The sequence below is a fragment of the Pinus tabuliformis genome, chromosome 1_2, assembly GCF_031772625.1.
Source record: "Pinus tabuliformis cultivar Carrire ecotype Pingquan chromosome 1_2, CPIR1, whole genome shotgun sequence".
In the NCBI taxonomy this organism is placed as follows: Eukaryota; Viridiplantae; Streptophyta; class Pinopsida; order Pinales; family Pinaceae; genus Pinus; species Pinus tabuliformis.
In genome coordinates this window covers 833,800,540-833,944,718 of record NC_142298.1, presented here as the reverse complement: position 1 = coordinate 833,944,718, position 144,179 = coordinate 833,800,540, and the positions used below count along the sequence as shown (strand labels likewise).

General features: G+C 38.8%; 1 pseudogene; it reads left to right on the top strand.

Moving 5' to 3' along the window:
• Window positions 1–32,688: 32,688 nt before the first annotated feature.
• Window positions 32,689–138,704, top strand: LOC149208513 (protein DETOXIFICATION 27-like; annotated as a pseudogene).
• Window positions 138,705–144,179: the final 5,475 nt, after the last annotated feature.

Genomic DNA, 144,179 nt, shown 5'->3' with positions numbered 1-144,179 from the left:
TTGGGACAAATTGATGAAAAGTTACCTTATGCCATATACTTTACAAGTAAAAATTTGTCAAAGGTAGAGTTAAACTACATGGTCACCGAGAAGGAACTCCTAGCTGTAGTGCATTCCTTAAATAAATTCAGACATTACATCACAGCCTATCAAACCTTTGTACACACTGATCATGCTGCAGTTAGGTATTTAATGAATAAACCAGATGTAAATGCTCGCATTATTAGATAGTTGCTTTTACTGCAGCAGTTTGATTTAACCATTGTTGATAAGCCTGATAGAGAAAATGTTGTGCTGACTTTTTGTCTAATGTAAATTTTCCTATAGGTGAGGAGGGAATGATGGATGATCAAATGCCAGATGAGCACCTATTTTCTATCTCAGTACTCTCTCCATGGTTTGCTGATATAGCAAATTACTTGGTTTCAGCACAGTTCCCACCACACCTGTCCTCAAAAGAGAAGAGCAAGATCGTGAGGAAAAGCGCCCCTTTCACTTGGATTGGGGGCAATCTCTTCAAACTTGGCCCAGATCAGATCTTGAGAAGATGTGTCAGGGAGGAGGAAGTTTTTGACATTCTCCTAACCTGTCATGATGGGCCTTGTGGAGGCCATTTTGCAGCAAAAAGGACTGCCTTCAAAATCTTGCAAGCAGGTTACTATTGGCCCACTCTTCATCAATATGTGAAGAGATATACCATCCAATGTGATTGATGCCAAAGGATGGGGAAACCTACTCCAAAGGATGAGATTCCCATGCAACCTCAAGTGACTTTTGAGCCATTTGAGAAGTGGGGCATGGAATTTGTGGGTCCTATCAACCCTCCTTCAAAACAGAGGTAATACATCATTGTGTGCACTGATTATCTGACAAAATGGATAGAGACAAAAGTAATCAAGGTAGCAACAGAGGAAAAAGCAGTTGAGTTTTTAAGAGAGAACATATTCTATAAGTTCGGGTATCCAAGAGAACAGGTTACAAATCAAGGTAGTCAGTTCACTTCCAATTTGATTTAAGACCTACTCACACATCATAAAATCAAGCACAGGACTTCCACCCCTTACCATCCACAAACCAATAGGCAGGTGGAAGTCACTAATAGAGATTTGGAAGGAATTCTGACCAAGGTAGTGAGTAGCAGCAGAAAAGTTGGGCGAATAAACTAGTTGAGGCCACCTGGGCCTACAACACAACATGGAAGACCACCACAGGGTTCACAACCTATGAACTGGTCTATGGGAAGAAGGCTTCGCTGTCAATAGAATTTGAATACAATACACTAAGGATGGTAGCTCAACTGGACCTAGACCTCAGCCATGCACAGAGGGAAAGGCTACTCCAGCTCAATGGATTGGATGAACAAAGATTGCAGGCCCTTCTCCACACAAAGGTAGTCCAACTTCAAAGGAAAATATGGCATGATCAAAATATCAGGGAGAAGCAATTCCAAGAGGGAGATTGGGCATTGCTCTATGACTCAAGGTATAAATACTTCAAAGGCAAGCTGAGGACAAGATGGCTGGGACCCTACACTGTGGAAAAATGCAATGACAATGGTTCAGTTCTAATCAAAACCATTGATGAGGAAGCCATCCCCATGCTTGTCAATGGACATAGGTTGAAAATTTACAAGAAGCCCCTCTCCAAGAGAGAGTTCATTGAAGAACTGAATAAGACAGTGTTGGTAGTGGAGCAGGTCTCAGCCTCCACTCCACCCACTCACTAAAGAAGTAGAAAAAATAAAAATAATAAGGACTCAAGTGAAAACCTCCATGAGGCACTTGAGTCCCATCATTGGGTTGAAAACCTCTTTTGAGGCGGCCCAGTGATGACAAAAACAAAAAAGAGAGAGAATAAGATCCCTAGGTGAAAACCTCCCTTGGAGGTGCCCAAGGTAGGCAATTAGGGTGAAAACCTCCTTGAGGTGCCCTAGTTGTCTTTCAAAAAAAAAAAAAAACAGGAAAAAACAGAGAAAAGAAGGAAGAGGAAATTGACTTTTAAAATGCATTGCAAGTTACAGGTGGACCACAGGAAGCAAGAGAAGATGCCACAAAGCCTATTTCACCTCCTCCATACTCTTCTCAATCATTTCTGACCTTTCTTCCACCTCACTGTGTGTTTTTTTCCGAACACTGTGTATCCTATAGGAGGCCCTGTGTGTTCTACATGAGGCTCCTGTTGAAATCACAGAGAGCTCGAAATGGATTTTAAAAATAGTTTGAGGAGATGGGAAGTTTCATGAAGAGCATATAGGCCCTCCTACATCTATCCATCCTCCTGGCCATCCATCCCACATCTGCACCACCTCATTATCATGGATTTCTTTCCTTCTTGCTAAAAAAAACACAGAAACCAGTTTAAAAAAAACAAAGAAATAAAAATAATAGCACCTCCAACGCTCACCTACAGCTTACCAAATACCTCTCCATCACCATCAACATCTCTAGTAGCGTCGTCACAGCTCCCAGTACAAGAATCAGCTACAGGAGCTCCTGTAGGATTTACTATAGCAGTTGATCCCCTTAAAATCAAGCCACAACAACAAAATAGGTGCAACCATAGGATTGAAAAGGATGTCTAAAGCCAGATCCAGCCAGAGGGTACCTGCAAAAAGCAAACAAGCCACACATCAGGGAGAAGAAAGCATACAACAAAGGATATACAGGATGCAGCAACTGAAATACGAGCATGCAACAACAAAGGAACTAAGATGTACCACAACACGGACATTCGACTTGCAGGTAAGTGTCTAATCCTCTCCTCTGTTGCATCTGTGCAATACAAAAATATGCATAAGCGAATGAGATGGTTAGGGTTGAACGAGAAAAGGTGGCCAGTTAACTGGCACCCTCATCCAGTTGGCTGTGCTCATCTGGAGATGCCACCACACGTGTGCCTAGCCAACTCACAGAAAATCCAAAGGACAGGGAGTGGAAGATATACAAACTCCGATGCAATGATGGGTAGTGATTGCAGGAAGGAGTCATGAGGAGTCATGATAACAAGGCAGTGGGGACCAACGGTCCAAATATGGAAACGTACCTTTTTTCCAGCTCACCTGATCACCAAAAATATCTCAAATAAGACATAAGTATTCCTCCTCGAAACTCCTTCACCACCTTTTCTTCCATTTTATCCTTGTCCACTTAGCTACAACAAGCTCTATACCACCACCATAACCTCGAAACCATCATCCTCTATTGTTTTCAACCATATTTCTACTATCGACATTCTACAGGAGCAGTAACAGGTTCTATAGGAGCACCTATAGCCAGTTCTACAGGAGGGGCAGTAAGCAGTTTTTAAGGAGGAAACACGGGGTTTTTGCTCAAATTTTGGCTTGAAGAGGTAGGTTCTGTACAGACCCACCTTGAATATTAATATGTGAAAGAAATGACACAATTTTAAGGAGGAATTAAGCTTGTAGAAGGAGAGGAATTCCATAAAAACATTTTTGCCTGTTTTCTTATAAAAAACACAGTTTTTCTCTGTTTCCTGTGTCTTCAAAATTTTTTGTCTCCATCTCTACCTGGGGTGTTCCAAAAGGGTATAAGCAAAATGATAGGGGGATTCATGAGGAAGGAACCCACAAATTCAGTTAGGCTCCATGAACATCCCGAGGTGGTAGCCATTTTCACCAGAGCAAATTGGATGCCATTTTTTGAAAAATTTCGAGGGTTTGATGAAGAAGTGGCTTAGGAGTTTGCCCTTGCTTTAGTACCTCACTCAAAGACCCATGCCACTGTTACTTTCAGAGGTCTCACCATGGAAATCACCCCAGAATTTATCAGTAGAGTTACCAGCCTTCCCCTTGGATTACCTTGGAGCAAAGATGAAAAGCCAATGGGACAAGTTGCCAAGAAAACCTTCTTCCAACCAGATGAACATCCGGTAGAAGACACAAATGGAATTAGAAGAACAAGCATACCTTACCCTTGGGATGAGGTCAGTTACCAAATCATCAAGTATATTTCCTGTAACGGGAGGTATAACATAGTTTATGGCTACCATTTTAGACTTCTTCATGAGTTGAGATATGGCATGGACACTCCCACACCCTAAAAACTCATCATCCCCTATTTTCTTCTGTAGTCCCTTATAGACTCCAGCATTAAGTTAAAGGCAGGACGTTCATATCAGTTGGCTCACCATGGGTTAATTAGACTATTAGTGGAAGAAGCCCTCCACACCTTCACAGTCCCCATAGCATGGGAAATCTTCAGAAATATGATAAGAGAAGATGATATAAAGGCCCTCATATATGACCACAGTCCTTCTAAAAGTAAGGGAGAAGAGTAGCAAGGAGAAGAAGGGGAGGAAATTGAGGAACAAAGAGAGGAGGAAGACACCAAAATAGAGAACGAGGAAACTAAACCAGAGGAGGAAGAAACCAAAACAGAGCAAGAGGAAACAAAACCAGCAGAGATAGAGAAGACAAAAAGAGAGGAACAAGGGGAAGAAAAGACAAAAGTGTCTCTGTTACACTAAAAAATGTCACCATGACTATTTACAGTTAGTATGGCTCTATCAACAGTCATGCTATCCTCTTAGGCAAGTCTTATGCCTCTGCTCTCCATGTCAAACTTCAAAAAAGAGAGAAAGTCTTTATAAATGTATTTATCTCTGGGTACGCAGGTTCTCTCAACCTTACCTGCGGGGACGCACCCAATGTTCACAAAATCTGCGTCTTTGGACGCTCTGTATGTAAAGGGGCAGGTGCGTCCCCCTGTAAAGGTTAAAATGCGCAAGTTTCATCTTTAAAAAGTTACTTGTGGTCATTTCTAGAGCATTCTAGAAGGTTGTTCGACGTGTATTGAGCGCCTCCAGATGGTTCATGCACTCCTACCAAAGAGGAACTTATCCCATCAATAAGGGAACTATCCCATCCAAAGAGGGGATTATCCCATTGATGGTGGACCTGATTAACTTCCTCTTGAGCACTATAAATACAGGCATTGGGCCAGAAGGAGAGGAGGTTGAAAGCTAAACATTTCTAAGGGTAAATGCTGCAGGAATTAGGACTCCCATTTAGAAGCTTGTGAGGAGAGATTGTCATCTTTACTTGTTCTATTTGGAAGTGGGTGAGCTTTGTCAAAGTAAAGGAGAACTCTTGATGGACCCTGGGAGGAACTTGCACAACACCAAGGCTCAGGTTGTAATTGTTCCTTTTGTTTCCTATTAATGCAAATGAGTCCATTCTTCTCAATAACTTGTTATTTGTGAGTTGTTTCATGTACTCCTTGGTCTATGTGTTAAATATGTTTTATTCTATGAGATTATCAAGTGCTATTTAATCGTTTGATTGTTAGTGGATGCAGGTTTCAAAGTGAAGGAGGAGCTCATCCGGATCCGCGGAGCTGGACTGCTACAACATCGTTGGACTACAGGTAGGACCTATACACTTGATTTCTTATATAGTAAATGCATGTTTAGAGAAGGATTGCTCTTGTTTGTCTTGTTTGTCACTAGAGAGTTTTAGGCTCCTAGGGAGGTTGATTTGTGTCCGCACTATCGACTCTTTCCGCCTGACAAAATGGCGACTCCACTGGGGAATCCATTGATGTGAAAGTCTTTTCCTTTGTATGTAACTTTGCTCTGAGAAAAGTCATTTATTTTCTGGTTTTTGGCTCTGTGACTTTGTTTTTGGGTGGGTTAGCTTAGGGTTAGATTCAATTTAGTTTTTCTTGAATTTTCCAGTAGGACGCACCCTCTGAGTATTGCACAGTGCGTCCCTGGACGCACTGTCGCTGTGTGCACAGAGCGGGCCCGCACCTGTCTTAACGGGTTGCCTGCGTCCCCTGCTAAAATTTAAGAAAATTCCATTTTTTGCTTTTTGCTCTTTTAGATTTTGCTTTTTACTTTGTTTTTACTGCCCAGATCCATCAGTTTACTGTCAAAAATCTTCACTTAAGCTTGTTTCATTGGCATTCCTGCTCTAAGCTTTCATCAATTGGGTGTTTTGAGTCTCTTTCTTGAGAAATTCTTGATTTATTTTCCTTTGGTCATTACTTGGAGGTTTCTCTCAGTCTTTTCACAATTTTGCATCTTTTTGCTTCTGTTTTTGCAAAAAAAAATTCCCCCTCATTCGCCGGGGGGGGCTAAATTGTGTATGAGTGTTAATCGCCTTTGAGTGTTTTTATTTGTTGATCTTTGGAACTCTCACCCAATTTTCTCGACTTGCACTTGTTTGGTTCTTAGATTACCTTAGAATAATCTTGTGTTTGAGAATTTTCTTGCATAAATCACATTTGCATAATTAGAATTCTCCTTTTCAGAATATGAATGAAAAATGTGCATAGATTACATTTGCATACTTTTCAAGTGAATTGTGCATAGATTACAATTGCATGGTTTACATTCTGAAAAATCAATCGTAGATTTAGATCAGATTTCTTTGATTTGAATTTACACAAAAATAAAAATAAAAAAAATGGTTTGGAATTGATTTGCATTAGTTTTTCTTGATAAAATTAGTGCATCAATTTTTTGCATTGTTGGAAGTGAATGGAAACTCTCTCCTTACTTTAGTTAGGATTCATTGAATTGAAAAGATTACATTATCATATTCGATTGCATTCAGTTGAGTCGGGTCATAACACCATTGGTTTCATATCCATTTACCCCTTTGAGTAATAACAGCCTTAATAACACAGCGCTTAATTAAAATTCATCTAGTAATTTTTACATTTCTAGGGCTCTGATACACCAACATAGCTTAGGCTAGTGTCTTGGATTAGGAGAGTAATTAACTCTCCAAGACAGTAAAACCAAACAAGTAGCTCATCTTGTGGTAGGATAAATCCAACTGTTTCATTTGTACTCTGGGAAAGCTCCTCTTAAAGGAGAAGCACGAGACCGTGTCCGAACCAGTGAGGGGATCAATCCTCCTTCATTGGGAAAGACGCCAGATACGCACGTACTACAAACGGTGAACCTCAGATTATTGTCGAGGAGCTTGGGGTCACTTGTCAGTAAACCTTGGATTATTGTCAAGGAGCCGGCAAGGGGATTGAGCTTGTTACTCTGCCCTTGCGTGCTATCGGGTCGTAGACTGTTCCCCCAGGTATATTTGTTGCTGTTGGTAACCTTAGTGACCATTATCTTTAGGATTCTACCGAGGTGACGGTGGAGGGAAGATCCCACTGTACCTGGAGCAGACGTCGGCTAGACTCACTTGGATTTTCTGGGGGGTTCACTTCACTCGAGACGGTTAAAGTGGAGGAACTTGGTCCAGTCTATTCATTAAGCAGGTTGTCGGGGTAACTGTTCCACCCACCACTTCTGTACTGAATTCGGTGATGTTGGGCTTCATCACCAACTAGTGTTTTCGGTCCGGAAGGCTACTGTTTGTGTATGGTTTGACTCCTAGATTTGATAGCGCGTGTTAATTTGTTTGTTTTTACTTTTAGAGACCATAGGTGTGAATTGTGAATTGTTAATTTTAGTTTTAAATTGTTAATAAAATTCACTGAAGTTGAATATAATGGCAAATGTTCCGGAATTTACCAACCTAGGAACCCCTCCTAACGAGAATCCTAGTACTTTTCCTTACTTTGGGAATGTTGGTCCTCCTTATATGGCTACTTTGTCATTACCTGGATTTACAATAGGTTTACCGATATGGTTATTTTCAACTTCGTTGGCCCAAAATACTCCAATTGTTCCATCTCAACCGGATGCTTCACCTCAATAGAGTTCACCATCTCAACATCACCAACCTTCTGTTGACCCTTTACCTTCTTCGCCTAATTTTTCTTCCTCCATTTCTTCCTCTTCGCCTGGTAAAAGCCTTGATGCTAGTAACCAGGAGGCTAAGAAGAAGAAGAAAGGGAAGAAGAAGAAGAAGAAGAAGAAGCAAGATAAGAAAGAAGTCAACCAACCAACCATAGCTGTAAGTGTTAGTTGTGTTGAGGAAAAGTCTGACATGCACCGTAAACCCAAATACCCTTGCAGGCTTTGTAAGGGTGACCACTTCCTTGTCAATTGTCCTGGTATTCCAAAGGTATTGGAAGTATGGTCAGAAAAATCTCATCAACTTTCCATTGATCCATCAACCAGTGATAGTCAGGTTCCTGGGAAAAAGGGTAAAGTTAGGTTTCCTTGTAAGTTATGCAAAGGGAGTCATCAAACTCACATTTTCCCTCACATGGATGAAGCCTCAACATTGTTGGAAAAACTTACTGTTCCACAGCAAGAATTTCCAACTAGTTACCGTAAACTTTCTCCCAACCTACCGTCAACTGACGGAGTGATTGATCTAAATTCAAGTACGGTCGATCACACTCTTCCATTGGAGAGTGAAACTCATGTCACTCAGGTTGATGATCAATTAGTTGATCAAGTGGTCGATTCAATTTCACATTCGGTCGATCACACTCTCCCTTTCGAGAGTAAATTTCATACCGCTGATGTTCTTCTTGTTACATCAGATTCTTCTACGCCGGGGGGCATTTCATCTGTTTCTATAGAACCCCCTCCAAGTACTGAGGTCTTTTCCTTTGATTGGAATAGACTGACAGAACCTCGTCTTCCTTCCTCCATCCCTTTCCAAATCATTGTCAAGGCTGGTGGTAGGGACATACATCGTACTCAGGTAGATGAAGGTGCTTCTGTTAGTATTTTATCCTCAGCTGTTTGGAAAGCTTTGGGTTCCCCTCAGCTTGCGCCTATTACGCAGAATCTGAAAGCTTTTAACAGAACCATTAGTGAACCTTTAGGGATCCTTCCTAATTTTTCTATTACCTTGGAAGGTAAAACTGTCTGTATTGATCTTATGGTAGTTCGAGGTCCCTTGGATTTCAATTTACTCCTTGGACGAGACTATGTTTATGCAATGAAAGCTGTCGTATCGATACTCTTTTGCGTGATGTCTTTCCCTCACAATGGCAGTATTGTGACTGTAGACCAGCTTTCGTTCCCTAGTCTTGTTTCAACTACCAATAATATGACCCCCCTAAATGTTCCTGATTCTAAAGTGGTATCTACCCTGCCACGGGTTAATTATGTGGCAACTGGTCCCATGTTTTCAGTTACCGATGTAAGTGAGCCTCTCACTGTTGATTTAGATCCGGTAATTGACATGGAAAACTCTATGGGATTATTTGAACACGATGTTCTTATCCCTTTTGAGTCCCTTGACATGTGTTCCTTCCAGAGAAGTGTTCTTCCTTCTTATGAAGACCTTTTGGAAGCCATGATCAAGGTGTGTCCATTGACATGTCTTTCTTCCAGTTGGAAGCCATGATCAGTGTGTGTGAGGATAGTTTCTTCTAGTCTCAACCTCATTAAAAAATGAAACTGGAAGTCATGAGCATAGTTCCTTGTCTTGTGTCAAGCTCATTAAAAAATGAAACAAGGAAGTCATGAGCATAGTTCCTTGTCTTGTGTCAAGCTCATTAAAAAATGAAACAAGGAGTTATGAGCATAGTTCCTTGTCTTGTGTCAACCTCATTAAAAAATGAAACAGGGATAGGTTATATAGATAGTTAGAAAGTAGGATTGTGAGGAAAGTTCCTTTTACTGTGTCAACCTCGTTAAAAAATGAATCAGTGTGTCCGAGGAAAGTTCCTTTTACTGAGTCAACCTCGTTAAAAAATGAATCAGGTATGAGGATAGTTCCTGTTACTGAGTCAACCTCATTAAAAAATGAATCAGGTATGAGGATAGTTCTTTTCTTGTGTCAACCTCCAAAATGAAACAACTCCCTTTTCAAGTTAAATATTGAAAGTAAACCTTCATTTCATCCAGCCGGTTGAATGCAATGATGCCTGGGGGGCATGTACCTCGCTTTACATCATTATCCTGGGGGCATGCGAACTTTTTGAGCATAATTCATTGTCTTGTGTCAAGCTCGTTAAAAAATGAAACAAGGAGTCTTGAGCATAGTTCCTTGTCTTGTGTCAAGCTCATTAAAAAATGAAACAAGGGTAGTTTAAGTAGGTAGATTGGAGAGAGTAGTCATGAGCATAGTTCCTTGTCTTGTGTCAAGCTCATTAAAAAATGAAACAAGGATTTTAGAGCATAGTTCCTTGTCTTGTGTCAAGCTCGTTAACAAATGAAACAAGGTTTTTAGAGTAGAGTTTTTGTTAGGTAGATTGTAGAGAGTAGTTACGAGCACAGTTCCTTATCTTGTGTCAAGCTCGTTTAAAAAATGAAACAAGGGTTTTGAGGATAGTTCTTTTCCTGTGTCAACCTCACTAAAAAATGAAACATCTCCCACAAGTCTTTCCAAGATCTTGAAAGTAAAGCTTCATTCCATCCACCTCATTGAATGCAATGAAGCTTGGGGGGCATGTACCTCGTTTTGCGTCATTATGCAGGGGGCATGTGAACTTATAACAAGCATAGTTTTTCGTTTCAAGCTTGCGTAAACATGAAACTGAATCCGAGCATAGTTCTTTTCCTGTGTCAAGCTCGTTAAAAAATGAAACAAATCCTCCTCTAATTGAGTCGAGAGTTTGACTAGACCTCATAGATGTTAGGTTGTATATTTAGGTTAGTTATTTCAGTTTTTTGCATAATTTTCTTATAGTTTTAGGTCGAGTCTTTCAAATGATCTCGCAACTCAACCTTCATTTCATCCAACCGGTTGAATGAAATGAAGCTGGAGGGGCATGCGCTCTAGCAGTTACGCTTAGGGGGCATCAAGCACAGTTTTCTCTCTGTTTCAAGCTTGTGTAAAAATGAAACTACTCTGAAGCATAGTTTTTCTCTGTTTCAAGCTTTTGTAAAAATGAAACCTATTTCGAGTCAATTTCAGTTATTTTCAAGACTCGTTAAAACTCATGAAAATACCAAGATTATTTTGCTATCTTTCATTCTCGTAAAACAAATGAAAATGCCGAGTTCTTTCCGTCTTTTCCTACTCGTAAATTAAATTGAAAGTCGGCCATATGAGTACATTTTTATCATTTTTTCGAACTCATTAAAACTTACGAAAAATTGAAAACCATGAGTACATTTTTATCATTTTTTCGAACTCGTTAAAACTTACGAAAAAGTGAAACCTTGGAGTTCTCTTTTAAGCCCTTTTCTGACTCCTAAAACATGAAAAGATTGCCGAGTGTTTCTTTTACACTCGTTAAAACGGAATTAAAAGACGGTCCCCTTATAGCCCTTTTCTGACCGTAAAAAACAGGAAAAGATCGCCGGGTTTTTGTCGTTTCAAACTCGATATTGGAAATAAAACGACGTGTCCTTGATCGCTTTTTACTTTTCAGGTCAAAGGCACTAATCATGAAAGTACTCCTTGGTCGCAAGATCAAGCGGTTCTCCCAGGTATTATTTTATACTTTTTCGGGCTTGGGGGACACAAATCTACAAAAAAGTTCAACTTGGAGTCTTCTTAAGTTTTTCAGACTCTCTAAAATTGAAAAACACCGAGTTTCTCCTATACTGGGCTCGTTAAAATTTCACAGTAAAGGACCTGTTCAATTACAAACAGGAACGAACCACTCCTTCCTAGGGTTCGAATCAAAACTAGGTTGGACTCATCCGAAGGATGAGCTTATAATCAAGCATATGTTATCCTCCTCAAGCTTGTTAAAAATAAAGAGGTACTTGCCAGAAATGGTGGGGGAAAAGAGAGAAGAATAAACCTGTTTGTTATCTTTTGTCTCAGAAGAAACTTTATTACCACTCTTGAACACGACACTTTTCATTCACCTAGGTTGGGAAATCCTTTACCTCACAGTTGATCAAACCACATTGAAAGTCTTCAGCCGGGTTCCGGGGATTAACTTTGAGTCATTCGTCACCAAGCCATTTGTTGTGTCGTTATGTGTTCAAGAGGTCTGCAAGCAAAACTTTCATCTGCAAAATACTTGTCATCCATTTGACCATCCCTGAGTCAGTCCTTACAACAACATTTCTTCAACTTGAACAATGATTTCGTGTTGTGGGCTTGCCTGCAACGGGTCACTTTTTATCAACATCAGCACATTATCTAGAGAGATGACTTAGAAATCGTCGGTACCTTGAAGTCTGCATGCATCAATGGCAGGTTTCTCGCCTTTGACGTCAGTTTACATCATTGACTTTCGATCGAAGGATTCTGTGAAATGTTCGACATCAACTCATTCATTCACATCTCATGGATTGTACTGGGTACTTTGAGAACCATTGACATTACTGGTGGTCTCTCTCATGCTTGTTAACAGTTTTCATCATCGACTAGTAATCAAGTGGTTTCTACCATGTTCGACATCAACTCATTTATTCGCATGGCTAGAATCGTACCAATTCGGGAAGTAGAAATGAAGACCCTGGATCTAGTTTCCACCATCCAGGCTGCGAGGAGTTTTGTATTCATTATCTAAGTAGACTAATCATAAACAGATGGCTGCGCCCATACTGTGTCTACAAAAGTCTATGATTATGATGTACTGCAAGATCATTCCTGTATCATAGTAGTTAGTCTGTTAGTTAAAGTTTTAATCTGAGTATGGGAATGCCTACCTCAGTGATGATATAATCTTATACATGTATTTTGTGTTGAAAATTGCAGGTTCTGACCAGGCTCTCCACGAGACAATCCTTGAAATGATAAAGCGCTTCACCCTTCCTAGATAATACAAAACCCTAATCTATTACAGGCTTCACACTTTAGGGGGCAATCTGTTACACTAAAAAATGTCACCATGACTATTTACAGTTAGTATGGCTCTATCAACAGTCATGCTATCCTCTTAGGCAAGTATTATGCCTCTGCTCTCCATGTCAAACTTCAAAAAAGAGAGAAAGTCTTTATAAATGTATTTATCTCTGGGTACGCAGGTTCTCTCAACCTTACCTGCGGGGACGCACCCAATGTTCACAAAATCTGCGTCTTTGGACGCTCTGTATGTAAAGGGGTAGGTGCGTCCCCCTGTAAAGGTTAAAATGCGCAAGTTTCATCTTTAACAAGTTACTTGTGGTCATTTCTAGAGCATTCTAGAAGGTTGTTCGACGTGTATTGAGCGCCTCCAGATGGTTCATGCACTCCTACCAAAGAGGAACTTATCCCATCAATAAGGGAGCTATCCCATCCAAAGAGGGGATTATCCCATTGATGGTGGACCTGATTAACTTCCTCTTGAGCACTATAAATACAGGCATTGGGCCAGAAGGAGAGGAGGTTGAAAGCTAAACATTTCTAAGGGTAAATGCTGCAGGAATTAGGACTCCCATTTAGAAGCTTGTGAGGAGAGATTGTCATCTTTACTTGTTCTATTTGGAAGTGGGTGAGCTTTGTCAAAGTAAAGGAGAACTCTTGATGGACCCTGGGAGGAACTTGCACAACACCAAGGCTCAGGTTGTAATTGTTCCTTTTGTTTCCTATTAATGCAAATGAGTCCATTCTTCTCAATAACTTGTTATTTATGAGTTGTTTCATGTACTCCTTGGTCTATGTGTTAAATATGTTTTATTCTATGAGATTATCAAGTGCTATTTAATTGTTTGATTGTTAGTGGATGCAGGTTTCAAAGTGAAGGAGGAGCTCATCCGGATCCGCGGAGCTGGACTGCTACAACAGCGTTGGACTACATGTAGGACCTAAACACTTGATTTCTTATATAGTAAATGCATGTTTAGAGAAGGATTGCTCTTGTTTGTCTTGTTTGTCACTAGAGAGTCTTAGGCTCCTAGGGAGGTTGATTTGTGTCCGCACTATCGACTCTTTCCGCCTGACAGTCTCCTGAGACCCTAGAAAGGGAGGCAACAACTTCTCTTGCTACCCTCAGCACCCCTGTGAAACCCAAACAAAAGAGGAAGAGGCGAACATCAATGTACTTTAGGGCTCGGAAAAGCACAAGGATAAAAATAGGAAAACCATAGCCATCTTCAACAGTGCCTATTGTAATTGAAGATTCACCCACTGTCAAAGAGGAAGAATATCCCTCTAAAACCACCATCACATATGAAAGAGGAAGTCCTAGATCTTCCACCTGGAAGGAAAGAGTGCAACTACAGGAAATAGCTGAGGAACTAGCTGAGGAAAATTAAGACAGTTGTTGCAAGAAATAAAAAGGTCGCAGGCATATGGTGAAATGATGAGCCCCATAAATGGGTAATTATATGGGATAATTTTTCCTCCTAACTTAGCTTTATCCACCATTATCATTACTTTATTACATGTTTTTGATTATATTTATGCTAATAAAGTGAGTTGGGTTGGTCATTATGCCTTGAAGTCTAATGTGTGCTTAATGCAGATTTTTGGTCAATTTTGGAGACAAAGTCAAAGATTTAATGAACATTTGGTAGAAAATATTCAAAGAAGACAAGGGAGAGGATTTATAGGAGGGTGTCCCCCTCATTTATGACTCCCTACTTCAAATTCTCCTTCAGAAAGCTCGGAGCACAAGTAGCCACATCAATGCACCAAAGAGGTAGCCGAGCAAGTGGAGGATAACTATTGTCTATCTCAAGTTTTGGGAGCCAAGCCTCCCTGATTTTAAGGGAGCTATTGGGAGCTCCAGTTGTATAAGTAGAGAGGCCTAGGGCCTCATTAGGTTGTTGGATGTTAGTCAAATTTTCGCACTTTTGTTGCAGCTTTGCTCTGCTCAACTTCGAGCTTACTTTTGTTGACAGTTTCATGTAATCCTATTATTATTTTGATAATGAAGATGAGATCTTGTTCGAGCTAGCACTGAGTTACCTCAGAGGGCTGAAGCTCTTGGGTTAGGGCCCAATCCAAGCAGCCAAGCACCTCTTGTTTGGTATTTATATGTTTGTTCCAGTTTATGAATTCCTTGCTGTTGGATAGATTTCTTTCTTGGTTAAGGATAGATTACTTTTGGTGATTTAAAAGGTTGTTCCCATTTTAGTTTGCTATAGTAGGTTGAACAGTGATAGGAAAAATATACAAGAAGGCCATCAATAGAGCCTTGGCCTCCTTTCCTCCCTTTGGGATCATGAACTGAGGCCAAGACCCTCTTTCTGCCACAAAAAACATAGATTTGCCTTTGCCATAGGATTTCTAGTGTTGCAGCTTGTTAGAAGGTTAATGCTTTGCTGTAGATCTATTTCATCATGCTCATTTCTATCTTTGCAATAAATTTCCTTCCATTCTTTCTTTCCATATAGCATTTTTTAGCATTTACTTTCCTAGATCAGAATGTAGACTAGCTTGATGAACAATTATGTTTTTTAGTGTAGCTAGTTTCTTTGCTTGCTTAGTCTCAGTGTTTGATTTTCAATTGTCTTGCAGTACATCTCTGCTCACAATAAGTCAACCAATCAGCCATCACCATTTCTTTTTTATCCGTGTTCCACAAGTTATCCAAAGTCCCTCATAAATCTGCTTTAATTTTCTGCACTTTTCTCATGAACTTTCCTCTCTTTCCTTGAACAAGTCCAACCATCTTTATGTTGGCATTATGATTCTGGACAGGTGTTGTACTTGATGGCAACTCACTTAAGTGGCAATGCTCTGTTCAGGCTCTCAAAATGTTAGAAATTAAGAGGTACGTAGGTGAATGGTTCAACAGGTGCGGACCCGCAGGTACGCCAGCCAGGAAGTGCATTCATACCCGCAGGTTACCCGTTCATGAGGTGCGAACCCCCAGTTCACTAACTTCAAGGTAGAGAAGGGCGCGCACGTGGGGTTTCTTATGTTTGGCCCGTGGTATTTAGCCCGCCGTTCTTGATCCTATGGTTTTGGCTCATGGTATAGAATCTAATTTGGCCCCGGTTTGGATCCCTTGTATTGGTTATTGATGGTTTTGTCCCATGGTGTGGATAAGGGCTTGACTATAAATAGGGAAGGAGATCACTTGGCCAATGTATCTTTGAAAATTGAATATCTTAAGATCTGAAATATTGGGTTATCGGTTTAAAAGCTTGATCTATATGAAAGTGAAGTTGAAAGTGAATCTATTAAGTGGTGATCTCTCGGGCGCATGATCAGATCTGTGTATCTGACTGTCAGAGGCACCTTGGAGGACCATTTAATTGGGTTCTAATCAGAGGTACGCAGACGATCCTCTGTGAAAGTGCGGGTGCACGCAGCAGAGCGAAAGTTCCAGTGTGGAGGAACGCAGGTGATACACAGTGAAAGTGCGAGGATACGTAGCGAAGGCACAGTCCTAGTGCGGAGGTACGCAGCGTGATAGAGGTTCAGGTGCGGAAGAACAGTAAAGGTACGCGACGTGGCAGAGGTTTAGGTGCGGAGGCACAGTGAAAGTACGCGGCGCTACAGAAGCCGCAGGTGCGTAGATATGCGGCGCAATAGCATCTGAGGGTGTGTGGCCACAGTAGTAGTACGCGGCGTGATTGAAGAAACAATACGTGGGTACGCGGTGCAGTGGAAGGCTCTCTTCGAGGACACGCATAGACGCAGAAGGTGAAGTGCGAAGCCACGCAGTCCAGATAAAGAAAAATTGCGGATCTGACTTAAAACATTTGTTGGTCATCTTTTATTTACTGCTGCAGAGTTCTGGGTTTATATTTCTGGTACTATCTTTCTGTTTACAGCATTCTGAGAAGTTGGGTAATTCTTGGTTGATTGTATAAGGAGTTTGGGTAATTTGCATGTACTTGATGATTATTTGATATTCTTGGATCCAGTTTGAAAATTTATGAAAAGTGGTCCTTGAAAGAAAAGAAGTAGGGGGTTGTAGCTCCCTTCCAGGAGAGACTGGAAAACGAGAGAGAGTTGTAGCTCTCTATAGGTTGCAGCCTGCATACTGGTAAAGGACTGCACCAGTACAAAACCATTGTAAAAGGAGTTTCTAATTGAAAGAAGATAGAGACATATTGCAGCAGGTGGTTTTCACCCACATTGGGTTTCCACCTTATATCTGGTGTTCTTTGGTGTGACTATCTGTTTTTCTTGTTCATGCTCATTATTTTATGGTGCTGACATACAAACTAACGATCAATATTTGAAGAATAATTCAAAGTATAAATAAGGAAGAAATATTGAAAATAATTTGATAATACTGATTCACCCCCCCCCCCCTCTCAGTATTATTTCCAACAATTGGTATCAGAGCAGGTCCTTCAGAGAAGCTTGATCGCTTGAAGGAAGATCATTCATCATGAGCAACTACGAGAGGGAAGCATCAATCAGGCCACCAATTTTTGATGGGACAAACTTCAATTATTGGAAGGTAAGAGTTACTGCCTATCTTCAATCTCTTGGTACAGAAGTTTGGGATATCATAGATACAGGCTCCACTTTTCCTTCAGCTACTCCTACAGATTCGGCCGAGAAGAAGAAATATGAAACAAATGCTAAAGCAGTCAATACTCTACTGGGATGCTTATCTCAAACAGAATTCGTGAAGGTTATGCAATATAAATCCACAAAAGAAATATGGGACAAGATTGTCTTGAGCTACGAAGGAGATGAACAGGTAAAGCGTGCTAAACTTCAAACCCTCAGGATTCAGTATGAGAATCTCAGAATGTATAATGATGAAAGTGTGGCTAACTATTTCCTTCGGGTAGATGAGATTGTTAATTGCATGAAAAACTTGGGTGAAGAAATAAAAGAGGCTATTGTGGTTGAAAAAGTTCTAAGATCATTGTCCCCCAAGTTTGAATCTAAAGTGTCTGCAATAGAAGAAAAGGAAAATCTACGAACTCTTACTATGTCTCAGCTACACGGAATTCTAACTGCTTATGAAATGAGAAAAGGAGGTCCATCAGACAGGAAAGAAGCTGCTTTCAAGGCTTCAGGCAAAGGAGACTACTATGAAGCAAGTCACGTGCCAGAAGAAGAAGAAGAATCAAATTTTGTCAGAAATCTTCAACGGGGTACTGGAAGGTTCAGAGGTAAGTTACCTTTTAAATGTTTTTCTTGTGGAAGAGTAGGTCATTATGCTGCCAAATGTCCTCATAAGGATAAGATTGACAAAGGAAAGGAATCTGCTAGATGGAACAAGAGACAGAATGCAAATAAGAAAAGCTACTACACTCATGAAGACAGTGATGGTCTATCAAATAGTGATGAAGACGAACGAGGTAATGACTATAAACTTTTAATGGCCCTTGAAGATGATGATTACATGGATGCTATAGATGTGGATAGCTTTTATGAAGAAATTTCTAGACTCAAGACATGTATAGAAGAAAAGAATATGATCATTGATACTCTACAATCTCAAATTGATGAAAAAGAAAAATATCTTGAAAAGTTAGAAGGTGAAATTGTTGGCCTTAGGAAAGAGATTGAGAAAACAAAGGCTATTAATCTTAAGTTTGTCAAAGGATCTGAAACTCTGGATGAGATCATCAATGTACAACGTTCTCCTCTAAACAAGACAGGTCTGGGGTATAATGGAGAAACTTCTCAAGCATCCACCTCAAGAAGTTATCTTGATGCAGCAAGAAGGAATGAGCAAAAGCACAATGGAGATCACCAGGTAAAGCAGGGACGAATTACAAACAAAGACTATCAGGGGCAATCCGTCTTAAGGGTGAACAAAAGCTACAACCAGCCACAGGTAAAATCTTCTCAATTTGGTTCAAGAATGGATGACAATAGAAATTACAATCATTTGGCCGATAGATTTGATAACCGCAGAAGTTTCTTCAATGGATAATGTTTCTCTTGCCATAACTTTGGTCACAAAGCAGCTCAATGTGTTGCATATAAAACAATCATGACTAGAGAAGCTCAAAAACAAAGAAGTATGACTGGGATTACAAAAAGGACCTATAACAACTTTTCGGCTCTTGAAAATTAAGTTGAATGTTCTATTTGCAATAACTTTGGTCATGAAGATTCTGAATGTAGGAGCAGGTTTCAGCAGAAAAAGGAACAAGCCTCAAGCACCAGAACATGTAGAGTAAAGGAACCACAAACAGAAAGACGTGGGATAGCCTTTTATGCAGAGGGACAGGAAAATCTATGGTACATCGACAGTGGATGCTCGAAGCATATGACAGGTGATAAGGAAAAACTTGAATCATATTCTGCTTTAGAAAAGGGAAAGAAAGTTTCTTTTGGAAATGATACTCCGGCAACTATAAAAGGAAAAGGCACTGCTCAGTTGAAGGAAAAGGTCAAAGCTGGAAATGTTTTGTATGTTGATGGATTGAAGCATAATCTTCTGAGTGTCAGCCAGATGTGTGATCAAGGAACCGAGGTAATATTTAGATCAAATGAATGTCGTGTTCGTGATCTTGATACAGGTGAAACAATGATCAAAGGTAGAAGAACTCCAAATAATCTATACATATTTGAAGAAGGACAACAACAATGCTACTTGAGCAAGGATGATGAACACTGGTTATGGCACCGGAGGTTGGGGCATCTAAGCTTTTCACAAATAAGGAAAGCATGCAAATATCAGGCAGTTCGTGGTCTTCCAGATATCAAAATTCCATACAACACCATATGCAAATCATGTTAGTTTGGAAAGCAAACCAGAACTAACTTTCCTGAGAAGGAAGGATCAGCTAGCATGCCTCTTGAGCTAGTCCATACAGATGTATGTGGTCCATTTAGGAAAAGGACACCTCGAGGAGAGGAATACTTGATATTATTCATTGACAATTTCTCCAGGTTTGTTTGGTTAGGACTTATGAAGCACAAAGACGAAGCATTCGAAAAATTCAAATCCTTCAAAGCCTTGGTTGAAAATGAATCAGGTTACAAAATTAAGTGCCTCAGGTCCGACAGAGGTGGGGAGTTTACCTCAAATGAATTTTTCGATTTCTGTGAAGAACATGGGATAAGAAGAGAATTCTATACAACTAGAACTCCTCAGCAAAATGGAGTGGTGGAAAGGATGAACATAACAGTCCAACAAATGGCTCGTGCTATGCTTGATGAGTCTAGAACTCCCGCAACTTTCTGGGGTGAAGCTACATATGCTGCGGTTGTTATTCTCAACAAAACAAATGTCTGGGTGAACAACACTCAAACCCCTCATGAGCTCTGGTATGGTGAGACTCCTTCGGTAAAGCACTTCAAAATCTTTGGGAGCAAATGCTATATTAAGAATACTAATGAGCAACTTGGCAAACTTGAACCTAGAGCAGATGAAGGCATTCTTCTTGGTTATTCTCCACACAGCAAAGCATACAAGTGCTACAATAAAAGACTTGGGAGAATTGTTGATAGCATTGATGTAGTGATTGATGAGAAGGGATACATTCCTAGGCAAGTAAATCATGAAAATATCGAAGAAGATGAAGACTACCCTCAAAGACAGAATGATGAAGAAGAAGAACCTCAAGAAGAACCAAATGAGCAGATAAGGATAGAAGAGAAGACTCCATCCGGGTATGTTCAGAAGAATCATCCAGAATCTCAGATTTTGGGGCAGAAAGAAGTAGGTGTACAAACAAGAAGAACAATTGCAGAAGCTTCAAGCTATTTGGCATTACTCTCTTCCACTGAACCACAAAATGTGAAAGAGGCATGCAAAGATGAATGTTGGGTCAAAGCAATGGATGAAGAACTTGAGCAGATCGAAAAGAACAACACTTGCGAGTTGGTTCCTAGACCAAAGGATAAGAATGTTATAGGGACAAAATGGGTCTTCAAAAATAAATTGAATGAAAATGGAGAAGTAATTAGAAACAAGGCCAGACTTGTTTGTAAAGGGTATGCGCAGCAAGAAGGAATAGATTTTGAAGAAACTTTTTCTCCTGTTGCAAGACTTGAGGCCATCCGAATGTTCCTTGCTCTCTCAAGCTTTCAAAACTTCAAAGTATTTCAAATGGATGTGAAATCAGCCTTTCTGAATGGAGACTTGGAAGAAGAAGTATACATTGAGCAGCCAGATGGTTTCATTCTTGGAAATGATCCAAATCTTGTATGCAGACTGAAAAAGGCTCTCTATGGTCTCAAACAAGCTCCAAGGGCTTAGTACTATCGTTTGGACAAATATCTTCATCAACAAGGTTTTTCAAAAGGGTCAGCATATAGCAATCTTTATATAAAAGGTGAAAATGACAAATTGTTAATACTTGTTGTGTATGTAGATGACATTATCTTTGGCAGCAATGAAGAAGCTATGAGTCAAAACTTTGCCTTGGTGATGCAGAAAGAATTCGAAATGTCCTTGCTTGGAGAACTGACATATTTTCTTGGTTTGCAAATCTAACAAAAAGAAGGAGGGATCTTCTTGTCTCAAACTAAGTATCTCAAGCAGATTTTGAAGAAATATGGCATGGAAGATGCAAAACCAGTATGTACACCCATGGTCACAGGATGTAGCCTCAGTGCAAATGATGAATCAACAGCAGTGCATCAACCAACCTACAGATCTATGATTGGAAGTCTACTTTATTTGACAGGTACCCGACCAGACATCATGCATGCAGTGGGAATAGTTGGAAGATTTCAGGCAAATCCAAAGGAAACTCATCTTCAGGCAGTGAAGATAATCTTTAAATATCTTCAAGGGACTCAAAATTATGGCTTATGGTATCCTAGAGATACAGATCTCACACTTCATGCTTATACAGATGCAGATTGGGCAGGAAGCGTGGATGACAGGAAGAGCACAAGTGGTGGTGCGTTCTTTATGGGTTCCAGATTAGTATCTTGGTTCAGCAAGAAACAGAGTTCGATTGCCTTGTCTACAGCTGAAGCGGAATATGTTGCTGCTGCATCTTGCTGCACTCAACTCCTTTGGATGATGCAGACCTTGCAGGATTTTCAAATCACTTGTACACCACCTATCTCCATCTTATGTGATAACACAAGTGCAATCAGCATTTCAAAGAACCCAGTCATGCATTCAAAGACCAAGCACATACCGATCAAGTATCATTTTCGTCGTGAACAAGTACTTGAACAAAAGGTCAAGTTGGAGTATGTTCCTTCTAAGGAACAAGTTGCTGATATACTCACCAAACCATTGCCCAGGGAGACCTTTGAATACCTCAGGCAAAACCTGGGGGTTGTTGATGCATCATCTTGTTGATTGAATCGCTTCTGATTGTTGGTTGTACGCAAGGTTCATCTGGGGTATATGCGTACATATGCTGGGTTGCGGATTGGTCGAAGATCGAATTGCACAGGTTCAGGGGGAGCATATAATGCATTGTTGGCATTATGGAGGAAGTACAAAAGATCATGGATGCTAGTCTGAATATTGCTGCAATATGTCTCTATCTCTTTCATGGTGTTTGGTGGATTATGGTGCTTCTTTGCAGATCTGGTTTATAGTCAGGGGGAGCATGTTCTTAGGGGGAGCATAACCCTTTGCCCTTGATGTCAAAGGGGGAGAATGACGTTGAGGATCTTGAGGTATCTTGAGGTTGCCATCAAGTCCAAAGGGGGAGATTGTTGGCATTATGATTCTGGACAGGTGTTGTACTTGATGGCAACTCACTCAAGTGGCAATGCTCTGTTCAGGTTCTCAAAATGTTAGAAATTAAGAGGTACGCAGGTGAATGGTTCAACAGGTGCGGACCCACAGGTACGCCGGCCAGGAAATGCGTTCATACCCGCAGGTTACCCGTTCATGAGGTGCGGACCCCCAGTTCACTCACTTCAAGGCAGAGAAGGGCGCTCACGTGGGGTTTCTTATGTTTGGCCCGTGGTATTTAGCCCGCCGTTCTTGATCCTATGGTTTTGGCCCATGGTATGGGATCTAATTTAGCCCCGGTTTGGATCCCTTGTATTGGTTATTGATGGTTTTGTCCCATGGTGTGGATAAGGGCTTGACTATAAATAGGGAAGGAGATCACTTGGCCAATGTATCTTTGAAAATTGAATATCTTAAGATCTGAAATATTGGGTTATCGGTTTAAAATCTTGATCTATATGAAAGTGAAGTTGAAAGTGAATCTATTAAGTGGTGATCTCTCGGTCGCATGATCAGATCTGTGTATCTGACTGTCAGAGGCACCTTGGAGGACCATTTAATTGGGTTCTAATCAGAGGTACGCAGACGATTCTCTGTGAAAGTGTGGGCACACGCAGCAGAGCGAAAGTTCCAGTGCGGAGGAACGCAGGTGATACACAGTGAAAGTGCGAGGATACGCAGCGAAGGCACAGTCCCAGTGCGGAGGTACGTGGCGTGATAGAGGTTCAGGTGCGGAAGAATAGTAAAGGTATGCGGCGTGGCAGAGGTTCAGGTGCGGAGGCACAGTGAAAGTACGCGGCGCTACAGAAGCCGCAGGTGCATAGATACGCGGCGCGATAGCATCTGAGGGTGTGTGGCCACAGTAGTAGTACGCGGCGTGATTGAAGAAACAGTGCGTGGGTATGCGGTGCAGTGGAAGGCTCTCTACGAGGATACGCAGAGACGCAGAAGGTGAAGTGCGAAGCCACGCAGTCCAGATAAAGAAAAATTGCGGATCTGTCTTAAAACATTTGTTGGTCATCTTTTATTTATTGCTGCAGAGTTCTGGGTTTATATTTCTGGTACTATCTTTCTGTTTACAACATTCAGAGAAGTTGGATAATTCTTGGTTGATTGTATAAGGAGTTTGGGTAATTTGCATGTACTTGATGATTATTTGATATTCTTGGATCCAGTTTGAAAATTTATGAAAAGTGGTCCTTGAAAGAAAAGAAGTAGGGAGTTGTAGCTCCCTTCCAGGAGAGACTGGAAAACGAGAGAGAGTTGTAGCTCTCTACAGGTTGCAGCCTGTGTACTGGTAAAGGACTGCACCAGTACAAAACCATTGTAAAAGGAGTTTCTAATTGAAAGAAGATAGAGACATATTGCAGCAGGTGGTTTTCACCCACATTGGGTTTCCACCTTATATCTGGTGTTCTTTGGTGTGACTATCTGTTTTTCTTGTTCATGCTCATTATTTTATGGTACTGACATACAAACTAACGATCAATATTTGAAGAATAATTCAAAGTATAAATAAGGAAGAAATATTGAAAATAATTTGATAATACTGATTCACCCCCCCCCCCCCCCCTCTCAGTATTATTTCCAACACTTTATCTTCCCTAATCCTCCTTGACGAACCTAAACACCTTAACACATCCTCTTAGCCATCAGCTACCCTTCCACCCATTTTCCCACCTTCAAAACCTGTAAAACAGCTCTCAACATCCTCCTGTAGACCTCTTGTAGATCCCTTGTAGCCTCCTATAGATTTTCTTGTAGTTGTCTTTTTGAAGTCTGATTGCAGGGAAAGCCTCTAGAAGGCCACCTGGGACCTCCTAGGATCCCTCCACACCTTCCTACACCTCTGAAAACTCCAAATTCGCCCTCCATTGCCACCTAATCGCTGCCACATTCACAAACAAATAAATTGCATGCATGACAATTTCACCTAAAAATACATAAAAATCCAAAAAGAAGTTTTTTTTTCTCATTTCCTTGTAGAAACATCTTGAGTAGATTATTTTTACTTCCTAAGTAGGTAATGGTATTCATTTCATGGTTTTTCATCTCTCTTTCTACAAAATTAGGATTAGCTGGTTAATTAGGGTTTGCTAGGTTTACTTCATATTTCAATCTTCTTTCACTTTCTGCAAGTAGAGTAGCCTCTACAGGGTAAGATTTCCTTTCTTTCATCACAAATAAAGCATCTTCTGTAAGTCATAGAATTTGGCTTGAGCTCCTAGTAATCTTGCGCCAGCTGACCAAGTGACAGCCTGCAGTAAGAACTAGTACTTGTGCATACAGCACCGTCGTTTCCAAGTTTGTTACGAACTACTGGGTTGATAAATTTAGTAAAGTAGGAAGCCCAAGAGTTGTAGCATTATTGTTGCAATACTGGTGCTCACCATGAAATGTGCCATGAAGCCTAAAACGTGGAGTGCGTAAGTGCTTTACATGGAGTTCGTAAATTTTTTTCATCAAGCTTGCACGTATACGTCAAGTTTTTTTTCAAACCAACATATGTATGTATGAAATGTGAAAAGGTTAAAACATTATATATGTTTATATATTTATATAATTATATGTTGGAATTTTGAAAAGTATATTTTAAAAAGGAGCAGGAATTTTGAAAAAGGTATTTTAAAAGGAGGAAGGTAATTATTACTAAATTTTAGAGAGTGATAATTAAAGTTTTATTTTTAAGTGGAATTTTTGTTTTTGGGCATCAATACATTGAAAATGGAGACAATAGTTATAGATATGGAGAAGTTGAGCAGGGCTAATTTTGCCCTATTTAAATCAAAGATGGAGGATATACTGATTTTGAAGGATCAGTATTTGTCGATTGAGGGCACAAAAAAGAAACCCTCATCGATGACAAATGAAGAATGGAATAAGCTAGATAGAAATGCGATTGCAACAATTCACAAATATCTAGCAAAGAATGTGTATTTCAATGTGTCCAGAGGAAAGATGGCTGAAGGATTATGGAAGACACTCCATGATCTATATGAGAAGAACACGACATATAACAAAGTGTTCTTGATGAAGAAGCTTTATAATCTCAAAATGAAGGAGGGTGCTTCAATTGCTAAGCACTTGAATGCATTTAATATTATTACTAATCAGCTTGCCTCTGTTAAAATCATTTTAGATGATGAAATTAGAGCCATTTTTCTAATGTGTTCTATGCCAGACAGTTGGGAAAATTTAATTGTAGCTATGAGCACTTTAGCAACTATAGGGACCCTGAAGGTTGATGATATCAGTAACAATTTAATGAATGAGGAGCTACGACGCAAGTCAATTACGGAAAACCAGGGAGGAGAGGCTCTAGCTCTAGTTGATCATGGTAGGAGAATGGATCGAGGCCGGCAAGGGCAATCAAGATTGAGAGGCCGATCAAAATCAAGGAGAGGTAGGATCATCTTCTTTCATTGTGGCAAACCCGGGCACATGAAGAAAGAATGTCGATTCTGGAAGAAAGGACAAAAGGATCAGAGACCGTCTAGTACAAATCACAAGTCATCCAGCACAAATGAAGGTGAGACTACTGCTGTAGCCACAGATGGTGATGTGTTGTTTACTGTTTCAGTAGAGGATGCATGTGTATATACATCTAGCAGTAGCTTTGATTGGATCCTTGACTCTAGGGCATCTCACCATGTAACCCCATGCAAAGATAGTTTTGTTTCATATAATCCTGGTGATTATGGTAGATTGAATTTGGGTAATAATCATTTTTGCAATATCGTTGGAGTAGGAGATGTCCAGATCAAGATGAAAGTTGGACAAGGTATATTGTTGAAACATGTTAGGCATGTACCAAAAATTCGCATGAGTTTAATCTATATGGGACGACTGGATGATGAAGGCTATTCCACAAGCTTTGGAAAAGGAGGCTAGAAAATTAGCAAAGGAGGATTAATCATGGCCAAAGGACCCAAGATAGGAATATTATACACATTGAAGACACTGATAGGAAAATAAGATTTGGCTGTTGTCACAAAAGAAGGAAATTCAGCAGATCTGTGGCATAAGCGCTTGGGTCACATGAGCGAGAAAGGCTTAAAAATCCTTGTTAGTAAAAATTTATTGCCAGGTTTGAAATCCTACAATCTTGACCTTTGTGAGCATTGTATATATGGTAGACAAAGAAGGGTTTCATTCCTTAGAGGTGGCCATGACAGAAAGAAAAAAGTGTTAGAATTGGTACATTCATATGTGTTTGGGCTTGTTAACATCAAATCATTAGGAGGCGCATCATATTTTGTAACATTTATAGATGATGCATCCAAGAAGGTTTGGGCATATCCTATGAAAAATAAAATTGAAGTGTTTGGAATATTTCAAAAATTCCATGTTGCTGTTGAAAGAGAGACTTACAAATTACTGAAATGTTTAAGAATAGATAATGGTGGAGAATATTGTTCAAATGCATTTAAGGAACATTGTAACAAGTTTGGCATAAAGCATGAGAAGACTATGCATGGTACTCCTCAATAGAATGGTGTCGTATAAAGGATGAATCACACCATTATGGAAAAGGTGTGAAGTATGTTGTCCAATTCTGGTTTGGAAAACAATTTTTGGGCTAAATCAGTCAGGACTGCTTGCTACCTCATAAATAGATCTCCAAATACAGCCTTGGATGGCGATATCCCTGAAGAAGTTTGGACTGGTAAGAAGTTGAATTATTCTCACTTGAAAATCTTTGGATGTGAAGCATTTGTACATATTCCCAAAGAAAATAGAACTAAGCTAGATGATAAATCTATGAAATGCATTTTTTTGGGATATGCGGATGAAGATTTTGGTTACTGTCTATGGGATCCAATCAAATATAAAATTATTAGAAGCAAAGATGTTATATTTAATGAGTCATAAATGTTCAAGTGGACTGTAGGTGAGTTGGAGGTCAAGAAGGTTATTGACTGGTTTGAAGAGCAGTCGAAAAACATCCCACCAATGCAAGAAAATGACCAAAAAATTCAAGAGCATGAAGAACAACAAGTGGAAAATGATGAACAACAAGAATAGGGGATCTTGCAGGAACCCTTACAGGAGATTCAACCTGATAACCCACCACCACAGTTGGTTTGTAGATCTTCTAGGCCTCATAAGCAGGGAAACTTTTAAGAACCCCCCCCTAAATTTACATGTATAATAAATGGGCGAATCTCCATGGTATATAGGAAAAATGGAAGGTGATTTTGTCAATAATATGATATGTATATATAATTTTTGGTGAATCTCTCACCAGGAATGGCGAATATTTTACTCAATTATAAAATCTTATGTTTATTGAATACACAAATGAAGTCATTGCATTGCTATAAAATATCTTTTGAAATCAAAATTACCGAAAATTACATATCGATAACCTAGTGGGTGTAGGATAAAATTCACCCGTGCCATTCACAGAAAGCATGAGAAAAAACCTAATACTATATATAAAACCAAGAAAAATTCAAATTCATCACTTCTAGGGACCTCGTAACCACCCTGCCAATACACAAGTATGTTCCTATTTCCAATTAGAAAAATTACCCAAATTACAATCTGTTTACTCCAGCATATGTTGGAAATTTATAGAAGGATGACTAGTGCAATCAATCCATTCCTTTTAGACCTAGATTTGTTTAAGTTTAAAACAGAAGTATACAAATATACTTGTCCAATGTCTATGCTTTAACCATTCACCTTAAGATGTTTTTACAATATAATTTCCTAAGTCTATTTAATATCTTCATTATCATAAAAACCAACCTATATCCATCTTAACTCCACATCTACCACTCTTAGGGGGATGAAATCTATTTATCCCTCTGAGCACTTGGTAGACCCAGAATTAAGATGGATCTAAGATGATAGAATTTTCCCTTTAAATAGTCTATGCTCTCATGAATACCATGGTATTACCATGGGTCAATACCATGGGTTATCATAAACCTGGTGCTTAAAAATTACTATTAGTAATTTATAAAAATTAATAAAATTAATAGTTGATTTTTATCTTATTTTTTATTTTAACCAAGCTAAAATGTTTAACATACATTAAATTACAACATCCATTTTTACTCTTGATCGGATCAAATATTTTTTCACTCTATACTAGTTTGCATATCATGATATTTGATACCTCTAGGGATCAAATATTTTTTCACTCTATACTAGTTTTCATATCACGATATTTGATACCTCTCGGGGGTTAGTAGATCCAGAGTAAATATGGATATATGTTGGTTTAATTCCCCAATTTAAATAGGCTACATTCCAGGGGAATACCATGGGTCAATACCATGTGCCATTTTGGTGAATACCATGGGTCAATACCATGTGCCATTTTTATTTTTATTAATACTAATATTATGGTTAATAATGTTTTTTTGCATGCTATTAATAACAATCTAGTCCATGGTATTTGTCCCATAGTATTTTGCCCATAGGTTTCACCTAAATATAACGCATTTTTTGAGTGTTCGTAAATATAAGGTGACTTATGGAGTAAATATAAAAAAAAATGTTTTATTTGTTTACCATACCTCTCGTTTATTTATATGTTTATTAATTTACCATACCTCTTTTACAAATATGGTATTTGGCCCATAGGATTCACTTAAATAAAACCTCTTTCTTCAACCTTCATAAATACAACGAGGGTTATGGACTAAATATAAAAAGAGGTTTTATTTATTTACCATGCGTCTAGTTTATTTATATTTATATTTATTTACCATACCTTTTGAGTAAGTATACAAAGACGTTTTATTTATTTACCATACCTCCACTTTACTTATATTTTTATTTGTTTACACCCTTGCATGTATATAAGGTGACTTATGGAGTAAATATAAAAAATGTTTTATTTATTTACCATACCTCTCATTTATTTATATTTTTATTAATTTACCATACCTCTTTTATAAATATGGTATTTGGTCCTTTGGCCCATAGGATTCACTTAAATAAAACCTATTCTTGAAAATGGGTGAATGGAAGGTTGTAACTTCTAATTTCAAGGGCTAAATTTACCTTTTTTACCCTCTCCCTTAAAATAAGGTGGGCTATTTGAGGTGATTTGTAAAAATGTACTATGATACAAAATATTCACCCACTAAAAATTTAAAACCCCTTAATTTCACCAAAGGGCGAACATTCGCCCCTAAAATTTTCTATGCTCATAAGCCTTCACAAAGGCATCCTCCTTCAAACTATATTTTGTTGACTAATGAAGGTGAACTTAATTGTTTTCAAGAAGCTTGTAAAGTCGAGCACAGTAAAGAATGGAAGAAAGCAATGGAAGATGAAATGAACTCTTTGCAGGAAAATAAAACTTAGGAGTTGGTAAACCTCCCAAAAGGTAGAAAGGCTCTACAAAATAAATGGGTGTACAGGATTAAGAATGAAGGTGACGAAAAGAAGGAGAGGTATAAAGAAAGGCTGGTGGTTAAAGGTTTTTCCCAAAAAGAAGGTATTGACTTCACTGAAATTTTCTCACCTGTTGTTAAAATGTCATCCATTAGAGTCATTCTTGGTCTAATTGCTGCTTTAGACCTAGAATGTGAACAATTAGATGTAAAAACTGCATTCGTTCATTGTGAATTGGAGGAAGAAATTTATATGGAGAAGCTAGAAGGCTTCATAGAAAAAGGAAAATAAGACCTTGTTTGCAGGTTGAAGAAGAGTCTTTATGGGTTGAAAGAGGCACCTTGACAAGGGTACAATAAATTTGATTCATTCATGTTAGAACATGGTTTTTAGAGTTTAGAAGTTGACCATTATGTCTATATCAAGAAGAATGATCAAGGAAAGTATATCATATTATTGTTATATGTGGATGACATGTTGATTGTTGGGCATGATAAGAATATGATCAATAGGTTGAAGAAAGATTTGGGTAGCAAATTTGCAATGAATTATTTGGGACCAACACAACAGATATTGGGCATGCGGATTATGCGTGATAGGAAAAACAAAAGGTTGTGGCTGTCACAAGAAAAATATATCAAGAAGGTGCTTGATAGGTTTAATATGAAGGATGCCAAGCCAGTTGGTACACCCCTTGCAACCCACTTCAAGCTGAGTACTGAATTATGTCCTAGTGATGACAAGGAGAAAGAAGAAATGAGCAAGATTCCTTATGCTTCAGTAGTTGGCAGCTTGATGTATGCCATGGTATGCACACAACCAGACATTGCATATTCAGTGGGAGTAGTGAGTAGGTTCCTTTCCAATCTAGGCAAACAACATTGGCAAGCAGTAAAATGGATTTTGAGGTATCTCAAGGGTACTAGTCATTATTGTTTATGTTTTGGTCATAATAAGACTGTGCTTGAAGGATTTACAAATGCAGATATGGCTGAAGATATGGACACCAGAAAGTCCACTACAGGTTATTTGTATACATTTGCAGGTGCAGCAGTATCTTGGGTGTCAAGCCTACAAAGAATAGTAGCCCTCTCTACAACAGAAGCAAAGTACATAGCTGCAACAGAAGCTTGTAAAGAGATGTTGTGGATGTAGCGAATCCTAGGAGAGATAGGAATAAAGCAGGACAAGTATGTGTTATATTGTGATAGTCAGAGTGCCATTCACTTGGCGAAAAACCCAACATTTCATTAAAAAACCAAGCACATTGACTTATGGTACCATTGGATTCGGCATGTGTTGGAGGAATAACAGTTATCCTTGGAAAAGATCCATACAGATAGGAACCTTGCTGATATGCTCACTAAGATTATACCATGAAATAAACATGAGTTATGTAAAGGCATGGTAGGACTCAGTGTGACTTGATGACTCTTATTTGGCTTCAAGTGGGAGAATGTTAAGTGTGAAGCCAAATTCATGAATCACATGCAATATTCTAGATTCTTCTACATTGCCATTAGTTTCTAGATCTCTAGGATTCTAGATCTTTCTACACCACCATTAGTTTCTAGATCATTCCAAGTCTCCATCTAAATCACATACAGGATTCTAGATCCTTCTTTTGCCTCTATAAATTTGTAATATCTCTGGCCAATGAAAGCAAGCCAAGGTCCAGGCCTGTTACGTAATGCAAAGTGATTTATGTTCTCCGGTGATTGTTTTATATATTCCATTGTTTCTGATTGAGTAATCTTGTTATTTCTCCATTTGTATGTCTCTGAAATTATTCTTTGCTATTGCCGTCTAAGTCTCTGAGTACAAATCTGTTGCGTGTTATGTATGCTCTGATCTAACAGAAAATTGAAACTGAACCTACAACAAATTTACGAACCAGACAAGTTAATTTGGAGATCCGAAGTACCACAAGACAATAGAAAACCTGTGAGAAGAACACACTTCCTGTATAAATACATAAACCTATTAAAAAGAGAAATTGAGTTAAAATGGTACATTTTTTTGTATATTTACGTTGCTTACAAGCATCTGGGGAAGGTCAAATTATAGATTGTTTTTTTTCAATACACAGGTGAGAATATTTTGATTATGTTTTGTGGAACATGATAATGTTTTGTTTTTCTTAAAATGGATTCAAAGTTTTTAAACTATTGGTATGGAGTTAATTATTTTAAATAAAATTGATTTTTAATCATATTTCTAACCAAATCAATCTAAAAATTTGATTAAAAATAAATAAATATAAAAAATCATTGTGTTTAGATAAAAATGATTGATAAATTAGTATGAAACTCATTTTGTTGAATGTTTACATTAATAAATAAAAACCTTTTTGAAAAAGTGAGATCAATATTGTGAAAACCAACTATAATGTTGAAAAGTCAAATCAATATTGTGAAGGCCACTTATAATGTTGTAAAGCATAAAATAAAAACAAAATAAAAAAATTATTATTATTATTTATATATTTTAAATTATTGAAATTAAGTTAAATAATATTTTAAATTATTAAGTTTACTGACCTAAATTGAATATAGATTAGTTCAAAGTTTAATTGACTATTTTATACTATGCTGGGCTAAAAAAGGAAAATTTGATTGGAAAGCAACCCACTTTTCCTCGTACCAAAAAAATCAACACCTATGAAATCACTATTTCAAAACCTAAATTGAATATAGGTCACTCCAAAATTTGATGACTGTTTTATACTTTCCTTGACCCACCCAAAAAAACAAAAAATTGATTTGAAAGCTACCCACTTTCCCTCATACCAAAACAATAAAAAATTCAAAACCAAGCAAATCACTCTTTCAAAACAAAACAACCGTACACATACAAAATTGCTCATGGAAAAAGCTCTACACTCAACCAAAATTTAATTTTAAATTGTTCACACCACCCAAGCCCACAGGTAAGCCACGCCCCTCCCATGACTATACCTTTTATTCCAATGTAATCACTCCATCTGAATGATAGTTGGTCATAGTGCATGAGATAAGATAAATCTCCCACTGTCTTCTACTCTTCTTATCGTTGGTGGGATTTTGGAAATCCAAACATGGAATCACAAAACCTTATGCGCGATCCATTACTAGAGGAGAGGAATACACATGGCAGCCAAAAATGGTCACTGACATGCTCAAATGATGCAAGGAGGAGGTTTTTGGTGGAATCAAAGAAGCTATGGAGGATCGCAGGGCCTGCCATAATCACTGGCTTAGCAATGTCTAGGAGAAATGTTATTACTATGGCATTTGTAGGGCACTTGGGAAACTTGGAATTAGCTGCCATCTCCATTGCCACCACTGTCATCATATGTTTCAATTTTGGGTTCCTGGTAAGTATGGATAGCACTTTTTTAAAATTACTTTTATCGTCTTTTCTAGTTAATGTTATTTTCCAATACATTATTTTTAATGTTTCACTATGGATCACTTGTATTTGTTGTATTGAAATAATATCTTTGTCTACCAGTTGAAATGCTCTACATTTTGTTTTCTACTTATAAGTTCACTGAAGTATCTTTATCTGCTCCTTCTCTTCCATTGTTAAAAATACCATGCTTTCTTTAATATTATATAATAATAACATATATATTGTTTTCTGTTTTATTGAATTTTTTCTATAATTTTAGTGTTTGGAATCGATTTGCTATAAAATGTAAATGTGTTAGAAAACCTGCACAGATGAATCTAGCTAGTAAAGGTTGAACACACAACTTTGTAGAGCAAAAACACTAAAAGAAAATTGAAAGAACAAAAAGAATGATGCATTTAGAAAATAGGTTACAATGCTCATGATATAGCGTTACTGGGTGAAGATCCAAAGGTAATGCACCATAGTGGTGATCAATGAGAGGACTCAACACCTACAACAAGTTCCAGAGAGAACTAACCAGTTGTAGAGTGAAAGGAAGAGCAAATCATGGAGTAAATCATGCAAAAGAACTAGCCAGTTGCGGAGTTAAAGAAGGAGCAAATCAGGGAGTAAGTCATGCAGAAAGGATCTTGCATGTAGTCCCATGCTCTAACTAAGTGTCCGCATGTGCCAGTAATGAAGGTCCTAGGTGTGTAGTATGTCCAACACCCCCCCTGAACACCACTATGGGAAAAAATAGAAAATGGGCCTTGGAAACTAAGGCCAAAGGTCACCCAAAATACAGTGCAACTTGTACTAAAATTGAGGAAAGAGGGAAAAATTGAGGAAAGAGGGAAAACCTCGTGGGAACCCCCCCCCCCCCCCTTCAAAATACAATCTAATCAAAAGAAAAGAGGAAGAAAAGACAGTTGCTAAGCAACCATGTCCTTCACTCCAAGACGATCACGCAGAGAGCGAAACTTCTACTCAGTGAATGTCTTGGTGAAGATGTCTGCAGTCTATTCTGCTGAAGGACAGAACTGCAAATCAATGACCCAATCATGTACTAAGTCTCTGATGTAGTGCATATGGATCTCTATGTGCTTCATCTGATTCCGTTGTACTGGATCCCTGCAAAATTTGAGAGTGCTCTGGTTGTCACACCATATGACAATGGGCTGGTGGAATTGGACACCCAACTCAGTGAGGAAGTGTTGTAGCCACAGAGCCTGAATGGTGATGTTGACTACTCCTCTGTACTCGGCCTCAGCTGAAGAGAGAGCAATAACAACCTGCTTCTTACTCGACCAACAAATAGGGCCAGACCTTAGACTGAGTGAATATCCGGAGGTGGACTTGCGATCAATGTTGTCACCCGCCCAATCAGAATCTATGAAGCCAAGGAGATTCAATGCAGTGCATGTTGCATAGTGAATCCCGAAGGTGATGGTGCCTTACACATATCAGAGGATGCACTTGGCAGCATTCCAGTGTAGCTCATGTGGCTCCTGCATGTATCTGGAAACCTCCCCTACTGCATATGAGAGATCTGGTCTGGAGTGGGTGAGGTACAGTAACCTCCCCACTAGCTATCGATAGAGAGTACTGTCAACTAATGGAGTGTCACCTTCATCCTTAAGGCAGACCCCAGACAGAAAAGGAGTCGGTGCTGGCTTGCAGTCAGTCATGTGAAATCTCTCGAGGAGATCCCGTGCATACTTAGCCTGAGAGATTTTGATGCCTGTGGCATCCTGGCTGATCTCAAGACCAAGCAAGAAGTGTAATGGACCCATGTCTGTCATCAAGAACCTATCATACAAGTCCCTCTTGACTACAACAATGGCTGAAGCCGAGTTGCCGGTGATCAGGAGATCACCCACATACAAAACTAATATAAGAAGAGAATCATGTGTCCTAAGCATGTAAACATTCGGATCAGACTCACATCTTTCGAAGTTTTGTGATAAGAGAAAAGAATCCATCTTCGCATACCAAGCTCTCGAGGCCTGCTTAAGGCGGTAGAGAGACTTCTTCAGTTTGCAGACCAAAGATGAATCCTGAATGAAACCATGTGGCTGCTCCATGTAGATCTCCTCAGATAGGTCTCCATGAAGGAAGGCATTCTTCACATCCATCTGATGTACTTCCCACCCCTGGACAACCGCAATGGCAAGTGCAAGGCATATGGAATCCATCTTTGCTACTGGAGCAAAGGTCTCATCATAATCAATGCCATGCACTTGCTAGAAGCCTTTGGCTACTAGCCTAGCTTTTTGTCTAGTGATTTGCCCATCTGCAGCACTCTTGGTCCTGTAGACCCATTTACATCGGACAAGTTTCCTTCCTGAAGGAAGGGGGACCAGATCCCAGGTCTGGTTCTCGAGGAGGGAGTTATACTCCTCCTCCATGGCGGACTCCCAAGAGGGATGCCCAACAGCCTCAGCATAAGACTGCGGATCAGAAGACTGAACCAAATGACAATGCCAGGATGGCATTGGTTCAGTGGCAGTGAGGGCAAGAGGAGGCTCAATAAACTCTAAGCTAGTCCTCCGCAGATCAGAATTATCCCCCACAAGACCATTTCTAGCAGCTGGGTGGTATTGTGCATATATCTCACTTAAGCTCCTTGTTCTTTGATTTATGACAAGGGAAGTTGATTCACTACTGGAAGCCCAATATGGGCTTGGATGTGGATCATCATATGCATGCATTGGATTTGTATCTGAAGACTTTGTATCTGCATCTGCATGCTCTACCTCAGCATCTGCATTCTCTGTATCTGCATCTGAGTGTACCGAGTCATCATCTCGGACATGAGGTAGATAAAAGGTGTCTGCATGCAGAAATTGAGGTGCATACGAGAGACTTTCCTCAAATTTGACACTTCGCTCAATGATGAGCTTGTCCGTAGAGGAAATCAGGAGTCGGTATCCCTTCACACTATCAATGTATCCAACAAATATGCACTCAATGCTTGTTGGATCAAGAGCTTTCCTCTTTTCAAAGGGGATCTTGGCCCATGCTCGGGAGCCGAAAACACGGAAGTGGGTGACATTCGGTTTAGTGCCACTCCAAGCCTCAAAGGGGGTCTGATCCTTGACAGACCTATGAGGAGATCTGTTCTGGAAGTATTTAGCACAATTAAGTGCTTCAGCCCATAGATTATGAGGTAGTGACTTAGCATGCAGCATGCGGGAAGCCATCTCTTTGAGAGATTGGTTCTTTTTCTCAGCAACTCCGTTCTGTTGCAGAGTGTATGGAACTATGTGCTGCAACTGTATGCTGGACTCAAGGAAAAGGTTCTGAAGTGCTGTGTTAACATATTCCCCCCCATTGTCTATACGGAGGGCTTTGATCTTTCTCTCTGACTGTGTCTCAACTAGTGCTTTGAAATCTTTAAAGTGTGCAAAAGCCTCAAATTTGGCCCTGAGAAGATACACCCAAGTATACTGTGAGAAATCATCAATAAATGTAAGCACATCCCTTGCTTTGTTGATGGAAGGATGAGGAAAAGGCCCCATGAGATCACTATGGATCAGATCTAGAGGAGAGGATGCTCTGTGAGTTTTTCTGGTGTCAAACTTTTCTCTAGGATGTTTGCCAAGGACACACCCTTCACAAACTCCTTTGGAGAAACTGATATTTGGCAAGCCTTCCACCATCTCATGCTTGCTTAGCTGCTGCATATACCTGTAATTTAAGTGACCAAACCTCTCATGCCAAAGCCTACTACTATCATCAGCATGTGTAAGCAATAAGGAGGATTTAGATTCAATAAATTCAGAAAATGTATATAGTCTAGCTCCATTGTTTACCTCACCGGTTGCAATTTTGGAGCTGCTATGTAGGTCATATATGTTCACTACATCTGGAGTGAATTCCACTCTCTTTCCAGTGTTGGAATGAGTGATCTGATAAACTGAAAGCAGGTTTACCGAAAGTTTTGGAACATGAAGCACATCTTCAAAGCTTCCATGTAAAAGTTCCACTCTACCTTTTCCGGTGACCTCAATAGGTGAGTCATCTCCCATGAGGATGGGAGGTCCTTTGCATGCATCCAAAGAGGAATAGACTTCCTTTATAGAAGCCATATGATGTGATGCACCAAAATCTATAATCCATGCATCAGGGGAAGAATTAATTGCAACTAAAGCATGAAAATTGTTACGTTTCCCGTGTGGCAGATCCTTAGTTTTCGTTTTGGCGCCCTGAGGGATGTGGTCCCCAAGGTTGTGCTTCTGAAGGATTTCTGCCATTTGGTCAATTTTTTTCTTCATGCAGGAGGATTCTGGATGGAATCCTCGGTGACAATAGATGCATTTGTCTCCTTTCTTCACTTTCTCATTTCTGAAGCTAGAGGAGTCATTGAAGGGCTTGGTGTACCCTTCCTTCTTTGGATGGGAATGCGTTTTTCCCTTGTCTTTTTGTTGCTGATTTTTCTGATTTGGATCATATCTGTGATTTTTATTGTGGCTACCATCATGCACAGCAAGTGCATGCGCTTTTAGAGGTTTGATTTTCCCCATGCTAATGAGTTTATCTTGCTCAAAAGCAAGGGACTCCATGAACTCTTTGAGGGAAGGCATTATGTAGGATTTACCTGTTGCGAGCCTGAATGAAATGTAGACACAAAGAAGGAGTATTCTGGTCCGAGCTTTGACATAATAGAGAGAACTTGGCAACTCTCCTCCTTGGATTTGTCAATTCCACAACCCTTGAGTTGCAGCGATAGATCATTATATTTGGTGATGAAGTATTGAATTCTATCATAGTTCCATGGATCCAATGAGAGCAACTCCACTTTGAGCAGATGTCCTTTCATCTCATCCTGTTTCCCGTAGAGTTTTTCAACCTTTTTCCAAATCTCATTGGGAGTATTGTAGGCAGATAGATGAAACTGCAACTTTGGGGAGATGCACATGCATATGGATCCGTGGGCCTCATCCATGTGGTTCAGGGTACTTGGATTTATCTATGGCTGAAGTGGGTTCCACTTCTGTAGCCATGGTAATCCTGTACAACCCTTTTTGACGAAGGTATCGAGCCTTTGGGTCCTTCCATTTGTGATAGTTATATGGTGTTAGGATTGATGCTTTGGGAAACTCCATTTTTCTATCGATCTTCGATCTCCAAGCTGTAATACCTGCAAAATAAAGTACTCGTGCGCCTTTTATATAGCAACCCGTGGGCTCTGATACCATGTAAATGTGTTAGAAATCCTGCACAGATGAATCTAGCTAGTAAATGTTGAACACATAGCTTTGAAGAGCAAAAACACTAAAAGAAAATCGAAAGAACAAAAAGAATGATTCATTTAGACAATAGGTTACAATGCCCATGATATAGCATTATTGGGTGAACATCCCAAGGTAATGCACCATAGTGGTGATCAATGAGAGGACTCAATACCGACAACAAGTTCTGGAGAGAACTAGCCAGTTGCAGAGTGAAAGGATGAGTAAATCATGCAGAAGAACTAGCCAGTTGCGGAGTTAAAGAAGGAGAAAATCAGGGAGTAAATCATGCAGAAAGGATCTTGCATGTAGTCCCATGCTCTAACTAAGTGTCTACATGTTCTAGTAATGAAGGTCCTAAGTGTGTAGTACCTCCAACATAAAATAGAGATTAAGTTAGCTATAATTGATTGGCCATGGAAATGTGTAGCAAGCTGTCCCACTGGCCAAGAAGGGCTTGACAGAGTTAATCTTGCATTTTTGCATGGCAACTAGGTATGGCTAGTGCCTTGGAAACCCTATGTGGCCAAGCTTTTGGAGGTCAGGAATACCACATGATGGGAGTATATATGCAGCGCTCTTGCATCGTGCTTTTTGTCGTTGCGAGTCTGTTGGTGCCAACTTATATATTTGCCACCCCCATTCTAAAGCTGATGGGTGAATCAGATGATATTGCTGAACTATCAGGAGCGGTTTCAATCTGGTTCATTCCCCAACACTTTGCATATGTATTTGTGTTTCCCTTTCAGAGATTCCTACAGTCGCAGTTGAAAAACATGGTTACTGTGTGGATCGTTGTAGCCACTTTGGTGCTTCATATTGTTTTAAGCTGGCTCTTCATCGTTAAATTTGATATGGGACTTATCAGAGCAGCGGTGACACTGGATTTATCGACCTGGGTGCCTCTCCTTGCCTAGTTTCTTTATATTGTGTGGAGGTTGTCCCCAGACATGGACTGGGTTGTCAATACATGCATTCGACGACTTGTGGGAATTTATTAAATTATCTGTGGCATCTGGTGTAATGCTATGGTAGGTTACGCACAACCTATTTTTAAATTATTTTTAAGCCGTCGTAAATTTAGTTTCATAAAGTTCAATTATAATTCATCACAAAGTAGTCTGACATCTTTGTTTCTACTCAAAATAATTTAGAGGTTTGGTATTATACAGTACTGGTTCTCTTTACAGGGCATTTACGAGATCCAGAAGTTGCAGTTGATTCCCTTTCTATCTGGTAAACGACATGGTATCAATTGTTTTAATGGATGAGAATAATGCAATATCCTTTTATTCATATTTTAACATCTTTTCTTTTCATTCTTATAGCATGAACCTCAACAGTTGGGAGCAAATGATACCACTTGGATTTTTAGTTGCAACTAGGTATATTTATCATAGTGTATGGAAGGCACCCAATGCCCCAATAGCCTGCTCGAGAATTTTCTAGGGTTGTTCTCCGCTCTGTTAATTTGTATCGTGTTTCTGCAGCGTGAGGGTTGCCAATGAGCTAAATTTGCAGTGATTGTTTCCTCGACAACTTCAACTGCTATAGGTGTTGTCTTTCTGGTTCTCATTCTTGTGTTCCGCCACGAATTTGCTCTCCTTTTAACTAGCGGTGTGGTCATTGAAGACGCAGTTTCTAAATTGGCTATTTTGTTGGCATTTACTATCCTCCTAACAATGTTCAACCTATACTTTTTGGTAAAGCATCTAATAGTTTCCGACTGCAAATATAACTTAGAATGGTTGGTACGTAACGAATGGTTGATAAAGGTTTATTATTATGGGTAATTATGTTTTTCATGATTTAATCATAATTGAGTATGATAATCTTAAATCATAATTGAGTATGATAATTTAGGGTTGACTGTGTGTTTTTCTTTAAATAAAGGTCTGATCTGGTTTATTATAGTTAAGTTTATTATAGTTAATTATATTGGTAGATCTAAAACTTTTGTGATTTATAAGGTAGATATAAGTTGTAGAGTTTAGGCTTCTGTGATCCATATCAAGTTTACAAAAAATATTTTTCGGCGAAGATCACATGAGATATCATTTGTCGACGCGTTTCGAACCAACCAGTGTGGTTCATCGTCAGGACAAGTTGAAGAAACAGATCTAGCTTAGCATGTTAAATAGACCGAGCAGAGCCTCCTAATTTGACCAACCGCTAATATTGACTATTGGACCGGGATCAAAACTTTTTTAATAATAAAAAAAAAATGAAAAAAAAAAGGAAGATAAGTTATACAGGGGACCAATCCCTTAATAAATAAATAAAATAATTTAAATTAGTGATAATAGTTAGTTAAAAGTTATTAAAAATAGTTAAAAATGATAGGTTAATTATTATTTAAAAGGAAATTAGTTGTAAAGGACCTCGCCTATGAATAAATTAAATGTGAATACAAGTTAATATATATATATATATATATAAGTAAATATATAAATAAATAATAATAATAATAATAATAATAATAAAATAAATAAATAAATAATAATAATAATAATAGAAATAAAAATAAAATAAATAAATAAATTAAAATAAATAAATAAAATAAATAAATAATAATAATAATAATAATAATAATAATAATAATAATAGAAATAACAATAAAATAAAATAAAATAAAATAAAATAAATAAATAAATAATAATAATAATAATAAGAATTAAAAATAAAATGAATAATAAAAATAAACAATAAATAGATAGATAAATAAATAAATAAAGATATTATTTTTATTTTTATTTAATTTTAATTATTTATTTATTTATATTGTTATTTAATTTATTTTATTATAATTATTATTATTAAAAATGAGTAAAAAATTATAAATGAATAAATAATTTAAAAAAAAAAAAATGAGGATTAGGACGAGAGTGTTGGGACCCAACATTGACTGATTTTCCAGCCATCATCTCTATTGAGATTACACGACCTCTTTTCAATCTCAAGCGCCTCCCTAAATTTCTGATGATGGAAGTGCGAAACTTTAGCAATAACACTAGCTTCCTCAATACAAACATGATGATTGGTTTTCTCGGTGTGTTCAGCCAAAGCGGAAGACTAAGTATGCCTATGCTTAAGATCAGCAGCATGCTCACTAATCATCTGGTTAATGGAGCGACCAGTTTCCCCAATGTAGGGGGTCCCACAAGAACAGGGGATCAAGTACACACCTTTCATATCTTTAGGGTCGATAGGATCCTTTGCTGATCTGAGGGACATGCGAATGGTGTTTAGGGGCCTAAAGGTCACAGGAACATCATGCGACCTGAGAATCCTACCAATCTTATCAGTAGTCCCCTGAACATAAGGAAGAAGGACACCAGGAACTCGCTCCTTCGGTTCTCGATGAGAAAGCGAATTCTTCGAAGCTTTAACGAAAGCCCTCTGACCCAAGAATCTACTATAACTGTTCTCAACAAAGACATCAAGGAGATGGGATTTTTCATTCTCTAAACTCTCCTTATCCGAGATCCTTAGGGCCCGAGTAGCCAGGGTATTGAGAACACCCAAATTTTGAGTCGGGAAATGATGGGAACTGGCATGAAGATACTGCTCAGTATGCGTTTTCTTCCGAAAAACTCGGTGGCCGAGGGAACCATCACTATTCTTAGAAATAAGAATATCGAGGAACAGAAGGTAACCATCGACCTCTTGCTCCATGGTGAACTTAATGGCAGAGGATTGATTATTGGGATGAATGAAGAAGAGATTTAATTCCTCTTGGCCGTGAGGCCAGATAACATTGGTGTCATCCACATATCTTTTCCAAAGCTTCGGCAGGAGCCTGGAAGAGTTTAGAGCCTTGGACTCAAAATCTTCCATGAAAAGATTAGCAACAACAGGGGAAAGGGGTGAGCCCATGGCAACCCCGCAGGTTTGCTCAAAGAACTCTCCCTCAAAACAGAAAAACGTAGAGGTGAGACAGATCTCAACTAACTTGGCAGTGTTAGGATCTGTTAGGCGGTTGATCACCTCCATGGCCTCACTAATAGGGATGCAAGTGAAGAGGGAAACAACATCAAAACTGACAAGAATGTCCCCAGGGTCAAGCTTAATGCCCTTGAGCTCCTTAATGTAGGAAGCCGAGTCCTTTACGAAGGACTCCAAACGACCAACCAAGGGCTTAAGCTTTAACACAAGGAACTTAGCAAGAAGGTAGGTGGGACCACCAATGGTGTTGACAATAGGCCTTAAGGGAGCCCCATCCTTGTGAATCTTGGGGAGACCATATATTCTAGGCGTGATAGGGTTGCTTTCAATGAGTTTATGGTGCAGGGAACTCAATGAGCTAATGGATTTAATGGCAAGCACCACCTTCTTAGCAACCTTCTTTAACGGATTCTTAGGAAGATTTTTGTAGCTACCACTATTATGAAGATGATCCAACATCTTGCTACGGTAATCAGCTTTGTTCAGAATAACGGCAACGCCACCCTTGTCTGCTTTTAAAACAATGATATCCTTGTTCTGGTTCAAGGATCTGAGAGCGACAGATTCTTCCTTGCTAAGGTTGCTCTTAGGGGGCTTAGCCTTTCTCAAGACAACCGCACAATCTTGCCTGATGGTGTCCTTGACTCTATCAGGTAAATTCCGGATCCCAAACTCGATGTCACAAATAATATCATCTACCGGGATTCTCTTTGGAGCCAAGGCAAAATTTAAACCTTTGCCCAAAACTTTAAAAACAGAAGGGGGAAAAGAGAAACTGGAAATATTTAAAACCTTATTAGAACGAGAAGGAAAGCACTGATTAACAACCTCATTCTCCAAGCTAGACAAATTAGCCTTAAAAGATGAAAACTTATTATGTGAATTCTTATTATGACTGAATCTATTACCATTATATTTATTAATAAATTTATTATTATTGTTAATATTCTTATTATGAATATTAATATTATAAGTATTCTTATTATCCATAATAATATTATTAATAATATTATCATAACCATTACTAATATTACAATTATTACTCTTCTCAATACCATTATTAATACTATTATTTATATCACTAATGATATTATTATTATCATTACTAACCTTAATAATATTAGTATTCTTATTGGGACCTGGGCTTCGGATCTAGATTTCCAGAATCGCGCGCACTCGCTGATGCGTTCAGCTAGGTCTGCAAACTGCTGCCACCGCCATGGCTGCTCCAGGGGGGGCGGAGGCCTCTCCCACCCCACCGATATCCCCAGCAGAAGCATTCAAACGCATTCTAACGCAGAAGGGGAAAAAACGGAATCAGCCTGAAGTCCCGAAATTTATAAAAAAGCTGGAAGAAATCCCAGAAATAGCTTTGCCAGAAGACCAAACAATCAAAATCGCCCTTGCCTTGGCTGACAGAGGATTAGTAGGGCAATTTATGGGTCGGTGGCCAACATCAAAATCGACTGATGAATGGGTGCAAAGAAACTGGAGACCCCTGCTCCCCAACAATGTGATCAGCTACGCAGTTGGAAGGGGCTTCTTCATCTTCGAATTCACTACCAAAGAAGACCGAGATCTGGTGTTCAGAAATGGTCCATACTTCATGGGAAACCAAGGTCTCTTCCTGAATAAATGGACACCTGACTTTGATCCCTCAGTTGATGTCCCAAAGGAGGTCCCTGTTTGGGTCCGGCTCCCCAATCTGCCAATACACTGCTGGAGCTATCAAGCTCTGCAAAAGATAGGAAACGGATTGGGCAGATTCATAGACAAAGCTGATAACAAGGGCCAATACACTTGCGCCAGAATTTGCGTGGAAGTTGACCTAGAAGCTGGACTACCGGAAGCCATCAAGCTTTCAGTGGGAGATTGGCATCATTTCCAGAAGTTGGACTACGAACAACTGCCATTCAAATGCAGAATCTGCCATGAGCACGGCCATTTTCAACGAAATTGCCCCAAAGCACCATCAGGGGACAAAGAGGAAGAAGAAGGATGGAAGGAAATAAAAAAAGGAAAGGTAGTCCCAAAGCCAAAAGAGAAGAAGCAGTCAGGATCAAAGGAAAATCTCCAGCCAAATGACAACACCAACCCAGCCTCAAATGAAGGCCCATCCTCATTTGAAAAGGGGGAGACCTCAGAGAAAAACGAAGAAATTGAAGATCAGCCAAAGAAAAGGAAGGATACCGAAGAAGAATCAAATGCCCAACTAGCCAAGACAGTTCAAGGGGAAAAAGCAGGCAATGATGAAGATTCAGAAGAAAGAGACTCCGAATCAGACAACTCACAAATTACTCCTTTCAAATCGACCAGGGGCCGAAAATCCAAGAAGAAACAGAGAGAGGAGAAAACCTACATGGATGTTCTTCAAGGTTCTCAGAAAACTCTAAAGGGAATGATGAACACAAGATCCGGGCGCAAGCATAACAAGGCTCCAAAAGGAGCCACCCCCCCCCCACTCCAATAAATAATGAAATACGTCTCCTGGAATTGCAGAGGATTAGGTAGCAGGCTGAAAGAAGAGGCCCTGAAAGACATTGTGAAGTTGCATATGCCTGAAATCTTTCTCATCCAGGAGACAAAACTGGAGGACACTCTTCTCCTCCAATCCAGCAAAACATTTTGGCGCAAAGGCCCTGGCAGAGCTGTCAGTGCTAGAGGGGCCTCTGGAGGGATAGCCACTTTCTGGGACAGTTCCAAATACGATTTGATTCAGGAAGAAAGCTGCCAGCACTGGATTTTCACTCAGCTCCTTCACAAAGATTCTGGTCAACAAGTAAGTATATTTAACCTTTATGCTCCGGTCTCTCCATCGGAGAAAAAAATATGTTGGGATTCGCTCCAGTCATTTCTTGTTTTGCACAACCCAGAAAACATCATTATTGCAGGGGATCTGAACGTTACTCTAGCTGCTGAAGAGAAAAAAGGAGGTTCCCCTGTAAGGGATCCGGCCAGAGAATGGGTAGAAGATATCATGATTGGCTGGGATTTGGAGGACATCAAACCATCAGCTGGGAAATACACTTGGTCTAATAAAAGACTAGGTCCCAGCCATATAGCTGCTAGGTTGGACAGATTCCTTGTCCAAGCCTCCTTTCTTTCTAATGGGCTTATGGCTGCATCCAAAATTCTGCCCAATTGCACTTCTGATCATAAACCCATAAGTCTCGAGCTCTACATGGATGAATCTCTGGGCCCAATACCATTTAGATTCAGCCCACTGTGGATTCAGCAAGAGGGTTTCAATGAGGTGGTTACTGAAGTATGGAATCGGAAAATACAGGGATCCCCCTTCTACGTGTGGGAAGAAAAGATGCGGGCTCTTAAGAGAAGACTCAAGGAGTGGGCTAAAACTTTGAAAACACCTGCCGCCAAGAGAAAAGAGTCTGTAGAAAACCTTGCTGCTCACCAATCAGTAATGGAGGATTCAGTTATTACCCAAAGTCTACTCCAAAAAGAAGTTGAGCTGCAAAAAGCTCTTCATAAAGCCAGTAGGGACGAAGAAGAGTATTGGAGACAAAAATCTAGAAATTTATGGTTACAGGCCGGCGACAAAAATACTAGCTTCTTCCACAGGCATGCCGAAGCTAGAAAGCAATTCAAAAATGTTTCAGAAATCCGATCCCAAGAGGTAGTGGTTAATGATTTTGAAGGTATCAAAAGAGCAGCATTCTCCTACTTTAAAGATCTTTACTCAGCGACAGAAGACCAGCCTATAGATCCTCAAGACTATCCGTATAATCTAATCCCCTTTTGTGTGAAAGACTCTGTCAATAATATGCTAACAGCCCCGGTCAGCATGGATGAACTCAAGAAAGCCGTGGATGGCATGGAACCGGACAAAGCGCCTGGGCCTGATGGGTTCACTGCTAGGTTCTTTCAAAATTGCTGGTCAACTATCAAAAAAGACCTTCTGAGAATGGCCAGAAAGTCCCAAACCTGTGCAAAGATAGGAGGCAGTACCAATTCAGCCTTCCTTGCTTTGATTCCGAAAGAGAAAGGAGCCTCAGATTTCAGTAGATTTCGACCCATTTCTCTGTGTAATACTAGCTATAAACTGATTACCAAAATAATTTCCAATCGTCTCAAGAATATTTTGCCGGATATCATACCGGAGAACCAAGGAGGCTTCATCAAAGGGAGAAAGATCCTGGATAATATAGTGCTGGTTCAAGAGGCAGTTCATTCAAGTGGCCAGAGAAAGGAGAAAGGAATGGTAATAAAACTAGATTTGGCTAATGCCTTCGACAGGGTGAGGCACGACTTTCTGTTTGCTGTTATGATGAAAATGGGCTTCTCAATAAACTTCATAAATTGGGTGAAAGCCTGTATTGCCTCTCCTTGGATTGCACCGTTGGTAAATGGTCGATCGACTAATTTCTTTTCAGCTTCCAGGGGATTAAGACAAGGATGTCCGCTGTCCCCGCTGCTCTATGCTATCCAAGCCTCAGTTCTTAGTTTCCAGCTCGACTTCTGCCAGCAAGCCCAAATTCTGCCAGGCCTTAGAATGGTGCATAATGTCAAAGATATAAACCATGCCCAATTTGCTGACGATACCCTGCTGCTAGGTGGAGCAAGCATTAATTCGGCCAGATCTTTCAAAAAGGAACTGGACATTTATAAGGAAGCATCCGGCAGTAAGATAAACTACTCAAAAAGCACAATCTATGGCTGGAACTGCTCAACCAAAAATCTTGCTGACATAGCTAGGCTTCTGGAAATGAAAATCTGTCAGGACTGGGATTCATTCAAATATCTTGGGATCCCAATTTTCAGAACCAATCCTAAAGTCGCCCACTGGATGCCCCTGTTGGACAAGCTTAAGCTCAGAATACAAGCCTGGGGAGCCTCCTGGCTGAACATTGCTGGGAAAACAATTCTTATAAAATCTGTCCTGACAAGCATGCCTCTTTATCAACACTCCATTCTTCTTGCCCCCAAAACCTTTCTCAGTAAAATGGAAGGCTTGCTGAGGAGGTTCCTGTGGGAAGGGGGGAAAAACAATGAAAGAAGACTTCACTTAGTAAATTGGGATACCATAAAGAAACCATTTACAGAAGGAGGACTGCAAATGAGAGACTTGGCTGCTCAAAATCTCGCTCTAGGCTCAAAAATTCTGTGGAATATTGTTGCAGGGAAAATAAGCTGGAGCAAAAAAGTACTGTGGAAGAAATACCTTCAAGGTCAACGACTGAGATGTCTGGAACTTCCTCCAAAAAACTCCAAAGGTTCCCCTATATTCAAGCTTTGTATCGCAGCTCTGGAGAACTTCACTACCAATCTATACTGGATCCCAGGCAATGGGAAGAAAATTAGAATCTGGAAAGATCAGATTCTTGGAGACCAACCTCTAAATCAGATAGAAGGCCTGGCAAATATCAAACTATGGCTGCACTCCAACAATAAAGAAACACTTTGGGATATATCTAACTGGACGGAGGATGCTGACAGACGATGGAACAACTGGAATCTAGGAGAGGTCCCACACCAGCTGCATTCAGAAGCCTCTTTACTGTTAGACAAACTGCAAGGGAAATCTCCTCTGTCAGCAACAGCCAAGGACAGAAGAGGGTGGGGCGCCCATACTGGTACCTTCTCGGTAGCTGAAGGATACAAAAGATTGATTGCTATTCCGAATGTTCCTCCAGACCCAACGCAATGGAAATTCATATGGAGCTTCCCTTCTCTCCCAAAAATCGACTTCTTCAGCTGGACGCTTGCCCATAACAGTGTTCTGACAGGAGACAACCTGAGAAAAAGGGGAATGGAAGGGCCAACCAGATGCCCATTATGTATATCAGAGGAAGAATCAGCAGACCACCTGTTGATGTTGTGCCCATTTGCCAAGACAGTTTGGAAGGGGGTGCTGAGTTCAAGGGCGAACAAGTTTGAGCTGCCAAGTAAAGTGACAAATCTATTCCATGAGTGGGCCAAGTTATCTCCTTTTTGCCTCAATAAAAAAAATCTGCTAAAGACTGCATGGATGTGGACCCCTAAATTCATATGCTGGAAGTTATGGCTGGAAAGGAATAACAAAATTTTTAGAGGAGAAATATGCACAACAAACAGCGTAATTTCCAAAATTAAAGCTATATTGGGAGAAACGTTGGAAGCTAAGCCAGCTCTAAGGAATGAAGCGGAGCTTGACAGTGAGGAGGAGCTCTGGCTGAAAGAAATTGTCCCAAAAAATCAATCCAACTCTATTACTCCAGCCTCTTGTCATGCAAGGTGGGAAATTCGCTTAGAAGAACAGGAATTTTTAAAATGGAGATCGGCCCTAGATGACCATTGTCTATTCTTCGACGGGGCCTCTAAAGGCAATCCTGGCGCTGCGGGTGGAGGTGGAGTTCTGCTGAAACCTGATGGCACTTCTTTACTCAGGTATCATTGGGGTCTAGGAATCGAATCAAATAATAGAGCTGAGGCTCTAGCTTTGTGGCAGGGGCTGACTCTTGCTCTTAAATGGAATATTCAATCCCTGACGGTCTTTGGAGACTCTCGGCTTATCATTCAAGCAATGAATTCGCATTCAAATCCCTTGCAGATCCATTTAAACCATATTCTCAAGAAAATTAGACCCATGTTGGCCAAGTTTCGGAAAATATCCTTCTACCACATAATGAGGCAGCTAAATTCTGAAGCAGACTCGGAAGCCAATCTTGGCTCAGCCAAAAGCCAAAGAATCCTTTCTGTCAACTCAGTTGATTCTCTCTGTATCATACCTTAAAAGGTTTTCCCAGAAAATTGATATTTGATGTATATGGGAACAGCTCTGGAGACTTCAATCTTGGACTCTCATCAGGATCCATCAGGTTTTACTGTTCTAGTTTCCAGGTTTCTTCTTCTCCAAGCCCCAAGGGCAGGCATTTATGAAAAGTTGCTACTTTGGAACCTCTGTAACTGGCAGTCTATTATGCTCTGTAACCAGAAGAACCCTGATCTGTCCTGGACGTTGTGTGACTGGTTGGATGAATATACGATACAGGTAAGCTTATGGAAGAAGTAAAAGAGTCCTCTTCTGGTTCCACAATCTCCTGACGGAAGAAAGACAAGATTAGCAGCAAAATTTGGATCACTCCTCTGCTTGTCTCTATCAAGCTTGGTGAGTCTGTTAGCAAATCAATCCTCTCCAAAATTTAAATAAATCTCAGAAAGACGATCCTGTGACAGTATGTTCCAACTCAAATGGCTCCATCGTCCGGTCTTAAGCAAAGGGAAACTTTAACCAGGTTTTCGAGCAAGCTGTTCTATACTTCGAGCCTATTCAAGATTCGGATTAAACAGTCACAGACAGCAAGTCGTTTGCCCAAGGAAAGTGCGTACATCTCTTCAAATTGTCCTGAGGCATACAGGTGTTCAATGACTAAAGAGGGAAGTCGACAATTTAATTGCCAGATTGAAGGAACTCAGATCTGAACGGTCTTACTGAAAGCCGAGTTAGTGGTCAGCATCTCACATTCCAGGACCAAGCAAGTCAAGTTCTGCATTCTTCCCCGCTTCAGGCAACAGCTATTGATTGTGTGGACAATCGCTTCTTTAATGATGTCCAGAACTCTTAGGCAAAGACTCTTCGTTTTTTCCCCAAGGAACGTGAAAGAATCAAAGAACGCCCATGGATTCACCATGTCCTAAGAACTCTGAGAATTAAGAAACCTGAGGAGCTATTTCAATGTATCCAACACGCGGTAGCTGTTTTGCCGCCATTCAATAAAAAACATAACCGTTAAAGTCAAAAAAAAATATTAGTATTCTTATTATCCATAATAATAATATTATCATAACCATTACTAATATTATAATTATTACTCTTCTCACTACTATTATTAATACTATAATTCATATCATTAATGATATTAATATTATCATAACTAACCTTAACTATATCGTTGTTATTATAATGAGCATTATATTCATCGCTTCTAATAAAATCATTGTAATCCCTACCACTATGATCATAAACAGAACGTTTATGATCATAGTGGTAGGGATTACAATGATTTTATTAGAAGCGATGAATATAATGCGCATTATAATAACAACGATATAGTTAAGGTTAGTTATGATAATATTAATATCATTAATGATATGAATTATAGTATTAATAATAGTAGTGAGAAGAGTAATAATTATAATATTAGTAATGGTTATGATAATATTATTATTATGGATAATAAGAATACTAATATTATTAAGGTTAGTAATGATAATAATAATATCATTAGTGATATAAATAATAGTATTAATAATGGTATTGAGAAGAGTAATAATTGTAATATTAGTAATGGTTATGATAATATTATTAATAATATTATTATGGATAATAAGAATACTTATAATATTAATATTCATAATAAGAATATTAACAATAATAATAAATTTATTAATAAATATAATGGTAATAGATTCAGTCATAATAAGAATTCGCATAATAAGTTTTCATCTTTTAAGGCTAATTCGTCTAGCTTGGAGAATGAGGCTGTTAATCAGTGCTTTCCTTCTCGTTCTAATAAGGTTTTAAATCTTTCCAGTTTCTCTTTTCCCCCTTCTGTTTTTAAAGTTTTGGGCAAAGGTTTAAATTTTGCCTTGGCTCCAAAGAGAATCCCGGTAGATGATATTATTTGTGACATCGAGTTTGGGATCCGGAATTTACCTGATAGAGTCAAGGACACCATCAGGCAAGATTGTGATGTTGTCTTGAGAAAGGCTAAGCCCCCTAAGAGCAACCTTAGCAAGTAAGAATCTGTCGCTCTCAGATCCTTGAACCAGAACAAGGATATCATTGTTTTAAAAGCAGACAAGGGTGGCGCTGCCGTTATTCTGAACAAAGCTGATTACCGTAGCAAGATGTTGGATCATCTTCATAATAGTGGTAGCTACAAAAAGCTTCCTAAGAATCTGTTAAAGAAGGTTGCTAAGAAGGTGGTGCTTGCCATTAAATCCATTAGCTCATTGAGTTCCCTGCACCATAAACTCATTGAAAGCAACCCTATCACGCCTAGAATATATGGTCTCCCTAAGATTCACAAGGATGGGGCTCCCTTGAGGCCTATTGTCAACACCATTGGTGGTCCCACCTACCTTCTTGCTAAGTTCCTTGCGTTAAAGCTTAAGCCCTTGGTTGGTCGTTCGGAGTCCTTCGTAAAGGACTCGGCTTCCTACATTAAGGAGCTCAAGGGCATTAAGCTTGACCCTGGGGACATTCTTGTCAGTTTTGATGTTGTTTCCCTCTTCACTTGCATCCCTATTAGTGAGGCCATGGAGGTGATCAACCGCCTAACAGATCCTGACACTGCCAAGTTAGTTGAGATCTGTCTCACCTCTACGTTTTTCTGTTTTGAGGGAGAGTTCTTTGAGCAAACCTGCGGGGTTGCCATGGGCTCACCCCTTTCCCCTGTTGTTGCTAATATTTTCATGGAAGATTTTGAGTCCAAGGCTCTAAACTCTTCCAGGCTCCTGCCGAAGCTTTGGAAAAGATATGTGGATGACACCAATGTTATCTGGCCTCACGGCCAAGAGGAATTAAATCTCTTCTTCATTCATCTCAATAATCAATCCTCTGCCATTAAGTTCACCATGGAGCAAGAGGTCGATGGTTGCCTTCCGTTCCTCGATATTCTTATTTCTAAGAATAGTGATGGTTCCCTCGGCCACCGAGTTTTTCGGAAGAAAACGCATACTGAGCAGTATCTTCATGCCAGTTCCCATCATTTCCCGGCTCAAAAGTTGGGTGTTCTCAATACCCTGGCTACTCGGGCCCTAAGGATCTCGGATAAGGAGAGTTTAGAGAATGAAAAATCCCATCTCCTTGATGTCTTTGTTGAGAACGGTTATAGTAGATTCTTGGGTCAGAGGGCTTTCGTTAAAGCTTCGAAGAATTCGCTTTCTCATCGAGAACCGAAGGAGCGAGTTCCTGGTGTCCTTCTTCCTTATGTTCAGGGGACTACTGATAAGATTGGTAGGATTCTCAGGTCGCATGATGTTCCTGTGACCTTTAGGCCCCTAAACACCATTCGCATGTCCCTCAGATCAGCAAAGGATCCTATCGACCCTAAAGATATGAAAGGTGTGTACTTGATACCCTGTTCTTGTGGGACCCCCTACATTGGGGAAACTGGTCGCTCCATTAACCAGAGGATTAGTGAGCATGCTGCTGATCTTAAGCATAGGCGTACTAAGTCTTCCGCTTTGGCTGAGCACGCCGAGAAAACCAATCATCATGTTTGTATTGAGGAAGCTAGTGTTATTGTTAAAGTTTCGCACTTCCATCATCGAAAATTTAGGGAGGCGCTTGAGATTGAAAAGAGGCCGTGTAATCTCAATAGAGATGATGGCTGAAAAATCAGTCGATGTTGGGTCCCAGCACTCTCGTCCTAATCCTCGTTTGTTTGTTTGTTTTTGTTTTTTTTTATTCATTTATAATTTTTTACTCATTTTTAATAATAATAATAATAATAAAATAAATTAAATAACAATATAAATAAATAAATAATTAAAATTAAATAAAAATAATAATAATATCTTTATTTATTTATTTATTGTTTATTCTTATTATTCATTTTTTTATTATTATTATTATTATTTATTTTATTTTATTTTATTATATTATTTATTTATTATATTATTATTATTATTATTTATTTTTTATTTATTTATTATTTATTATTTATTTATTTATTTATTTTTATTTATTTTTAATTAATTAATTTATTTTATTTTTATTTCTATTATTATTATTATTATTATGATTATTATTTATTTTATTTTTATTTTTATTTATTTACTTTTATATATATATATATATATATATATATATAAACTTGTATTCACAATTAATTTATTCATAGGCGAGGTCCTTTACAACTAATTTCCTTTTAAATAATAATTAACCTATCATTTTTAACTATTTTTAATAACTTTTAACTTACTATTATCACTAATTTAAATTATTTTATTTATTTATTAAGGGATTGGTCCCCTGTATAACTTATCACTTATCTTTCTTTCTTTTTCTTTTTTTTTATTATTAAAAACGTTTTGATCCCGGTCCAATAGTCAATATTAGCGGTTGGTCAAATTAGCCGTTGGAGGCTCTGCTCGGTCTATTTAACATGCTAAGCTAGATCTGTTTCTTCAACTTGTCCTGACGATGAACCACACTGGTTGGTTCGAAATGCGTCGACAAATGATATCTCATGTGATCTTCGCCGAAAAATATTTTTTGTAAACTAGATATAAGTTTTTAAGATTAATTATATAGTTAAGATTTCGTTGATTTTTGTTTTGAAAATAAACCATATGCAAGTTTGTCTTGAAGATGAACCACATTAATTAGTTTGAAACGTCACCAAATACTAACAATATGATTAATCGGAAAAACTTATATCTATATTGACATAATTAAATATACAAAAATATTAATTTATTATATATATATATATATATAATTTATTATTTATTTAATCATATTTAATTTGATTTGAATTTAATAAAATATAAAAAATATATATGTATTTATTATAATATTTTTTAAAGAAATATAATTTACATTTTTTTATTTCATTTCGTTGAATATGTTTGAATTTAGATTATAGGAAATTTTTTGTGTTTTAAAAATATCTTTAATATAAAAAACAAATAACTTGTGTGGCATAATTAAGTTATATGTTTTATATTTTCATTAATCTTTAATTTTATGTTTTAGTTTTAAATTTTGAATGGGTTATACTTTTAGTTTTTATAAAATAAACGTATAATAGTTTTTTATATTTTATATTTATATTTTTTTATTATTGTTACTTTAAAACATAATGGTTTTATATTTATATTTATATTTATATTTATATTTAGATTAAAGTAAAATTTTATTTTATTTGAAAAATATTTTTATTATATTTATTAAATTAATAACTCTAATTTAGAAATTTAACTATTTTAAAATTAATTATAATTTTAAGGTAATGGATGCTAGAATTTTCTATCTCAATTATTTATAACCAATAATTTGTGACATGGTTTGCGGTAAGTTAATTTGTAATTTACTTTCTTTCTGTGTAGGGGGTTTTGGATTTAGTATCTAATAAATGAGTTTAAATTGTTCAATAAATAGGTTTTGATAGAGCAAACAGATTGTTTGATAAACATAAATGATCTGAATTGGATCCTTAAACATTATCAGAGTTTCCATGACTGTTTCAAATTATGTCAGGCTTCTAAATCTATGGCTAACAAGCTTATCAGAAATGACCTCTCGATAATGACAATTTGCAGTGAACATGGAACAACGAGGACCCTTGGTCAAAGCACGTTGACCGTTGGCCCATGGAGACCGCGCATTGGCGCAAATTGGCAAATCAGGATGCCAGATCAAAAAATGGAGGCCATTTCTAATACGCGATTAGCGCTAATCCCATATCGTAGGGCAAACCTCTCAGTGAAGGAAAACCCCAAGCGCTCGGTCACAAGGGAAAGGCGCAAAACTGTGAGTAAACCACCTCAACCACCAAAAGGTGGGTCCCGCACCAAAACTGGTAGGATTTTGCGTGCACTTCCAGCGGTAAGCGGGTTTGGCCGAGTTCCGCGCGATGCCACACTTCGGGTGACACGCGTCTAGCGGAGGAGAGAGAAAACTACTTACATTGCATGAGTAACGGTCGAGCAAATTACCCGCGCGATATAAATGGAGACCGTAGGATCTGGAGGCTCCAGATCAATGGTGGAGGATCAATGCGATGGATGAATGGATTTGACGGGGAAATAGACTGAGGCACATGAGATTTTAGGTCCGACATGACTACTGAGCTAGCAGATGAATCGTTTCGCGTGAAACTAGTAGAGCAATGGAAATAACGACTGTTCAGAGAAAGCTGGCACTCAGTTCGTGAGGAGACAAGTGTCCACCTCTCAGAGAAGCATTACACAGTGGTGATGATGCAAAAGCAGGGGAATTCCAGCGGATAGAGGCAGGCAATCCAAAGAGTCGGGAAGAGGAAATTAATAGTCGGGGAACATGTTGGCTTTAAGCCACGAATAGATAGAGAGTAAAAGAGGGCAGCATAGCAGAAAAAAAAGAGGCAAAGAAAAAGAAGCAGAAAGCGAGAGGCCAAAAAGAAGAAAATTGCAGAGGATAGAGAAGCCGAGCTGACCTGCAGAGCAAAGGCAACATCAGGTAAACAGAGACAGAGAGAGTCTGAGAGTCTGTGAACTCTAGAGAAGGCTTGAGGGATTCAAGCAAATCCTTTGTGTAGACTTGTTAGGTATTGAGTACCAAATTGGACTCATACCACGAAGACTAGTTGAGGTCGAGATTCAGTGAGGGGAGTTTGTGTACTCTAGAGACTTGGGGGATCCAAGTACCATCCCACTGATCATTCTATGTTAAGTGAGACTCAAATTGAGCTCCTTATTGTAAAAACTCTGCTTTAAGACACAATAGAAAATGCCATCACTAAAGGCTGGACCAGGAGATGTAACCCAGGAGGATTGCGTGAACTCCTTATTAAATTTGTTGTGTTCATGTATTTGCTTATTGTGCTCTCTTACTGATTTAATGTCTGTTGATCTAGGTTATTTTTGTTTATAGATGCATGAAAAGAATTACATAAAAAGTTTGTAGCTTAACGAAAGAGAAACTTAAATGTGCACAAGAAGAAACACATGAGAAGATAAGAAGACAAGAACTTGATGACGGAGTTTGTCCCTCTTGGACTACGTCTCCGGGCCCTACTCGATCAATGGGGAGGCCTTCATTCATTAAAAATGGCATCAAAAGAAGTTACATTCATCAGTTACAAAAATGGAGCATTATACCTCCATGCTGAAAAATACCCGAAAAATTCAGATCTATGTTGCAGACACTGACACTACCAATGGATTCCCGTCACCGAGAGGTGCAAAATCCATATAAAACTTGCCCAAATCTAAATTTGGACCAAAATCATTTTCTTGCAAAAACGCTGCTCAAACAAAGTTCCACTAGTGTCTCTCCACTGTTCAGGGTTCCGCCATCTGGTCTAGAAATCCGTGCCCGTTGATCTCTCTTGCAAATGGTAAAAAATGAGTTTATATAAATCAAGGCGGATTAAACCATAATATTGTTATAGTTTATCTTTATCATAACCCATAAAAATCAACCGTATACCATTTTTATTTAACCTATAAGATTTTTTTTTAAATTGTACTGGGAGTGGGCCCGTACTCCACGGGACTGCACTCATCGCATCCCAACTTACGAAAACCATTGTTTAATTTGGGTGTTGTACGTTGATGTATGTGGGCGGCGGGACCACCACGTGGCTGACCCCAACCATACCCTCGTATCTCCCGCGTTGACCGTTTTCAATCATAACCATTATACGATGGTTTCAAGCCATGCATTGGTTGGCATACGGTGGTTACAAACCTTACTTTAACCTTGGATACGTTGCTCTTAAGCCATGATAAGGTTTATGGCATATGTTTCGACCTTGTAATATCTCTTTACCATGTATGGCATATGGTTATAACTTTTTACCATGTATGGTATAACCATATTATTATATGGTTTTGGTTATTATATATATATATATAATTTGATTTGGTTTTTGATATAGTTAAGTGGATAACTATATGAAAACTGCAGTGATAACTAAAATGTTTCTTGTGCAAGTTTAGGAGGCTAATGACTGGTTGCGATGTCTCAGCATTTGATGGGTTGCCATGTGGGCCCCACATGTTGACTGGGATTCCCTGTGGTACATTGTGGGCCCCATTTTTCCTCTGCCATACCAATCTTTGAAGAGCTCTATCTTTTGCATACGAGCTCGGATTGACAAACCGTTCGCGCCACCACGATCAAGAAGACGAGCCCTCTCAACTGATGCCATCAAATTCTCCTTTCAGCCATTTTGAATTTCAAGCCTTTATCCATCCCCTTGGTGTCTCGAGATCCTCTTGGATCATCTGTGTAATTCACAATCTTATCGATCCGTTACATAAATTAACACAGTCACATCCCAACACTTAAGTCTGTAATACCTTTATTTTTCTTTGAGGTCATCTAAGGGTGATTTCAGATCAAGTGGTATCAAAGCTCCTAGGTTGTTAAGGTTAGACAAGTTTGTGCTGGATTTTTTTGTTGAATGCTAACCAGATCAAAGCTTAAATTAGGAGGAGTTGGTTGAGACTAACCCAGAAATTGGAAGAGTCCATATTTGGAAGAAAATGTTAGAGGAAAGTCCTTTGGGGCCAGACCCTCAATTTATAGATAGTTTTTTGGTCATGAGGTCCATGGTAGAGGAAATGTATAGGGATTTTAGGAAACGCAAAGATGAGGATTCCTCAGGCTCCAAATAAGACAAAGGGGAAGAAGAGTCTCTTCCCCATGACCACTCAAAGGGAAAAGGGAAAGAGGAAAACTTTCTCACACCTCCTAATAGCCCTAAACTTAAAAAGAAGACATCTTTGATTAAATTAGATGTTAAATTTGATTTATCAATATATGATGGAGAGTTGAATGCAGAGAAGCTGGATAATTGGATTAGACAAATTGATGTTTATTGCAGAGTGTAGAGTATTGACTCAGACAAGAGTAAGATTCAACTAGCTAGCCTACGCCTTAGAGGCACTGCCTTGGTATGGTGGGAAGGCAGGACATAAGCTGACATGAAAAAACATGGTAAGATTCTTTCTGTCTGGAGTGAATTTGTTTCTGCAATCAAAAAGCAGTTCTATCCAGTAGCTTATTTGTAGCAAGCCATGATGAGCTAGCAAACTATTCACCAATTGAAAGGGCAAAGTGTACAAGGTTACACCCAAGAACTCAGAAAGAGAGCTTTGATTCTAGGAATTTCTCTAGACTCACCTGAGACTCTGTTGAAGTACATAGGTCGTCTACACAGCTACATGAGGCACACTATCCTCATGTTTAATCCCACTAGCATAGATGGGGTATCTGTTCAAGCTACGCATCTAGAAGCTAGAGGAAAGAATGGAAACCCAGAAGTTAGGGGATCATCCAAACCCATTGTAAGCAAGAATAAGGAGAAAAGAAAACAGAAATGGAAAGAAAGAAATGCCAACACTGCATAGAAGGGCAAGTCTTCATTCACTCACTGCAAGGAGGGGCATGATGATGAGCACTGTTGCATCCTACATTCGGAGCTAAGACCTAGGAAGTTCGAGGGCAAGAAGAAGAAGACTGCTACAACTATTCAGAAAGATCTGGAGCCAGACTCAGGAGATGAAACAACCATTGCAGCCACAAGTATAAAAGGTAAAAATTCTGAAGCATCTACTAGTATTTCTACACAATCTACTATTAATGAAGGAAACGAGAGAAAAAGACATGAGCTTTTCCATATTCGAGTTATTTCCAAGCATCAAAATATTGATACTTTGTTTGATAGTGGCTCACAAGTAAATTTAATTTCTGAAGAAATTGTAAAGAAGTTGGGATTACTGACTACACCTCACAAGAAACCATACCCATTAGTTGGTTAAGTGATAAAGCACATCTACAAGTGACTAGACAATGTAAACTAAAGTTTTCTTTTGGGTTAGCATTTGTAAATGAGGTTGAGTTAGATGTAGTTCCTTTGGATATATGTGGAATTTTTTTAGGAAGCCTTTAATTGTATGATGGAAAAGCTATTTTCTATAGAGCTGAGAACAAGTATCTCCTCGTTAAAGAAGGAATCAAATATATTGTAAGAGCTCATAAGCTCAAGAATAATTATACTCTCATAAACTCAGGCTAGATGAAATGAATTGTAAATTCATGCAAACAATTTTTATTGATGGTTGTAAAGGAAAGGAAGCATGATAAAACCAATGTATTTGAGGGTTGTGATGCTAAACAACAAGCTGATTTAGAAAAAGTTGTTTCAGAATATGATATCTTGTTTCAAGAACCTAAAGGTCTGCCACCCAAAAAGGAAATAGTGCATGATATTAATTTGCAGCAAGATGCTCCATTGACTAACATCGAAATGTACAGGTTGTCCACTTTAGAGAATGCAGAAATCAAGAAGCAGGTGTAGGAGTTGCTCAAGAAGGGGTTAATTAGAACTAGCACATCACCATGTGGGTCTCCAATCGTTTTGGTGAAGAAGAAAGATGGCTCGTGGAGAATGTGCATTGATTACCGAGCACTGAATCAGATAACAATCAAGAATTGTTATCCCATTCCTCGTATAGATAATCTATTAGATCAGTTAAAGGAATCTGTTTATTTTTCCAAGCTAGACTTGCATAGTGGATATCATCAGGTTAGAGTTTCAGAACAAGATGTATGGAAGACTGCTTTCAAAACAAAGCAGGGATTGTATGAGTGGTTGGTTATGCCTTTTAGCTTAACTAATGCTCTTGCTACTTTCATGAGACTAATGAATGATGTACTCATACCTTTTCTTGATGATTTTATTATTGTATATCTAGATGACATTCGTATATTTAGCAAAACGTGGGAAGAACATTTAAAGCATGTTAAGCAGGCACTTGATGTTTTGAAAAGAGAAAAACTTTATGTTAAACTCTCAAAATGTGAATTTGGAAAAACATCTTTGAATTATTTGTGACATATAGTAGGGGGTGGTGAATTGAAGATAGATCCCTCTAAGGTTGCAGTCATTGTAAACTAGCCTAAACCCAAATCTTCTACAGAAGTTAGAAGCTTCTTAGGAGCAACACAATATTGGAGAAAGTTCATTTCTAACTTCTCCTTAATTACAGCTCCCTTACATGCTTTAATAGGATTGAACAAGGTGTTTTAGTGGGGAGGCAAACAGCAGAAAGCCTGGGACTCCTTGAAAGAAAAGATTAGTACAACACCGGTACTAGCATTGCCAGATCTTCAAAGACCATTTGAGATCCAAACGGATTCCAGTGACTATGCCATGGGAGCAGTGTTGATACAGCACGGTAAACCCATATGTTATCATTCTAAGACCTTTAATTCTGCAGTAATCAACTATCCTACATATGATAAAGAATTGTATGCATTAGTACAGAGTGTGAAAAAGTGGAAACATTACTTAATGGGCAAAGAGACAGTTATACATACAGATCATCAACCACTTCAATATCTACACTCCCAAACTAAGTTGCAGCAATCAAGACACTATAGATGGATGGGTTTTCTACAACAGTTTCATTTAGTCATCAGATATAAAAAAGGCATACATAATAAAGTTGCAAATATGCTATCTAGACCAATTATAAATGCATCTACTATACTTAAGCATAATTCAGTAGTGCACGAGAGCTACATTGAACAATATGCTCAAGATATATATTTTAAGGATGTATATGCAACTTTAAGTCAAGGCAAACGAGTAGAAGAATTGGATTGCCACCTTAAGGACCAACTCTTGTATCATTGTGGGAAACTATGCATTCCTCAAACTGAAAGAGTAAAGATGATTCGAAAAGCACACACTCACTTTGGGGTAAGTAAAACGGTTGCACAACTGCAAAGATTTTGTTATTGGCCAAAAATGAAGGAGACAATTTCTAGATATGTAAGGGGATGTACCATGTGTGCTAAAAGAAAGCCTAGCAATTAGAAACTAGGCTTGTATACTCCACTACCAGTTCCTTTTCATCCTTGGGAAAGTGTTTCCATGGACTTTGTTGGAGGACTGCCCAAATCTAGGAAAGGTCATGACTATTTATATGTTGTTGTGGATAGGTTCAGCAAAATGTGTATTTTGGTACCTTGTAGTAAACAGATTACAGCTGAACAAACTGCAAAATTGTTCTTTCAGCATGTATGGGTTCATTTCGGATTACCCACTTCCATTATATCTGATCGAGACACCAAATTTGTGGGGAAGTTTTGGTCAAGTCTGTGGGAACTGATGGACACCAAACTGAAGAAAAGCACAGCCTTTCATCCACAAACAGATGGCCAGACAAAAGTGGTCAACAAGACAATGATCCATTTGTTTAGAGGCTATTGCAGCAAGCATCCCAAACTCTGGGATGAACATTTGTGTTATGTGCAACATGCTTACAACCAAGAAAAACATTCTTCCACACAGAGATCTCCCTTTGAGACCTGTTTTGGTTTCACACCAAGGTCTCCCTTGGATTTTTTCTTTGGTAAGGACATAACCGTTGATGGACACAGTGATGTGGACAAGGCAACCAAGTTCATTGAACAAATCCAAGAGATTCACCAGGTAGTACAAGAATAGCTGGAAAAGATCCAGGCCAAATACACGGCAAGGCATGACAAGCATCGGATGGAGCATAGTTTCCAAGTTGCTGGTCAAGTCTAGCTGTACATCAGCAAAGACAGAATGAAAGGTGAAGGTAAAAAGCTAAAGCCAATCAGGTATGGACCTTTCAAAATACTTGAGAAAATTGGTGAAAATGCTTTTCGCCTTGATTTACTAGCTTACATGCACATCTACTCAGTCATTAATGTAGACAGCTTGAGACTATTTGAACCTTCGTTAGTTGAAGATTCTGAAGAGCAGAGTCAATTGCCTTCTATTGATGATATGTTACCTGAATATCTCAGCGAATTACAGGAAGACACAGTTCTGGATAGGAAGGTGAGGACGACGCGCAGGGGAAATGTTGAGTACCTCAGGGTTGGACTCAAGGGTTCAAAGCCAAGTAGTGCAAAATGGATAGATATTGGACAAGTGGGACGGTTATACCCTCACTTAGTCAATGCTTGAAAACCAACTTTTGGTGGTCCAAAAGCTTTTTCAGTGAGAAGGTCGTGATCTGAATTGGATCCTTAAACATTATCAAAGTTTCCATGATTGTTTCAAATTATGTCAGGCTTCTAAATCTATGGCTAACAAGCTTATTAGAAATTACCTCTGGATAATAGCAATTTGTAGCTAGCACGGAACAACAAGGACCCTCAGTTAAAGCGCGTTGACCGTTGGCCCATGGAGACCGTGCATTGGCACAAATTTCCAAATCGAGAGCCCAGATCAAAAAATGGAGGCAGCACTAATCGCGTATCGCAGGACAAACCTCTCAGTGAAGGAAAACCCTAAGTGATCGGTCACAAGGGAAAGGCGTAAAACCATGCGGAAACCACCTCAACCGCCAGAAGGTGGGTCCCGCGCCAAAACTGGTAGGATATCGCGTGCACTTCAAGTGTTAAGCGGGTTTGGTTGAGTTCCGTGCGATGCCACACACTAGGTGACATGCTTCCAGCGGAGGAGAGAGAAAACTGCTTACATCGCATTAGTAATGATCAAGAAACTTACCTGTGTGATATAAATGGAGACCGTAGGATCTGGAGGCTCTAGATCAACAACGGAGGATCAACCCGATGGATGAACAGATTTGATGAGGAAATAGACTGAGGCACATGAGATTTGAGGTTCGGCATGACTGTTGAGTTGGCAAATGAATCGTTTCGCAGGAAAATCTTGGAGCAATGGAAATAACAACCGTTTAAAGAAAGCTGACACTCAGTTCATGAGGAGACAAGTGTCCACCTCTCGGAGAAGCGTTACACAATGGCAATGATGCAGAAATAGGGGAATTCTAGCGGATAGAGGCAAGCGATCCAAAGAGCCGGGAAGAGGAAATGAACAGTGGAGGAACAGGTTGGCTTTAAGCCACGAACAAATAGAGAGTAAAAGGGGGCAGCATAGCAGAAAAAAGAGGCATAGAAAGAGAAGCAGAAAGCCGAGAGGCCAGAAAGAAGCAAATTGCAGAGGATAGAGAAGCCAAGCTGACCTGCAGAGTGAAGGCAACATCGAGTAGACAGAGACAGAGACAGAGAGAGTTCGAGAGTCTGTGAACTCCATAGAAGGCTTGAGGGATTCAAGCAACTCCTCTGTGTAGACTTGTCAGATATTGAGTACCGAATTGGACTCATACCACAAAGGCCAGTTGAGGTTGACATCCAGTGAGGGGAGTCTGTGTACTCTAGAGAATTAGGGGATCCAAGTACCATCCCACTGATCATTCTCTGTTAAGTGAGACTCAAATTGAGCTCCTTGTTGTAAAAACTCAACTTTAAGACACAATAGAAAATGCCACCACTAAAGGCTGAACCAGGAGATGTAGCCCAGGAGGATTGGGTGAACTCCTTATTAAATTTGTTGTGTTCATGTATTTTCTTACTGTGTTCTCTTACTGCTTTAATGTCTATGTAATTTGCAATCTTATTGATCCGTTGCATAAATTAACATAGTCACACCCCAACATTTAAGTCTGTAATACCTTTATTATTTCTTTGAGGTCATCTAAAAGTGATTTCAGATCAAGAAAGTAGTGGATTAGCCATTTCAATCTAGTAACCATAACAATTTGATTTGGTGTGTTAGCTTATATTGAAATAAATTGTAAATTATATATATACATATTTGGTTTTTAATTTAAATATTTTTCTTACTACTTTTATTTAATAGGTAAAACCACTAATAAATCATCCTATGGATTTTATACCCAACTTTCCACCCTCTTGTAATCCAATCCATGGAGAGCCAATTCTCTACTTTAGATTGCATCTCGTTTTATTAAACGGTGGCATTATGTTATATAGGAATATGGTCTTTCCCATCAACCTATCCCAAATGAGTTATATAGGATTACACTATCCTCATAGTCCCATATCATTGGATAGAATGAAAAAAAACTCAAGATTGTTTGCAGTGTTTTTTTCTTTTCTATTTTTGTGTTTATTTATTTATAAATGTTTTGTGATTTTTTTTTTCAATCGTTGCTATGTTGCTATAAGTACTCCCCTTTTATAAAAATTAATCCACAATCTTAATTATAAATGTTTTGTGATATTTTTTTCAATTGCTATCAATACTCCACCTTTATAAAAATTAAACCTACAATCTCAGTTTAGCTTAATTGTTGTTGCATCTTATGAGTCTTTCAAAATTTTAATTTATTAATGAAAAAGATGGAATGTGAGGTAGAGTTGGACACATATTTTAGATTGAAAATTATATAAATATATAACTTATATAATTATATATTCCAGAATAATATTTTAAAATATATATACTATTATAAAGTATAAGATGTAATTATATGAATAATTGAAATTTAATTTTTGTTTAAATATATAATTAGTTATTATTAAAAAATTGACACTATAATCTAATATAATTTTTTTATATAAATTAATTAAATTTATCTAAAATATTAAGATAAATAATTATTATCTTTTCTATTCAAATTTATTTATTTATAAAAACTTAAATTTTGGTTCTTAAATAACCTTTACTTTTTTATAAACACTTAAAATTTAGCTCTTAAATAACCTTGAAGTATTTTAATCTTATTTGCTCTTCTTTATTAAACCACCTTGAAGTATTTTAATCTTATTCACAATGATGATTTCAGATGTAGCTATTGGTGTCGAATGGAAAGCTTACGTTGCTTGGATCAACGTAGGGTTTTACTACGTCATTGGAATCCCATTAGGCGTGTTGCTTGGTTGGGTATTTGACTTGGGTGTCTTGGTAAGTCGCCATAATTCTATTTGAGTTTAGGTTTGATATTTTGATATTTCAATTTTTTTTTATATTGAGTTTATTGTGAGCCTTGGCATACCTAGTAACCATATACCATTAATATACCATTTCTTATCATTATTGATGTTTATGACAACGTTTTATTTGATTCAACAATAAAAAAAACATTCGGAATTTGTTTGCAGGGAATATGGGCCGAAATGATGTATTCCTAGCAGTTTAGGATGGATTCCTATTTTAGTCAGTCCCTGGACTAAAAATAGGAAGTAAAATTCGAATTTGAACTTAACAACTGTTTGAAAATAAATTAATTAATTCTCCATGAGTTAATTAGTTGAGAAAATTCAAACACGAAGTCTATGTGAGGACATGCAACAATTTCTCTATTAATTGAGGAATTTACCCATCAGTTAAAGAGATAAGGATGAATTCTAATTTGAGTAGTAATTAGTTGTCTTATTAACTAAGTCAAGTCCAGTTATAATTGATTTAAACAATTTGTTTAAATTAATGTGAGTTCAATTAGTTAATGCATGCTTGCATATAACTGCTGCACTTCAGATAACTGAAGATTCTCTCATGAATAACTCATGCATGTCAGTTTAGACAAGGACCTAGTTGAGATCAGAGAAGGGACAATGTACTATCAGTTGGATGAATATTTTTCCTATAAAGGAAGCTCATCCATGGTGAGGATTTATCTCCTTCAGGACTGCGTAGTTGAATCAGAGGTTAGTGAGTGTGTGAAGAGGCCAATTCACAAAAGTGGCTGCACTGGACCCCAATCAGAATTGCGCAAAGAAATAGGAGGCTTGGAGGGTAGACCAAAGGTTAGAGAAAGGCCTTTGACTGTCTATGAGCAGCAGAGGTATTGCAGAGAGAGCATGATAGCTTTTGAGCTGATTCTTTTTGTAATATTGGCTATATTTCCACTTGTATGATAATACAGAGTTGGGGTTTTAGGCTGAGGCTTTCCCCTGGTTATTTCTTCTGTGTTATGTGTGATTGCTTCCCATTCTTAGTTATATCTTTTGTTGGTTAATACTGCTCAAATTGATTAATTTTCTGCAAAGTTTGTTGTAGAAGTAGATCTTGTATTTTGCTCTAGTATATTGGTTAATACTGCTCAAATTGATTAATCTTCTGCAAAGTTTGTTGTAGAAGTAGATCTTATATTTTGCTTTAGTATATTGCATAATCTGATGATCTACAGTGGAAATTTCTACACAAGTCATATATAGCAATAACTTATGACTTAGCAAGACGCCCTATCCTTATCACAATGGGCCAATCATTTCCTTTTGAATTGAACTTAGGTGGATGGGAGAAAAAACCATGCATCCAACACTTGGAGGTATTAATTTGTTAATTCTTGATGTTGTAAGTATTGGAATTGAGCTCTTTTAGGGGCAGGACAAAAATTGAACTTGGTAGGGATGATTACTGGTGGGAGGTGGGGTAAATGTGGATGAAAAAGCTAGGAGGGAGGTTACCTCAAGGAAGATGGTTAAGGTCATGTTAGATTGAAGCATGAGACCATAGTTGGCTCCCATTACAAAAATATGTGCAAAGTAAATGTGATAATAAATGCACTTTGATTTGGTTTGGAATCAAATTATTGTTGTTCCTAAAGATGATTTAGAAAACAATATGGGGGAGATGTTGTAGTGAAGAGTTAGATAAAAAACTAATAACAATTCATTAGATCAAAAATTAATAATAATGAAACATAATATTAATGAAAAAGGAAAAAGTAAAAATGAATAAAAGTAATATTAAAAATAATAAGCTGGCCCAGTTCAATTTGTTATATTGCAATTTTTCTTTTACTAATAAACTTGTAGATAAATTCTTCAAAGACGCCCTCCTTTAAAATTTGACTAGGCTTTTCAATTGCTTAAAGATTGGATGAATGGCAATGTAGGAAATTCTCTGTATAAAATTTGAAAATGGGGCCCCAATGAGGTTTGGACACGTTGGAATCTCAATAGGGTTCCTCCCCATTTATAGTCTCGATCCCATAATTTGACTTCCAAATTAGTTGGTTGCACTCCAAAGCACATCAAAGAGGAAGACTTAAGGGCATGGGGGGAATTAGGTTTTTCTATGAACAATCATTGTGAATATTTCTGATTCATTAAAGAACTTACCCCCAAAGCTAGATTATGGAAGAAAAAGTGGAAGACTAATGGAATCCCAAAAATTAATATATTTATTGGACCTTTTACCATTAAAAATTGTTAATAACTGAAAACATTTTAAAAAGAGGCTTTCAAGGCCCTTCAATTTGCGTCCTTTGTCGAGAAAGTAGTGGAACTATTTCCCACCTCTTTATCTCCTATAGCCTCTCCAAATAAGTTTGGGAACCTACCTTAAAGGTATTCCCTCTAGACTAAATCAAGCCATCAAACATTCAAAATTTCCTTGAGGCTTGGCCCAACTACTATACTACATACTTCTTTGGAAAACCCCGCTTCAAAAGAATTTGGCAAGCTCTCAATAAATTTATTTGCTGGAAAATTTGGTTACCCATAAATAGAGCTATATTTCTAGAGATCAAATCCTAGTTCTTGATAGTAGTGGAAAGAGCCACTTCTCTTTTGGTTAAATGCGTCAATACTAAGAAACTAAAGCTTACACCCAAAAAATAATTGATAAATAAGAGGAAAAGTGGATGTTAAATTTTAAAATGATCTTGTCTTCCCCCCCACTCCCTCCGCCTTCCTCACAATTTGACAACTCAGAATTCCCCCAAAAGAGTTTGGTGAGTTAGTAAGATTATTGATGGGTCCCATTAATAGTATCATTTGAGGTTCATCATGTTATCCTCCAACCCTTAGTTTTGTCCTTTTATCACATTAATTAGCATTTTTAGTCATAATATGCTTAGTAAGAAGAATAAAAGGTGTTTGTCATAATACGTGGCCTAATGTGATTAAATTGCAAGAAAAAAAATTCATTTTTGAGGCATTTACTATGCAAGGGTTTGATGGAGACAACCTGGAGAGATTCTAGGAGGCTTTTCCACCTCTTTAACTCTCTAACTCAGCTTGATATCACCAAATACTCACTCACAAGCTCGAATTCACTGATAACCGAGTAACTGTAAGTGCAAGTGAAGCTCAAGAAGGACGAGATCCACAATTTTCGAGATCTTGGAGGGAATCATTCCTATTTTCGAGAGATCTGCCATCATCTACCTTTTTATATAAATAAACTAGCTAAAAGGCTCATTAGGATTCAAATTTTTTATTCAGCTAAGAGTAGCTATTAAACCGATGGCTTGACCTTGTTATTGTTAACTTTCGTGTGATGTATGAGACTACTATTTTATGCTAATGAGAAGTTTGTTATTGAGCTACATCTGAGCTAGTCCATGTAACAACCTTGGTGAAACATTCATGTAATAAAAGATAATAAAGGAAAACTAAGATGACGGTTAAGGGACACTTATTCCAAGCTGAATGTTGGGCAAAGATATTCTAGTGGGAATCACTGGACGTGTGTTTTGGCTAAGGAAAAAATCCAAAGGCATTAAAAGGAAAAAAGACATTTTTGGCACATTTATTTATGAAAATAAAGAAAATTAGGAGAAAATTAAGGTGAAAGGTCGCAGGTTGCATGTGAGGAGGAAATTGAAGGAAAATAATTGAAAATGAAGAAAATATAAGAATCATTAATAAAAAGGATTATGAGGATCCGTTGGTAACCTTTTTTCAATTCAAGTTTGGAGCTGTCTTATTATTCCTCTCTCTCACTCTTGGTCACTTAGATTTTTCTTAGAGCACTCTAGCTTTGGATCAAGAAAGGAAAAGAAAGCAAAGGAAACGAAGGAAAGCAAGTATCAATGAAGGATAATTAGGATCAAGTCGCTTAAGCAAGAATACTTGCAGGTAACCTTTTTCATGTGTGATTTCCTAGTTGGTTTGGACATGCATGGCTTTGCATGTTGGTGTATGGTTCTTTTATTGTTAGAGGCACGATGTTGTTGTGTTATGATATTGGTTTTCAGCCTAGCCTTGCCTTTTTCCATATGCCGTGGTATGTGGGGATGTTTATCTTGGTTTTGAGCTTTGGTTTTCCAGATGGATTTCAAAATCCAAGGTGAACGTGGTCTCAATTTTCATTCCCGAAGGCCTAGGAATCCATTAATCAGTTTTGGCAAGATACACGGTAAATCCCGAGGGAGAAGTCTTGGTTTAGGACCTAGTGATCCGGGTTTGTATCATAGTAAAGCCTGAGATACTCGTCTCGGTTTAGGGCCTAGTGATCTGGGATTGGATTGCGGAAAAGACTGAGAGACTGGTCTCAGTTTGGGGCCTAGTGATATGGGATTGTATTGTGGTAAAGCCTGAGAGATAAGGAGATGGAAAATTCCCCAAGGATAGTGATGGATTCTGGATGGTATTCCAAGTTTGGTTTGGTTGTGACTAGAGCACCGGTTTTGGTGTGATCACGGTTTTATGAGTGTGGAGGTGGTTTAACCTATGGATTCCATTGGTTGTTCTTGGATTGTCTTTTCTATGAGATCCCACATTCATGCTTGGAATATGGCATAAGGGTGACTGGTTGAAAGATAGATTTGGTTTAGCCATGTTTATGGTCAGGTGGTACGTTGGAGTCTTGAACCTGGTCGGATTTTCCTGTCATTAATAAAAGCTAATTTCACTTAATTTTTTACTTTCTTATATGTGGATTTAATGGATATCATATCTACGATATTTATATGGTTTTATGCTGGTTATAAGCATGGTTATATGACTAGTTCATGTCATGGTTATTTCATGTATTTACTTGTAATTGTTAATTGGATAGATGCAAGAACTAATTAATGTTCAATAGAGAAGGTGGCGATCCTTCTGGTTATGTTTCATAAGTTAAGTCATTCATGCTCTGTCTTGTATCCTAGACCTGTAGGTTGCATTGATGCCAAGTGTTTGACAAAATACCAGTCCTGGTTGGGGATGCTCAAGCCTAATCGTGACGTTGATTTTGATTTATTAGTATTGTCATCATGTCTTTGATGGATTCTGAAGGATATAAGAAGTTCTGGTTAGAGGTCAGTATTCTAGGCTAGAAATTGGCTCAAATCCTAGGGATGTTGGCACATGTCTACTGATAAAGGTCCAAGTATGCTGGCACATAGGCATGTGAGAGAAACTTTGGCTTTTGGATGTTATCTTTCCTATAGCATGAGAGCAACTAGGGGTTAAAAGTTTTAAATCATTAGTGGGACTCAGGGACATGATGTCTGAGTGAATGACATGTCTCTTGAGGGCACTGTTGTTGATGTGGATGGGTTTGTTTGATATGTTATATCAGTTCCATTTCCTTAAGGTCACCAAGGAAGCTGAATCCATTATAGTGACCTCTCTCGTTGCATGTTTACCCCGGATTGTCGGTTGCTTTGGTGAAATGGGGAGGAGGGGGTGTTACAGATTGGTATCAAAGCTAGGTTGCGCTCTCCTTTGGTGAAAGTATTGGTCATGCATGCACGTCAGTTGCATGTGTGTTTCTTACACTTGCATTCCATGTTATTGTTGCATTGCATCAGGTTGATCATGATTGTAGTAAGCTTGTCATGAGGAACTTGATGTTGATTTTATGTAATGCATCGTCATAAATATATGACTAGTTATCGAATTATAAGTAACTTGATTACATCCTTGAATGTTAGGTGAATTCTTGAATGTTTTGATTACATGTATCAGTATTGTAGGTTGGTTATAATAATTTATCGCTTATGCTTGACTACATGCGTTCTTATGTATGTATAGCTGATTAGGAAATTCTTATGCATGTTGATAAGTTGCATGCTATAATGTGTGCAATGGAGTAATGGTTGTTGTCATCCATGAGGTCATAACATGCATTGTTGATATGGCCTTGCATTGATGACTGGACCCTAACTAGAATGATGTTTATGCATTGATGCATTTATTTGATATATGTCTATATTTTGTTATGATTATGTTTTAAATGTATCATTCTGATTTGATGATCTTGTAGACAAGGTATCCTCCTTGAATTATGCTATGTTACGTTGGTTTATTTTGATTTGGTTTTGCTGACATAGTATGCCTTGCATGAAAGAGATCATATGGTAGAGTACATAGAATCTCCTTATGCATCAGATGGGTAGCATTGTGCGGGGCACTCTTCTCACTTAGAAGACACATTGAGAAGCCTAAAGGAAGAAATAAGGAGTTGCAAAGTAGACAATGACAAAGTGATGCAGGCACAAGAGAAACAAGAAAAGGTGAATGTCATACTACTTCAGAGTTCATTAGAATTGTAGCGACAAGGGCCACTTCGGATTAGCCATGGGCATGAGGACAAAAATAATGAGGCCTATGGCAGTAGGTCTCCTAGTAGACACAGGTTGGATAGATCTCACACGATCAGAGATGGCAAGTTGTTGGACATTCTAGATAGGAGAGGTGACTGATACAGGTATTATTCTAGCTATGGTTTTGATAGGCATCATGATCGTCATCGTTATCATCCTTACAGGAGGAGTGATAGGGGATACTTTCCGGATGAGTTTAAGAAGGCAAAGCTAGCTACCTTTGATGGAGAAATGAAGAAATCACATGATGTAGAAGCATGGTTTCTTGGTATGAAGAAATTCTTCCGATTGCATGATTATTTAGAAAACACGAAAGAAAAGATAGCCACTTTCATTCTCAAAGGTAAAGCATATATTTGGTGGGAAGATGTGAAGAATGTTAAAGGAATACATGAGGAAGATTTGAATTGGCACGCATTTGAAAGGCTCTTCAAGGAGAAGTATTTGTCGGAAAGATACTTTGATGATAGGGCTAAGGAGTTTTATGAGTTGCGCATGGGTTCTATGATAGATGATGAGTATCTAGTAGGTTTTTGGAGTTGTTGAGATATGTTCCTTACCTCAAGGAGGAGAAGGCCAAAGTTAAGAGATTCATCAGTGGATTGCTAGTAGCATACAAAGACAAGATTGAGGTAGATGAGCCTATATCGTTGGAGGAGGCCATCCGAAATTTGAAACATTGTTATGAGCAGTCAAAGTGAAAAGTTGAGACTAAGCATGATTTGAAAAGAAATAAGAAAGATAAAGGAAAATGGCCACCAAAGAGAGGAAGACCTCAAGATGCAAGTGAGAAAGAAAATGAAGTTGCTTACAAGAGATTCAATACAACTGAGAAGGGACGAGGAGATCAGCAGGTTAGAGACGGTGGTAGAGAACCATTGCAGTGTTGGATATGTGGTAAGGATCATCATAAGAGGGATTGTCTGCAATATCAAAGTGGTGGTAGACCCCAGATCTATAGCACTTAGGAGGCACATACATTTGGTAACGTTTTTCATAGCATTCCTCATATCTATGTAGCTGTGGACAATAGGAAGGCAGATCATCAGGCATCAATCATTGAGATGGAAGGTAAACTTTGAGATCAATTTGTTTCTATTTTGATTGATCCTAGATCTAACTATAGTTATATTAATCTTGACCTAGTGGATAAGTGTGGTTTGAGAAAAGAAGTGCATGCAGAATCTCGGTTGGTACAGTTGGCTATAGGTACGAAGAAGTGAGTTCACCATTGGGTAATAGCTTGTTCATTTGAACAAAATGGTATTCTTACAACAACACATTTGGATGTATTTCCATTGGGATTGTATAGAATACTTTTGGGTATGGATTAGTTATACCTTCACAGAACCAAGGTGGATTGCTTCGGCAAGGCCATTGAGTGTGTGGATGATAGTGGGGAAAAGGGATTTTGTAGGGAAAGAAGAAGCCTACATCAGTCAGGAAGGTTATCTCTATGCATGCTAAGTGTAGTTGCACAAAATTTCGTGTGATGTTTCTAGTACACATTTCTAGTGACAAGGGTAAGGAGGTTGAGGATGCTGATGTGTGAAGTAGGTACCCAATTTTGCAGCAATTTCAAGATGTATTTCCCGAGGACATTACAAATTTTCCATGTCATAGGGAGGTATAATTTTCTATTGAGTTGGTGCAAGGGTTAGCTCCAACATCAAAATTACCTTACCGGATGAGCACACCAGAGTTGGTTGAGGTAAAGTTGCAGCTGAAGGAAATGTTGGAGAAGGGGTACATTAGGTCGAGTGTATCACCTTGGGGTGCACCAGTGTTGTTCGTAAAGAAGAAAGATGGTACTCTTAGATTGTTCATCTATTACATGTAGTTGAACAAAGTAATGATCAAGAATAGGTACCCTTTACCGAGGATTGATGATTTGTTTGATCAGTCTAAGGGAGAAATAGTGTCATCTAAGATTGACTTGAGATCGGGATACCATCAAGTATGCATTAAGGAAGAGGATATCTTCAAGATTGTGTTTAGGACCAGGTATGGGCATTATGAGTTTGTTGTTGTTCCATTTGATTTGACTAATGCTCCAGCTACATTTACGTGTTTGATGAATAGTGTGTTTCATCCTTATCTAGACAAGTTTGTTATTGTATTCATTAATGACATACTTGTATATTCTAAGAATGAGGAAGAACATGTCAAACATTTAGCAACAGTATTGAAATTTCTAAGAGAGAATGAGTTATATGCTAAACTTACCAAATGCAACTTATTTCAGACTGAGGTACATTACTTGGGGTGTATTGTCTCCAAGCATGACATAGCAGTAGATACAGAAAAGATAAGGGCTATCATGGAGTGGGCAACTCCTAAGAGTGTGGATGAGGTGATATATTTCATGGGTTTGGTAGGTTACTACAGGAGGTTCACCAAGAACTTCTCACACATTGTATATTCTATCACATCATTGCAGCAGAAAGGTAAGAACTTTGAATGGACAAAAGAATGTGAGGCTAATTTTAAGCATCTTAAGCAGTTGTTGACACATGCACCAGTGCTAAAGATTGCAAATCTGGACAAGGAGTTTGTAGTGTGTACACATGCTTGCAAGAGAGGACTTGGTGGAGTTCTCATTCAAGAAGGATAGGTAGTTTCCTATGAGTCACAGAAACTAAATGAGCATGAGAAGAACTATCCAACGCATGATATTGAGCTAGCAATGATTATAAATGCATTGAAGATGTGGAGGCACTACCTCCTTGGCAGAAGTTTTGCATTGATGAGTGATCACATTGGGTTGAGATATTTTTTTTACCGGCCGAATCTAAATTCCAGGCAAGCTAGATGGTTGGCTACCCTTAATGAGTTCGACTTTGAGATCAGATACATCAAAGGGAAGGAGAACCAGGTTGCAGATGCTCTTAGCAGGAAGGTACATGTAAATGATATAGTAACTATGAGCTCTTATGTGATAGAGTTACAGGATAGGATCTTGCAAGCAGGACAATGAGATGACAAATACATGGAGATTATGCACAGGTTACAACATAGTATAGGTATAGATGTAGGTGATCAGGATGCAGACTATTGTCTCACGATGGATGGTTTGGCAAGGTTTAGAGACAGGATCTATGTGTCGAATTGTAGTGGGCTCAATACACTTATCTCAAGGTAGTTTCACGTCAAGACAAACTCGGGTCATCTAGAATATCAGAAGACATTGAAGGTAGTAAAGAAGTTCTACTATTGGCTGAATCTGAAGAAGGAAGTGGCAAATTTCGTGGCTAGATATTTATATTGTCAATAGGTAAAGGCGAGATATAAGCATCCCGGTGGTTTATACAACCTATATTGATTCTGGAATGGAAATGGGAGGTCATTTCCATGAATTTAATTACAGGTATTTTGAGGACAGTGAAGCATCATGATTCTATTATGGTCATGGTTGAAAAGTAGAGCAAGGTAGCTCACTTCATTCTAGTAAAGACTACATATTCAGTAAGTGAGGTAGCACAAGTGTTCATTAGAGAGATAATGGGATTGCATGGTGTTCCAAAGAATATTATGTTAGATAGGGATGCGAAGCTCACTTCCAAGTTTTGGAAGGAGATATTTGCAGGTTTGGGCACATAGTTGACCTTCAGTACATCTTATCATCCGCAGACAGATGAACAAGCAAAAAGGGTCAATAAGATCTTGGAGGATATGTTGAGGATGTATGTGATGCACCAACATAGTAAATGGGAAGATTATCTTCCATTAGTTGAGTTTGCATACAACAATGGTTATCATGAGACATTGAGGATGATTCCTTTCGAGGCACCATGTGGATGGAGTTGTAATACTCCCATCAGCTAGAGTGATCCAATGAACATGGTACTTATTGGACCATATATGTTGGAAGATATGGAGCAGGAAATGCAAGTTATAAAGAAGAATCTAAAGGCAACATAGGATAGAAAAAAGAGTTATGCGGATCAACATAAGGTATTCAAGGAGTTTCAGGTTGGGGAGCATGTGTATTTTCACATCAAGCCCAAGAAAATCTCTTTGAGGATTGGTCATGTGCCAAGTTGGCACCACAATATTGCATGCCTTTAGAGATCCTTGAGAGGATTGGACCAGTGGAATATCGACTTGCACTGACTTCGACAGTGAAAGTCCATGATTTTTTCCATATTTCATTGCTTAAGAAGTATATAAAGGATGTTGATCATGTTATTAATTGGTCTGTAGTGTAGGTGGAGCAAGAAGGAGAGTTCCAACTGGAGCCTTAGTACATATTGCGGCAGAAAAATCTCATGCTCAAGATCAGAGCCACAGATGAAGTTAAAGTATAGTGGAAGCACTTTGGGACTGAAGAATCTGCATGGGAGATGGCATATCAGATGCAGGCCCTATATCCTTCATTGTTTTCTAGTTGAAGCAAAGTAGTTTTGGTTTGATGTTGGTATATGTTTGGAATATGTTTTGTTGATGTTTTGGTATATCTATACGGATGTAAATACCACCATAAGCTAAGTTATAAAGTTCCAATAAGTGAGATGGGTGTCATGTTATTATGGTTGTTATCTTTTCATGTTGTCATGATGTTTTGCATTTGAGAAGGCCTTTCATTGTAAATACTGCAACGAGCTAAGTTATAAAGTTCCTTGGGCAATATGTTTTCTTTTCAGAAGTTTCGCTGAGGTCATGGTGTGGTTTAACATCGAGGATGGTGTTCCCTAAGGGGGAGGGTTCTGTAATAGCCCTGGTGAAAAGTTCATGTAATAAAATTTAAGAAAGGAAAAATAATACCACGATTAAGGTATAATTATTCCAAGTTGAATGTTGGGCAAAGATATCCTAGTTGGCATCATTGGATGTGTGTTTTGGCTAAGGAAAAAAGGCAAAGGCATTAAAAAGAAAAAAAGAATTTTTGACACATTTATTTATGAAAATAAAGGAAATTAGGAGAAAAGTAAGGTGAAAGGTCACAAGTTGCATGTGAGGAGGAAATTGAAGGAAATAAATGGAAAATGAAGAAAATAGAGGCCTTGTTAATAAAAAGGCTTCTGAGGATCAGTTGGTAGCCTTTTGTCAGTTCAAGCTTGGAGCTCTCTCATTATACTCTCTCTCTGTCTCTCTCTCACTCTTGGTCACTTAGAGTTTTCTTGGAGCACTCTAGCTTTGGATCAAGAAAGGGAAAGAAAGCAAAGGAAAGGAAGGATAACAAGGATCAAGGAAGGAAAAAAATGATCAAACAACTTCAACAGGAATACTTGCAGGTAACCTTTTGCATGTGTGATTTCCTAGCTGGTTTGGACATTCATGGCTATACATGTTGGTGTATGGATCTTTCGTTATTAGTTGCATGGTTTTGCCAGGTTATGAAAGTGCTTTTCAGCCTATCCTTGCCTTTTTATGAATGCTATGGTATGTTGGGATGTTTTTATCGATTTGGAGATTTGGTTCTCCGAATGGATTTCAGAATCCGGGGCAGAGTTGGTATCAATTTTCATTCCCAAAGGCCTAGGAATCCCTTGACCGGTTTTAGCGGGATACACAATAAAGCCTGAGGGAGAAGTCTCAGTTTAGGGCCTAGTGATCTGGGTTTGGATTATGGTAAATCTTGAGAGGCTGGTCTCGATTTAGGGCCTAGTCATCCATGATTGGAGTGTGATAAAGCCTGAGAGACAAGGAGACAGAAAATTACTCAAGGATAATGATGGATTCTGGATGGCATTCCAATTTCTGTTTGGCTGTGATCAGAGCACTGGTTTTGGTGTGATCACGGTTTGATGAGGGTGGAGGTGGTTTAACCTCCGGGTTCCCTTGGTTATTCTTGGATTGGTTTCTCTATGAGATCCCACATTCATGTATGGAATATGGCACGGGGGTGACTGACTGAAAGAGAGATTTGGTTCAACCATGTCTATGGTCAGGTGGTACGTGGAAGTCCTGAACCTGGTCGGATTTTCCTATGATTAATAAAAGTTAATTTCTCCTACTTTTTCACTTGTTTATATGTGGATTTAATGGCTATCATATCTTTGATATTTATATGGTTTTATGCTGGTTATAAGCATGGTTATATGATTGGTTCATGTCATGGTTATTTCATATAATTACTTGTAATTGGTAAATGGATGGATGCAAGACCTAATTGATGTTATAACCGTTCAATGGAGAAGGTGGTGATCCTTCTTGTTATGTTTCATAAGTTCTTTAAGTCATTAATGCTTTTTCTTGTATCCTAGACCTGTAGGTTGCATTGATGCCAAGTGTTTGATAGAATTTCAATCCCGGTTGGGGATGCTCAGGCCTAATCGTGAAGTTGAATTTGATTTATTAGTATTTTCATCATTTCTTTGATGGATTCTGAAGGATATAACAAGTTCTAAGCAGAGGTTGAGATTCTGGGCTAGAAAAGTGGCTCAAATTCTAGGACACTGGCACAGACTTTCTGAAAAAAGTCCAGGGACAATAACACATAGGCATGTGAGAGCGACTTTGGATTCTAGACACTCTCTTGCCTATAGCATGAGAGTGACCAGGTGTTGAAAGTTTTAAATGATCAATGGGACTCAGGGACAAGATGTCTTAGTGGCTGACATTTCTCCCGATGATACTGTCGCTGATATGGATTGGTTTGTTTGATATGTTCCATTGATTCCATTTCATTAAGGTCACCAAGGAAGTTGAATCCCTCATAGTGACCTCTCTCATCGCATGTTTACCCTGACTAGTTGTTGCTTGGATGGACCTGGGAGGAGAGGATGTTATAGTTCTAAAGGGTTGAAACCCTTGGGTTTGGGCCCAACCTAGAGGCTTCAGTCCCTCTTCTATATTTAATTCTTATTCTTGTTTCCAATCATTTCATGTCTTTCTTTTGTTGTAGTAGATGTTAAGCTATAAAAGCTTGTGATTTCAGGTTTCCCTACCACCTCTCTTTTGGAAGAGTGATTGGAAGGATTTACAATGTCAGTCCAAAAACATTTTTTTTATGATTTCTTGGAAATAGATAGATGCTAGTTATCCTTTTGAATGATTTCTTTATACAGCATACAAGGAGTTAGTTTAGTGATCAGAGTAGTATTGTGAAATATAATAGATGGTAGTCAAATTCAACTCATCATTTCCATGACAGTCTATTTCACTGTGTTATTGATCATTTGATGCACACATTTGGCCAGTTGCAGGTTTGTGTTGATCTACAAGGTTGGGCACATATTTTTATCTCCACTTGAACTTCTCCATATTCTCCCTTTACCCTTCATACTGATCTCAAACTTTGTTTCCACAGTCATTCTATTTAGGCAGTTAAGGACACCATGGGCATCCACCTTAGTGCAAGACAGACCTCTGAGAGGTCCTGGGATTGGCTAGGAGGCTTCCCCAACCTTCATTCACTCCCTCCTACCTTCATCCATATTATCCTTCCCTCAAGAAACCATCTCCACCCTCAAAAGACTCTCGGTACCCCTCTTATAGCAACAGAGGGCCTCCTATAGCAATACAAGACTTCCTGTAGAAGCACATGTAGCACCATCTTATTCCACCTATTTTTCACCTCACTTCGAACTTAGTTTAGTTAAGATGAATAATGACCCCCAAGTTGTGATTTGATGATATATATAATCTCTTAGACCACTCCTACCTCCTATTTTTCTCAATGCAAAACATAGTCAAATTAGTGTTTTTATTCACAAGCGTGTTACAAGTTAGATTTATGATTTTCAAGAAAATGTAAAGTATATAAATGATATATGCAAGTAGGTTACTGATTTGATGAAATGTACAAAATATAGTAGCTTCACTTTTGTAAGTAGACTAGTCATTTCCCTCTCATATAATGTTAATTAACATCTATAAGTTGAATGAATGGAATTTTCACTTTTGTATTTAAAATATGTTTCATGAGGAGTTTTCACTATAGTTAAGTTAGAGGAATCGTCTCTAAACACTTTGATCTGATGTCATGATTGAGGGTGGCATGAATAGAACCTAACCTACTGTGCATACAACACTGTCACCTCTAAGTTTATATGAACCCCTGGTTGATGATTTAAGCTTAGGAGCCCCTCTCTCTTGACCAACCATGATGAAAGATTGTGCAATGTACTGAGGCAACACCTGAATGCTTTTTCTTGGGATTATAAGGAAATAATAGGTATGCATCCTTCTATTTGTACTCATCATATTTATATCAAAGAGGGATGTAATCCTGTGCTCCAACCCCAGAGAAGGATGAACCCAACTCTTAAGGACATTGTGAAAGAATAATTACAAAAGATACTAGGTGCAGGGTTCATATACCCCATTTCAGATAGTGAGTGGGTGTTGCCTCTTGTTTTAGTTGCCAAGAAGAATGGGAAGTGGAGTATCTATGTTGATTACCGGGAACTTAACAAGGCTACTGTTATCAATCAGGTTGTTCCCAAAAGTTGTAAGAAAGGGAATATGGCCGAGGTAACCACAGATCAATCTTTTAGATACAGACTCTATCCAATCTGCATCTAGAGAGGGCTCTCTCTTTTTTATTTAGCTTTGCTTTTGAAGGTGTTAGGCTAGTTATGAAGTACAAGGGTTTTGTTTTGATTTTGGATGGTGAGATTCAATAGAACAGTGAGGTAAATCTGAGTAGTTCAGTCCATTGGGCATGATGGAGTCAAAGAAGATGGATTTCTGGATTTGGTTTCTCAACAGAGGATGGCATCACATAGCAAGGTACTCAAACATGGAACAACTAAAAGGCTGGAATCAGATGGAATGGACTCAAATGGATGAAGGGCAGTTAAGAATCCTTCAACATATTGAAAGAGGGAAAATTGATGCTTACCGACAAAGAGCAGTTAAGAATTATTTATCAAATAATCAACATGATAGAATCAAGAAACAGGAGAAATTAAGAATTCACTGTTTATACTAATTCTGAAGAAAACACAGAGAATAATAAAGACTTAAAACAGAGTGCAGTCAAGCAAATTCTAAATTAATCTTTCTCTTTATCATTCAAATTATGAAACACAGATGATATAAAAACTCAGAAAAATGTAAAACATAAGATATAGTGGACTTATTGATCCGGAGTTTGATTCAAGAATTCTGTGACAAATCCTTTGCATCAATTCTTCATCTAGTAGACCAGACAACAATTTGTTTCCAACAACTTTTTATTCCAAAGTTTCAGTATTTACAACAAAGTCTAGAGAAATCTACACACGCCCAACCTCTTCAAAACTCTAATGAAGGGGGTATTTATACAACCAAATATGTACAGCAGGTATTTCATAAAAGCTCTGAGATAATATCTAAGTTTAACCTAAAGTAATTTACAAGAAAAGTAGAAATAACTAACTTATGCTGTGCTGGAGGCAGGCTTTTAGGGTTCAGCTTGCAGCTGTCCTGTAGTAGCTCTGCGCATCTGCCTGTCTTAATTGCACTCTTAAATTATGATCTGCTTTTTTTTGTCGGCTCTAATACTCTTTGATTCTGACTTGATTTGCCTTTAATTCTGCACTGATACTCTTTGACTTGTTTTGATCCTCTTTAAGGCTGAATCGACTCTTACTCACCGTTGTCTGGCAAAATGGAACTGCTAACGTGTCTTCACCGCCTTTACTTTGGCCATTCATGTTTCTAAAGATCAACTGGTGGGGGTAACAAAATATCTCTGTTTATCTCTGTTTCTGTGAGCCTGGAAGTCCATCTGTGCTGGTTCAACTGTGTTAAAAGAGGAAGAAAACTGTAACTGACGGGTTGATTGAGGCCGCGAGCTCGTTGATGGAGCTTTCTGGTCGGAGGCGGTTGAAATACTGGAAATGTGGCCTTGGTCCCTTTTACTCCTGGAGTGCGTGGGGGCGCTGAATGAAAAAAAAAATATAACAAAATGACCTTTTCACCCCTTTAATTGACAAAAATGATTTTTGGCGGGAAATTTTAATTCAAAGGATAGATGACATCAACATGATGTCAGCGGGGGGGACGAGACAGATGACGTGGCAAGTGACATGGAAGTACGAATGGTGACATGGAGGATGACGTCAGCGAAGGATGATGTGGTAGGATGACGTCAGCGAGGGTCAGCGGGAGGGTGGTAAGCTGTTTTGCCCGCACCGCTTTTGGGGCTGGGCCGTATCGGGCGAGGAGGGAGCGAGCACCCTGGGAGCGTGCCGTGTGTCCTTGGTATGAGGGAAATACTAGCAGTTCCCTGCACGTTAACACTCGACGATGGAGGGGAGTGCGAAATGAATATCAGCTGTCGGATGGATGGGCCAAGATCGGACGGTTGACGGTGCATGGAGATGGCAGAACGCTAATGCATGGGCCCGATGCGATAAACCAGGGTTTTAATGGTTTCGGGCGTAATGTTATTGTTTCGGGGTTTGGTTATAATTAACCCGGGTGTTTAATTATCCCAAGGTTTTGTGTGGGGAACGATTATTAATAAGGTCCAAATGAACTTATTAATCCCAACTTAATTAGTGCTATGGTTATAGTTAACCAGGGCAGGGATATTAACATTTGGGGATTTTTTGTTATATTTTTACATAGTACGGGATGGGAATGAATTATATGGGATTTAAATAATAAAAGCTAATTTGATAATATGAAAGAAATGTAAATGAATGTGCTAAGTGATAAACTTAGGCTTAGGGTGAAAAGGGGTTTTGAGGTGAGAGAATGTATTTTTCCTAAGTAAAATGGGAATTCACTTAGGCAAATGATGAAATGGAATGAGTGGCTTTAGTGATATTGAGAAGATCTCAATATCATTGGGGAAGTTAGTGAATGACTAGGGAAACGGATGAAGGGGATTTTAGTCATGAAACTCACTTGGGCTGCTCCAAAAAATATTTGCCATGGTACTTGTGATAGAAGTGTCAGTTAACACATTTTTTAAGAGACAAAACCTATCACAAGTCTCATTCTGCAACAACAATCTACCTACCCAGCCTACTTTGCCTAACATTTTTTCTTCTTTCTTTGGGTGCACTTAGACTAGCAAACCCTCATAAATCTTCTTTTTCTTTTCATGGGAATCCTACCTAAGTCTGCACTTATTACATCCAAGGGCTGAGATTAAATTGTTAAGCTCCTTTGCTTCTCTACCTATCTACTTATCTGCCAAGATTAAACAGTTTGGACAGATTTTTATTCTCTATCTCTAAAACATGAAATTCAAACATGAATTGGCCAAGATTAAGCTATTTGGCTATTCATCAATTGTGGAAAAAGTTAACAAACTGCACACAATGCTTTATTTGCAGAAAATGAAATAGTAGTGGCATTTGGACTTGCACACTTTCCTAGTCTTTCTTTATTTGGGGTTCATTTTTTCATTTTTTCTTTTGACCATTTATTCTTTTGACCCTTTGATTTTTCTTTTAGGGTATACCCTCTTTACATTTTTTAATTTTTTGATAATATGAAAAACTTTACAGCAAGGAAAGGATGAACATATTACAGAGCTCAACCAGTGAATCATGAAATATGACACCTATTACTATAGGAGTACAACATTGTGCATCCTTCTATTTGTACTCATCATATTTATATCAAAGAGGGATGTAATCCTGTGCTCCAACCCCAGAGAAGGATGAAACCAACTCTTAAGGACATTGTGAAAGAATAATTACAAAAGATACTAGGTGCAGGGTTCATATACCCCATTTCAGATAGTGAGTGGGTGTTGCCTCTTGTTTTAGTTGCCAAGAAGAATGGGAAGTGGAGTATCTGTGTTGATTAAAGATCTTATGAAGTAGTACCACATCATTCACAGGACATCTTCTGCCTATACCCCTTAAGAAAATGGTAAGGTGGAAGTCACAAATAGAGCATTGGAGAACATTCTTACCAAGTTTGTTAGCAGCAACAGAAAGGATTGGGCAGACAAACTTGTGGAATCCACTTGGGCCTACAAAACCACTTGGAAGACTACCACTGGATTCAATCCATTTGAGATGGTCTATGAGAAGAAGGCCTTGTTGTGTATTGAATTTGAGTACAACATCATGAGGATGGAAGCTCATTTAGAATTGGATCTCACTACAATACAACAGAAAATGCTACTCCAACTCAATGGTCTAAAAGAATTCACAATGCAAGCTCTCTTATAAACTAAGATTATCCAGTTACAAAGGAAAATTTGGCATGATAAGCACATAAGGTAAAATTGTTTTCAAGAAGGAGATTGGGCCCTGATGTATGATTCCAGATTCAAGGATTTCAAGGGGAAGTTAACAACAAGATGGCTAGGTCCCTATCTGGTAGAAAAGTGTCATGAGAATGGATTTGTCCAAATCAGAACAATTGATGAGGAAGGGATTCCCTTACTTGTCAATGGTCATAGTTTTAAGTTGTATAAGAAACCTTTGTCTAAGGAAGAATTTGTCAGTTAATTCAGTAGAGAGTTAAATGTCATTGGGAGGCTCATATCCCTCAATCCACCAAATTTCTAAAAAAAAATAAAAAAATAATAATAAGAGGGCCTAGATGAAAACCTACATAAGGCATCTAAGGGAAAATCCTGAGTTGAAAACATCTCTGAGGTTGCTGAGGAGAAAAAAAATAAAATAAAAGATCCCCAGGTGAAAACCTCCTCTGAGGCACATAGGGCAAGCGTGTAGGTTGAAAACCTTTGTAGAGGCAACCTGCTTGTCTAAAAAAAAAAAAGAGAGAAAAAGAGGAATACAAGGAAGGAGTTCTTACACCACTTCTGTGGACACTTTATTTTTGCAGGACTCCAAACAATGACAAAATCACAGTTATAGAGAAAAATATACAAGTGCATTCCTCCATTCTTCCACCTATAAATTTCATTTCTACACTCTCCACCCACATACCCACCTCTCTCCATCATCCAATCAACAAAAGACTCCAATTTTGCCTCCTTGATGTGATGCTACAGGAGGAACTTGTAATGCTATAGGAGGATCTTGTAAGGCTACATGAGGAGGAACCAATGGGAAAAAGATAGCATAAGGCCATGTTGTCTCTAGGAAATGCTAAGAGGGGTCCTCCAATTTCAACCCCATCACCCATCGACTCCATCTAGCCAAAATTTTCTCAAAAATTCCACTCTCTCATGCATCTAAAAAATACAGAAAATCCTTTTTCTCTATTCTTCTATCACCTGCACCACTTCCTATTGATCCTAATCCTATCTTCATGCCTTTCATCAATTTCCCTTAGTCTAGCATGCAAAAGTAAGACTTGAATGGAGGATTAAATGACTGCTAGAGGAAGGAGGCTCCTCCTATAGTAGCTTGTACAGTCACAACAGAACTCCCTGATTTTTTTTTCACCTATAGAGAGTGTCATGGAACCATTTCTACAATAGAGAGGAGGAACATCATCCTTAGGAAGCAACCCATCTACTCCACTAGAGGAAAATTGGACACAAGGAAGGCACTTGCACACAAAACAAGGTTATCAATAAGAAGATCATCAAGTTATGAAGAGTTGAACAAAAACAAGCCACGTAAATCAACTCCCTCAAGATCATGATGTTATGAGGCCCAAATCCAACATGCAACCATCTCCAACGATTTGATCCATAGGTAGGATCAGGTATGACAACTCTTGCCTCTTCCCTAAGCATAAAATGTTAGAGAAAGGAGTTTTAATAGGATGGACGTGGCCAGTGCACTTGGCCACCCTCGAATAGTTAACTAAAGCTCATATTAAATCACCCATGCAATTTGGAGATGTCAAATCAAGTGGGGTGGTGCTTACAAGGGTTGAGGTGATAATCACAAGGAGAAAGGTAATGATTGCAAGGAGTGGGGACAATGGTTCAAAAAATGGAAAATCGTGAATGTGCCATGTCAGTAATGCGCTCTAAGCCTTTACCAAAAAGGAAATATTATGTACTGGGCTCGAATCCATTTGCACCATCGCTCATTTTGAAAAAAAGCAGTTAGAGGAAGGTCAAGATATTGCTATCAGACTGCCTATGGTGCTACTGATTTGTTTCAAACTCTATTTGCATGTGCTACAAGAGGAAGCTATAGGAGGGTACGAACTACTACAGCCTGGACAAGAAGGAGCTACAGGAGGGAATTGAAGGGTGAAAGAGATCCATAGTGACCCAAAATTGTCTTCAACCCTCATGCACATACATAGATACTTTTAAAAGGAGTAAGTGGCTTCCTCCCTCCTTGATTTCCATACAATTACATGAGGAATTTTTCCTGACGTTGGTAACCTTTAATAAACAATTGAGTAGTATGTCTTTTGGAAATTGTTGTGTGTAAAGGTAAGATGGGGGTAGAGTTTTTTTTTTTTTATTATATAAATTCTGGCATCCTTCTTCCTCACTGATAAAAAGGGGGTTTAACATTGTTTCTACCATTAAGATTTCTCTAAATAAAATTGAATTTCACACCTAAGTAACAGTAAGAAGGGGAAATAGAAGAAATGGGGGATGATTTAATAGAAGCGAACCCACAAACACCAAGAGAATTCACCAACACCCTCTTGCAGTGAACATTTTTACAAGGCATCAATGGTTTGGTTTCTTTCAACTGTTATAAGGGTATGATGATAATATCACTAACGAATTTTCCATGGCATTGCATTATCAAGGAGAAGACAGGACCACCACTATTGTTAGAGGATTGAAAATATTTTTAAGCCCTGAAAATATAAGCAGAGTGACCACCTTACCCTTGGGAACTCGATGGAGAAAAGATGATAAAGCAGTGAGTGTCACAGCTAGGAAAAACTTATTCATTCTGAAGGGAAAACCTATAGAAGATAAGAATGGAGTGAGAAGGGATAACCTACCTTACCCTTGGGATGAGGTGGTTTATCAAATCCTCAAATATATATCTTGTGAAGGGAGATTGAGTGTGGTATATTCATACCATTTCAGGTTGCTCCATGAGTTAAGATTCAAGGAAAATTTGTCTCTCCCTCATAGACTTAGTGTTACCCATATCCTCATACAATCAATCATTGAAATGAGCCAGAAGATGATGAAAGGAAAGCATCAACATGTAGCCCACCATGGCCTCATCAATTTCATTATGATGGATTCTTTCATCCACTTAAGGAACCATATCCTATGGATTGATTTTGTGGACATCGACATGGAGGTCTTCATTGAAACCCAAGCCATCACACCTGGAGAAACACCAACCTCTAGAACTAGAGGTAGGAGAGGAAAAACAAAGGAAGAAGAGGCAGGAAAAATAGAGGAAGAAGAGGTAGAAGAAATAGAGGAAGAATAAGCACAAACTAAGGAAGAAGAAGGAAAGAAACAAGTAGTAGAAAAAATAATCTTTGAGCAGACTTCTAAGCCCTATGAAACATAGAAGAAAGGAAATCAAACAAGTCTCTCTCCAGGTAATACTAAGAAAGAGGTGGCTGCAACATTGGTTACATAGAGCACACTTATCAAGCCCAAAAGGAGGAAACCAAGGCAAGGTCTACTATATTTCAAAACAAGGAAGAGCATCGGGATCATGCAGGGGAAACCATAACCTCCTTCAGAGGTCCCTATCACTATTGAGGAGTCACCCAGTAAAAAGGAAGAAGTGGGGCCTAGTGAAGGAAAATTTGAGGATATTACCTCTCTTAAGGGAAAAACCAAACCACTTGTGACATATGTGGGAAGGCCCACCACCAGGGTAGTGACCTTCAAGAAACCCAAGACACAAACTACCCTTGAGCAAGCAGAAAAATAAGAGCTACATGAGAAACATGGGATACTATAGGAGAAATAAGGGATGCTACAGGAGTAGAAAAAGGAGCTACAGGAAGGAGAATCCACCTCAAAATCAGATGAAAAATGCCTCCAAGAGCTTGATCCACAACCTAGTCTAGAATCATACTACAAGTTTGTTGAGGGAGGTATGATTGTACCGCAGATGTTTGCCATCCCACTCTTCTTTAAATTAGAAAAGGAAAGAGGAAGGACACATAGATGGATGTAGATTTCCAAATCCAAAAAATGTAGAAGATGTGGGCCTAAAGGAGGAAAAGATAAATGAAATAGCCAAGGAATTAAGTGACCTAAACCTAAGGGAGTCAACCATGAGGGAGAAACTATAGGAAGAAAATACAAGACTAAAAGAACAACTGCAAGAGAAGGAAACATAACTTGCCACTATGGAAAGTCTCTCTATGGAAGCCATACAATGCAGGAAACCATCCAAATCCTATGCTCTTTTCCTCAAGGATCAGGGGTTGTAATTTCAAATTAAGGCACTAGCACAATATGGGTCTTTGCCTTTCGAAGACTACTTTATTTAATTTTGCAAAAAGGTAAGGATGGAGGAGAGGGAAAAACTATTTGAGTTTTATATGAATAATATGATCCAAAGAGATCTGGATTTTTGGGAGCCAAATTCAATATTGGGATACATGAAACTCATGGAATTAGCATCATGGTTAACACATGAGGAGATAATGGTTGAAGAGGTAAAGAAGGTGATGGAAAAGGAAGAGAAAGAGCACTTATACATCAAAGAAGAATTGGTAAGACCTGCAACTGTCATCATCAATCACAACCTCATCTCCCCTTATTCTGATTTGGAACCTAAGTACATATCAAATCAAGAGAAATAAATTCTAGCTTATGAGGAAACTTTTAGGATGTTAGGAATAGAGAGTATACAAGCTTGTCAGAGAAGGTGGCATGCCTTACCCCACAATCTGCAAATCAGAAAGTATCACGCTCCTGAAAAGCTAAGGAATGCCTTGGAAAGAACCCCATCATACAAAAGAATCATGCAAAGACTAAAGATCAAATGGATAGGACTCAAACTCAGTCCACCTTTGATGTTGGGTTTACAAAAAGAAAGAAACTAGGCAGAGGAACAAAAGGTATGGACAGAGATAGAGGAAAATGCAGGTTATTATCCACATGAGGGCACACCATTTGAGGTGCCTTGGGATGTCATAGAGGCCACCAGGGCCATGAATGAGCTTCATATGAATGAATAAGTTTCTCACAGGACGAGCAACACCTTCGGTAGGGGGGTGATGAAGGGTCCCATTAATAGGTATATTTTGAGGTTCATTATGCTATCCTCTAGCCCTTGAAATTATCCTTTTCTCACATTAATTCACATTTTTAGTCATAATATGCTTATCAAGAGGATTAAAAGGTGTTTTTAATAGTATGTGGCCTAATTTGATTGAATTGTAGGAAAAAGAAACAGTTTTGAGGCATTTACTATGCAGAGGCTTGATGGAGACAAACAAGAGAGAATCTAGGGAGGCTTGTCTACCTCCTTAACTCTATAACTCGACTTGAGATCACCAAATCCTCAATCACAAGCTTGAATTCACTGACATTCAAGTAATTCCAATTGCAAGTGTAGCTCAAGAATTACCAAATCCACAATTTTCGAGATCTTGAAGGGAATCATTCCTATTTTTAAGGTTGATGCCATTATCTATGTTTTTGTATAAATAGACTAGCTGAAAGGATCATTACGATTCAAATTTTTGATTCGAGTAAGAGTAGCTATTGATCATAGGGCTTGACATTGTTATTGTTAACTTTTATGTGATGTATGATACTACTATTTTCTGCTAATGAGAAAAATGTTATTGAGCTACATATGAGCTAGTTCTAGAGGGCTGAAACCCTTGGGTTTGAGCCCAACCCAGAAGCTTTAGTCCCTCTTCTGTATTTCTATCTTATTCTTGTTTCCAATAATTTCATGTCTTTTTTTTGTTGTAGTAGATGTTAAGCGATAAAAGCTTGTGATTGTAGGCTTCCCTATCACCTCTCTTGTGGGAAGAGTGATTAGAAGGATTTACAATCTCAGTCCAAAAACATTTGTTTGCGATTTCTTGGAAATAGATAGATGTTAGTTATCCTTTTGCATGATTACTTTCTGTAGCTTACTAGTTAGTTTAGTGATCAGAGTAGTGTCGTGAAATAGAATATATGTTAGTCCAATTCAACTCATGTTTTCCATGTTGTTGATCATATAGTGAAATAGAATATATTTCACTATGTTGTTGATCATTTGATGCATGCATTTGGCCAATTGCATGGTTGTGTTCATTTATAGGGATGGGCACATATTTTCATCTCCACTTGGACTTCTCCATATTCTCCCTTTACCCTTCACACTGCTGTCAAAATCAGTTTCCACAGTCATTCTGTTTAGGAAATTAAGGACAACATGGGCATCCACCCTGGTGCAAGACAGAGCTCCGAGAGGTCCCGGGCTTGGCTAGGAGGCTTCCCCAATCTTAATTCACTCCCTATTACCTTCATAAATATTCTCCTACCCTCAAGACACCATATCGACCCTCAAACAACTCTCGGAACTCATCTTGTAGCAATATAGGGCCTCCTGTAGTAATACGAGACCTCCTGTAGTAACATTTGTAGTAGGCTTGTATGGCCATTTTTATCCACCTATTTTTATCCCCACTTCGACATTAGCTTGGTTAAGGCGAATAATGACCCCCAAATTGTGATTTTATGATTAAGAGAAGCTCTTATACAACTCCAACCTCCTCTTTTCCTCACTACAAAACAAAGTAGAATTAGTGGTTTTATTCAAAAGCATGTTACAAGTTAGATTTCTGGTTTTCAAGAAAATGTAAAGTAGATCAGTGATATATGCATGTAGGTTAATGATTTTATGAAGTTTGAAAATTAAAGTATCTTCACTTCTGCAAGTAGACTAATCCTTTCCCTCTCATATAATGCTAATTAACATCTACAAGTTGATTGAATGTCATTTTCACTTTCATCTAGAGTTTTCACTACAGTTAAGTTGGAGGAGTGGCCTTTGAACACCTTAATATGATGTCATGATTGAGGGTGGTATGAGTAGAACCTAACCTATTGTGCATACAACACTGTCACCTCTAAGTTTGTACAAACCTCGGGTTGATAATTTAAGTTGAGGAGCCCTTGGGAGTTGCAACACTCTTGGTGCAATACCAAGGCTCACCAATTACAACAAAAAATAGTCATATGTTTTGATGGAGCCTACAAACAAAATCTAGAGGTGCCAAGTGTTGGGTGATGGAGTCAAATTCGGTTGTGGAGAAAGTGCTTTTGTGCCCTATAGTGCTTGGGTAAATGAGGTATTCCATATGAGATAAACACCTTTAATAAGAACTCACACAACCAAATCAAAGATCACAACACCACTATTTTTATGTGGTTAAAACCCTCTAAGAAGAAATGTTCCACAACCCCAGCCAACAAAGCCACTTAAAGTAATTTTATTAATGCAAAAGAAGATATATTACATAATAGAGTTCTCACAATAAATCATCATCCATGACCCTCCATGCCCTTAAAGAGAGATCATGAACTAATCAAGTGTTGGCCATGGATCAATATCCATTAGTATCATGGAGAGTATGAATCATTAAATCAGTTTGTTTATAACACTTTCAAACCACAATGTAATTAATGCATATTCAAGAAACACATTTTACCTAATATACACATTAGACTAAGTTGAACTTAACTAACTCCTAAGTGTATAAATATCCTAACAACCCCCTTAAGAACAACTTGGCATAGGATCAAGAAGGATCTAAAAAGGGAACAAAATAGGAGAAGGAAGCAGACATTAGAGCCTATCCCATCTTAATGAAAAATTCCTAAAATCCTAACATATATTGAAGTTTAAAAAAATTCACATCTATAAGATATTTTGTGAAAATGTTTACAACCTAATCATTTCAAGGACAAATGTGCACTTCAATAATTCGACCATGAATGCATTTTTTTATGATGTTAATTTGTAGCTCAATGTGCATTCTATGCTAATCTTGAAATAAATCTTTGGTTAGCTTGATGACACTCTAATTGTTGCACCAGAGGGTGGTTGGAGGTTTCTACTGGAATCCAAACTATAGAAGGATCTATCAAAACCATAATACTTCTTAATTTCATTAGGCGATCTTAGCTCTGATTCATTTGTAGAAATAGTAATAGCTTGTTACTTTTTACAAACCCAAGTGACAGGTTTGGAACTAAGAATAAAAACATAAATTGCATTATATTTATTATCATCAGGGTCACCAATCCAATCTGAATCAATGAAACGAAATAAAAAAGGAGTCCCCCTTGAAATATAATGTATCCCAATCTACACTATACCTGGTTGAAAAAATTGATATCCTTTTTGCTTCTTTCCAATTACGTTGATGTGGTGTTTGCATATATTGGGAAACAAGGCCAACAAGAAATGAAATGTTAGGATGAGTAAGAGGCTACCAACCAATTGACGGTAAAATGTGGGATCAAATTTGGGTGTATTGAAAGTGGTAGTAAGTTTGAATCCAAACTGAAAGGGAAAGGGGTTTGGTTTACAGTCTTCCATGCGAAAATCATGAAGGTCACATGCATACTTAGATTGGGAAAGAGAAATTCCTTCCTTAGGGCTAAGGAATTAATGCAAATATCTTAAGTCTATCATTTCAAACTTCTTCTTAAGACTTGAACTCACAAGGATTAAAATTTTAGGATCACTACCAATGAAGACAAGGTAATCAAAATAAAGAAGAAGGATTATGGTATGGCTTCCTACTTTCTTGGTGTAGAAATTGGGGTCAAAATGACATCTAGAGAAGTTAGTGTCATGAAGAAAGTTATCCATTTTTGCAGAGCAAGCTCTAGGAGCTTGTTTAATATCATAACAAGATTTCTTAATGTGGGAAAAATGGATGGAGTCAGTATGAGCATTGCCAAGAGGTTGTTTCATGTAGATTTCTTCTTGTAAATCCCCATGCAATATTGTGTATTTAACATCCATATGATGTACCTCCCATCCATGTAAGGAAACAAGGGATAGAACAAAGCAGATGGAATTCATTTTGGTGATAGGGGAAAAGGATTCATTGAATCTCCAAAACTTGAGCAAAAAGAGAGGAGGGTCACTGGAACTATGAATGGGTATGATTTTGATCTATAGGACCATCGACAAGGTCACTTGCTACATCACATGTTGGAAAAAGCCAATTTCAAAACTGTGGTGATGGTGCAGGATTGTGTTCAATGGAATTTTTTGGAGGAATGTGAGTAGGAGAAGGCGTTTTTTCATTGTCAGTGTCATCATTTGAAGAGAAAACTAGAATAGGAAAAGGTGGTGGCAAAAATGCCAAAGATGGCTCATAAGCCAAAGAGGGAACAATCAAATAATTTTGCTCATGAGCCAAGATATTTTCATCAAGTCTTAAATATCTTCTAATGACTATCTCATTGGATTGAAGTTGAATAAGTATATAACCTTTTACATCTTAATAATATAGAAAAAAATACACTTCTTACTTTTTGGCCATAAAGCTTTCCTTTTTCCATTAGGAATGTGAGTCCATGCTACACTACCAAAGATACAAAAGTAGCTTACATCTGAATTATTCCATGCTTCTTCCAATGTTATATTGTTTAAAGCCTATTTGGAATGTGATTTACTAATGTAATGTGCAAATTTTTTTGATTCTACCCAATAATGAAGACACAATCCTTTAGATTCAATCATACAATAATCCATTTCCTTTAATGCATGACTATTTATTTCAACAAAGCCATTGTGTTGTGGTGTATATGGAAAAATATGTTACATTTGAATGCCATGTGCAATGTAGTAAGTTATGGATTTATTATTGACATATTCACCTCAATTATCTATTCTTAACCTTTGTAGTAGATGTCAAGATTGTTTTTCTACAAGGCCTTGTAGGAAAAGAACAATTCAAAAAATTCACTCTTAATTTTTAAGGATTAAGCTCAAGTGCATATGGAGAAGTTATTGATTAAATTTAAGAATTACTTGAACCTAGAGAAGAAAGGATATCAAAGTGGACCACCTAAATCATAGTGAAGGAGCTTCAAAGGTGTCAGGGCATGCTAAGAGGCACATTTGTCAAAATTATTCTGGTGATGTTTACCGATAAAGTAACCAGAACAAATGCCATCTTTGTAAGAAATGAGAGGAAGAACATCACCATAATTTGATTACATAATTGTTGTAGTGATTGATAGTTTATATGACTAAATCACTCATGCAAACTTTTTCTCAAGTTATCACTATGAGAAATAAAAACTTATGGAAAATATGATGACCCAATATTTTCAAACTTGTCCAACTGGGTAATATCATTAACTATTTTGGTGGCATGGAAATTCTTAGGATATTTTAAATATTTAATGAAAACTTGATGCGGTGAAAACTCTATTTTTTTACCTTCACCGGAATGAGTGATCTGATATACTAATATAAGGTTGTGGGACTTACTTGGAAGACATAATACACCATTGAAATGACCATTATTTACTTGTACTTTTCTAGACCCTAAAACACTAAGAGATCTATCATCAACAAAAAATATATGTTTGGTGTTACAATCATTAAAAGAAGAAAAAATGGATTTATCCTTAGTCACATGATAAGATGCTGCAAAATCAATGAGTCATTCATCAAATGAAGAAGTAAATGTTACATTGAAGGAGAAAATAGAAACAAAAAGTGCATGTCCATGAGAAGAAATGTTAGAAGAAGAATCAAGGATGATGTTGTGCTTCTTCATTGCTACTTCCAAGGCTTCCATATTTAAAAAAAATTGGACTCTAGATGATTGTCTTTCCCACATTAGTTGCAAAGTATATTAGAATTCTTACTCTCTGTTTATCTCAATTTCAATAAATAGATAAACCCATTCCCCTGCTGGAAAACTCACGAGAATTTTGTAATCCGGAGCCTTCTGTTGTTGTTTGTATTTTCACCATACTTCACAACCTGTATCCATATCACTCTCTAGATCACAGTTTGCATATGGATAAGTAAGTGAAATTTGTATCTGTATGTAGATCGCAATTTGGACAACCAATATTTACCATGATATAGGGTATTTACTACACTAATAACTATTTCTGGAATCTGACGTTTCCTAGGTAAGTGCACCCATCTCCGTGTCCTCCTCGGTATCAAGAAAAGTATATCATGTAGCCATATACCAGATGACCATCACATAGCCATGCATGGACCACATTCTCGCAAATTTGAAATTTAAAATTTGAATTTTATTTCATGCATTCTGTAAATAATCAGCAAGAGTCATCGTCTACGTTATTCAAGATGCACTCTGCCATCTTAGTGCAGAACTCATCCCCACCTTTCATAATGCAGGCAACACCAAAGTGGACCAAGGTTTCCTTCTGGTGTATTAAGGTGTTGAAGCCCCGAAAATCGGGTCGACAACAAGGGGGATACCCACCCGGTCCGGACCTTGGTTGGAAGCTCCTTATCCGTTTGGTATAGCGGGTCCGACTGGGGATAATGGGACCAGTTTCCCAATCTAAGGGGTGTGTGTGTGTGTAGAGTTGGATGATGCTGATCTAGGAGTATTTTAAGCTAATTTAATTCAAACTTCTAAACTAACTCTATGCTATTGTAATCTAATGAGAAAAAACACATCTAATCTACGCTAACCCGGGGTGTATTTCTTCTATTAGGAGATCTAAAGAGATTTCGAACAATAACTGGTAATAAAGATCATTCAGCTATCATAAGAATAGAAATCAATTAAGATAAATCATTCTGCATAAAAAGTTAAGCAAAACAATTGTGAACAGCATATCGCATAATAAGTTATTCATATATCAAGCACAAATAAATGACTCCACCGTACAAAAGTGCCAAATGGTAACCCACACATTCGAGCATTAACATATAAACAACTGAAAACTGCATATCACTTTAAGAATATAAGCAGAAACTGGTCAAGAGATAAAAGTACCATTTATGACTGGTTTCACTCATAAGCTTCAAGCAATAACGATTTATCTCTACTTGTTCTAACATCTACTAAGAGTACAAAAGTGCAACATCAGTAGCAGACATTAATAAATCTCGATCCATCCATTCATCAAAACCTCCTCTGAGGGTGCAGAAGTGCATGTTCCGAGGACAAGTTTTTGAAAAATTTCTAGACCCCTCTCTAAATGCATGAGAAGGGTTAAAATACTACTTCCTAATTATAATAATAGTATTATTACAAAATTTAGGATGCGGTTTTCAAATGACCGTCCTTTTTCTAATCTAGTTAAAAGAAAAAACAACATTCTAAACAAGGCTACTTCTGAACTTGGTCCTTGAAGTTGCAAGTGTTCAGCATGGGCTTGAGGAGAGTCGGCTGACTGATTTCGGCGCTGAGCTGGGCTGTGAAAACAGAATCTATGAGAGCTGGCGCCACTTTTTCGGCTGCGTTTGTGATGCATTTCACCGTCATCCATTGGCTGTGCGGCTTGACCAAGTACGTCCAGTAACATTCCCAATTCAACCTAGCTAATGCTTGGATTGCTCTCCCCTTTGCCTGCGCTTTCTGCTTCCATTCTGCTTCCAGTTGTAACTTATTTGGTAGGTACCCCGGGGTGGTCTCTGCGATTAAATTGGTCCTATGTAAATTCTCATTTACACAGTCGATAAGAATGCTTGCCTATGTAGCCGCTGTCTCCGCTGCTCGCTCCGCCTGCCTGATTTGATCGTCCCATTTATTAAAGAGCAATTCTTTATGATTTTCGTTTATCCTGGGTGCACCTGCTCTTTTCCCTTCATCATCATCCTGCCAAGTTAAGTATTCCGTCACCCTTCTGTCACTCTGATCATAGTCACTCCGCAAGTCTACCACTTGATTGGTGATTTTATCGCTCAGCTCACAATAGTGACTCCACTGTGATATTTTATGTCCCAACTCTTCCTGTTGCTGCAGTAGTTGTTCATTTAAGCCAATAGATTCTGAAATAAATTCTGCCATCGTAGGCTCATCTTTATGCATTTCTTGTAAGGTCTACAATTGTTTTCCTTTCTCGTCTAGACTTCTTTGATAGCCTATCTGCAGCTGTTGAAAGTCTTCCTGCAGCTTCTTGAGCTGTTTGGAAGCTTCAATATTAGCATTGGCTTGTTGCAACTGTTGTTGTAATAGCTGTATCTGATCTTCTTGTTCTTTCAATAGTTGCTGAACTTCCGATGCCTTATCAATAGTTGCAGAAGCATATGCTCCTGCGATCTGAGACAGCTTAGTAAGGTTTTCAGTCGGGTTATTGTTGGGGTCTTTCCATAAGACGTCCAAATGTTCAGCATCTTGCGACAGTGTATTTTCTAGTTTTCTTTTCTTCCTCTGTCTCCTTACAACTGCTTTGTGTTGGGGACTATAGAATACATCCAGTGGGGGAATTTCTTCTACATTAAGTAGAAGCTCAGAAGGTGGAGCGATAGGAATGTGCTCCGTTTCTGTGACACTGCTGACTATGTTGGAACCACTTCTTGCACTACCTGTGTATTGTTCACAGGTGTTTTCGGGGCTTGCCCTTCAAGATTGATCAATTCATTGAAGGTTTCCCATTCTTTGTCCAGTTCTGTTGTGACCAGTGGTGCTTCGATGATAGGAGGGGGGACATCTCTTGGCGGGGAGGCGATAACTTGTTGTGGAGACATTGCACTTGACTGAGTTGTATCTTTAATTGTTTCTTCATTTTTTCCTTGGTCATATCCAGACTCTTTAGGATGCTCAGGCACTCTTTGCGCAGCGTTTGATTTAGATCTGGAAGTGCTAGAGTTTTCGCTCAGGCTAATGCTTGGAGTTGGTTCTCTAGCAGGCAGTCGCAGCAGTTAGTGTCAGTCTTTCCAGCCTTCCTCCAGTGATCAAATGTGCTCTTACAAAGTGATTTTGAAGTGTCAAGGTCAAATTTTGTCATTTCAGTGAGTCTTCAAGCAAAATTTGGTCACTAGGCATTAGGTCTAGGGTTTGCCCAAATGTCAGTCCATGTCATCATTCAGCTGAGCCTATCATCATTCAGAGGGTTGTCATTATCATGTCAGTGTCGAATGAGTCATTTTACACCTTATTCATGCTTCAGTTGTGCCTAGGCAAGGTCATTTCCCTCTCCTAGGTTTTTGAAGGCAATTTCTCTTGGATGGTCAAATCAACGGCAAAACTTGTTTGCTGATGTTCATACACCTTTCCCTATCCTTAAAGTACCTTATCAAACACTTCCCATCCCTTAGATCCGCCAAATTCCTCATTTTTGCACAAACCCTAGTTTCTAGCTATAACCTGGCAATTTTCTAGGTTTGGCCTATGTTTTGCCCTTTTCCACCCCTTCCCCTCACTCAATCTCTAAGATTCCACTTTCCCCTACTTCCTAACATCCCTCCCCACTCCCAAAAATTTTCCCAAGAATTTAGAAGCCCCCTATCCCCTTCATTTCGCTCCATTTCGACAAAATCTCTTGTTTCACACATCGGGACAAGTTGCACTCAAATGATGTTTCAGAGCAATAAAAGATTAATTTTGGAAAACTGAGAGAGGTTTTTGTCCATAACATGCCAAAGAAGAAAAACCTCCTTCACTTTTTGCACAGGTGTCATGGTTTTAGAGAAATGCCAAAATTACAATCGCTGAATCCAAGGAGTTTGTCCGAGGCCCTAAAAGGGAAGAAGAAGACCAATCCACTCCGTATCTTGGCTGAGGCTTCACTCAAAGATCATGGCACTCAATAGCCTAGCCACAGCTCAAATCCCAAAATTTTTGAGAATTTTGGGTAATTTTGGCATTTTTTGGTAATTTACAGGTTTTGGCTCTTTAACGGGTCTCACCCCCGGTGAGACCCTTTGTCATGGCAACTCCTTTTCAAAAAAACTCAGCATTTCCTAATTTTTTATGCAAAGTTACATATTCCCATGGATGGACTTGAGTTTTTATGGAGTTTTGGGCCTCCAGAAGGTCAAAATACATGAAATTTTTGACTTTCTGCCACTTTTTTGAACTGCAGAAAGCTGTCTTGGGAGATTTGCTTTTTGACAAAGAAAATCAACTCCAAATTGAAAATTTCTAGTTGGGTTGGAAATTAGACTCAAAGACCTTTCCAACGAGCTATCCTGCACCCAATTCTGACACCTGGAAGTGCCCCAAACAGAGCTCCAAAGGGGCGCGACCCGTCAGGCAGGGGGGCGCGACCCGTCAGGCAGACTTTGCCAGATTTCAGTGTATAACCCAGAAAACGCAGTTTTGACCCAGTTTTACTTTTTGGGGTTGAAGATGATTATATTTGATGTAATTTTTGTAACTCTAAGACACTTTTACTCTTGTTTAACACTTCTAGAAGATTCATTCATGTAATGGGTAAATATGTAATGTATGAATTGGTTTCCAAGTTTATAGAGGCAAGTTGTTTTGATTGCCTAGTTTGTAGTGCTTAGTTTAGAAGTGGTTGAAACAGCTCCTAGGATAGTGAGCTCGACCCATGGAGGCAGGGAAAGAGGTTAGATCATCTATATTATGTACTTTCTTGCTCATTTTCATGGTTGGACTCTTGAGGGAGAAGCTATCATTGTATTATTTCACTGTATCTCTGCAATTTTTGGCTAAGGAAGACCAGGGTTTTGCAGTCATCTTTGGGATTCTTGTGGACTCATGTGTTGATGGTGTGTTTCTCAATGTTCTTGTAAGCTTTGTTATGTGATTCATTTCCTTTCCTTTACTGCTGCACATTAAACAAATGAAGTGTTAAAGTATGAATTCATGCTAGCCATGCTCTGCTTTTAAATTTGTTTAATTTCTATGTTTTCTACTGTTTAAGGAGAATTCAAAGTATTATTTGCTCTCCTTAGCTCCTCACCGGTCTTTTCCATCCACTCACCTCAATCAAAGGCATCAATACGGTCTCCTACCTCGCCCCAAAGAACCCCCTGCAGAAACTGTGTAAAATACCCGCACCCAAAATTGCAATTCCTCAATCTGCCACCAAAAACCTTAAAAACTCCAAATCAACCTTTTAAATCAGTTTACTAGCCTAATATCAGTGTTACCTTGTTGGTAATATCATCCCATTGAAGATCTACCGAGATTGACCGGGGAGAGCCTTCTCCTGCCCCGTAGGGCTAGCTACGAGGCTGAATGGTTTGATGTAGCCTTGAGGTTTACCTTTCTCAGCCTGAGGTGAAATTTCAAGCGCTAACATACTGGCGACCATACTGGGGAGAACAAACTTGTCTGTTGATTGATGTGTTTGTTTCATAAGTCTTAGACGGAGCCTGAAGTTATGCCAGGTAGCCTTTGAAACGCTTTTGCTTTGCATTAGCAGGAGTAGATAAACGCTGCTTCAGTCAATCTCCGTGAGCTTGTGAATACAGCACTTCATTTGCATTTTACCCCAGTACATGTATCAAGTTCAGATCTAATTGTTGATAGTGGACAACGATCAGACACTTGAAAGGCTGAAATCATTCACTTGGCGACTCTAAATCAGTTTCGAGATCAGATCCAAAGACTCCACTGGAGGATGATCCCGACCAGCAAAAACATGAAAGGACAACATGCACAGATCAGGTATTCAAGTTGGAATTTCATCCGAGACATTTTGTTCTTTGTCATAAATTATTTCTTCTCTTTTCCCAAGAATGTAAAGAAGGCTTTGCAAAGTATACTATGTTTGAGAAGAGATCCTCGGCCTGCAGTTGATTCTTTCCCTCTGAAGATTGTAAATGCCAAAGATTTTCATGCCTTTGAGCTTGATCAGGATCCTTTTTCCGAATTTTGTGATGACCATCTTCAAATTGATGAGCCCCAAGCAACCAAGACCGATTCTATACCTGCTGTACATACCCATACACCTTGTAAAATTCCAGATCGGTATAAACCTCTTGTTTTACCTTCTGTTCTTCATGCTTTCCCCAAAAATTATGATTTATACTTGCCAAGGTTTGACGGTGAATGTAAGAATGTCAACGCTGAGCAACATGTCCAGAATTTTGAGAATTTTCTAGATCTTTTTGAAGTTGATGAAGAAGATGTTAGTACAAGGCTTTTTGCTCTTTCTTTGCAAGCTGAAGTGAAGAGTTGGTTCAAAGCCCTGCCTGATGCAAGCATCTCAGATTTCTAGCAGTTTGTCAAAGTTTTTCTCGACAGGTGGATGATCGGGCAGAACCTTTTCTTGATTGTAGAAGAGTATAACCAGCTGAAAAGATTGTCTGGGGAGACAGTACAACAGTTTTCAGCCAGATTTAACCAAGTTTATTATTCGATGCCAGTGGACATAAGGCTTCCTCCTAGATCTGCTCTCTTGCACTATCCGGGTGCCTTTGATCTGGAGATGGAGTTTCAGCTGAGAGAAAAGGATATTGCAACGCTTCATGAGATGCAAAACAATGCAGTAAATGTAGAGGCACATTTGTTGATCCGAAGGGCAAGGATGAAGGAAGAAGAGATGAAAAACATAGATCCGGCCGAATCAACATCTTTAGAGGTGAAGCTTGACATTTTGGTAAGTGCAGTGGAAAAGATGATGGACAAGATCAGCGCAAGGAATGATTATGATGTTCAAGCTCATGGCGCGTTGATTGAAGAAGAACAAGTTGCTGATCCAAAACATTTTGTTTCTTATCCTAGTTGTCATAGTGATTGTTTTATAGATCATTGTGAAGAAGAGAGAGCTGTTGATATGATGTGTATGTTTGATGATGATTTGCCTCGGTTTGATGAGTATGATGATGATTATGTTCTCCAAACAAAAGCTAATCTTACAGACAAATCAGCAGCTAGTTTGTGGGAGGAAGAAGTTCATTTTCAGCAGCTTGAATACAATGTTCAGCCATCACATATCAGCTATGACAGTGACGAGGAAAGTGCAGCAAATTTTGAAGTAAGTTAAGGATCTTTACCTTTTTGTTTTGATTCATGTCAGTTCATTAAAGACAACTTCCATGAAATTAGAAATCAGCTGTCAACAAGTCTTGATCTAGACCATCTTGGAAGCAATAAAAACCTTGTTCCAGACTTCTCATATTCAGATTTGCAGCCCCCAAATGCCATTGGTTTTCAAGTTGCAGATGAAAGCATGGAAGCTGACATATTTGATCAAATGATACAAGAAGGTGACTCCGTACCATTCTGTTTTGAATCATTTCAGTTTTTGAAGGGTAGATTGCATAGTAAATATTCAAATGAACAGCCTATAACAAATCAACAATCTCTCAGTATAAATGTTGAGGATGAGACAGATGACAAAATTCTTGAGCAGCCTGTAACATCAGATTTGCAGCTACCAAATGAAATTGAAAGGCAGATTACAGATGAAGCTGTGGCAGCTGAAATACATGATTTGATGATACAGGAAGATTCTATACCCTTTTGTTTTGAAGAATTTCAGTTTATAAGGCAGAATTCTCATAAAATCTCTCAAGAACAAGATGAATAGCTAGAAGGATGTCATACATTTTCAATGGATACATTGCAGCAGTCTTTTCAAGTTTTTCATGATCCAATAGCTGATGTTTTGGATGAGGTTTGCAGTCAAAGTCTTTCTCCATTGACCACATGTGAGCTTGAAACATGTGCTGATATGAATTTGATCCGGCAACCGGTTTCTTTGTCATTTTCAGCAGAGGTCTCATCACAAGGCTCAGATCAAAGTTTGCATTCATGGTATGAGGAAAAGAGAAGTAATCCATTCGATGAGCTAAGTTCCAGTGTGCTTGAATTTCAAGATCCTTATGCAGTGTTTTTGGAGGCGGATAGAGAATTCATATCATTCAATGGGTCTGTTTCTAAGTTGTCATGGGAGTTGCCTTTCAGTAGTTCTCTCTTGTTGTTCATAAGCAAGCACTTGTGGAGAATTCGAATAGCAGATGGGATACTTGCTTGGTTACATTGGTTGTTTCATTTCACTTGATCAGGTGATGTATGAAACTGTTAGAGTAGGTTGTGATGAATAAGCTCCCCTTTGAGCATCATTTTCAGTTTGTCGGTTGTGCTTAAGTATAGAGTCAGTTTTTAGTTGAGTGAGAGTCAATTTGTGTTGTCAACTCATCAGTTTTTAGTCATGCATTTCAGCTTGAGTTTGTGACTCCATTGCCCAATAATTGTAAGGCATTGGTCTGCCCTCCCAAAGGTCTAAGGTTCTTGGTACCTCCAAGGAGCTACCATCCCCATTGGAGCCAATGTTAGTGTCAGTCTTTCCAGCCTTCCTCCAGTGATCAAATGTGCTCTTACAAAGTGATTTTGAGTGTCAAGGTCAAATTTTGTCATTTCAGTGAGTCTTCAAGCAAAATTTGGTCACTAGGCATTAGGTCTAGGGTTTGCCCAAATGTCAGTCCATGTCATCATTCAGCTGAGCCTATCATCATTCAGAGGGTTGTCATTATCATGTCAGTGTCGAATGAGTCATTTTACACCTTATTCATGCTTAAGTTGTGCCTAGGCAAGGTCATTTCCCTCTCCTAGGGTTTTGAAGGCAATATCTCTTGGATGGTCAAATCACCGGAAAAACTTGTTTCCTGATGTTCATACACCTTTCCCTATCCTTAAAGTACCTTATCAAACACTTCCCATCCCTTAGATCCGCCAAATTCCTCATTTTTGCACAAACCCTAGTTTCTAGCTACAACTTGGCAATTTTCTAGGTTTGGCCTGTGTTTTGCCCTTTTCGACCCCTTCCCCTCACTCAATCTCTGATATTCCACTTTCCCCTACTTTCTAACATCCCTCCCCACTCCCAAAAAGTTTCCCAAGAATTTAGAAGCCCCCTATCCCCTTCATTTCGCTCCATTTCGACAAAATCCCTTGTTTCACACATCGGGACAAGTTGCACTCAAATGATATTTCAGAGCATTAAAAGATGAATTTTGGAAAACTGAGAGATGGTTTTGTCCATAACATGCCAAAGAAGAAAAACCTCCTTCACTTTTTGCACAGGTGTCATGGTTTTAGAGAAATGCCAAAATTACAATCGCCGAATCCAAGGAGTTTGTCCGAGGCCCTAAAAGGGAAGAAGAAGACCAATCCACTCCGTATCTTGGCTGAGGCTTCACTCAAATATCATGGCACTCAATAGCCTAGCCACAGCTCAAATCCCAAAAAAATTTGAGAATTTTGGGTAATTTTGGCATTTTTTGGTAATTTACAGGTTTTGGCTCTTTAACGGGTCTCACCCCCAGTGAGACCCTTTGTCATGGCAACTCCTTTTCACAAAAACTCAGCATTTCCTGATTTTTTATGCAAAGTTACATATGCCCATGGATGGACTTGAGTTTTTATGGAGTTTTGGGCCTCCAGAAGGTCAAAATACATGAAAAATTTGACTTTCTGCCACTTTTTTGAACTACAGAAAGCTTTCTTGGGAGATTTGATTTTTGACAGGGCAAATCAACTTCACATTGAAAAATTCTAGTTGGGTTAGAAAGTAGACTCAAATACCTTTCCAACGAGCTATCCTACACCCAATTCTGACACCTGGAAGTGCCCCAAACAGAGCTCCAAAGGGGCGCGACCCGTCAGGCAGACTTTGCCAGATTTCAGTGTATAACCCAGAAAACGCAGTTTTGACCCAGTTTTACTTTTTGGGGTTGAAGATGATTATCTTTGATGTAATTTTTGTAACTCTAAGACACTTTTACTCTTGTTTAACACTTCTAGAAGATTCATTCATGTAATGGGTAAATATGTAATGTATGAATTGGTTTCCAAGTTTATAGAGGCAAGTTGTTTTGACTGCCTAGTTTGTAGTGCTTAGTTTAGAAGTGGTTGAAACAGCTCCTAGGATAGTGAGCTCGACCCATGGAGGCAGGGAAAGAGGTTAGATCATCTATATTATGTACTTTCTTGCTCATTTTCATGGTTGGACTCTTGAGGGAGAAGCTATCATTGTATTATTTCACTGTATCTCTGCAATTTTTGGCTAAGGAAGACCAGGGTTTTGCAGTCATCTTTGGGATTCTTGTGGACTCATGTGTTGATGGTGTGTTTCTCAATGTTCTTGTAAGCTTTGTTATGTGATTCATTTCCTTTCCTTTACTGCTGCACATTAAACAAATGAAGTGTTAAAGTATGAATTCATGCTAGCCATGCTCTGCTTTTAAATTTGTTTAATTTCTATGTTTTCTACTGTTTAAGGAGAATTCAAAGTATTATTTGCTCTCCTTAGCTCATCACCGGTCTTTTCCATCCACTCACCTCAATCAAAGGCATCAATACGGTCTCCTACCTCGCCCCAAAGAACCCCCTGCAGAAACTGTGTCAAATCCCCGCACCCAAAATTGCAATTCCTCAATCTGCCACCAAAAACCTTAAAAACTCCAAATCAACCTTTTAAATCAGTTTACTAGCCTAATATCAGTGTTACCTTGTTGGTCATCTCATCCCATTGAAGATCTACCGAGATTGACCGGAGAGAGCCTTCTCCTGCCCCGTAGGGCTAGCTACGAGGCTGAATGGTTTGATGTAGCCTTGAGGTTTACCTATCTCAGCCTGAGGTGAAATTTCAAGCGCTAACAGCAGCTTCTCTAGGGGAATACTGGCCAGCCTTCTTTCCCTGTATAGCATGAATCTTTGGAGGTCATCTGGAGACAACCTCGACCGAGCTTCCCGCAAAATTTCTTGGAGCGAACTTCTATTCTGAAACAGATCATCAAACAAATCTTTCTTTCCAGAGAACACTTTTATTTTGACGTTCGTTGTGAACTCTTGGGCAACATCATTTGGGTCAAATGGCCTTGCTGGGAATTTAAATAATTGAAGACATGTCACATTCTCCACTTCGTCGAAAGCATGTCCTACATCGAACAATGAGAAGGCCCCACAAGCTACAGGAAATTGAGGCCATATGGCCTTCTTCTTGTCTTTTAGGTCTTTAGTCAGGCCGCCTTCTGAATAGGTTTGATAAGCAATTTCCCGAGCCAAAAGTTTATCAGGGATATATAGAGGTAGGACATGTGGAGGTACAGTGCTTCCAAAAACTCTAATATAAGTAAACCATTCTTCCCCGAACCATCTCGCGATGGGGATGATGTCGATTTGTGCCTCGGGAGAGCACCTCGGGGGGTCTTTATCATACATTATTCTATACAAGGGCAAAATAAGCCCGTGGCAAATCTGGTAGAAGTGAGGGACGAACTGAGAATCCCATAACACCTTATGATAAACATGGATAGGCAATGGGTCCTGGGTAGTCCATTTCCAACCCATAATAGGGAATTTAGACACAAGACAAATAGAATCCATAACATATGCAGACAGATAAAAAGGAGGATAGATCCTTTGAGACGTGGATCTTTTAGACCGGTAATTGATAACAGCCGTGTATAGATTATCAGAAAGGATTTTGGCCCAATCTATAATATCGGCGTTTGTGGCAGCATCAATTAATGGTAGCCATTCAGACGAAAACTTGTTGATATCCGACATCCCAAATAACCTACAAAGCATGGCCGTAGCAAAACAATATGGAGAGGTGAGGGAACCAGTGCTGTAGATACCGTTTTTGTCCTTTTTGAGCGACTCCTCTTTTCTAGACCAATCTTTGGTGGTCTCTGATAGGTCTGGGTTCTCCACCGCGAATTTCTTAATGAATTGTGCGTTATAGGTCGCCTGCGGTTCAGGAAGATGATACATAAGCTTCAAATCTTGCGCAGCAAACGATCCGATGAGCCCGTGTCCTTGAACTTTGAATTGTCTGTTGTTCATGTCTACATCATCCAGTATCCACTTGATCATATCCGTATATGGTAGAATTTTGGGTCTTTCCGCTATCCTGTGAAGAAATGAACATGCTAGCTCCTCTAAGGACGCCTCAGAAGAGCGTTGTGAGCCCGCGGCAGCAGCAACCTTCATTATTCTAGGATTTTCCTCTTCTAGCATCCTGTACATGCTTTCCCATGTTGATATCCCTGCGTCTCTATTACAGGCTGTGTCTGTATACAAAGGCGCCATCTCCTTCATCTTTTCCTTTGCTTCGGAGCTTTGAGCTTTATTTTTCTTTCCCATTTCTTCCCGCGTTTGTGTTTGAATCGTCTTAGCTCTTCGTTCCTGCAGATTACGAGTGAAATGGAAATGACTGATCCAAAAAGGTGATGGGAGAGTTTTAAATGCAACAGATGTATCAAATATGCCACCTTACGTGAAGTAAATCTCTACAAAGGCACGCGTCTTTAATTCATTTAATAACTGACAACTAATTCATTTACTATCATTAAAAGCGCATGATTTCGAGTCAGATTATTGTAAGTGGCTTTTCTTTGAATGGCGTGCCCGAAGGATTCATAATGAAGTGATTTATGATTTGCTTACGTAACCTCGCATATCGGGCAATCGCAAATCGCACCATCGCAAACCACACTATCGCAAATCGCAAGGGTGCAATATCGCAGCGATCGCAACATCGCAGATCGCAGAAGTTTGATGTTTGCCAAATCTTACCGGCTCATTTCTGCGATATGCGATCTTGCGATCGGCGTTATCGCAGATCGGTGAATCTTTAAGTTTTTCTTTATGAGTATTACTTTGCTGCGACGCGATGTTATTCTTAACACGAGGATCTTGCGCATACCGATATTTAAAGAAAAATGGAGGTATTTCCTATCTTTTTGCAACGCGACTTTAAAGATTTTCTCCTTATCATAGACTTAGGTTTAAAATATTCAAAAGACTTACCTAAGCCCATGATGGTAACCTTATTTTGAGGAAAGGAAACTCTTGTTTTTTCTAAAAATTAACTAAGGGTCCCCATTCATTTAGTATTTTGGTCAACACTTAAATGAACTAAGGGGGGTTGTTGCTGGCCACAACATAAGGACAATCCCAACAAGAGGCCATGGATGAGTGTCGACCTAAAGATGTTGGAGGGTGAGTGGGAAGTTCCTTATGTGCCGATGTGGTTGTTGTAGAGAGGGTCCAAGTCTTGGAAGGGTATGTGTATGAGGCCATTAAAGGTCATGATGGAGATGACAAAGAACCAGACAAGATGTCCTCAATAACTGAGAACAACCATACATCACCTGAACACTTGCTCTTCGTCACCATATACTGGGTTTTGAAGACCTGTTGCAATGGTTTCTTTCAAGCAATATTTCTTGTTCTGTCCACCACCCTTAGTGTTTTTACTCATGCTTGTTCTATCTTTTTCTAAACATAGCCAAGAACCCATTTCTTTTAAGCTCCCATTGTTCCATAGAGATTTTCCTTTTTCTCATATCTATGATGCCTCTCTAAGTGATCTACAACAGTTTGAGAATGCAATGCAAAGGAGCCTACATCATGCAGTATCCATGTTCTCAAAGAACTTTCGAAATGTTGTCGAATCAAAGATAAAATATGGTAGAAGCAGTTTAGGTTCCTCTGGTCTCATCACAGTGGACAACCTAAGCCTGAAAAAAATTCAACATGGGCATCAAAAAATTCAGGATTTTAACATTTGGGTGTGCATTGCAAACATGTGGGGTGTTAGGAGCTCGAAGAATAGGTCTTGATAGGGATTCATTTTCATTAGTTTCCGAGTTAGTCCCCATGATAGGTCACATATTTTCTTATTGCCTAATTTATGTAGATAACAATGCTTCCAGTTCAATGTTATTTGTCATATCTACAACTCTTGAAGGTAAACATGTGGTAGGTACACCTCTCATAAACTCTGATAGTGGCTCATATTATTTATATGAAGAGAATCAGTCTCGGAGGCCAAATTCTGCTCATTTCTGCCAAGGTTTTTCAAGTTATAACAGATGGATCAGGAATAACTGTAATTGATTCAGGCGCAACATATATTTTTCTTGTCTCCCCTGCCTACTTCACTCTCGTGGTAAATTTAATTTGAACTGTGTATTATCCTCCACTGTTCAATGGGCCACTTGATAGGGTCCCTTGTTTTAATGTTTCTGGTGGAGGGGAGATCAAATTGACTTTCCTAATCTGATTTTTCATTTCAGAGGGGGTTCGAAACTCGACATCCCATGGAAGAGTCTCTTCCATGTAGTGGATGATGACGTCCTTTGCATGTATGTGCAACAAACATTTGGTGCCTCCATCATTGACAACAAGGCTCGACGAGATTTCCCTTTTTCATTTGATTTGAAGAACAAAAATCATGAGCTTTGTGAAAACCAACTGTACAAGCTTCCATTGCATAAGGAGGTACATCAGTTAGAGTTTATACCCATATATGTATGCAAAGCCAGTAAGCTAGTAGTATGAAGGTCATGAAATTTTATTGTTGTATATGATGAACTGATCGTCTATTTTCTTATATTAATACAATGTTTTGGTCAAGGTTGTGTGAGATAAAATGAAACATCACGTGAATGGTTGTTGATTTATATGAGAAGACATGGTAAGGATTATTCGTGAGATGGTAAGAAAATTTTGTAGTGTTTCCTGTAATTATATTTTCATAAGATGAGATTCTTGCAGCGGAGCGTAAATGTGCACTTATGGCAAGCTTTTAATAATGAAATTTACATGGAGTTTGCATGAAATAATTCGTTAATTCAAATAAAATCAGAAAAATAATGGGTTAATACAGTGGAGTGAAGCGAGGTGTTTTAAGATCTCTATTTGGGGTGAGATTTTATAGTTTTTTATTAATAAAATGAATTTTATTTAGAAATGATTTCTTTTATTATTCTAATTTACATTAATTTTTTTGAAATTATAGTAATTGATCAATTTAATATTAGCTTTTTTGAGATTATTGATTTCGTTGGCCTCACCCTCATCTCCAAGACTGCTTTTGGATTTTGCACAGTAATGCTGATTTTTTATATTTGTTGGGTTGAAGCTTATTAACTAGTGCATGGTACACAAAGAATTTTGAGGGTTTTCCATCTCACAGAGGCCTTGATTCCGTTCGTCATATGAGAGCGGTCTGATTTATGTGTGTTGATGGGCACCCATATGTATATCAAAAGACCATGTGCTCATTCCTTGCTATTTGCCCATCTGTATTTTTGTGAGGGGCAAATGAAAAATGAACATTATCTTTAAAAACATTGTAGAAGTGTTTTATGAATTTTAATATTGCAACTGTTTTTGTGTTGTCTCATATTTGCGGTCACATCATTTAGAATATTGTATATTCCAAAGCTGCATTTATGGTCTTGGGTAGAATTATCATCTCAAGCGCACCTTTGAATTCATTGACAAGCATTACTTTCACTTTGCAGGATGCCATTTTGACCTTCCGAGAAGGTGTAGAAAGTTGTGAATTGAAACTTGGTTAATGTTAATAGAGGGTTTTTTTTGGTGCTTTCCATCACTGAATTCAATTTATTTGGGTTATAAGGACGTGGGATCTGTTTTAGAAATTATTTTAAGGAAGATGTTTAATTCTTTTTGTTTGTAGGTTTTTTTGGGCACTTTCCATCATTGAATTCAATCTATTTAAGTTACAGGGACATGGGATCTATTTTATAAATTAGTTTAAGAAAGATTTTTAATTCTTTTTGTTTGTGGTTGACACTAGTTTCTTTTAAATTAAAAAAAATATTACTTAAAAACACTTATATTTTTTGTTAGTTTAATTAAGTTATAAACCATCTATAATTTCATTTTCATTGTGCTCACTTGGTTTGTTGTTGATATTATAATAAAAAAAATATTTCACTCATAACTCATTGCCTGACACGCTCTACACCCAGAATAAGGGGAGATGTGTAGGAGCTAGATGTAATGTAAGAAAGATTGTATGTCAACATCTTTTAAATATTTTATTTTAATTTAATTTTATAACAAATTTTAAATTTAATCTAAAAGAAAAAAGGTACGAGGGAAATGTAGTGCTGTAAAATAATGATTATGTAATAATATTTAAATTTTTTTTTTTTCTAAGTAAATTTAATCTATTAATATGTAACAAAATATGATTACAATGAGGCACAGGCCTCAGCAGTACTGAACATCGTCTATCAGAAAATAACTTGACTACCCCATCGATGGGGAAACCAGTCTGCAAAGGCAAAAAATACCCATATGTGGGCTATCAATCTTTAAAACAAGAAATATCAAAACATGGTAATAAACCCAAAGAAGTTTCAGCAGAACAACCATAACAAAAAAGAGCCAGTCAGCAAAGGAGACCTCAGTTGGCATAAGGGTGACACATAGCTGCCACATGTCGTCACTTGAGCTCGTCTAGGGTGGGCTCCTCTTCGATGAGGCACACATACTGATACTAGTCATCCTCCTCCTCCGATACACCACTTTGTGGCCCATGAGCAATTTGGACGCCGTAGAGCTGCCAGCAGCTGCATGCGGTCATAACGCGTAAACCATGCTGCCACTCGGTGGTTGCGTGTCCCCAAATGTTCCTTTCGCAGCATGTTGACCGCCACCCAGAGCCTTTCCATGTAGGGTACCCATCTCCTCGTCCATCGGTTGCTTGCCTGAGTCACGACCATTCCTGAGCCTATGAGCCTCCTTTGGCTACGCTCCAGTACTTCTCGACAGGGCATCCTGCGGCTCGTTTTCTTCAAAGAAAACGATGGTAATGGTGGCTATAATGATAGGTCTGTTCAGGGTGTTGCGGAAGAAAAATTGGGTTGAGTGGGGAGCCAAGTGAGGGGGTAGAGGAAATTTGGCAGTGTGAACCGCAACGTCTCTTCAGCAAACACCTTGAAGGTGTGCTTGTCCCTGGCCACTACGGGTATCAGGATACCTGCTGGAGACTGAGCCATGTGGGTTGGGAATTTCAGGGGAAGGGGAGGGGGATGTGGGGTCAGGGCTTGGCATTGCCGGAGGATGGACACTACCTCCACGACTTCCTCCTCTTTGGCTCCTCATTCGGTGATGAGTGTGAGCCATGGCGGAATGCCAAGCCGAGCTATCGGTGGGAGAGTTGGCTGATGAATTGAGTAGAGGATGAGTAAGGGAAGGCTGGGCGGAAGTCAAAATGCAGAGCCTAGATTGGGAGTAGTGATGCCCATTGCCAAGGTCTACACAACTCACTAAAAAGTAATGGCTCTCGGTGACAGTGCGAGAACAGGGTTCAGCAGCTTGGGGCGGACCATTTCAATGGAGCAGGGGGGAGGAACAACATTATAGCATGAGGAGTCCATATCTGCGCGCATAATGGGTAATTATCGACTAGAGTACCCATTAAATATAGCTTGCAGGCCTCCATGAATTCGGCTCAGGCTGGCTTGGGAGGGAACGCAGATGGCCATGTGGCTCATCCTCTCACCACCTACCAGTCTAATCATTATTAATGTCTGGATTGTCACCTGCATCCAGGTAATATTTAAATCTAATTAATAAGCACATAAAAAATTAATACTTACAATAAACTTACAATATAACAAATCTATAATCATGGATATTCATTCTATTTTACAATGGATATTATCAACTTATAAATAGACTTTGTTAGGATACAATGGGCCAATACCAAGGTTTATCATCAATATCAGATCCCCAAAAACCCAAACTTATTTCAAAATCAAAATATTTTATTTTATAACATTTTTTAAATTAAATCTAAAAGAAAAAAATATGAGGGAGATATTGTAATGTATAGTAAACATTTTGACTTGGTGAAATTACATAAAACTAAAAATAAAAATAAAATAAAAAAACATAAAATTAATAATTATATTTATAATTATTGTTGGAGAGGTGCTCTCTGTAGTATACCTAGGGGGAATAGTATGGGGTACAGAGGGAGGTACCCAAGGGAATAATGTAATAATGGGATGGGCCATAGTAATAAATAAAGTGGTTAACCCATATCATGTAAGGGACCACAAGTAGTTAGCAATAATGTAATAAGCCCATTGTATTAGATAGATGATATTGAGGGAACCATGGTAATGACCCATGATATTGTATGTATGAGGCCTATATAGAGGCTAGAGAATCCCCATTGAGAGGTGTCAAGGAATATTGTATGAACATGTATATGACTTGTGGAGTGTTCTCCTTCCTTAAGAAGTGAATGTATGGAGTTGCCCTACCTTAAGGGTTTGATTAATAAAGAAGCATTTTCTATATTTCAGATCTTGTTATTTCTGGGCATATTTATATATTTTCATATATTTTTTGGTCAGATCTATTACAAGTGGTATCAGAGCACTTTCTTGGATAAAGCGGATTTATTTATTTTTTAATTATTTTTTGCAGGAATATTTTGGGCGGCGAGTTTGCAGATCAAATCTATATGTTCTGGTGCAAAATTGGCAGAATCTGATTGCATATCTAGTTTCTTTGCAAAATATACCCAATTTGAAAAAAAAATCGGCCAAATCGGAGTCTGGATGACGGAGATATCACTGATTTAAAAATCAGCTGTGTTGTAGACATTTTTTGGGGTGACGAGTTTGCAGATCAGATATGTACGTTCAGGTGAAAATTTGCAAAATCTAATTGCACATGAGTTTTTTGCAAAAAAATACCCAATTTAAAAAAAAAATATCGGTCAAATGGGAGTCCGGACGAGAGAGATATTGCTGATTTAAAATTAGCTATTTTTTTCAGAAATTTTGTGACAACATGACAGTCACAACGCGAATATGAAATTACAGTGCCCAGATCGGGATTTCTATTACATGGGAAGATGAAATATGGTTGTTCCATTTCCGAAAACAGGTCATAATAGGGATTCTGAGCAATATTGACTGAATTGTGGCCATTTCAAATTTTCGCCAAGTAAGCGATTTGTTTTCAAAACCCTCTTCATGGCTTATAACAGTAAGTTTTTTACAGGAAAAAATGATGGGTTGACTATTGAAAATTTTATACAAAATCAGAAGTGTGACAGGCCATTCTTTTGGAAGGACACCATAGGGTATTATTTGAAAGATGAGGCTGCTATATGGTGGAAATCACTTGACAGTGAGATTCTAAAGTTATGTCATGCTCATGAAATTGAAAAACTATTTTTTGACAAATGGTCTCACACTGCAAAGAAGGAAACCAAAAAATCTAGGAAAGATTTTATTTTTACAAGAAAGAAGGAAACCAAGAAACCTAAAGGGTTATTTTCTGCTGGTATCTCCTTATTACAGGTTCATGGATTGATTCAGAAGGAGAAGATCATTGTGTCTATAAATCCTAGTTGCAAGCATAATTTTATCAATGTTAATTTGGCAAAAAAATTGCAAGTTCTAGCAAAACACATTGAAAACACACAAGTTGATAATGAGGATGTTCAAGTTTATAAAGATTTGAAGCTTTCTATGGATAAGTATGTGTTGCATTGTGATTTTTATACTTCAGATATGGATAACATGGATGTTGTTTTAGGATATCCTTGGATAGAATCTGTGGGTCTTGCCAATATTAATGTGAAGAAGAAATTCATGGAACTCTGGTATAAAAAGAAGAAAATTACATTGCATGATATTTCTATTAATACGCAAGCAGAGACTATGGAGGCAGAAGCACAAAGCTCTAATAACACTGACACATCAAATGATGAGCCTTTAATGGTCGACAACCAAACAAAAACATCAAACCAGATACTAGAAAAACAGGTCGAGTCCAAGGAGGCTGAAGCAAAAAATGTTACAGGTAGTGATACATCAGATGAGGAATCAACGGTTGAAGTAATATTGGAAGATAAGCAACAAAAATAGACACCACAACATGTACTAGATACCAATTAGGCTCCATTAGGTGGTGAATTAAAGAAAGATACACAGTTGGTTAAAACTTCAGCATATCACCACTCACATCACCCCGTAAGAAAACAACCAAAAATATGGGAACAAATCAACGACAAGGACAACAACCCCTGCATGACAGATAGAGAGGGGCGATGATCTACCCACAACAAAGTAACATAGAAGAGCTGCCAGGGTGAACTTCCATCTCAAGCGATCGAGGCTCTAGATCGAGGGTTCACCTTTGCCTTGGATGGCTAGATGCACGTGCATGATACCAGTGGACTACTCTTTTGAGTAGATGTTATTATTAGTGTTCTTCTTATGTTTCGAGGACAAAACATGTTTAAGGGGGGTGGAATGTAGTATACCTAAGGGGGATAGTATGGGGTACAGAGGGAGGTACCTAAGGGAATAATGTAATAATGGGATGGGCCATAGTAATAAATAAAGTTGTTAGCCCGTATCATGTAAGGGACCACAAGTAGTTAGCAATAATGTAATAAGCCCATTGTATTAGATAGATGGTATTGAGGAAACCATGGTAATGACCCATGGTATTGTATGTATGAGGCCTATATAGAGGCTAGAGACTCCCCATTGAGAGGTGTCAAGGAATATTGTATGAACATACATATGGCTTGCGGAGTGTTCTCCTTCCTTAAGGAGTGAATGTATGGTGTTGCCCTACCTTAAGGGTTTCAATAAAGAAGCATTTCCTATATTTCAGATCTTGTTATTTTTGGGCATATTTCTATATTTTCATATATTTCTGGGTTAGATTTATAACACTCTCCATCCCAATGTGGGAGAGACATTGTAATGTAATGTTTAACATTTTGACTAAGTCAAATTACATTAAAATAAAAATAAAAATATTAATATAATGTAAAATAAACATTTTATGCTAGTCAAAATAAAATTAAAACAATAAAAAAATAAAAATAAAAATAACCCTATAAAAATAAAATAGTAATAAAAATAAAAATGACCCATGGTATTGACCCATGATATTCATGGGTAATATAGTCTATTTAAAGGGGGAAATCAAACTAGCCTAGATCCATCTTAACTCCATAACTATTAAGATCTGAGAGGTTTCAAATCTCTTGATATGCAAACCTCTTTTGGAGTGAAAAGAGATTTGATCCCTCTTGGCGCTTGGTATATCCAGAGTTAAGATGGATCTAGGTTGGTATAAAATATTTAGATGTCCATTTTAAGTAATACTAACTTAGATCCATCATAAATCTAGATAATATGGATCTAAGCTAGTACACTTGTATTCCATAATGTATGTCCTCAAGCGTTTAAATAGGCTTCATCATAAAAAATACCTCAAACGAGTACCATGGGCTTGTAACTCAAAATTGTCTTAACTAGTCTATAAGCTAAATATTTAATTTAATTTTAATAATTTAATTGAGTCAACATAACATTACTTTACAACATTACATAATATTTTACAACATTGCTACCATATTGGGCTATAGAGGCCTCTCGATGTAATAATTTTATATGAATTTTATGTAGAAAGAGATAAAGTAATTTAGAGAATATATATATATATATATATATATATATATATATATATATATATATAGATATATATATATATATATATCAATGCACCCAGGATTTAACGTGCCCTCTTGTTTCCACCCTCTATGTGTGCCACCACCTTAAGGTGCATTTATGAGACCTCACCTTCCATGGAGGGAGGTTGAGCCCCCTTGGAATGATTATTGTATATGTGTCTGTGTGAATCGAGGTTGCTTAAGTGTGTTCCTTGTCCTTGGATTCTAGCTCAAGCTCTGTCTCATCCTCCATCATTTCCTATTGTTGCTTCCCTTGGTTTCCATGCACTTGGACTCTCATCTGGTTGCTTGGGTGGGTTTCCTCTCATCTGCTTCACTGAGTTCCCCTCTCTCCTATCAACATTTTTCGATGGAGAAGGCTTGGTCTCAAGCACATTATCAATGCAATGTTCTTGACAAGTTATCATGGTCTCTCTCTTTCATGGACATTTTATGAAACTCCTATCCCACCCCTATCTTGGTCCCTGAGATGTCTTGCTACCTTCAATAGCCATGACTTGTCAGTGAGCTTGTTTTTAGCATGGCAGTAGCGTTGTGGCACTTATGGGGGATCTCAGTCATGCTTACAAGTAGAGTCTTCAACCCATAACTTCTAAGCTAGCATGCCTCTAGACATTTAGGAGGAAATCTATCTCATGGAGGAAGAAATTCATCATGAAAGATAGGTCACATTGGATTTAAATGGCATGGCTTCCATTATATCTTGGGTTCCAGACACAAGTAATTCACAAGGCCACCGAAATCACTATTTTCATACAATTGATTTGTACTGGAATGTAAAGCTACTATTAGGAAAAAATTTAGTTGATAGGATATGGTCCTAAGTCAATCTCATGCACAAGTTTAATGAGCTTAGAGATCTTATGCTAGTTGTGGAAGGACAATTAGCTAGGCTTGAGATGGGTTTGCCACCTAGTTCTCCAATTCCTTCGCCATGCATGGTTGATGAAAAACCCATTAACCTCGATTTTCACCTTCATCCTCATGCTGAGGTTCAGTATTTCTCTTCTAGCTTTGACTGTAGGACTATTGACTGTTGATATATGATTCTCTTTTGGTCTTTGTTTCATTTACTTTTCTTGTTGCCTCAGACTATGCAATCACCAAAGGTTGTCCATTTTGTTTCTATCTGCTGGTTTTCCTCATGGTGGGGCAAAAAAATATTTTGGCATTTTCTAGTCTTGAACAGTCTGTTAAAGTTAATTTTGTTATTTTTTGACTCCATGCTTTACTATGTCTAGTTTGTCATATATGTTATAAATATTTGATATCTCAATGCAAAAACAACTTTATATATATATATATATATATATATATATGAATGCCCATTTTGAATAAAACGCTTCAATGTCAATTATCTATATATTATATAAAACAAATGAAAACAAAATATTTCAATGCTATTATTTCAATGTCAATTAGGGGTATAATAGGGAAGCCATATAAATTAAATGGTTGGTAAATACTTATAGACATCAAAACATTTATCTCAGGATACATCTCATATTCCTAAAACATAAAAATAAAAATAAAAAATTACAACTTTATTTTAAATTGTTATTAATAAGAATTTTAACCATGGAGATTCACTCACCTTTACCATGAAGATTTTTAATATGTAATTAGGCTTTGTTACAACACCATGGCTTACTAATACTACATGCCCAAAAAAACATAACTCATTTTCATATGACATTTTTCCTTTTAATTAGTCAATTTAATTAAAATGATAGAAAAAATATCACTACTTTGGAGATAAATCACAATCATTGATATGTGATTATTATTAAGAATGTTTCAGAATATTTTGTGGATTTAAATCCATACCACTCACCTAATTACACTAATAGACATGTTTATGTTGGAATAGGGATTCCAAAATTTTAATTTAATTTTCAATAACTATTAGGTGGATGGTAGGGATTTAACCTTCAACCATCTAGGGCATTGCCACATCATCATCTTGACTACCATGTCATCTTTCCCTTGTGCCTGATCTCTATTACCCTTCATGATCTCAAAATTCTAATATATAGATATTCTTTGTCTCATTGTGCTAACCACTTTGGATGTAATGCATGCAATATTCTTCCCAACCCTATTCTTGAAAATCCACTTGGATTATTCCCCCTATCCTGCTAACCAAGTTTGACCAAGCCATAAATTTTCATTAAATGTGATGATTAGAAAATTTCCGCACGACATGGAATCCTCTAATCATGATGTGCAATTTGAAATTAGGTTGATTTATTGACCAACTAGACCATTTTACATTGGGAACCGTGTTTTCTTAGGGGGTCTTGACCCAGGTTCAGAGTTAGTTGTGACAAACAAATCCCTACACTACTGGCCCTTTCGACATCAATCCGCATAGCGTGGACTGAAGTCTCACCTGAAGCAGTATGGGGGGATGGTGGAACCAAGTTTCCGCATCTAGAGATCAGTGTGATGTCTTTTTATGACCTAGATCTCCTTTCGTGCCAATTTCTAAGCCTTTAAGCCTTAGCTTTGTAACTCCCCTCAATTGGTCTCTAGACCTTTGTGAAGGTCTACCATTAGCTTTTGCGGACCCTGAATAGAAAACTAGCTACTTACGCACACCATAGAGTACCCTTAGATTAGTATTTACTCAGATCTAACTAATTGTTTGATAACTTTAACATAAAGTGTTATAATCTTCCCGTAATCACTTAACATTAATTGTTTTCATATAATAAGGCAGATCAAGTAAATTCACGCATCAATACATCATTACTTCATAAATACATCATTTTATCACAGCATATATCGCAATCATACATAACAGAAGTAAAGAGATGAAACACAAGAATTTCTGCAACAACCTTCTTTATTGATCTTCAGTATAGGTTTACAAACTCAATACTTCCTTGTGCACTCAGCTAAAGGGGTTTGTGCACTCAGCTGCGAACACTACTCTAGGCCTCTGTGCACTCAGCTGTAGAGCCTTCCCTCTTACTTTCTTGCGCTAACCCTCTAGACTCCTTTCGTCATACCCATAAGAAAAAACATAGATCTCTTTCTATCTACCTTAGACTCTCTAAGACACACCTATTTATACAATCCCATAGTCTGCGGATCATGGGTAGATCTCAAAAACTGACTCAACTGTACATGAACGAGGGTAAAAACACTTTTTGACTCCTAACTAATTGTGCGCTTAGCATCCACAATTTGAGGAGACTTTACATCTTTTTGCATTAAAAAATGGACTTTTGCCCCAAAACTGACACAGGGGACCAAATCCCAAAACACCCCCAAAAAAAATGTCGTGGCCCACCCTAAAGTCACTCGGCTAGCGCGGTGATCATGTCGCAAAGATCCCCCAGCTCCACTTGTATAACTGCTACTTCAGCCGTGCTCTGCATGGATGCCTTATTTACTTGTTCAACCAGCTACTGTGTAACTCGTCCTTCGCCGAATCGCTTGATATTATGCTATGTGAGCTGCAAGTTCATCAACTTTTCCTAGATGTTAGCTAAGACTTGGTAGGCTTCATCCAACCAAGGACCCAACTATGCCTTAAGCACTGCCTCTTTTTTCTGTGTTTCCTCCACATTGTCACCGATATCATCAAGATCACCCTCCATCAGGGTAATGGGATCCAGCGGTGGCTTAGTCGCCTTTGTCTTCTTCCAGGACCCCTCCTTCTGGTCTTTTCTGTACCTCTTTCCCTGGAATGGAGTGCTCTGTCCCTCATCACCTCCACCACCCTGCGCCGACTGCTCTTCCTCTTCGATTTTGGGTGAAAGGGATTTATTGCTTCACTGTTATGAAACCAACTCACAAAAAGATAGAAAAGAAAGATAAACGCCTTAGAATTCATCCTCTTCGAGGGGGAAACCTCATTTACATTACACAAATGAACAATTCTTGGATGATACAAATGACAAGACGTCCTTTCTATATATAGGAGTCTAAGGGGTCATAATATAATCAAAGCCGACATAACAACAATAATGTAAGGCCACACCCTATCATTGGTGGTTACTCCCGATCTGAAGCACCCTTCTTCCGTTCATGGGGAAATCCAATCCAATCATCGAAATCAATGAAAAGACCATCATGGACCGAGATCCAAACGGATCAATCTTGTTGAGAGGACAATAGTGGGCTTCTATGGGGCACAATAGTAACAATATGGGGACTACATGGGTACAACAATATAATAAGGGGGTTGTACTAATAAGGGGGTTACACTAGTAGTATAGGGGCCTAACATGCCCCTCTCCTTCAAAAAGTGTTGTCCTCAATGCTTGAGGTTCTTGATGTTTCTGTATAAAATTCTTGTCCTCCCATGTGGAATCTTTAGTGGGTGAGTTCTTCCACTTAATGAGATACTCTGAAATTGATCGATTTCGTAGCTGTCAACTTCTCAATTCTGTAAATGCTTCAGGTTACGATATGATTTTTCCTTCCTTGTAAAGTTCTGGAAATATTGTTGGAACTAGGATATTCGGCAACTTTTGAATGAGTTCCCACCCTGCTTCGCCATTCTTCCATTCATACCTTCATTTTTTTATCAAATTTGGTTGGATAATTGTACCAACCTCTACCATTTCTGCAACCATATGTTCAATTTCACCCCTTTGGGCATATGGATATCTATAAGGCTTGACGTTTGGAGGAACACATCCTAGAATAAAATGAATAGCATGATCATGATCACGAATACGTGGGAGACGTTTGGGAGTCTCAAATACCTTGGAATGATTGTCCAAGACTTTTTGGAGATCTGGAGAAATACATGATTTCGATGTGTGAACAGTTAGTGAACATAATTGTGCAATTATGCCTCATTGTTCTTTCTTTAGAAGCTTTGTCATTCCGTCAAAGTTGATTATCTTTCCTGGTTTCCCTGGGATACCCCTTAATTCAACTTCCTTTCCTTCTGAAGAAAAATTCATAAAAAGTTCTTGAAAATTAAAAGCTACTGTACCCAAGGATTGTAGCCATTGGACTCCTAGTACAACATCAGCACCATCCATTGGAACGGAAAACATTAGGCTATTCAATACATATTCTCCCATGGATAACTTGATATTATGGCACTTTCCAGAGCAATTTATGGTTCCTCCACTTACAACCATCACTTGACACTCTGGTGCTGGATCTAGGAAGCAATTCAAGTCCTTGGCTATCTTACAATTAATAAAATTATGGGTACTACCCGAATCAAGCAACACTATTACCTTTTTCTTCTTGATATGTCCTTCTATCTTTATAGTTTGAAGAGTGGTAATTCCGACGAATGCATTACAAGATATGGTCGGATTCATTTCTTCTTTCTCTGGGGTTGGTTCCCGGTGAGTATCCTTTTCTTTTGATTTTTCTTGATACTTTTCTTCCTGATATTTCACTATTTGAACCTTCTTCTTCTTGATATGTTCTTCTATCTCGAGAGTTTGGGGAGTGGTAATTTCTTCCAATGCTTTACAAGATATGGTCAGATTCATTTCTTGATGCTCGATGTGATCTTTCACTTCTTGAACATTTTTCTTCTTGATATGTCCTTATATATTGATAGTTTGAGGAGTGGTAATTCTGGCCAATGTATTACAAGATATGGTTGGATTCATTTCTTCTTTCTCAATGTCATATTTCACTTCTTGAACCTTTTTCTTCTTGATATGTCCTTCTATCTTGAGAGTTTGAGAAGTGGTAATTCTTGCCAATGCTTTACAAGATATGGTCGGATTCATTTCTTCTTTCTCTGGGGTTGGGTCCTGGTGCATATCCTCTTCTTTTGATGTTTCTTGATCCTTTTCCTCCTCCTCTTGATACTCTATGTAAAATAATTTCTTCTCAACACACTTATTACCTTTAGTGCATTTGCTATCAAAATTGTAACAAAGCCATTTTTTTCTTTTTTCTTCCAATTGTTGTGGTGTAACCCTTGTAGGTTGTGGAAGGTTAGGAGAAACAACACTTTCATTATTATAGTTGTGAGGGCTAGACTTCCTTGTTGCCATAATTGTACTTTCCACTTTGTAACAAAGCCCTTTTTATCTTTCCAATTGTTGTGGTGTTGCTCTAAAGAAGGTGTTGCTCTTTGTATCCTCATAATGTGCTATCATTTCCTCCATGAAAATTGACCACGTAACAAGTTGTTTACAAGAACAAAGCACTTTATACCATAAAAATTGATCCGATTATAAATATGAAGATGCAATACATACCTTTTGTAACAGTGGTACACCATGTAGATCAAAATATTGCTCCATCTGAAGTATCCAATTTACCAGATCCTTGCCATCAAACTTCCTCTATCGCCTTTTCTTGATTTTAGGAGCTCGATCTTGAAATGATTATAACTCTGTAATTTCGATTCTTCCAGTTTTGAAATTTCGACCTACAGTAGCCCTCCGCGTCCTCTTTCCAATGCCACCAGTTTGATCAAATTTAGATTCTTCAAGAAAGAGTTATGCACAATCTCCCAAGATAATCTGATTATATAACTTTTCAAAAGAGCGAACTTGTATGGAGTGCCACGTGTCACTGTGTTAACCTTATGATATGAAAAATATACAAAGGAAACTACAGTCCATCCTATTTCTCTAACCTATTATGAAATTTCAATCTGATTCTCAAAACAAAAGTTATGACGATTTTACCTAGGTCACTTGTTTGGAATGTAATTCCGGAGTTTGCAAAAAGACCAACTTCCTCAGATCATATCTCTGCAAATATAGCATGAAAAGCTCTAAAATTTGGACCTGAGCTTTAGAATGATTTAAACCCAAATGGGTTTGTTTTTTAGCATCTAAAACATCACAGAAAAAAATTATAGCGCAAATACCACAATGACCTATTTGGAGCAACGAAACCCTAGAATCCAAATCTCTAATACCAAATGTTATGAAACCAGCTCACAAAAAGATAGAAAAGAAAGATAAACACCTTAGAATTTAGCCTCTTCGAGGGGGAAACCTCTTTTACATTACACAGATGAAAAATTCTTGGATGATATTGTTAACACCCAGGTTGTTCCCTATGACTCCCAAGGGAATACGGCCGGGGTAACCACTAACCAATCTTTGGACTACAATCTCTAGCCAAACTGTAACCAGAGAGGGCTCTCTCTTTATGATTTGTCTCTGTTTTGGTAGTATTTTAGGCTAGCTATTATGCTCAGGTTTTTGGGTTATGTTTTGGTTGAAGGACTTCTTTCAGTGCTTAATATGTAGTGTTCAGATAGTAGTATAACATTGGGCAATGGAGTCTAGAGCTGTGAAATGTTTTGAAATGCTGGAGTGATGATGTTCAGACTGCAGGGCCTATTGGGTATCTCAAGCAAACAAAATTTAAACTTAAGTGGTGATGAATGGTCAGCCAACAGAAAGCAATTAAGAATTCTCCATTAAGCTGGTGATGTGAAAGTGGAACATGTTGCACAGGAGCAAACTTGAATTCCTGAAACAAAGGTCACTGTGAAAGATATATTATGATAGTGCAGCAATTAAGAATTACACTTATCAAGATTACAGCTGAAGAAAACATTCATTAACAACATAGATTGAGCTCAGGGTATTGCATGAATAAATCTTGAAGGCTATTCTTTTTCTTTGTTGCTAAATACTCAGAAATTAGAAACATATATGGATTGTAAAAGATTGAAACACATAACAAAGAGAGTTATAGAAAACTTATTGCATTGTGAAGTACACAGGAATCCTGCAGTTTTCAACAAGCACCAGAACGCATTCAACGCTTCAGAACTTTGAGAAATTCCATCACTTTGTTTATTAAACTCTGAAACGATTACAGCATAAGAACTTCTTCAAGAGAAATCAACAACAACCCCTGCAAACTCATGCGAGGGGGAATTTATACAAGTGTTACATACAAAATATCTCAGGCATTGAGTCATCTGAGAAATGAATGCGTTCACCAACTTTTCCAGATAATAGATAAGAAAGTTATTACATCATTGAATATAACATAAATGCTCTTTATGTATGTCAGAAGATATTTTGACCTTTGGAGGCCATTGAGTCGGTCTGAATGTTCTGCTTTAATTCTGGAAAATGTGCGCTTTGTGGCTGTCGTGCTGTAGTTTTCGGCCCTGCCACCTGTGACTGTGCGTGCTGCTGTGGTGGCCGAATAGTTTGCTGAGTTGGCTCAGCCTCTTTTCTCCATGCATGCTGATATGTCAAAAATTTTCCTGTGCATGACAACTTGCATATTTCAATGAAAAACTTGATTTACTGGCTCTGGTTTGACAGTATTATTTGTATCAACCTGGTCCAGACTTCCAGTGTGGGCAATTGATGCCTCAAAATTGCCTCTATGGTCTCATCTGCCTCTGTGTATTTATAAAAGTTTGGAGGCACATCGAACAGATGATTGATTTCATTCATGATGAAAAACAGGTTTTCCACCCTGTTGTAGAGGATCTGCCCTGTTGCTGGCCCTGATTCTGCTGAAGTGCTGGGCTTTTCTGCAATTTGACTTGCAGCAAAGGCATTGACTCTCTTTGCATAATTTTCGTGGGTAAGCAGCTTTCCTGCACTGCTTAGTATGCTGGGGAGACCTCTGTTCTGTAATGCCAGGAACCTGTCCATGAATCTATTGATTTCTGTCTGCATATCTTGGCTTCTCCTTTCCAATGTTTGAATCAGGGTTCTTAAGGTCAGGACCCTTTTGACTACTGAGATAGTCTCAGTTCTGTTGGTAATTCCAATGGTAGCCAGCTGAGAGCTTGTCCTGTGATTTAGCACATTGATCATTCTGTTGGCAGCATCCGGCATATTGCCAAGATTTTCCCTTGCTCTTTGGATCTCCCTATGTGCCTTTGCAATGAGCTCTGACTGCTCATGTATGGTCTCAATGTAATGCCACTGGTCAGTAATGGACTGGCCAATATTTTCCCATAGGACTGCCTTGAACTCAGCTGTTACTTTATCGGGGCCGCTCCGATATGAATCAGGGCCGTCGGATCAAATGGGTCCGATCCGACGGTTGACGGAAGAGTGAGGTGTTCGGTCAATACGGACGGGGGCGGGATTTATTTAATATTTCTTTTGGGGATCTGCGCTCGGCGGAAAACATTGGGATATGGTGGATTTGTAATGTTTTTCAATAAAAGTAATACGACACCGATATTTTGGATAATTCAAAAAAAATGGGTTTTTGGGTTTTATTTGCAAATGAAGCGGGTTATAGGTAAAAAGGGTTTTTTCAAGGTTTCCTTTGCCAACAAAGGTTTTAATGGGTCAAATGGATTCAGAAGGGGAAAAAGGGGTATGGCTTAGGGTTCTCAAACTGACCAGATGTCAATTTAGTCCCTGATAGTGAACATATGGCTATAATGCCAAGGGAAGGGTATTTATACAATGCTTGGGGTTTATACACCGTAGTGTTATAATAGTAGGGAAAGGGTAATCATAGGGGATTTAGATAGTAGAAGTTAGGGGTTAATATGGATGAAAAGGGGAATGAGGAGTGATATCACTAAGTTTATTTGAAAACCACTTAGCTTAGAGAGTAGATCAAAATGAAAAGAACTTTAGACAAGAAATGTGGCTTATAAAGGAATAAGAACCACCATAGAACCACAAATTATTCCATGGATTTCAACTGATGAGGGGATGTTAGTAATGAATGTGAAAGGGGGAAACTGGGAAGTTAGACATGCTCCTCTGCTTTGCTGCAACCTGATGGAGAAGAGGACCTTCTCAATCCATTGATATTCCTTCGCAGCTATGCTACCAAACACTCATTTGACTGGAATAATATTTCTGCAACCCCATCTGCCTACCCATCTACTTGCCTAGCATTTTTTGTTTCTTCTTGGAGGGTGCACTTAGACTTGCAGACCCTTATTTGCCTTTTCTTTTCTCTGGATTTTTCCTTTTGATTTTCTATCTACTGCTACCCTTATTGCTTCCAAGGTCCCAGATTAAGCAGTTGGGAGCCTTACTTCTCTACCTAAGCTACTTGTCTGCCAAGATTAAACAGTTTGGACAGACTTCTTTCTCTATTCTGCAACTGAAAATTTAAAACATGGCATGATCCAGCTTAAGCTGTTGGACCATCCATCAAAATTGAGTACCCATCAAGCTATATACACACAGTGTGTTCTCTTTGGAAATATGGGATCTTTGCATGGCCAAAGCAGAGCATATTTGGAACTTTTCATTGCCAATCATGAAATATGAAACCTATTGGTATAGGTAGCTAACAGTGGCTCCACATGGGGATGGTTTTTCATTTGAAAGACCAAGAACAGCAGGTCAGAATGCCTTGGCCCTTGATTGCTTTTACCAACACTTGAAGTATGCTGCTTTGAAATGCCAAAATTGTGTAGTTTCCTTCTTGGTAGATCTTTGAACCTATTTACCTTTTGCTGATAGTTTAAGAAAACTTTGAGAAATTGCATTTTTACATCTTAACAGAAAGTAATATCTACATCTGAATATGTACAAGGAACCTCAGGCTGCACTCATGGGTAGTAGTCAAAATAGTGCTTTAGCATCTTGCCATTCACAGGACCTTCATCCAAGTCAGTTTCATTAAGACTTTTAAGGAAATAAGTATTGTTTCCTTGTACTGCTTGGACAACAAATGGTCCTCTCCAAAGGGAATCAAATTTTCCATGTTTTCCTTTATCCTCTCTTCTTGCATCCCACTTGAGGACTTTGTCTCCAATGCTGAAGTCCTCTGCCTTAGTTCTTCTGTCAAAGGCCTTCTTTAATTTCTCTTGTAAAACTTGGACTCTGCTGAAAACTTGGTCCCTAGTTTGCTGTAAACAAATTATTTGATTGATCCTTCTTTGCATATCATTTGGTTCAGCTTGGCTCTCTTGAAGAAGTTTCATAACAGGAACCCCTAGTGATGAAGGAAATTTGGCTTCTAATCCATAAACCAACTCATATGGGCTGGTCCCAATTGATCTCTTGGTTGTTAGTCTATCTACCCATAAGGCATTTACTAGCTTCTTATGCCAATTCTTCTTATTTTCTTCCAGCACCTTCTTTATGATGTTTACTAGGCTTTTGTTTGATGACTCAGCAAGGCCATTTCCTTGGGGATAGTATGCAGTAGAATGGCCCAAGGTAATGTGGAACTTGTGGCAGAAATTCACCATCTTCTTAGATCTGAAAGCAGCAGCATTTTCTGTTATTATTTTATCAGGACAGCCAAATCTAGCCAATATGTTATTCTCCAAAAACTGAATGATTATTGAATCATTAGCTTGTCTGCATGGAGCAGCTTCAATCCACTTAGTGAAATAGTCTGTAGCTGTTAGAATCCATCTGTGCTGGCCTGAGGATGAAGGATGAATTTCCCCAATGAAGTCCAAGCCCCATTGTTGAAAAGGTCTCTCTGTTGCAATAGGCCTTAAGGGAAGAGGCAGTAGCTTTCTTTTCCCCTCAAACACTTGACATTTATGACATGATGTGGTAAACTTTTTAACATCAGAGAAAACAGTGGGCCAATAGTAACCAGCCCTTAGTATTTTATCCACAGTGGACTTCCAATACAAGTGTCCACCACAGTCACCTGCATGAAATTCTTCCATGATTTTGTTAGTCTCATTTTCAGTCAAACAGTTTAATTAGATACCCTCATGGTTTTTCCAAAGCAAATTTCCATCCATAACACAAAATTTAGAAGCTTTCATTTTTAAGAACCTACATTTAGTTCTGGGCAGCCCTGGGGGAGCACACAGGTTTTGTAACACATAACAGATATCAGAATACCAGGGGGATTGTTCAAAGGCTACGTTGATCTTTGGAGTCGCCAGCTCCGGTTCACTGTCCAGTTGGTTGATGTCCAGGGCTTGGAAATTTGTTTCAGACATTAACTTAGCCAAACCTTGGCCTTTTATCAGTTTTGTAGGTTTTATTTCAATGTCAAATTCTAAGATGTTGGCAATCCATTTTCCCCTTCTGCCCTCTAAGTTTTCTTGAGTAAGAATGTCTTTCACAATTGGGCTTGGTACATAGGCTATAACATGGGAGTATAGGATGTAAATCCTAAAGTCTTTAATAGCTTTGACCAAAGCATATGCTTGCTTTTCCATGATCTGATATTTCAGAGGTGCATCTCTGAGAGCTCTACTGAAGAAAGCAATGGGTTTCTCATTTCCTTGGTCGTCTTTCTGTAATAAAACAGCAGCAATTGTGTGTTGGGAGGCAAAGGAGAATATGATAAATTCCCTATCAAATTGTGGATTTGTTAAGACAGGGGTTTGAGTGAGGGCCACCTTTATTCCTTCAAAGGCTTGGCTTGCTTCTACTGTCCATTTTACTTTTGAATCCTTCTTAAGCATGTTATTGAGTAACCTGCTCAATTCGGCCAGATTTGGGATAAATCTCCTTAGGAAGTTGATTTTCCCCAAAAATGCTTGTAATTCCTTCACATTTCTTGGATGAGGCATTTGTAAGATGGCCTGGATTCTGCCTGGGTCAATCCTAATGCCATCTTTAGAGATAATGTGACCCAACAGCTTACCTTCCTCCAAACCAAACAGGGATTTCTTCGGATTTAAGGAAATTCCATATTTCCTGCAAGTTATGAATATCTACCTTAGATGTTTCAAATGTTCTTGGTCAGATTTGGAAAAAGGTGTGAGGTCATCTAAATAAATGACAAGGAAGTCATGAATTTCTTTGGCAAAAGCAATATCCATTGCTCTTTGGAATGTAGCCCCTGCATTCTTCAACCCAAAAGGCATTTTAACATATTTGAAGGTTCCCCATGGGGTTGTAAATGATGTTTTGTCCTGATCATCAAGGTGAACTAAGATCTGGTTAAAGCCTGAGAATCCATCAAGTAATGAGATCCTTGAGGCCCCTACCACTCTTTGGAGAATGTGATCCATCTTGGGTAAGGGATAATTGTCTTTGAGAGATACTTGATTCAGATTTCTTAGGTCCACGCAAAGTCTTATTTCACCAGTTTTCTTTCTTGTAGGGACTAAGTTTGAGATCCAATCAGAGAACCTGATTGGTGCTATGATGCCAGCTTTAAACATTTTCTGCAATTCTTTTTCAATTGAAGGAAGGAGCATGGGATTGATCCTTCTCAATTTTTGTTTGAATGGCTTTTGATTAGGTTTGAGAGGGATTGTATGCTGTATAACAGAGGTATCATAGGATTTTAGGTCCTCATAACCCCATGCAAAGACATCTTGAAATTCTTTGAAAAGGTCAATGTATTTGGGTTTTTGATCAGGAGGTAATGATGCAGACAATTTTATTATTTTGGGCTTGTCAATGGTACCAATGTTGCATTCTTCAATGGCTGCATTTAAGGGCTGCATTTTTGGTTTTCTGGGAATATCATTTGAATCAAAGATGTCCTCTAGTGGAGTTAGGCCTGTTGGCAGAAAATTGTCTTTCAGCTCTATGATTTCAGCTTCAGCATTGGCCACTTCTTCACAACTGATTTGTTGAATTTGCTGAATGTTCTCCTTGTTGAAAATGGTTGGATTTAGCATTTGTTTTGCTGTTTTGGGTGATATTGGGTGATTAGTTTGTTCAAACTGTATTTGTGATTGACTTGCTCCATCAATGTCAATATTTAGTCCTGCAAATTCTTGTTGCAAAGTTAAAAAATTGTTTATTTGTATATCATCCTCAAATACTTGCCAATCTTTGACATTGTTTGGGATGGAGGGTCTGTGTTTTATCTCAGCTGTGAAACAATTGTTAGGATCCAATGGTAATTTGCAAGTACTTGCAAATGTGGCCAAACTATGAGCATGCAGATTATGGGTCCTAGAAATTTTGGTGATTTGGAATTCAGGGAAGGAGTTTAGTATTTCAGCAACAACAGACCTATAAGACCTCAATCTTTTATCATTGGTGACAAAATTTCCTTTCACTTGTTGGATAACTAAATCTGAATCACCCATGATTGAAACCCTGGCAACTTGCAAGAACTTTACTAACTTGAGGCCTAGTAAAAGAGCTTCATATTCTGCCATGTTATTTGTACATCTGAAGTTTAATCTATAGGCTCTGCCTTCTGCATGACTGTTTTCTTTATTGTGTACCCAAACTCTAGCTCCTGCTCCTAATTTGTTAACTGAGCCATCAAATTCAAGAAACCATAGAATATTTTGTTGTAGGGGAGACTTAGTGATCTGTTCATGAGCTCGACTTGTAATTTGAAGTTCTGATTTTTGATCTAGTTTGTCTTCTAGGACAGTCTCATCATTTGATTGAATATGCTTGACAACTAGAGCAGCAGCAGTGTCTAGTGTTTGACTGACTGTTGCTTCATGGGTGGTAGCTTGCTCATTAGTGTCTTCCTCTTGTATGAGTGTCTTGGTTTCAACATCATTATTTGAGAGAGTTGCAGGGTCATTGAAGAGAATGTATGAGTCTATGTCTGAATGGACAGCATATATGGGAAAGTTTTGAGGCTTTTCTTCACTGCTGACCATGTATTTCATGAGTGTTTCTCTGTATAGTCTTTTTGGTTGCCCAAAAACAGAGATGGTGGCATATGACATGTCTAATTGTAGGGAACCTTGGAGTTTAGCCCCCCATGACCTTGATAACAGCATACCATACTTGGGTGGGATATCAGCAACTACAACATCCATTAGAATTGTTTTATTTGGGTACTGGACAAGTGAGACACAGAGGTCTTTGATCAGGCCTAAGCACTTGACTTGGCTGGAATCAAAGGAGAATAAGTCCTTATATGGTCTTGTAATATCCAGGTTTAGTCTCTCCATGACTGATTTGGGCATCAGGTTGTGAGAGGCACCTGAGTCAAACATTGCATTGTGTAATATCTTGTCATGAACATGCAGGCTGACATAGAAAGGTAAAATGCCTATACCTGCTGTCTTTCCATCCACCTCTGGGCCGAAAAGTAATTCTGGGGTATCATCCAACACATTAACATCATCTTTGTTGCTAGTAAGTTGGAGGGATTTCCTGATTTGTTGTTTGTAGATGTTGTGTTTGGCCAATTCCGAGAGAGGAATTGCTATCTTCAATTTACTAATTTCAGTTTCTAGGTCAAAGGGTTTTTCGGATTGGGTCTTTTGGCTTTGGATAACATTTCTTTCCTTGTTCACTAACTCTTCTTCTTGATTCTTGTCCTGATTTTGAGGCTTGTCCTTCTTGCTCATCTCTTGAGGGGTGACACTTGGGTTAGGGTGCAAGGGTGATGCATCCATGGGCTGCTGTTTTGAAGAAGCTGGTTCAGTGACTTCTTCAATGGTTACTTCTTTTGTAAGCGAATCTGTTGGGTCATTTGGCTCTGTAACTATGGCTCTTTTGGGCTGCTGATTATCTTTTGTCCTTTCAGGCTGTGTTACATTTACAGTTCTGCTCCTTAACTTGTATTGTTTATGGACTTCATAAACAGCTGTGTCATAGCCTTGTTTAAAGTCAAAGGACTCACCTGATTTGGTTTGGAACAGCTTGATTTCATCATTCTCATGATCTTCTTGTGTTAAGAAGACTTGACTTTCACCATCTAGACCCATTAAATTAATCTGAGAATCTTCATTGGGTTCACCTGATGTGGAAGTTTCAGCATAGTTTTCTTGGAAAGGGGGTCTTATGTCTGGGTCAGAACTGGCCTTGCCAACGTTTGGATTTTGAGTTCTTCTAAAATTTGGATTCCTAGGAGGGTTGTTTTGTGGTGCTTCCCATGATGACTTTCTCTCAACTGATTCAACTCTTTCACCCAATCTCTTCATACCATTGAGTATTGCATCTAGCTTTTGATCAAAAGCTGAGGGTTCTTCTTTGAAGATATTTCTCTTTTCCAACCTTGCTCTGTTTCTTTTGGCAATCAGGTTAGCTTCCACTGTGACAACAACCTTTTGGGCCTCTGCAAGGGTTTGAGGGTCTCTTTCCTTTAACTGATAGGCCATGTCAGGGTCAAAACCATCAGGGAATTTGTACAAAGCTAAATCAGGAGGGGGTCTTAAATTTTGTGGGATTGCGTTATATACATTGTTGAATCTTGCACAATACTCCAAAACAGTCTCTTTGGGACCTCTTTTGATAGTGTCATATTCCCCAAGTATGTGCAGAGGATCTTTCTTTTTCTCCCACCTGTTAGTAAAGGCTTGATACAGCTCATCAGGAGTTGTGATGGAATTTGCATTCAGGGATCTAAACCAAGTTCTTACATCCCCAGTTAGGCTTTTAACAAACATCCTCATTCTCACACTGTCATCATCTATTTCATAGGTCTCAAAATGGTCTTGCATCCTTTTGGCATGCTGAACAGCTGTCAAAGGGCCAGTGGAGTCAAAATATGAGATTTTGGTTTGGTAGTCTTGGGGTAGAGCTGCAGCGTTAGCTGGTATTTGCAAGGGTGCATATCTGTTAGCCATATTCACAGGGTTTAAGGGGTTGACAGGGATGAATGAGACCGGGATGACTAGTATAACAGGGTTAATGGGAGGGGTAGAAACTAGGATGTTGGTTAAAGGAGTATGTGCAATGGATGAAGGTGTGAAAGGAGGACTCTGAGATGTAGAAGGGGAACTGGGGGAATCAAGGGTAGATCGAAACAGAACCTTGATTGGAGTTGGAACAAGGTTCGGGTGACCTGTTTCAGGAGTTGAATCAGCAAGGGTTTGTTGTCTTTGCTGTTTCCTGATGTTCTTAGGGATTATGTTGGGGTTATCAAAAATAGTGGGTGGATTAGGGTCAGGATTTGCCCTAGTATGCCACGGATTTTTCTTGGGAGCCAGCGTCTAATTGTTTTTGGTTTTTGCAGGAACTTTTTATATCTGCAAGGACTGGATAAAATTTTGGAAAGGCTATATATGTTTCAAAGCTAAGAATATTGACTGAAGCAGCTCTTCCCTAAAGCTGTTAATGTAACACAGAAACAGTTTTGAAGGCTTCCTGACTGATATACAGGCTTGATCTATAGCTTTGGGAGATAGATAGTAATTGGAAAATCCTAAATAGTTCCCCAGTGGAGTCGCCAATTATGTTAACACCCAGGTTGTTCCCTATGACTCCCAAGGGAATACGGCCGGGGTAACCACTAACCAATCTTTGGACTACAGTCTCTAGCCAAACTGTAACCAGAGAGGGCTCTCTCTTTATGATTTGTCTCTGTTTTGGTAGTATTTTAGGCTAGCTATTATGCTCAGGTTTTTGGTTTATGTTTTGGTTGAAGGACTTCTTTCAGTGCTTAAGATGTAGTGTTCAGATAGTAGTATAACATTGGGCAATGGAGTCTAGAGCTGTGAAATGTTTTGAAATGCTGGAGTGATGATGTTCAGACTGCAGGGCCTATTGGGTATCTCAAGCAAACAAAATTTAAACTTAAGTGGTGATGAATGGTCAGCCAACAGAAAGCAATTAAGAATTCTCCATTAAGCTGGTGATGTGAAAGTGAAACATGTTGCACAGGAGCAAACTTGAATTCCTGAAACAAAGGTCACTGTGAAAGATATATTCTGATAGTGCAGCAATTAAGAATTACACTTATCAAGATTACAGCTGAAGAAAACATTCATTAACAACATAGATTGAGCTCAGGGTATTGCATGAATAAATCCTGAAGGCTATTCTTTTTCTTTGTTGCTAAATACTCAGAAATTAGAAACATATATGGATTGTAAAAGATTGAAACACATAACAAAGAGAGTTACAGAAAACTTATTGTATTGTGAAGTACACAGGAATCCTGCAGTTTTCAACAGACACCAGAACGCATTCAACACTTCAGAACTTTGAGAAATTCCATCACTTTGTTTATTAAACTCTGAAAAGATTACAGCATAAGAACTTCTTCAAGAGAAATCAACAACAACCCCTGCAAACTCATGCGAGGGGGAATTTATACAAGTGTTACATACAAAATATCTCAGGCATTGAGTCATCTGAGAAATGAATGCGTTCACCAACTTTTCCAGATAATAGATAAGAAAGTTATTACATCATTGAATATAACATAAATGCTCTTTATGTATGTCAGAAGAAATTTTGACCTTTGGAGGCCATTGAGTCGGTCTGAAAGTTCTGCTTTCATTCTGGAACATGTGCGCTTTGTGGCTGTCGTGCTGTAGTTTTCGGCCCTGCCACCGGTGACTGTGCTTGCTGCTGTAGTGGCCGAATAGCTCGCTGAGTTGGCCCAGCCCCTTTTCTCCATGCATGCTGATATGTCAAAATTTCCCTGTGTATGACAGCTTTGCATATTTCAATGAAAAACTTGATTTATTGGTTCTGGTTTGACAGTATTATTTGTATCAACCTGGTCCAGACTTCCAGTGTGGGCAATTGATGCCTCAAAATTGCATCCATGGTCTCATCTGCCTCTGTGTATTTATAAAAGTTTGGAGGCACATCGAACAGATGATTGATTTCATTCATGATGAAAAACAGGTTTTCCACCCTGTTGTAGAGGATCTGCCCTGTTGTTGGCCCTGATTCTGCTGAAGTGCTGGGCTTTTCTGCAATTTGACTTGCAGCAAAGGCATTGACTCTCTTTGCATAATTTTTGTGGGTAAGCAGCTTTCCTGCACTGCTTAGTATGCTGGGGAGACCTCTGTTCTGCAATGCCAGGAACCTGTCCATGAATCTATTGGTTTCTGTCTGCATATCTTGGCTTCTCCTTTCCAATGTTTGAATCAGGGTTCTTAAGGTCAGGACCCTTTTGACTACTGAGATAGTCTCAGTTCTGTTGGTAATTCCAATGGTAGCCAGCTGAGAGCTTGTCCTGTGATTTAGCACATTGATCATTCTGTTGGCAGCATCCGGCATATTGCCAAGATTTGCCCTTGCTCTTTGGATCTCCCTATGTGCCTTTGCAATGAGCTCTGACTGCTCATGTATGGTCTCAATGTAATGCCACTGGTCAGTAATGGACTGGCCAATATTTGCCCATAGGACTGCCTTGAGCTCAGCTGTTACTTTATCAAGTGTGAGCTCTTTCTCCAGCTCATTTATCCTCTTTTTGAGAGCCTTTATCTCTCTTTCCTTCTCAGCTACGTTCTGTTTGGATTTATCATATTTTTCATTTATCTTAGCCAAAGTCTCTTTGGCTTGATTCAGCTCTGACATTTGAGCTTCCAGGACCTGAATCTAATTTTGAAGTTTCTACATATCCAGACTATGAGCCTACTCTGTTGTTGGTGCAGCTATTGATGTAGATGGTGCTGTTGGCTATGTCTGCTATAAAGGAGGGGCAGTGGTCTTAGGAGCTTCTTCCAGATTGATTATTTCTGGAGGAGGCTGAGATGTCTGACCTTCTTCCCTTTGTTGCAATGATGCTTGTAATGCTGCCTGTGCAGCCTCTGACTCTCCCAATTTTTCTTGAGTCTGGGTCAATTGTTTATATAGAGACACCAGTAATTGTGTGGCCTCTTGATCATGTCTCTGCTGAGCAACTTCATCTGTTTGAGGATGAATAGTGGCTGGGATCTTGAACTTTTTCCTTAAGGCTGCCATGTCTGCATCCCTTAACTTCAATATTTCTTGTATGCCCTTGATGTCCTTGGGGTCATGCCCAATCTCTATGATTATATCTTCTAGGGCCCTGATCCTGTTATCTTTTGCTTGAGAGGAGGCCCTCTCCAACTCCAGCTAAGCAGCTGTATTGTTTAGGCTATTCTCTAGCCTGTAATTGTCCAATGTCTTGTCTGCCAAGGAAGAATATACCATCTCACCCGTTTGCTTATGCAATTCAATTTTGTCCATTGGGTGGATGTCTTTGGCCAGGACCTCAAGATTGGTCCTTAAGTAGTCTGAAGCAGATTGTGGCTGCAATGTAGTTGGCATAAAGTGACTCATGATCATCTTGCCTTCCTGAACATCATATGCAGACATGAGTCTTTGTTGATTAGTGGGAGCCATTTTCAATAAATGGTTGTACAGCTGTATTTTAATGGGCTCATTCCTCTTCTTTATGTCAATGAACTGCTGTTTAATGCTCAGTTCACCCTCTCTCTGCTGGCTAGAGGAGCTGACTTCTCCTCCCACTGTCCTCTCTTGTTCCTGTTGGAAGGAACTTGCAGATGCCTCCATACTAGGTGGGCCCATGCCCAAAGATTGCCCAATAGGCATCTCCTCCTCTGAAAGGGGATTCATTCTATGCCTCTTCTCACCATGACTTATTGATGTAGTCAAGGGAGTTTCTCTGTCCCTTTTTCTGCTTATGTCCTCCTTTTGGGGAGTTTGGAGGACTGATGTTTCAACTGTTGTCTCTTGCCTAGGGGGCACCATTTCGGGTATCTGCTGTTCAGTAACAATTGGTGCCTCAGCTGCCTTTTCTTGCTGTAATGGCTGCTCTTTCTCTTGCTGCCCCTCTTGTGGCTGTTGTACCTGTTGTTGCTGTTGCTGTACCTCCTCATGAGGTGGCTGTTCTGACTCCATCTCCTTTTCCTTGCCTTTGGCAGAGGTTTGCTCAGTATCCTTGGCTACTTGCTTATTTGCTGTGGATGAAGATGCAGTTGTTCCCACTTGAGTACTTGGAAGGGTGAACACCTATGCAGAAAGCTCTAGATCAGCCATTTTCAAGAGATTTCTTCGTGCTCTTTTGATCTGAATTTGAAACTACTTGAAATTCGTTTGCAAGGTATTCAATTCAGAAATAAACATATTTAAAAGCTTCCCATGTCTTGCAGAAATGAAACACATGAACTTTTCAGCTGATTACAACCCATTTAAGCATAGCAGAATTATTTCTTTTTACTGTTTAACACATAAAAACGAATTTGTTCTGCACAATAAACCAACCACATATGCACAAGAAGTTGATAAAGCAGTTCACCCCCTCCAGGGCTACGTCTGCTGGGTCCAAAGCCTCCAAATGGGCTTGTCCTTGTTTTTATTAAATGCTCAAATTGAAAATACAGCTGAATAGAAGCATCTACAGGAGAAATAGATGGTAGAAATGGATTCAGAACACATGAATCCTTCAGGATTGACTATTGGATCACCTCCAATGGATACCTGCAACCCTGTACAGTCTTCCCAATACTGGCCCCTGGTGGCTCCTAGAACTTTCACGGCTCCAAAACGTACGCAAATGACCTCTGATGGCTGTAAGACCTGCACCAATGGCTTCAAAAGGTCGAAATTATCCAAAATCAAAAAAAAATTCGTCCAAAACCGACTTTCTGGGCCAAAGTTATGGCCATTTACTCCAGACTGCCAGTTTCCCCTAAAAGCACTCCAGCTAACTTTAGCTAACTCCAGTTAACCCCGCCAAATATGGCGGGACCGCCAAATTTGGCGCCACCGCCAACAGATCCGCCAACTGACTGCTGTTACATTTAATGCCTTCATCGGAGTGCGTGCTGACCGTTAGGTGTGCTGGCGGTTAGTTTAGCTCCTGGTTTTGTTGTCATGGTCATATGGGTATGGGGGCTGGCCCTTAGGGGCTGGCCCCCTTCATTCCCGCCCAAAACCATATTTAAACTTTATAACCACTTCGTGCTGCCAAAATAACAAATCCGCAGGCATTGGCGCAATGGTAAGGCGCTGTAGTGGCATTGCACAGGTCACGGGTTCAAACCCGGCCAATGCCAAAAATTTTAAAATGCGCCCATATGCTTCTGCTGACGTCGCCCAGGGCCACGTGGCGCTTTCCGGGCCTGCCACGTGGCGGATTTTGATTGGCTGCCAAAAATGGAATATTCCCTGGAATATTCTGTGGAATATTCCCTGGAATATTCTGCGGAATATTCCTTTTTTAAATTTTTTTAAAAAAATTCAATTTTCTAATGTTTTGGGCAAGATATTGTTTTGGCCATATCTCCCTCATACGGCGACCGTTTTCCGAACCGTTTGCGGCGCCGGAATCGGGAGGACGAGCACTTTCCAGTCGTTCAGCTGTGAACCAGTTCTGAGCACTTTTAATTTTGAGCATTTTTACAACACCAAGGACTTGAGCACCTGATCATCTTTCATTTAGTTCTTCTTGTGTAATGGGTTCCTCTAAGGTCCCCCTCCTCCATTTTACTTGGTTTGCATATTTTTCTATATGTGGCAAGCTCACATGGTTATAGCCGGAAAGCCTATACTTGAGCCTTCTCATAGATACAAAGTGTTTGGGGTCATAAGGTTTCCAGAGGAAACTGGTTTTCAAGCCAAGGCCTCCTAGCATTCTATCTGCTTCTACCCATCCTTCCTCTCTCTTGTTATAGATAAAGTGGCCAAGTTGGTTCCTGACTTTCAACTGTGCTTTCTTGCCTTTGCCAGAAAAGTGAAGCACATCCACATTGCCAAACTGCCTGAAGTATTCTAGGGCGAATAGCCTCATAGGCACATATCTGGGTAGTCTGTAGGGAGGCAATTCACACCCATATATCCTGATGACGGTGTGGTTCTGGTAGAAGTACCAGTCCCCAATGCTGTATGATTTGGATAGCTGAAGGATTCTCTGCATATCATCTGTGAGTCTTGGAGGAGGTGAGCTCATCAGCATAGACATGGCTGGGTGGATAAAGAGATCTATGAACTCACAGTAAGTATATGGAGAATCAGATATAAGGTGGAAAGCTGAGGACCAATAGACTACTGATCTAGGATTGCCATGGGCATCTACCCTTTTGATAGGAAAATGAAATTTCTCATGTTGATGGTACAAGATCAAGTGGTAGATGTAGGAGGTGTATCTGAACACCCTTTCTCTTGCCAAATTCATCAATTGCTCATGAATCTTGTCTGATATGTAGGTGGCATAGTCATAGCAGATTGGTGACTTGCCAGGAGCAAACATAAGCATCATCACCAACACAGTTTCATCAATATATTCAATTGAATTATAGCCTAAGATGGGACTAATCATATCTGCAAGGTCTCTGCCCAGCTGGTTGAGATATACATGAACAATTGGAGGGTACTTCACACTGTCAGAGTCAACGTATAACTGATTTAGTTTAGTGACTTGAGCATCTGTCAGTTTAGCCCCTTGATTTATAAAGTCTATCAGTGACAAAGGGACCAACTTCTTCTGAGTCTTGAAGCAAAGCATGTCTCTGATGGCTTCAGGGGTAACATAGAAAACAACTAAACCAAAAGGGTCAATCACAGCCCTCTGAGTGGCATCATAACATTCAGCACACAGGTGGATTAGCTTAGGGAACTGGTTGACCTGAGGGAGCTTAAAAATAGGAAGAAAAGAGTCACATATGCCCAGTACATTTGTTCCACTTTCATGCTTAGCCTTTAACTCATTCAATAGGTGAATGTGGAACTTACTGCTCATAAACATTTCTTCTGATATTTGGTAATCCAGGTCAGCTAGTGGCTTCCAATCCACTTCTCTCTGGGGGGCATTTAATGGAGCAACATTCAATGCTATCGAGGCTACTGGTGGATCCATGGTTTCTTCTAGGATTACAAATGGATGTTAATATGCAGATTAACACAAAGGAGTCTTCTTTAACAGAAAAAAGTGAATTGTTCAGGGATGAAAGATAAATGATCAGGTGCAGCAGTTGAAATACTGTTTGAAGTGTAAGTAAGACCACTGTCTGGTCTCACTCTGTCTTTTTATAATCAATAGGCACAGTTTGAGTAACTGGTTCGTGATTGCGCGAACAGAGTACAGATTTCAGTGAAAATTCAGGCAAATAAGGCTCAGCTGATGGTTTTCGGTCTCACGGTCGCAAATGGGGGCTAGGCAGAGGAAATTTGCTGGTAAAATTATAAGTTTCAGTGTCTCTTAATCTTTTTGCAGGATTTCACAGACAAATTAGGTGCATGGAGGATTAACGAGGAGAAATACCTGGTAAACAGCGAGCAACGGTCACGAATGTGGGTAGAAATGGTACGCCGGAGGTCTCCAAATCGATTCCAGCAAGGTGGCGCAGGTTTGAACGTGAAAAAGCATGCAGAGAAAGCAACAGCGAATTGGAAAAAAGTGTGAAAAAACGCGAAAATTGGCCAAAATATGGATTTTTTGGGACTTTGGCGCTTTTTTGGGATGACGTCAGCATGATGTCATCGAGTGGGGTCAAGGCCGGATGACGTCAGCATGACGTCATATGGTGATGTGGCAAGCTGCGATTGGTCCACGGGGATGATGCAGTGGCAGACACGTTGGCGCAGGGGCAGACAAAGATGCTGACGCGACGGCGGGGTGGTAATGACGTGGGTCTGACGTGGGTCTGACGTTGGACGGGCGGATTGACCGAAACCGGAAGCTGTTAGCGGTTTCCTATCGCACCGCTATAGATACGGAGGTGGTATTTGTCAGGCGTACCTCCGATATGCAGTGGGGGTGACGCGTGGCAGAGGCCTGACGTCACCCTCTGACAGATATCGGAAGGTATCTGTCGGACGTCGGGGCCGCTCCGATATGAATCAGGGCCGTCGGATCAAATGGGTCCGATCCGACGGTTGACGGAAGATTGAGGTGTTCGATCAATACGGACGGGGGCGGGATTTATTTAATATTTCTTTTGGGGATCTGCGCTCGGCGGAAAACATTAGGATATGGCAGATTTGTAATGTTTTTCAATAAAAGTAATACGACGCCGATACTTTGGATAATTCAAAAAAAATGGGTTTTTGGGTTTTATTTGCAAATGAAGCGGGTTATAGGTAAAAAGGGTTTTTTCAAGGTTTCCTTTGCCAACAAAGGGTTTAATGGGTCAAATGGATTCAGAAGGGGAAAAAGGGGTATGGCTTAGGGTTCTCAAACTGACCAGATGTCAATTTAGTCCCTGATAGTGAACATATGGCTATAATGCCAAGGGAAGGGTATTTATACAATGCTTGGGGTTTATACACCGTAGTGTTATAATAGTAGGGAAAGGGTAATCATAGGGGATTTAGATAGTAGAAGTTAGGGGTTAATATGGATGAAAAGGGGAATGAGGAGTGATATCACTAAGTTTATTTGAAAACCACTTAGCTTAGAGAGTAGATCAAAATGAAAAGAACTTTAGACAAGAAATGTGGCTTATAAAGGAATAAGAACCACCATAGAACCACAAATTCTTCCATGGATTTCAACTGATGAGGGGATGTTAGTAATGAATGTGAAAGGGGTAAACTGGGAAGTTAGACATGCTCCTCTGCTTTGCTGCAACCTGATGGAGAAGAGGACCTTCTCAATCCATTGATATTCCTTCGCAGCTATGCTACCAAACACTCATTTGACCGGAATAATATTTCTGCAACCCCATCTGCCTACCCATCTACTTGCCTAGCATTTTTTGTTTCTTCTTGGAGGGTGCACTTAGACTTGCAGACCCTTATTTGCCTTTTCTTTTCTCTGGATTTTTCCTTTTGATTTTCTATCTACTGCTACCCTTATTGCTTCCAAGGTCCCAGATTAAGCAGTTGGGAGCCTTACTTCTCTACCTAAGCTACTTGTCTGCCAAGATTAAACAGTTTGGATAGACTTCTTTCTCTATTCTGCAACTGAAAATTTAAAACATGGCATGATCCAGCTTAAGCTGTTGGACCATCCATCAAAATTGAGTACCCATCAAGCTATATACACACAGTGTGTTCTCTTTGGAAATATGGGATCTTTGCATGGCCAAAGCAGAGCATATTTGGAACTTTTCATTGCCAATCATGAAATATGAAACCTATTGGTATAGGTAGCTAACAGATACAAATGATAAGACATCCTTTTTATATAAGGAGTCTAAGGGGTCATAATATAATCAGAGCCGATATAACAATAATAATGTAAAGGCACAATAATAACAATTGTGGGCTTCTATGGGGCACAATAGTAACAATATGGGGACTACATGGGTACAATAATATCATAAGGGGGTTGTACTAATAACAATAAAGGGTTACACTAGTATTATAGGGGTCTAACATTCAAACAGAATCGTGTTGCTCTTGTTCAACCTGTTGTTTTGCAACACACTACTTTTCCAGTCGGGCCTTCTCCTTGGCCTCCTTCCTTCGCTGTGCAACCAACTTCTATGCCATCTGCTTCGCTGCATCCTTCCTCTTTTTCTCTGCAAAACTCTTCGTGCCTTTTCTTGTACTTGCAACCAAGTCAGACAGAGAGTACCACTCTACTAACCAACACTTAATTACTTCTTGAATCACATCACCTGTGGCGAGATATGGCAGATCAAACCACTTCTGCTCTGGATCCTTCCACGCCCGAAAATAAACGCAGTGGAAGTCTACCTTGAATTCTACATATTCTAACAATTGTTTGTACATGGTAGGGGACAACCGCGGGCACTGGTTGATGGCCATGCAAATGCTCACCTCCATTAATACCAAAAAAATATTCATTTCTGTGACCTGAGCGGGGTACTTCATAGCCCAAAGGTAGGAAAACTGTGCAACCTCCGACAACCCTACCTCCAATGGAGGAAACTGACTATCCTTCAGCAACTCCCAAGCTACCAACACAATGGAGAGAAGTAACCACATGTAGTGGAAGGTCTTGTTCTCATCTTGAGCCTCACGACAATTCGCAAGGAACTCGCTACATAAATAGCATGACCAGTTAAACTGCATGCCCTCTGCGCATTGTGTAGCTAATGAGATCATGGGTGCCGGAACCTTGTCCGCATGACACTTCCTCATGACCTTGTTGACTATTATCTGGCTAGAAATTTTCACCGAGGGGTTGTTGATGGTTGTTATGGAGTACCCACACAGCTTCTTGAGAAGCTCAAACTTCTTCTTCATCTTCTCTGCTAATTTCCGCTCACTTATCTTTTTGCCAAACTCCTTGGTTAGATTCAAGCCTTCATCTGGTAGGAGCATGATCCTATGGACAAGCATGTCCATGATGGGGATAGGCACACCAAGCCATCAACACCCATCATGCACCAGATTTAGTAGCTACTGTATATAGGTGGTATTTATGTTAGAGCGGGTAGTGGGGCACCCACAACAAGTTCAATAACTTGGACTTCGTGACTCCACAAATCCACTGGACTATCTCCAATGTAGTGACAATGAAGTCTTTGTAATATACCTACTTTATGTAATTCTCTGTTGCAAGGTGGAGGAACCTCTCATGGTCAGCCAAGTCCCAATCCTCCATCTTTAAGAGGGAAACCCGCGCCAGGAATAGAACTTTGAAGGTAATATTTTCGGGCAACAAGGGCATGTTGATGATGAATTTTTTTGAGTCTGGGTCCTTGGTGACCTTCACCTTCCCTTTATGTGGAGGGATATACTGTGGAAACTTGGAGATGGGCTCCGCACCCTCGGCATCTATATCTTCAATGCCCTCTTCAGCCTCCAAGTCTACAACCTTCTCATACTATTGTCCTTCTTTTGTTTCTGGGTAGAAGAATGATTTCTATGTGACTTGCGAACTCGCACTAGCCTTTTCTGCTTGTCTTTCTTCAGCTTGTGGGTCTCGCGCACTAGTGTAGGCTTCGACCTAGGTGAACTCAGCACCGTAGGCACAAGATCCAGAGCCTCCGTGCTCACAACTTATGGAGCCGCTCCTTCAGAGGAAACAGTTCTTTCGGTGCTTGCAGTCTCGCCTGGTCCAGACATAATGCTGTAAATGAATTGTCGAGTTTCCTCGGGTAGATTATCAAACACAGAGCTTGCGGTCAAATCTTTGAAAAACTTATGATTCATAAGCAATGGACAACAAAAATAAAAAAATCTAAGGGTGCAAAGTGTTCTATGTTGTAATTTATAGGGGAATTTGAATTCAAATCCGATCATTCCCCCCAAAATTTGTCCATTAATTCTGATTTTGGGGCAGATCTCCAAAGATTTCAACCTTAAGTGCCGCCCACCCACTCCTTTTAACCGTCCCCTAGCTGTCAAATCATGAATAGTGACTCTAAAGGTCATTTTCTGGCTATGATGCATGATATCTCCCTCCATAGCGCATCTCCCTTCACGTGGCTTTTGGTACTATGGCATCACCCTATTTCGCACAACACCCCTGTTGCGTAGTCCCCAAAACCGAGTAGTGTAGTTTATAGTCCTACACTCCCTTGCAGCTGCCTGGAGCACTAAGACTATTCATCCGCCATACAGTCATTGAGCCGGATCTTCGGCATACTGTTTAAATCGACTTCCATTCACCCTTTCTAGAAAAGGTTCTCCATTTAGCTTTGCAAGATGAACCGCACCCCCATTTGTGATTTCTTTGATGACGTATGGCCCCAACCAGTGCATCTAAAAATTTCCTGGAAACTTATCTAACTTACTATCATATAATAAACCAATTCATTTACCTTAAATGTGTACAACTTGATGTGTTGATCATGCCATGCTTTTTCTCGTTCCTTCTGTACTTGATGATGAAATCCAGCCAAGAATATGTCCTCTTTGAGCTCCATCAACTACACGAGCCATTCCTCCAAGGCTCTAGGGTCTGCCATCCCTGTGAAAGCGGATATGCGTAGACTAGGCGTGATATATTCCATAGGAATCACAACTTCTACGCCATAGACCAACCAGAAAGGTGTTAGACCTATTAGTATTTTGCAAGTAGTCCTATACGCCCATAATACTGCTGGTACGCGCACGTCCTAATAATTCTGTGGCACATTGCAAACCTTTGTCAGTGCATTCTCCAATATCTTATTGAAGGCCTCAACTGGTCCATTAGCTTGAGGATGATATGGCGTACTCTTCTGATGATACATATGAAACTCTTTTGTCAGCGCGCTGATCATTTCATTGAGGAAGTGTGTACCACGATCACTAATCAACAATTTTGGGTAGCCAAATCTGGTTAATACATACTCAAACAAGAATTTTAGGTGTTGTGGCCCCTGTACAATCCTTCATAGGATATGACTCCACCCATTTGGTCAGATACTTTGTTGCGGTGATGATATAGCGCACACCTGTTTTCTTTCCTAGGGGCTAAATTGGTCCTACAAAGTCAATAGCCCATTCCTCAAATGGCTATAACGACACCTAAGGATTTAGAGGTAGTTCATCCCTTCACGATGGCCTCCCCATTCTTTGACATACATCACATGCCCTACAATATGCTTTGATATCCTTGTGTAATGTAGGCCACCACAACCCCACGTGCAGAATAATCTACACCATTGCCTTTTCTGCATAATGCCCTCCTACAACCCCTCCATGAGCCTCTACAAGGATTCTATTTTTTTCAAAATTAGGAACATATTTTCGGAGTATCTCATCGGAAACCATCTTGTATAAATGTCCTGCAATTACCGAGAAATCAGTTGCACGTACTACCAACTCTTTCTTCTGCTGATTGGTGTATCCCTATGGAGTTGTCCTTATGGTAAAAAAGTGTATAATATATACAAAGTGGTTGTCCACTACGCATACCGCGAAGAGCTGCGCGTCGGAAAACCCTTCCTCCAAATCAGTAAGCTCCTTCCCCATTTCAATTTGCGACAAATGGTTAGGTCTTGCATTAAACCTTCCTAGCTTCACAATGACCTCA